The sequence below is a fragment of the Hyaena hyaena genome, unplaced genomic scaffold, assembly GCF_003009895.1.
Source record: "Hyaena hyaena isolate Hyena2069 unplaced genomic scaffold, ASM300989v1 scaffold_153, whole genome shotgun sequence".
NCBI lineage: Eukaryota > Metazoa > Chordata > Mammalia > Carnivora > Hyaenidae > Hyaena > Hyaena hyaena.
Genome location: NW_024080785.1, coordinates 902,480 through 1,037,766, shown reverse-complemented (window position 1 = coordinate 1,037,766; position 135,287 = coordinate 902,480). Strand labels below are relative to the sequence as shown.

At 40.1% G+C, this 135,287-nt stretch overlaps 1 protein-coding gene and 1 long non-coding RNA gene across 7 annotated transcripts; one reads left to right on the top strand and one right to left on the bottom strand.

The window, feature by feature from the left end:
• Positions 1–31,566: 31,566 nt before the first annotated feature.
• LOC120236370 lies at positions 31,567–35,965 on the bottom strand. Of its 4 annotated transcripts, none has more exons than XR_005529647.1 (4): positions 35,762–35,965; positions 35,584–35,677; positions 33,396–33,796; positions 31,567–32,148 (listed from the first exon to the last, which is right to left on the bottom strand). It is a non-coding gene; the product is annotated as an uncharacterized LOC120236370 (long non-coding RNA). The 4 variants fall into 4 exon arrangements; XR_005529648.1 differs by having other exon boundaries at positions 35,775–35,965; XR_005529646.1 differs by having other exon boundaries at positions 35,525–35,965.
• Positions 33,608–116,993, top strand: HERPUD2 (HERPUD family member 2). Of its 3 annotated transcripts, XM_039239130.1 has the most exons (10): positions 33,608–33,696; positions 39,049–39,189; positions 85,039–85,459; positions 94,980–95,057; positions 98,842–98,955; positions 100,966–101,120; positions 112,309–112,431; positions 114,265–114,588; positions 115,300–115,417; positions 116,126–116,993. In XM_039239130.1, exons 3-10 carry the CDS (start codon positions 85,313–85,315, stop codon positions 116,285–116,287), a joined length of 1,221 nt encoding a protein of 406 aa, XP_039095061.1. In that variant the 5' UTR covers positions 33,608–33,696; positions 39,049–39,189; positions 85,039–85,312; the 3' UTR covers positions 116,288–116,993. The 3 variants fall into 3 exon arrangements, with proteins under 3 accessions (XP_039095061.1, XP_039095062.1, XP_039095060.1); XM_039239131.1 differs by lacking the exon at positions 39,049–39,189 and having other exon boundaries at positions 33,616–33,696; XM_039239129.1 differs by lacking the exons at positions 33,608–33,696; positions 39,049–39,189 and adding an exon at positions 84,535–84,862.
• The last annotated feature ends 18,294 nt before the right edge of the window (positions 116,994–135,287 follow it).

Genomic DNA, 135,287 nt, shown 5'->3' with positions numbered 1-135,287 from the left:
CCATCATTGTGTTAATTTTCTGAAACTTCAAAAGGACATTTTACTTGAGGAAATTTTATTAAATTTCTACTTTGAAAGGGAAGTATAGATGGAAGTTTAAACCTGTGGCCACTGCCACAGATTAGAAGACAGACTGCCTGGCTTCTAATCTCAGTGCTACCATTCACTCTGGATATACCCAAGGACAAGTTACTTAACCTTTCTGTAATCTAGTTGCCTCCACTGTAAATAGGAATAGTACTTACCTAATGGGGTTTTGTGAAAATTAAATGTGCCCGGTCCGTAGTAAATACTTAATAAATGTTATTTATTACATACAGCTCATTTTAAAATATAAAATTACCCTGTATAATATTATTGTTTAATATTGTCTAATTGTTTATAATGAAGAACGTCTTTTCTTCCCAGCTCTATTGATATATTTCTTTGGGGGGAGGGTCTCTTAATGGAAATGAAATGTTATTTTGCTCTCTGAAAATGGATACTTTTGTTATTTTGCTCTCTGAAAGTGAATAAATTATTATATAAATAACAAATAGTTTGCCTAAGGCTTGTTCATGCTCTCCTACAAACTGCGCCTCACACAATAATAGCTTCACTAGTGTCCATTGAAAATTATGTGAAAGACTATAGGCAATGAGATGGTGACAACCTGTGGAATTTTCTCCATAAGGAGTTCTAACAGTGTTATATAATTGTGTGTGTGTGCATGCATGCACATACACACATGTGTATTATAAATCTTATGTTGGGGGTGGAGAGAGGGTAAGAGAATTATTGTAGTAGTTTTATAATCTCTACTACACTGTCCACAGTATTATATTTGTTAATAAAATATAGTCTAGACCTTAACCTTCTGATTCAAAAACAGATCTTTTAAAAACTGATCTGAAACTCTGGATAGACTGTTTAGATTGTTTTCACTACGTATATTTACAATGTCCAACCTCAAATAAGCCTTCAACTTTGCCAAACAATGCTTGCTTCCTTAGTTAGCTCTCTTTTTCCCAAGAGCTACTTAGATTTTCTCCATTGTTTTCAAGTCATCTCCATTTAACTAAAGCCCATCAGAAAGGAAATCCAACTTTCTGCTCCCATGTTCAGAAGCCTGCCTGCATCCACACTCATCCTTTATATACATCACATTAGATCAGGTCTCCCCCAGATCTGAGGCACACATTTCTACACATACCCTCTCTCTTTGTGCTTTTTCTCTGGATTCTGTCTCCTGCCTTCCCAGGAACTTCACTCAATGAATGCTTCTGGGTTTTGTTCCCTACTGCTCCACTGAAGTTCTCAACAGGGTCACTAACAACTTCTTTGATCAAATCAGGGGACCCCTTTTTCTGCTTTTTTTCCACACAATTTTTAAAAATGTTAGTTCCAGTTAGTTAACATACAGTGTCATATTAGCTTCATGTGTATATTAGTTTCATATGGTGAGTGAACAGTTCTGTACATTACTCAGTGATCATCATAAGTGTACTCTTAATCCCCTTCACCTATTTCATCCATTCCCCACCCACTACCCCTCTGGGAACTCTCAGTTTGTTAAGAGTCTCTTTTTTGGTTTATCTCTTTTTCCTTTGTTTTGTTTCTTAAATTCCACATATGAGTGAAATCATACACTACTTGTCTTTCTCTAACTTCTTATTTCACTTTGCATTATACTCTCTAGATCCATTCGTGTTGTTGCAAATGGCAATATCTCATTCATTATGGCTGAGTAATATGCCACAACCTTTTTTTAATGTTTATTTATTTTTGAGAGACAGAGAGACAGAGAGACAGCGTGTGAGTGGGGAGAGGCAGAGAGAGAGGGAGACACAGAATTCGAAGCAGGCTCCAGGGTCTGAGCTGTCAGCACAGAGCCCAATATGGGGCTCAAACTCATGAACCATAAGACCATGACCCAAGCTGAAGTCGGACGCTTAACCAACTGAGTCACCTAGGCGCCCATATGCCATATCTTCTTTATCAATTATTCTATTGATGGACATTTGGGCTGCTTCCATGATTTGGCTATTATAAATAATGCTGCAATAAATATAAATTTGAGCGCTTTTTTTCAAATTAGTATTTTCATATTCTTTGGGCAAATACCCAGTAGTGGAATTACTGGATTATGTGGTAGTTCTATTTATTTTTTATTAAAGTTTATTTATTTATTTTTGAGAGAGTGAGAGAGCACATGAGCAGAGGAGGGGCAGAAAGAGAGACGGACAGAGGATCCAAAGCAGGCTCTTTGCTGACATCAGAAAGCCAGGTGCGGGGCTCAAAGTCACAAACTGTGAGATCATGACCTGAGCCGAAGTCAGAAGCTTAACTGACTGAGCTATCAAGGTGTCCCAGTTCTATTTTTAATTTTTTTTTTTAATTTTTCAAGGAATCCCCATACTGTCTACCATAGTGGCTGCACCAGTTTGCATTTCCACCAACAGTGCGTGTAAAGGTTCCTTTTTCTAGTGGAATTTTTTCTTATTTTGCTTGACATGTCTGCAGCATTTGATACTAGTGAACATGGCCTGCCACATTTACATCCTTTGATGTGTGAAACCCACTTTCCTTCTAGATCTGGCTTCTTTATTTTACCATCTAGGACTTCCATCTTCTGCCTGGACACTTCAATGTCCAGGTACCTCAGAGTTGTGCCCTTGTCAGTTTATTCCTAACCCAGTTTATATACTATGATGATCTCATACACTTCCATGTTTTCAGTGACCATATATATGCTAATAACTCCTAACTATAAATTTCTTGTCCAGTTCTCTCTCCTTACTACAAATCCACATACTGACTGCCTTCAAAATGCATATCCTAATATTCCAAGGTATCTCAAAACAGTATATCCCAAATTAAACTCCTCATTGTCATTATACTTACTTTTATGTTCCCAGTCTCTAAATGATATCATCATCAACTAAGTTGCCTAACCCAGAAATATGGGTATTACACTCAGCCCCTTCCTCTCATCTCCTACAGCCATCAGAAATTCCTGTCTGTTTTTCCTTCTCATATACTTCCAATCTCTCCATTTCTCTCCATCTCCACCACTACTGTTCTGGCTAGGCCAATATTATCTCCTGCCTCAACTTTCTGTAATAACCTTTCTGCCTGGTGCCTTGTTCTGCTCCAACTCGTTCTTCTGTTTCAAGTCTTCCAACTTGCCCTCAGGGAACTTACATGATGTAGTTCCTCATCTCTAGCCAGCCTACCATGACTTGCTCTCTAAACTCTAGCAAGCCTTGCTGTGTTCTCTACATGGGACACTTCATTCTCATGTTTACACTTGTGTTCCTTACCTACATCTCAGCATAGCCATCATTTTCTCTAAAAACCTTTCTTAATCTCCCAAGATTGGGCAAGGCACCCTCTTATCCCCCATAGTACCTTGTATTTACTCCTAAGGGGGTACAAATAGCAAAGTATTGTAAATACATGTCTCTTCTGTTGGACTCTAAACTCCTAAAGGGCAGGGATTCTTTCTCGTCTTATTCATTCATGTAACCTGAGCACCTAGCACAGGGTATGGTAATCATTCCTTCATTCAACAAATATTTCTTGAGTTGTAACTGGGTACTAGGTACTAGCACCATGGTTGATTTATGGAATGGAGAACCCTAAGGAAGTCTCTGAGATGTGCTGGTATCAATGAGGTCAAAATTATTTTAATTATAATACTAAGAATTGTTTTAATCTTTTTAATTCTCGTTCTCTCACTCCCTGGAGTTTTCCAGGGATTATGTGAAGTGTGATAATGGCCACAGGTTGAATGCAAAAACACATAAATAATCCAGCCACCTAATAATGAGCCAGACATTAAAGAGATTTGCAAAAACGTTAAACAATGATACTCTTCAAATTAATTTTTTGAAGGATACAGTTATTGAACATAAAAATAATTATGTTAATATGAAATCATTTATTGTCATTTTTAATGATTAAGTTAGTAATGTCTTTTTAAACTTCCTCAGTTTTAATTTCTAGTAGAGGAAGTATTAAAAGGTATGTTCCACATAAACAGAAACCTTTTGTGGTTCTCAATAATTTGTAAGAAAGTAATGGGGTCCTGATCCCTAAAGTTTGAGAATTGCAATACTAGCACATATTATACGTGTTCAATGTAGACGTGTTAAATAATTAATGCATGTCAGCTTGCCAAGTTTTGGTACACGGCTGGTTAATGTATCTTAATCAAAGCTTCCCCAAAATGCTCAGAATTAATATCTAAATAGGTGCACGCACATGCTCAGGTGCACATGTATGCATGCGCGCGCACAGACACAGACACACACACACACACACGGACTTAATATCTGAATATCTATAAATGAAGGTATTTTTAAGTGAATATGCTTTGTAAATTATGGAAATATCATGAATTTCATTGTTTTGGTACTGTCAATGATAAATACGGGCCAATGTTCTAGCTTTGGTCATAGAACCAGGACTACTTATAATAATCTGATAGTTGACTTGAAGATGAGAATTTTTATAGCCTGTCATTTTGCATCAATCTAATTTAATCCACATAACAGTTTGTGAAATAGATACTACCCTCACTTTTTAAACGAGGAATCGGGGTTTAGAGAAGTGATGATGTGATGTATTCAAGGCTTCAGAATTTGTGAGAGCCTGAGGCATGGCTCACAGGCCTCATGCTTTTCCATACACGAGACCTCAGGTGAAGAAATTTGTTCCTCTGTTGTCCTGAATTGTATCCTTGTTTGCTAGACATTTGGTCTGGTGAAAATGGTAAGCTTTTTTAAAAACAATTTTCAGGTATTTCTACCTTTCATGCAAGAAAAAGTGAATGAGATTAGGTCTATAAGAAGGTTTTCCTTGGTGGCCAACTCAGAACGTGACAATATAAGCGAGATGGTACTTCTCATTGTTGCCAAAACTTAGCAGACATAGTCAGGTGGTAGAGGTGGGGTTGAGATTTCAGTGGTGCCTTTTGTGAAGCAGATTAGGCAATCTACAACATTCCCCCATTAACAATAATGTCCAAATATCCAAAAACCCTTGAGTGCTTCTTATTCCTCCTTTGAAGGACAGTAGAAGAGGACTGAGAAATGATTTGGAAAATAAAGAGCCTTTGACTAACTGAAACTTTTTTCTTGTGAAGATTAAAGACACATAACTTATTCACAAAAGCTGAAACAAACTTAGTTTCATATGAATGAATATGAGAACATATTTTGTTCAAATCAAACTTAGACTATGACACCTTATAGTTCAAGATATTCCTCAAGAGAAATATTCTGCCATCCATGAAACCTCGTTCAAGTATCATGAAACACAAACACAAGTATGGTGTAACATTATTGTATTTAATTTTTAAATATTTGAAAACAAATTTTCTAGTGCATTCTAGTGTTAAATTCTTGATCAAATTGCATAGGCATTAGAAAAAAGTTCTGTTAAGATCAAAGAACCTAACTAAAGTAATTGGCAATGTTAATGTTCTGCAAATGAAAAGGAATGGATATTGACAAGCCGTTTTATAGACTTAAGAATCTATACGGTACAGGAAGTCAAGGGACACTTGCAAGATTATACCAGTAATGAAAAAAAGAAAAAAAAAAACCAAAACGGAAAACATCAAGCCTCATACTTCCTCTTCCTTTGTAAAGATCAAACTTCACCCCACAGAGGAAGAGAAGCCAAAAGACATAGTAGTAATAACAAAACAAAAAAGAAAAGAAAATGAGAGAACCACGCAACTTGAAGTCCAGAGATTTAAACACACAACAAAATAGCTGTTTAAATAGCAAATAGCTCCCGTTCTTAAATTCTTTACCTTAGAAGGAGGAGTTTTTCTGTTTCCCACCAGCCAAGGAGGGATGGAGGAGAAAGCAGCACGGAAATAGGATGTCTGAAACCAGACTGCCCCCGGAGGCCTGATTTATCTCAACTTTTCAGTGGAGGCTCAAGGAATTTTCAAATTGCAGGGCTCTCCTGGAAACTTCATTCCAATGCAGATGAGAGCCCCGCTTCCTTCTGGGGAAGTCTGGGGAAGTCCCTTGTAATGGACTGGCAGCACAGCTGCCCCAGTGTCTGTGGGAAGAGAGGAAACCTTGAGGTTTTCTTGCCAATCAGCACCTTGTAGAGCCATCCGATCTGATTACAGGGTAGAAATCCCATTGAGCACAATACTGGAGAAAAGTCCAAAGTACATAAAAGAGAATCTATTATAAGTGGGAAAGGCCATTGTTGCCAGCTCCCTCTGGCCTTTCCCACCACTGAGTCACAAACTGATGAACGTAGGAAGTAGAGAAACATGGTTCTCTGGGAAACCAACTGCCTTCAACAACCAGACTTAATAAACTGACTTTGGCAATGATTGAATGCCTTCTGCTATATAAGAGGTTAGTGAAAGTGAATTGAATTGAATTGAAGTCTATGTAGATGGAATGTGTTAGGTTAGAACAAAGCTATCATTTTAGCATTCTGTAAGAAACTGCCCTCTCCAAATCACTCTTCCTAGCAGACCTCTGAGTGAGTGTCTATTTCCTGAAGGCACACCTCAGAGACCTCATATCCAGGAAAACAGGAAATTTGGAGAGGAAGCAAATGCCTATGCCAGACTGATGTGCTGACTTTACGTGGAACAATTGCACTCGATTACCATGGAGACTGACTGGCGTAGGACAAATGCTTAGTGATAGTTAAAACAGTATGTCGTTACTTCCTTTGTGAGACTCTTAACAGCTCAGACTCTTTCTACTCTATACCTCTAATCATATAACATTGTTTGGATATGATTTTAGGGAAATATTTAAGCATCTGCTAAAAAATAAAAGAGCAAATGATTGTGTTTGTGATTGTTGCCCATGATTTGATTCATTTCATGAAGGGAATCATGACTGAGATTTATTTGTGGTTTTTAGTTAATACTCTTTTTTCCCTGATTTCCTTCCAGAAGTTTGGCAGTAAATGATAACATCTCACCAGTCAACCACTATAAACAGATAAACAGATGTTATGAAACCAAAATTATGGTCATCTTCTGCATCCAAATTGGTAGCAATATAGCATTAAACACTAGTGTTGAACTATAAATATTTCTTTCTGCAATTCTTTTCTTTTTAAAAAAAATTTTTTTTAATGTTTTATTTATTTCTAGGAGAGAGAGAGACAGCGTGAGCAGGGGACGCTCAGAGAGAGAGGGAGACACAGAATCTGAAGCAGGCTGCAGGCTCTGAGCTGGCAGTCAGCACAGAGCCTGACGCGGCGCTCGAAGCCACCAACCGCGAGATCATGACCTAAGCCAAAGTCGGACGCTTAACCAACTAAGCCACCCAGGCGCCCCTCTGCAATTCTTTTCTATTCCAAAAGCTACATTATGTCCTAATAGAATCTAATACCTTAAGAGCTGGAAGAGACATTGTAACTCTAAGCAGCTACCTACCGAATTCCAGGACTTGTTCAAATATTATTTTTCCATGTCATGTATAACACTATAGTACCAGCTATTGAAACTATAAATGTTAGACTTTGAATTAACTGAAGCATATGTATTACAGATGATATAGTATAGCCTCATAGTTCACATATGGCATGGGTGTAACTCTTTCCCTTTTACAATTTACGTATGATACATATGTAAGCCAAGCCTTCTGAAATCCTTGTTTGTGGTAGAAGTGGTCATTTGTTTATTATTTCATTTTTAAATGTTTATTCTTTGAGAGAGAGAGAGAGAGAGAGGGAGTGAGCATGAGCAGGGGAGGGGCAGAGAGAGAGAGGGAGAGAGAGAATCCCAAGCAGGCTCCCTGCTGTCAGGTTTTCATTGCAGAGCCCGACTAGGGGTTCTGTCTCACGAACAGTGAGATAGATCATGACCTAAGCTGAAATCAAGAGTCAGACTCTTAAATCATTGCACCACCTGAGCACCCCTTTTGGTTTATTTCAATGTTCATTTTAATTGCTCATTATTTCAAATTATGTTTTCAGTTTGAGTTAAATGTCAGTGGCATTTAAATGCTATCGATGAACACAAGACAGTTGAAATGGTTTCTCTTGTAAAAGTTAGCTGTTCTTACAAATCTGTAAGCGAACATGATTGTGAATTACTTTTGCTATGAAACTGCAGAGCCTGAGAATAGACTAAATCTGAGCTATCTTTTTACCTTGTGCAAACCTAGCATAGTGGCTTGCACATAGTAGTCACCCAAATATGTTTTGGAAATAATTGCACACACTTTTAGGGTTCATATGTGGCTTAGGAAACTGAATACAATTGAACAGAATAGAAAAAAGCACCGGGGTGTCTGGTGGCTCAGTTAAGCCTCTGACTCTTGATCTCATGGTTCGTGGGCTCTGGCTCCGCATCTGGTTCTGTGCTGACAGCTTGCTCGCAGCCTGGAGCCTGCTTCGGATTCTGTGTCTCCTTCTCTCTCTGCCCCTCCCCATCCATGTTCTGTCTCTGTCTCTCAATAATAAATAAATGTAAAAAAAATTTTTTTAAATAAAGTTTATTTCTTTTTTCTTTTTTTTTTTGAGAGAGAGAGAAAAAAAATGCAAGAGAGGAGGAGCAGAGACAGGGAGAGAAAGAATTGTAAGTAGGCTCTGCTCTATCAGCACAGAGCTTGATGCCTTGCTGAAACTCACAGACCATGAGATCATGACCTGAGCCGAAGTCAGCTGCTCAACTGACTGAGCCACACAGGTGCCTCAGAAATAAACTTTAAAAAGGGGAAAAGAAAAAGCAGCATTAAAAGAGGGCAAAAGTAAAACAGAATATGAGTATTGCAATTAGAAAAAGATTGTTATTTTATCTTCATATCCTTAATTTATCCCCAACTTCCACTGCACACATGTACAAATGCATACACAACTTCCACTGCGTATACATATAAACAAATGGAGAGGGAAGAAAACTTTCTTATACAATCTCCCCCCAGATTTCAAATGGCAGAGATTTCTGTGTGTGTGCATATGTTGTTGTTGTTGTTGTTGTTGTTGTTTTGCTTGTCTGTATTTAAACATCACCGTGAAGGCTTTCATGTTTGTTTGGTTTGGTTTGGTTTTTTTTTGGCATCTTCTCGACAATCAAATGAGAGGCAATGTCAGCTGTGCCTTGAAAAAGTTGGGCAAAGAGGACTGGTCCGTCCCTACTTCTCTCAGCCCAGCTCCTTGTCCTTCTCTTTCCCTCCTGATCGGTTCTAGAAAAGAGGCAGGCTTGACTCTTAGCTTCCCAAGAACATACGAACCTGTTAGGGAAAAGTACGCACAAGCTTCCCAGACCCATGGTGCTTAAGCAGCCAATGTGAACACTGAAAAGAAAACAGAGAAGGAAGGGTGCACAAAATAAAGCCCTCTTTTCAGTCACGGGCAGATACTCTCTCTCTTCCTTTCCCTTTCTCACCTATATGCCGCCGTGTCCAGCAAAGCAATCTTTCCCTTTACAAGTAGAGAGAATGTTGCTGAAGGAAGAAAGAAATATTAGGAGACCTTGAGACCAATTATTCTATCTACTGTGGCTGTGTAATTCAGGGTGAGTCACTCTTTTTCAGGAAATCAAAAGAATGTCAAATATGTGACGATTGCTGAGGATAGTTGCTGAGCGGAATGTAGAGTCTCCAGTAATTTCAAGTTTCCTTCCTGCCCCTTTCTGGCAGAAGCACACACCCCAGATATAATGAAGGTTGAGGAAGGAGGGTTGGTCAGGGACAGGGAATGTGTTTCAAGGGAGGGGTTAACTCTACCTGGCCACTAAGTTGACATAGAATGATTTCATGATCTTAATCTAAAGATTTGTCTAAGGAATTTGAAATAATCTACAAAGGGTGAGCTATTTACTCTCATCAGAGGAAGAAATGTGAGAGAAATGATGTGGGAAAAATTTTCTTCTCATTGTTTCAGAGTCCATATAATAAAAATAGAGGGTAACTCAGTGGGGAAATACCTTGGTAAGTACTTCCTATTATCTTAATGCCATGCCATAAGGAGGCACATCAAAAGCCAAACTATTCACAAACATCCAAGAATCCTTGACATCCTCCCAAGGTTCATAAGAAGTGCCCCTTATTAAATAAACTGCAATGAGCAAGGGAGTTAAGGACAATGGAGGAAGAGACGGAGAGAGGATGGAATCGAGAAAGTAGGCAACAGTGACTTAGAACAGCTTGCTCACACCACCTGGACTTCAGCTCAGAGCAGAAGGGCCACCAACGCTTCGAGAATAACCCCTCCATATTAGTTTGCTAGGGCTGCGTAGTAAAATCCCACAGCCTGGGTGTCTTAAACAACAGAAATTGGTTGTCTCTCCATTCTGTGGTTAGAAGTCCAAGATCAAGGGGTCAGCAGGTTTGGCTCCTCCTGAGATCTCTCGCCTTGGCTTGTAGATGACTGCCATGTTCTTTCCTCTACGCCTGCACATCCCTGGTGTCTTTTTGTCTGTCCAATTGCCCTCTTCTTATAAAGACACCAGTCAGATTGGATTAAAGCCCACCCTAATGGCCTCATATTCTCAAGCACCTCCCTTTAAAAGCCTTGTCTCCAAAAACAGTCCCATTCGGAGGTACTAGGAGTAAAGTCTTCAACATATGGACTTTGTGGGGACACAATTCAGCCCCTAACACTCTCTCTGCCACATGGCAGAGTCGAGTTAATATGTGTTCCCTTTAAGTTGGCTATGCCTCTTCAAAAGCTTATCCTAAAAAAAGTAGTATATGCACCAAAATGATATTTACAGAAGGGTGTTCATTGCAGCCTAGGTGAAACAGCAAAAAAAGTAAATAACCCAATTTTCCATTCCTAAGATATTTGCATCGTAAATTAAAGTCTGACAATACAAATAGAACACTAGGTCTGAAAAGATGTCCAAGATGTCACATCAAAAACTTAAGTAACAGAACACTGTGTAGAGTACAAATTCCCCTTTAGAAATTATGTCAAGCAGTTGTATAGGCCTAGAAAAATGTCTGAAAGGTTATATATTGAACTGTTAACAGTGGTTACTTCTAAGGTATGGGCTTTGGAGTAGGGCCTTTCATTTTTTTATTTATACATTTATGTAATTTGAATATTTGCAACAGATGTGTTTGCTTTGGTAATTAAAAATGAAACCACTGATTTTTTTTTCATTATTTTCTGAGGAACATAGGGTAGACAGGTTTAAAACCTATAAAGTTTGATGAGCATTGTAATAAATAATAAAAATTATTTTTATTGAGCATCTATTATTTATGTATCCAACAAATATTTCTGACCCCCTGTGTCCTAGGTATTGTTAGGCACTTTGCATATTACACTTAATCCTCACAAAAACTTCTCAGCCCAAATTTTACTATTTTGATTTTATCAATGCAGAGATCAATGCTTAAAGATATCAAGTAATTTGTAAAAGTTGCGCAGTTGATAAGTAAACAAAGCCAAGTCTTTGGTCTTCTTTATCACGCTGCCTTGCGAAATTACTTTCTTCCGTTGTACACACAGGATATAGAAAATTACCATTCAGCTTGATGCTATTTCAGAATCACTTTTACAGGTCATCACTGTGTTCTCTCAGCAAATAAATTACCACCTCTAAATCTAAGTCTAACTCCTAACTCAATAGTTATCTATCTATCTATCATCCATCCATCCACCCATCCATCCATCCATCCATCCATATTTTATAACCACTAATCACAAGTATTTGCCAGAACAATCTTGAACTTACAATTGATTTTGATAAGTAGAGGAAGATTCCATGATTTGAGCCCTCATTGTTCAATGATTTGGGGAGTGTGGGTGGGGTGGAAATGAGGGTGTGCCAGAAGAACAGCTCTTGTTTACTCTAGGATAGGGGAGGACTGGTATTCGGAATGCTAATAAAGCAGTGTCTAGGTCTAGAACTTCAGTTATCAAAAGAAAGACGCTCTGATGGATTACACCCCTTGATTACCGGCTCTGTGAGAAGCACACTCACACACATATTGTTCCCTGTGAAAATGAGGACTTTGTACAGATAGGCTGGTACAATGGGATGAAAAGTACTTCAAATAGCAGGACTCTTAATGATCTCATCTCTTGAAATCCTATCATTTCTTTTCAGATACCAATGGGATCAATTTGAACACGCCACATACAGCCGATCTACAAGGATGATTTCAGAGAATTCAGCATGTCTTCCAAATCCTTCTTATTTCCTGCCTCTGATACTAACTTCATTCCTCTGAACTACTGCTCTTTGTTTAAAAGGAGTAGGTCCCCAGAGCACCATGCTTTCATATATCAGACATAAATTACTCAGTGTAAATGAACGAAGAACATGAGGACAATAGGCTCCTCCTTGGGGACTGGGAAAGAAACAGGTAAGACTGGGGAAGGCTGGGGACACAAAGACAAACCTGTTGATTTCACTTTATTACCTGAGTCATAATGCTGGGAATAACCAGAACCCTGTCAGTCAGGAATCACTGGAAGTTTATTCTACCTACTAGTGAGTAGAGTGTGGAAATAGCTTCCTGATGCCTTGTGTGAGCAAAGCCTCTTATAATCACACAGTCTTCTGAGCTGTCAACCTCAGGGAGTCTGAAGAGCCTTGCCCCAGTCCCTGTAGGCTTTCAGTCAGAATAGTTAGGCTCAACACAACTCATCCACGTACTGGCCATCTGACCTTGGGCAAATCAGCCTATCTCACAGGACTGTCATGGGGATGACATGAAATTATGTAAGTAAACAGCTTACCACAGTGCCAGCTATGCAAACGGGATCCAATATGCAATCGGTCCTTTCTAGTTGCCTGTTGAGAACTCCATCAGGACCAAAGCCCAGGCTTGAACTTAAGTCCAATGAGCCAAGTACTCATTGCTTTCCCAAATCCTGCTGAATTTTTTTCTAGGCTTGAACCCTGATTTCACATCCTTTCTGTCACTGGGATGTAACTTGAAACACATATCTTGCCTTCCTTATGCTCACCAACTACACTCTATGGATGGCAGTGCCAGCTTCCATCAGACTAGAGTCTAGTCTGGTCTCTGCTGATTTAGACCAGTGGTTCTCAATCCTTCCTAAGACCACCCCAGACCTGAACCCCTTTGTGTGCAGAGCCTGGGGATCTGCATTTTTAAAAAGCTCCCCTTCCCTCACCGCAAGGGCCACCTCGTAAGTCTTCATTCATTGTGGCTTGCATGCACAAGTGCACAGAATGGTGTGTAATCAAGACCTTGGCATCTACAATGCAGAGAGTGGGGGCTTAATAAGTGTTTATTGAGCAAATGAAGGCTTTCTGTTGAGTGTTATTTTTTTCCTTACAAAGGTATTTAGAATAACGTTAAATAATGTTACTAGTTGTTCGATAAAGATGGGCTCCTGAAGGATTAAAGACCATTCTCTTTGGGATGGATTATGGGCAGGTAGCTCTTTGGGAGAATGTCTGTGAATACAGACATTCCATGGAAGTAAATGAAATGACAGAACACGAAAGAGTTTTATGAAGTGTGAAGGACTATGTGAAATAATAATGATGGTATATTAGTTATCTTAGTGTCAGTACATTCTACTTTGTTCTGGAGAAAAAGGAATTAGGGCAAACCACTTTTCAAAGGTTACAGTGAGTGTTAGCTGGAAGGAGAAAAGCAAGAAAGGCTTCTCATTACTCCCAGCTATATATGCACAATAAAGAGTCTTACCTCCTCCCCCCTGCCTGCCTTGTTTTCCTTTTACTTTTTTTATTATGAAAAATTTTAAACATATACCAAGGAGAGTGCAGCATATAATAAATCCTCCTCTCTTGTCCCATAGCTTCAGCAATGATCAACCTTTTGTCTATATTGGACTAACCTATGCGATACAAAGTAGTGTTTCTGAGTTTACTTTAAAGATTGTTTGAAAAGAATGTGTAAATAAATGCTTTAGGACTAGGTCAACATTCTCTGGGAAGATCTAGAGATAGCATGTACTCCCGGAGCCCATTTACATATATTTTTCAACATCTGGCTAACAATTCCTCTTTGAGTTAGATGATTACAGCATCCCAAACCCAGCACAATCTCCTGGTGAGTGTATATAATAGAGTCACTGTACTTGTCTCTAAAAAACAACTTATTTATTTTTAGAACTTTAGAAAATCGTGGCTGTGTCCCCATCTGGGGTACAAAGGACCAGTGAGCCCAGTTTGCTGTGGTTCCTGCATTCGATGCCTCCAAATGTGCCACTGCCAAGCTAGTCTATGACAATCCAGAGGGCAATGCAGTGAGACAGGCTGCTGGTCTGAGGTCTTTGACTGTAGAAAGAGCCTCTGAGTGTGAAAATTTACATTCAAAGGCAAAACATTAGGGAATGATTAGTAGTTTCACATTAAGTATGAGCAGTTTGTCGGGAATGACTATGATTTACTTGGTTCAACCATTCATTTAAGAATTTGGGGATGTTACTGGGTTTATCTTTCCTTACATTTTTTTCCTTCCAAATATTATTTGGTATTTTGTACTTTTAGTCCAAGGTCATCAGGCGCTAAGTTGAACTCTTTGACAGTGTGAAGTAAAATTTTAATATTAATGAAGAAACCATTGTTTGAAAGGAATCTACTATATCATACTTATTGAAGATGGTTTCATGTTAAGCACATGACTCAATATGTATTTGCTGAGTGAACAAAGCTGAGTGTCTTCCTTCCAAGTATTTTTCTAGATGCCCACACATTTTAATACCACATTAATATGATTTTTACCATACAAAAAAATCTCAGCTATAACTACTGTATTCTTCTCGGGGACTCAAAATCCATGTTCATAACCTTTCTAATCTTCTAGTTTATTCATTCCTTACCTTAATCTCTGTGACTCCGTCTCAGTCTACCTCAGATCCTCCTTCATGTAGCCACACTTTAGTTTCCATCATCAGTTACAACATCTCTACATCAGAGACTCTCAAACTTGAACTGTCTTCTGACCACTGCCTGTCTGCTTATCTCTCCCATTGCCTCACTCCTTTCCTAAAAAAAATTTTAATGTCTTTATTTATTTTTGAGAGACAGAAAGAGACGGTGTGAGCAGGGGAGGGTCAGAGAGAGAGGGAGATACAGAACCCCAAACAGGCTCCAGGCTCTGAGCTGGCTGTCAGCACAGAGCCCGACGCGGGGCTCGAACCCACAAGCTGTGAGATCAAGACCTGAACCGAAGCCGGACGCCCAATGGACTGAGCCACCCAGGCGCCCCCCCTCCCCCGACTGTAATTGCCTCACTCCTGATCTACTCTGCATACTTTCAGACCCAGCCCTTTGCTCTTTTCCTGTCTGCCAGCCTTCCTAGCCCCTCAGGACATCCCAAAATATCTCACAAATCTCAGCAACAGCTCCTCCTACTGAGCCCAAATCTGCCTGACTCTTGTCCCACTGGCCTTCTGTCGTCCCTGTCCCACCAGTCTCCAGCCCTGGTTAAGACAACCATCTGTTTCTTCTTTTCTCTTTTCAAAGTGGCTGAGCAGTTCTGGAGGAAGTATTATGACCAGGTTGACTGGATGCTCTACACTGTATTCTTTCCAATTTGGGAATTCACCAACACTGGGAATTCCTTTTCTCTCCTCTCATCATTTCTCTCTTAAAATACACAGAGCTGTTGTTCCAATCTTCTAGGTTTCTCTTACATTCTATACCCATCCCTACCCTCTTTTGTTACCTACTTTACAAGAAGCTGGAGGTCATCTGCTATGAATACTATATAAATTTCATTTTGTCCAAATTATTACCCATCCCCTTTATCTTCTTTCTAGTGTCTGAAGAATTTTCCTGATTTCCTTCTAAAGCCAGTGTTCCACCTATCCTTTTCTATCCTCCCTCCCTATGTCCTTCTTTTTTTTTTTTTTTTTAACATTTTATTTATTTTTGAGAGAGAGAGAGAGACAGCATGAGCAGGGCAGGGTCAGAGAGAGAGGGAGACACAGAATCTGAAACAGGCTCCAGGCTCTGTGCTGGCTGTCAGCACAGAGCCTGACGCGGGGCTCAAACCCACGAACCGTGAGATCATGACCTGAGCCGAAGTCGGACACTTAAACAACTGAGCCACCCAGGCGCCCCCTATGTCCTTCTTGACTTTACTCCCCTTCCCTTTTCTCCCCTTCATTTAGTCCTCTTCCATTTCCTGGGTCGCCCTCCCTTGTCATCCCACTCTGTCCTCCTTGAGACATAACACACCTTCTCTCTCTTGGCCTAATTCTCTCCCTTGATTCCAATTTTCTAATTTGTTTACTGTATTTCTTTCTCTCCTTCTTCATCCACAGACTTTATCCAACCTTGCTTTCTTCTCCTTCTTGATCCTCAGCACCATCAGCCTACAGAAAGTCCTCAAAGCTGAAACCTCTTTATAGACCTTCTGCTCAAATTCTGTTTTCTGAGAATTTGACAAATACTAGAACTTTCATTTTCACCCAGGAGACATTCTTCTGGCTTTCCTCCCCTCATGGCCTGCTTCTGTTTAGTTTCCTTCCAGGATTTCTTACCCTCTTCTCTTTCCCTTAAAACAAACTCTTTAAATATAAGCTTTCTGAAGATACAATCTCCAGCCCTCTGTTTTAATTCATGATAGTCCCTTGGTAATCTCATCCTATCTTACAGCTCCATCTATCTAGTCTCTTCCTGTTATGAGAATGACTCCCAGCCCAGCACATTTACCCTCATCTGTCTTCCCCTAATCAGACCCTGTTCTTCACTATACTCTGAGCAACCCACACCAATATGCAGCAGACACCTTACACTCTGGTCTAAATTAAACTCATGACCTTTCACTCCTGTGCCTTTGATCTTAGCTAATTAATCCAATGGTCTCCTTCCACCATTATCTTTCAAATCAATCTCCCCCTGTTTCTTGCCCTTCTTCAGAACTCATTACTCTTGCCTGGATCACTGTGTAGCTTCCTAAATGAACTACCTGCTTTCAGCTTGTTTTCCTCTGTTTAGTGGAAAAATAACAAATCAAATTTGTTACTTCACGTGTTAAGTGTTTTGCATTTGAAAAGACTCTGTCCTATTCTTTGGCTCATTTAATTGTCTTTCCCCACTAATGCCTTAGATGTTGGCTTCTCTGGACACTACTGCTAGAATCATCTTCCAAAGGTCTGGATCTGGGCATGTCACTTTGAGGTCAAAGACTTTCTTTTCCTAATGCTGCCTTCTGCAGTCAAAGCTGTCCATGATTTGGTACAAATGCATTCTTCTAGCCTTATCTCCCACCCAACTCTTGCAGCCTGGTAGGTGACAAGTCCTTCCAAATAGACCCTGTGCTCAGTCAGTCACTTTTTCTTAAACTATGCATTCCCTGTATCAGTTGTCCCTCCTTCCAGATCAGCTTCTGCAAGTCAACTGTTCTTCAAAGCTCACTTCAAATCATTCTCTTCCAAAATGCTCTCTCCCCATCACCGAAGTCAGAACAAAAGCATCTCCATATTATTAAATACTTGGTTGATATCTGTAACACAGAATTTGCCACCAACTGTTTGTTGCTCTTCTCCATTAGACCATAGGCTTAGAAGAGAGGAAAAGACTAATACATTTTTGTATCCAACCCAGTAACTAAAGAGCACCCCCGTAGTAGATGGTTTCTCATTTATTGACTTACTGAATTCTATAACAACTGTTGCCTTCATTTAATGTGTAGAATTAAGAATACAACTCAGCCGGGGCGCCTGGGTGGCTTAGTCGGTTGAGCGTCCGACTTTCGCTTGGGTCATGATCTCGCGGTTCGTGGGTTCGAGCCCCGCGTCGGGCTCTGTGCTGACTGCCAGCTCAGAGCCTGGAGCCTGTTTCAGTCTGTGACTTCCTCTCTCTCTGACCCTCCCCTGCTCACGCTGTCTCTCTCTCTCTCTCCCTTTCCTAGAAATAAATGAAACATTAAAAAAAAATTTAAAAAAAAATAAACATTAAAAAAATTAAATAAATATTCTTTAAAAAAAAAAAAAAAGAATACAACTCAGCCTATTTGGGAAAGCAAGATTTTTATTTCGTTATCCTCAATGATTTTCTATTATGATATAAACTTTGATTTACATAGAACGTCTATAGTAGGAATTATTCAATGGACAAAAAATTCATGATAGTCATTATATAAAAGCAAGTCACTGACTAATATAACAAATAATAAAATGTTTTTTAAAAAGCACAGTGCAGGTGGAAGAATATATGCAAATATCAGGGGGGTTCTGATTACAATGAAAATAATGTATGCGAAGTGCTTACCTATTATCTGGTACACAGTAGGCACTTGGTAAATGTTACCTAATATTATTGTACAACAAATAAAGTAACTGGAAAAATAATGTCCTTTGTCTTACGTACTCCACACAGTTTTGTGTGACTGCTGATATTAACTTTGAACTGCATTCAGTTTTAAGTCAAGCAGATATGTCCTTTTATGATAATTTCAAAAGCAAGTAGCAAAGAATAAGGCATGTGAGGAGATAGCATGATGTAATTAACCACGTGCACTATTGATGAAGACTTGGCTTCCCTCTGTACCACTTGATATTCAGTGAAATAAATAATGGTGATAATTGTCACATTCCTAACAAAGACATCTGCTAAACCAGGCAACTCAAGCAAAGCTGTTTGCTACTGACAGCTTGCTTCAAATGTGAATGTTGCCATTAAGAAAAAATAGAATTTCTGTATTTATCACATTACCTAATATGTTGTGTTGGCAATGCTTCATCTGGGGACCGAAACACTTATGCCTGATAGTTAAATTCAAACCCTCAGACGTCTATATTTGCTTAAGAGACCATTAGAAGATCTTTATTTTTATGTTGTTCAAATGTAAATGCAATATAGTTACATGATAAAAATAAAAAATCCAACAGTTAAGAATGGTATCAACTGAAGAGTAAAAGTCTACTCCATTCTCCCTATCCCCCATTTCATCTCTAGAGATAATCTTTTGAATCACATAGTATGTAAAAACTGCACTAAATGATACAGATCAACCAACTCCACTTTATGTTATATATGGCCTTGGACTTCAGAAAATCCCAATGTTGCGGCTCCTGGGTGGCTTCGTCGGTTGAATGTCTGACTTTGGTTCGGGTCATGATCTCGTGGTTCATGGGCTTGAGATCCGTGATGATATCTAGGCTGACAGTTCAGAGGCTGGGACCTGCTTCTGATTCTGTGTCTCCGTCTCTCTCTGCCCCTCCCCTGCTCACAGTCTGTCTCTCTGTCTCTCAAAAATAAATGAACATAAAAAAAAAGAAAGAAAGAAAATCCCAACGTTGCATGATACCCAAAGACAAAACATTACATCTTTTTATTATTCTTTATTCATCAATATCATCATAACAAAAACCCTCCACTTCAAAGTGATATTTTTAAGGACCCAGATGAATAAAAACTTTACTCCTTATTCCCTTATCTGATGATTAATCACTAAGAAATATCTGAAATGCTTTCACCCTTAGACCAGGATAAGAAAAGCCCCTGACTCTGGGCCCTAAACTTTTGAGGTCCCTATTCTCCATGTGGTGAGGGGTCTGTGTTGCCAAGAGAGCATGACTACTCACTGCCTAGGTGCCCTGAATCAGACCGTATTTGGGGTAGCCTGGATGGGGGACATCCAAAGAACATCCGTGGCTCTTCTCCACCTCTATCCTCACAGGGTTGGATAGGTAACAGTTTGGGGCTACACACCGGCTCTCCTCCTCTCTCCTGCTATTTTCTGGTATGGAACTCTCAGCAGTCTGAGAAACCTAAATTCAAACCTAATCTTTTAGGTTGTTATGAAGATGTCAAGGCCAGAGGATTTAAATGTTTAAACAATTTGTTAGCTCGATCTATAACCTTAAAATATTTAGGTATACGGATGTTAACTTCAATATGTATTTTTGCCCTGGACACCCTCATATGTCAGAAGGCAGACCTGATTTGGGAAAAATGTCATTGTGAAGCTCATATAACTAAATGCTTTCCCATTTGGGTTGTGTTTCTAACAGCCCTTGGAAATAAATGCAAAATGAGTCTTACTTTTCAACTCACTATTTTTTAAATGAATTAACTTCCAATTTCAAATTATTCTGCCCCTCATATATCTGTTATTAGAATATTCAGTGGAGTAATATTTTACTAAAGGTGGACCAGAACTTTACTTTGCTAATCTTTTTGGAAAATAACAAACTTTTGGAGCACCTCGGTGGATCAGTCAGTAAAGCATCTGACTTCGGCTCAGGTCATGATCTCCGTGTTTGTGAGTTTGAGCCCTGTGTCGGGCTCTGTGCTGATGGCTCAGAGCCTGGAGCCTGCTTCAAATACTGTGTCTCCCTCTCTCTCTGAACATCTCCCACTCACGCTCTGTCTCTCTCTCTCTCCCTCTCCCTCAAAAATAAACATTTAAAAAAACTTTTTAAAACATAGCAAATTCATATCTTGCTCTCCACTTCAAGCAGTATTTTATGGATCTGTCATTGTGCATTCACCCCTATTTTTTCCTATCCATAAATTAACTCTCTTTCAATCAATAATCAATCAAAACAGAAACTTTTATTTAGGCCTACCCTCACTTCACAGAAAAAGAAACTGAAGATACTACAGAAGGGTAACAGGATCTCTAAGGAAAAGTCATCATTCAGAAGTTTTGGTTCATACAAGTTTGGCAATCTCAAATCAGTTGGGTTTTCATTTTATACTAATTTTTTTAAGTTTATTTATTTATTTATTTTGAGAGAGAGAGAGAAAGCACAAGCGGAAGAGGAATAGAGACAGGGAGAGAGAGAGAATCCCAAGCAGGCTCTGCACTGTCAGCACAGAGCTCAGTGAGGGTCTTGAACTCACAAACTGTGAGCTCATTACCTGAGCCAAAATCAAGAGTTGATTGCTCAACTGACTGAGCCACCCAGGTGCCCCAGGCTGATTTTCAAAAAAATGAATCTACAGAAATGCAGAATGTAGAAAGATCCCTCATTCAGCAAGGGAGACAGTTTCTGAACAATAATTATAGGTTACCTAGGAGTCCATCTCATTGTTTATTCATAGAGGGTCCTATGGGCAGCAGCTGACAAAATTAGTTAAATAGGTATTTCGACTCACATAATTAATGTGTGTGTGTGTGTGTGTTTTTCTTTCCACCTTATTCTCCACCCACTCTACTTTCCCCACTCTGCTGGTGACAGATTACCACTGTTATTGGGGACTTGCACGTGTATGCTGGGTTTCTTTAGTCAAATACAAGTTCTTATACAACTGAGTTTTTTTCACTTAACGACCTTGGAGATTGTTCCTCATCAGCTCAGAGAGAGTTTCTTTATTCTTTATTGAATGTTGCATAGAATCACTCCATTGTATGGCTCTCTTATAATTTATTTTTATCAATAACTTTCATTTCTTAACAACATTCTTATATATTTTTTTAAATTGTGAAGATAGTACAGAGAATTCTCACATGTCCGTGTATTATTAACATTCTACTTTAGTGTGGTACACTTGTTACAATTATTGAACCAATACTGATACATTATTAATTAAAGTCTATCTTGGTCATATTTCTTTAGTTTTACTGCTTCTGTTTCAAGAGATCATATTACATTTGGTCATCATGTCTCCTTAGGCCCTCTTGGCTATGACAGTTTCTTAGACTTTCCTTGGTTTTGTTGACCTTGACAGTTTTGAGGAGCGTTGGTTAGGTATTTTGCAAAATGTCTTCTAGCTGAGATTTATGTAATGTATTTTTGTACAAATATGTTTTGTACCAAACAGTCTATTTAAAATTTTTATTTATATTTGAGAGAGAGAAAGAGACAGAGTGTGAGTGGGGGGGGGGGTCACAGAGAAGAGGGAGACACAGGATCCAAAGCAGGCGCCAGGCTCTGAGCTGTCAGCACAGAGCCTGATGTGGGGCGTGAACTTCACAAGCCGTGAGATCATGACCTGAACCAAAGTCTGACACTTAACTGTCTGAGCCACTCAGGCACCCCCTGTACAAAAAAGTCTTTTGATGAATGCTTGATTCCTCTCCCTCCCCAAACATTTGCCATTACAAACAATACTGCAGTGGTAATGGTGTACATCAGTCATTTTACATGGTGCTGGTATAAAAGATAAATCCCTAGAAGTGGCATTGGCAGGTTAAAGAGGAAATGTATTTGTAATTTTGACACTATCAGCAAATTGCCTTCCACAAGGATTGTGTCATATATATATATATATATATATATATATATATATACTGTATATGTGAGTGTCTGTTTCCTGACAGCTTTACCGACACAGTGTGTTGTAAAACTTTGGGATTTTTGTTTGTCTAATAGAAGAATTGGTACCAGCATCGTTTAAAAGTTTTAATAACATTTATTATGAATGAGGATGAAGAACTGTATTTATTATAAATAGATTCTTTGTTTTCATTTTATTTGCTAAGCATTTTTCTCAGGTACACAAAAGCTATAGATTTCTGTAGAATACTTTCATGAGGAAAAGATAAGTTCAGCTCAAGATCTCAAGGATGCCTGCCATTTACTTTCATGTTAGCTCTATGCATATATTGAATCCCGTTCTCAAATAGTTGTCAACAGGTTGGTTTCTTTTTAGACACAGTTACATACATAAGAAACTGCTGCTAACCATCTCAAGAGTGGTCTGAGGAAGGTTACATTTCTGATTTTTGTGAGAATGTTGTTCTGTAGTGTGTCTCCTTTGTCATCCTGTACCTACTTTGCTTATTGTCAGCGAGGAGCTGCATTGGTCCATCATCATTTCTGTGGAGAGCAGGGATCATCACCTAGGTATAGAAAACTGACCTCAGCACTACCCTACTTTATCTGCAAGCCACAAAAATGCAGCTGTCATGTCTACATTGGAGGCATCTTCTACATTTTCACAATGATTCTGCAAATGAAGAATGATACATTATAATTTCTGCAGGAAGTAAATTAATTCTGAAAGATTTTGATGGCAAGGATTGTTATCTACTTTTCATCTCCACAGAGAACCCTCATGTGCGTTTGGGAAGATCTTATAAATGATCTCAAGAACAGGCTTTTCAACCACAGCTTTTCCGCCATTCAAGCCAAGGACAAAATCATACCTTTCAGAATGGGAGAAAATCACACAGCTCCTTCTTTTCTTCGAACTTCTGTAATTTCTTTAATTTAATCATTCAACTATTTATTATGGGTCTCCCATCTTGTTAGATCCTAGTAGGAGCTCTGGGAATATAAACATGCTATGACCCAGTCCCCGATGTCCTCTATACTTATAATTTCAATGAGGGAAGATAGATTTGCAAAGAAATAATTATGAATTTATGTTTTAAGTGCTAAAAGAGGTGTGCACAAAGGAGCATTATAGAGATTACAAATGATTCTATAGGGAACAGGATATAGGAATGAGAGGTAATCCTACACTGTTGGTGGGAATGTAAACTGGTACAGCCCCTCTGGAAAACAGTGTGGAGGTTCCTCAGGAAACTAACAATAGAACTCCCCTAGGACCCAGCAATAGCACTGCTAGGAATTTACCCAAGGGATACAGAAATGCTGAGGCATAGGAGCACATGTACCCCAATGTTCATAGCAGCACTCTCCACAATAGCTAAAACATGGAAAGAGCCTAAGTGTCCATCAACAGATGAATGGATCAAGAAGATGTGGTTTATCTATACCATGGAATACTACATGGCAATGAGAAACAATGAAATCTGGCCATGTGTAGCAACATGGATGGACCTTGAGGGTGTTATGCTGAGCGAAATAAGTCAGGCAGAGAAGGACAAATATCATATGTTTGCACGTATAGGAGGATTAGGAGGAACTTGACAGAGGAATAAAGGGGAGAAGAAGGGCGGAAATGGTGGGGGAAAGGGATAGAGGCAAACCATGAGAGACTCTTGAATGCTGACAAAAACTGAGGACTGATGGATGTGGGCGGGGGGGATGGGCATGGAGGAGGGCACTTGTGGGGATGAGCACTGAGTGTTATGTGGAAACTAATTTGACAATAAACTATTTGTAAAAAAAAAAAAGGAATGAGAGGTAAGTAAGAGGTGATAGAAGATTACAGACAAGAACAGATGACATTTAAGGAGTGAGAAAATTGAGAGAGACTGAGCTATCTAATTCTACATGAGCCCTGACTCGATTGATTGTTTTAGAATAGGGCCATATTCCCCAGAGAAAGCCACCTCGTCTTGGTCATTTGTGTGATAATTTTACATGGCATACGGAGACCACCTTTAAATAAAATTGATTTATTCAGAAAATTATTTTCTTTGAATCCTTTTAATGAAATTAATGGAAAGGTCTGTCTGTGACTGGTGCCCTCTTTCAGGTCTTCTAATACTTGCATTACTTTTAAAATACAGAGATATTGGGGCGCCTGGGTGGCTTAGTCGGTTAAGCGTCTGACTTTCACTTAGGTCATGATCTCGCGGTTAGTGGGTTCGAGCCCCGCGTCGGGCTCTGTGCTGACTGCCAGCTCAGAGCCTGGAGCCTGTTTCAGAGTCTGTATTTCCCTCTCTCTCTGACCCTCCCCTGTTCACGCTGTCTCTCTCTATCCTAGAAATAAATAAAAATATTTAAAAAATAAATAAATAAATAAAATAAAATACAGAGATATTGGGCCTCAGGCCCAGAGCATTCAGGAAGCAACCGTGCGTAATAATACATACTATGTGGGTTGTATTTATTTTGAAGATTACTTTCTATTCCTGGCAAATGATGCTGGCCTTCCACTTACAGTTTTGATGTAAGAGTGTTAATTTATTCATTCAATAAATGCCTACTGAGTGCCTTCCCTGTGCCAGGCACTATTCAATGAACTTGTGGTACATCAGTGGATCAAACAAAAATCCCTGTCCTGAGGACCTTATAGCATGGTTTGTTATTTTTTTTAATTATTGATTTTTTAAGTTTAAAATAAATGGGGTCAATTTTAAAGAAGTAGCAGGTAAATAATGATATAAGTGATAGCAGTATTAGGTACAGGGGGAAGGTAGTATGGAGGAGAAGGTAAGACAGACTGTGTGAGTGGAGGAGGGGCAGAGAGGGATGGGATAGAGAGTCCCAAGCAGACTCTGTGCTGGCAATGCGGAGTCCCACACGGGGCTCAATCTCATGAACCGTGAGATCATGACCGGAACCAAAATCAAAAGTCGGATGCTTAACTGACTGAGCCACTCAGGCGCCCCTGTATTTCCACTCTTGTCCGTCTCTATTCCATTGCCAGCCCAAGGAGATGTGAATAAAAACATTGAAAACAACGGAAATGCCCATTAAACAAAGAATGGATAAACTGTGGTATTTTAATATAAGAAACTACTATACAGTTGTTAAAAAATTAATCAATAAGAACTCTCCATATCAGCATAGATAAGCCTCAAAAAATTATAGAGGGGAAACGAAGCAAATTGCAGAAGAATATGGACAGTATGGTACCATTCATATCAAGTTTAAAAATATGCAATGTCAATTATATCTGAATTAAAAAATGCAAGACAGCGTTAGACGTATTGTTTATGGATGTCTATGAGTGTGTGTGTGTGTGCGTGTGTGTGTGTGTTAAAAACACTAAAACATGTGTGGAGATTATAAAATTCAGAATAAGTCTACTTTAAAAGAGGAAAAGGAATAAGGTAGAGAAGAATAACATGAAAATTTTAAGAGCCCAAGTTCTTCAGATATTCATTTTATTGTTATCTATACATTTTTGGATATCTGAAATATTTTATAATTTAAAAAACGTAAAAATTAGATCAAAGTCACATAAAATTCTCCAATGACTTCTTAGCATTCTTTAAAAGAAATCCAAACCTCTTACCAAGGTATAACAGGTCCTGTATAACCTGGCCCTCACTACCTCCTTAACCTCATCTTTTTCCCTCTCCCCATCAATCATCATGTTCTGACCTCATTGGCTTGTCTGTTCCTTGAAGAAGTCAAGCTTGTTCCAACCTCAGGACCTTTGCACCAGCTCTCACCTCTGCTTTTATTTTTTATTTATTTATTTATTTTTTAAATGTTTTATTTATTTCTAGGAGAGAGAGAGAGAGACAGCGTGAGCAGGGGAGGGTCAGAGAGAGAGGGAGTCACAGACTGAAACAGGCTCCAGGCTCTGAGCTGGCAGTCAGCACAGAGCCCGGTGCGGGGCTCGAACCCACGAACCGCGAGATCATGACCTAAGCGAAAGTCGGACGCTTAACCGACTAAGCCACCCAGGCGCCCCATCACCTCTGCTTTTAGAACATACTCCTGTATATCCACACGTTTGGCTTCTTCTCATTTTTTGGGTCTCAGCTCAAGCAAACTTCTCCTTGACCATCTTATTTAAAGTGGTTCCCACCTATTCTATTTTTCCTCTACAAATCACCCTTTTGTTCCCTTAATAGCATTACTTACACTTGAAATTCTCCTATTTACGTATTTATTGACTGACATTTTCTACTAGAACATTAGCTCCCTGTCTGTCTTTCCCACTGCTGTGCCCCCCGGCAATTACAACAGTGCCTCAAGCATAGGAGGCACTCAATAAATATTTGTTGAAGGAGTGAACTTATTCTGAATAACAAGAAACATCTCCCTTGCTTTCTGTTTGTAAAGGAATAGAGCCTAGAAACTAAACTACTTTTTTTATTTCTTTTCCAGACATTACAAGTTTTCCTCACAATGATCTGTGTCAAGGGATAATAAATCCAATTTGTGTTTTGATGATAGCCACTGATATCAGCTCCTTTGCATTGTCGCTGACATGGACTGTAAAATTAGGAGACGTGATTAGTCCGTCTGGACTTTTATGTGCTGCCATGGGTCCAGTCATGAACCATGCCGCACTCTCTGATCCTTTCTCTAAAACACAAATCTGGAAACACATAAATCAGCAGTTCCATCCTAGAACATAAAAGCAATCTCAGGGGCATTTTGTCACATTTCTATTTGTCCTAAGTAGAATTATGAATAATTATTAATATTGTAGAACGTTCTCAAAACATACAGTCCTTAATGAATTCAACTTTGACCTTTCACAGACAGTGGAGATTGCTTTATCGAGAAGGTTCTTTGATTAGCACTGACTTCTCCGAGGAGAGGAGAGGCTCTACCTTGCAGGGACTCTCCTGAGATCATACAGGTTTGAGACACATAGCTCACTTGATTTTCCTCTGGAAGTTACTTCACATTTTTATTTTTCTAATAAAGGTATATGTCCCATTTAAATCCATGCTGTACATTTCTTGACTTTAGCACTTAATTCAATAGGAATTAAAAAGAAAAACCTTCCAAGGTTGAGAAGTTTGATCTCTGGGTTGAAGGTAAACATATATGGTTTTTCTTCTTTCTGCCTAGGCCTAGCTCTCCAGCTAAGAGACAGAGCATATGTCTTCCATTAGAGAAGTTTATCAGGCTCAGAAGATGTACTCCCATTTCCTGTTCATACCATGCTTATGTGCTCTGGAGCTAAATTATAATCATCGCTGCCGTGCTATTTTTAAAATGCAGTTACAGTTTGAGTTTCTGGCTCCCTTTTAGAACCATGACCATACTGCTATTTTCTTCTCACAGGCGCTATTTTCCAGTATTTATGTGGCTGAAATAAGAAACATCTTTATGCTATCCTCCTTCTGGAAGCCAAGAAACCTTGCTACCTTGCTGAGAAGTTTATTTGGTAAACGAGATGTTCAAGAAGTTTCTTTGAAAGCTGAATAAAGTGATTTGATGTCCAAGTTGTGTTCATTAAGATGGGAGGGGGGGAGAAGTGGGGGAGGGGAGTTAATCTTTCAAGCTAGTGAAAAAAGAACCTTGTTTTCAAATTGAACACCGTTGATAGATCCTTTAAACCAAGTAAAGAAGGATTTGGCATTTATCTGTTACCTATTTAATCTGGGGGGAAAAAAGTAGCTTGTAAAGTGCAGTTTGCTTATTTACTGTCACTGGGAGTTAGTGTTGGTTGGGTTTTTGTTTGCTTGCTTGAAATAGCTGACTTGGCTCCTTACAAAGACGACATCAGCTAGATAATTCTGTGCTGTGTAGGTTCAACCATAAAGTGTTACTGGTTCTCATATGCGAAAGTTTAAGGATAAGTAATGTTCAGAAGGGTCCGCCTCCGGGTTTCATAATTCAATTTAGAGACAGAGTGCTCAAAGGAGAGAGGAGATCCAAGTCAGACCTAGAAGAGAGGCTAATATTTCAGTTATTAATATTTCCATTTGACAGAAATTATTATCGCTGAGAATATAAATGGGCACAGATAAAAGGGTAGGGTCAGGGAGCCACAGAATAAATCTCTTTCAACTGTGGCCTGGAGAAGAGTTACTGACGTTGCTTTTCATATGTTACAATTCTAAGTTGCTCTTCAGAGCCCTAATTTTGGCATCAAGTAGTTGGATCATTTGGGTTCAAACATCTGTTGTTTCTGGATGGCTTTAAAATTCCATTGCAAGCTCAAAAATGCTCAAATCGCAAAGTATGTCCTTATGAGAAGCATCTACTTACTGGGTGTATGTTTGCCCTTCTCCCTCACGAATCTTCTACAAACACTTCCTTTGGGCCTACAATTTCTGCTCTGTTTCTCCACAGGTAGTAGTAACATGAAGTGTTTCCTTGAGAAAGATTCAATTTGGGGCACGGAATGCCTTTCCCTGTTAAGTTTATTCTTTATGTGCTTGGAATGTGCTGGAATGTATGTAAATACTTTCCAATGTCCGAACTCGCTGTTTTTTTCTTCCCTCTCCTGGACTTGCCATTGCCTGACGGCTTCATTCCAATTTCTGCTAGAATTTTACAAGTTCCAGCAAGATTTTTTTCCTTTTTTTTTTTGGAGAAAGATAATTGCAATCGGATAACCCTTAAAGGGCAAATGTATTATAAAACAGACTTATTTTTTTTCTGAGAAAGAGTTGCATTACAGCTGTTTTACCATTCCATGCAGCACCTCAACGAAGAGATGTGATTGCAGGCAGAAAATGAGTTATAGAAGAAATGTCCTCAGATTGAAAAACAGGGTCCTTAACGAACATACAGTGAGGGTCACATTATTGTGATTTTCCCATCAAGCTTCTGAACTCCGTACCTCTGCAACCTTCCAAAACTTCTAAAATTTTTTTTAATGTTTTATTTATTTCTAGGAGAGAGAGAGAGACAGCGTGAGCAGGGGAGGGTCAGAGAGAGAGGGAGTGACAGACTCTGAAACAGGCTCCAGGCTCTGAGCTGGCAGTCAGCACAGAGCCCGACGCGGGGCTCGAACCCACGAACCGCGGATCATGACCTAAGCGAAAGTCAGGCGCTTAACCGACTACGCCACCCAGGAGCCCCCAAAACTTCTAGATATGGTTCAGAGTTAAAATGGGTAGACATTATGAGAAGTAGAATTTCAGTGGGGGAGACCACTCCATTGCCAATTTGACTGGCGTTTGGAACCACTTTAAAACTTTGGGAGTTTAGAGAAGCCTTCGAAAATGAGTCTTGGCATTGATTTCTCCACATACAATCGTGCATCTAAAGAAAACAATTTGGGGGATTTTTTTTCCTTTTGTATGCAGACTTTGTGTTTTCTCTCAACTTGATAACAGTCACAAATTAATGCAGTGTGTACCATCCCTGGAATTACAGTATATTAAGTAAATGATTTATAGCAAAGTAAAATAAACCAAGAAAAAGTCTTGGCCTTCCAAGGGCTTCCAGTGTTAGCGGGTAATTCCTCAATTCTCAGTGTCTGTGCTATCTGGACAGTAACAGCCACCACACCAGTACTGGGGGGGATTGCCCTGCGGGTCATTAACTCTAATCTTTCCTGACCCTTCTGACTCCTTTATCTCCAGAGGCACATAAGTTTTAAACCCACCCCGGCCGCTGGCTTTCTGGACTTTTACCCCTTCAGTCTTAGCTCTGCTTTTCCACAGAACTAATTGTGATGTTTGGAAGGCAGCCCGTCTCAGAGCATGATCTGTGGTTTCCTCTTTTCTCCAAGCTCTTGAAAAAACCCTTGCACACAAACAAACGAACAGTTTGCTCTTTTTAAGAAATCATTTCTGCTCCTTACCTGTTGGAGCAAGAAGATGATAGGAGGTTGTGTTCTGCTTTTAATTATTATACTTGTGAAGCTTTGAAAATCTTTGCTGCTGGATTCCAAGTTTCTTGCTAGGCTGTTTTCATCTTTGTCTTCTGGAGAGATGGCCCAGCCCTTGTCCCTGGGAACAGAGAGGCTGAGGGCTCAGGCCCTGACATGAGGCCCACTTCTGTTGCAAAGCTGTCTCTGCCACATACTACTAAGTGACAATTGCGCTATTGTTTAACCCCTATAAACGTTGGTGAAATAAGATTATGTATGTAAACCACTTCGCGTGATTTTTTTTGCACAGAGTCTTTACTCAACATGCGAGCTATTAGAAGTATGTCCATATGTGTTGAATGAGAGGAATAAGTATAATCCCTGCTTGGATAATCTTTTGATGTTCACAATTTCTGGATCATGAAGAGTGTTTCTACAGAAGAACCCAAGCAAATCTCTCATGCAAATTATTTATATCGATAGCACATGTTTATACAAATGTGTCAACAAAATTTAAGTGACAGCCACTTCTAAACACTGCTTCTAAAATTAATAATTGCCGTTTTCAAATCCAAGTACAAAATGCATGGACAGCCCCAGACCAGGCAGAGTCTGTGAGTCTAGGATGTGCTAAGCAGCTGGGCAGTGACCTTAGGCAGTGGCCTGGTGGATGGAATATCAGACATCCTGCTTGGCCTTTTTTTTTTTTTTTAATATTTTTATTTATTTCTAGGAGAGAGAGAGAGAGAGCCAGCATGAGCAGGGGAGGGTCAGAGAGAGAGGGAGTGACAGACTCTGAAATAGGCTCCAGGCTCTGAGCTGGCAGTCAGCACAGAGCCCGACGCAGGGCTCAACCCACGAACCGCGAGATCATGACCTAAGTGAAAGTCGGACGCTTAACCGACTAAGCCACCCAGGCGCCCCTGCTTGGCCTTTAAATCTGGGACAGACAAGACATTCTGGCGAGGACATGTCTCTGAATAATGGACTTCTTGGAGAGTGTGAGGAAAGCTATGCATAGATAAACATACCTGGTAGAAAAGAGACACAGACAGAAACAAGGACAGAGACAGAGAGGGAGAGAGAGAGAGAGAAAAGAGAAGAAGGAGGAGAGGAGTCAAGTAGTCAAAGTAGGAGCAAGAACCAGCCAGAGGTAAGAAGATGCCAGGCTATGGATTCAAATAGAATTGGTTTTAAATCCTCTTTTGCAAGCTGTGTGATCCTGGGCAAGTTACCTAACTTCTCTCAATTTTCTTATCTATAAAAAGGAACCAAAAAAAAAAAAAAAAAGACCACCTACCTCAGAAGGTTTCTACAAGGATCAGACAAAATAGTGCATTTTAAAAAACGTTTATTTATTTATTTTAAGAGAGACAGAGACACCGTAGTGGGGGAGGGGCAGAGAGGAGGGAGAGAGAGAATCCCAAGCAGGGCTCACACTCACAAAACTGTGAGATCACAATCTGAGCCAAAACCAAGAGTTGGACACGTAACCAACTGAGCCACCCAGGCACCCCCAAGATAATGCATTTAAGATGATCACTTAATGCATTTAATGCAGGTAGTCTCGGGAGTATACTGTTTTATAGCTTTCTCACTTTATAACATATTAAAGACCCTTCCTCAGATACGGTGCTTGTGTTTATTTATTTACTCAGGTATTTGTTTAATTAGAAAAGGACACCACTAGAACCAAAGGCATAGAGTCTCCTGTCAACCAGGAGAGACCCTTACTGCTGTTTTTACGAGAACAATTGCAGATACGCGACGCAGGGCACTTTTTTCTCTTCTGTACGGGCCGGCCATACCATTTTAAGAAATGTTGAATTAATAGTTCAAACATCAAAATGGGAGTCACAAGTTGTCATCCATTCATTCATTCATTCGACCAGAGCTCACTAGGGTCAAGATGAGCACTGAGTAAGGTAGGCATTGGAGTGTGTGGGATGGTGGGGGCGGGGGCGGGGTGGGGGGAGGGGATACATAGCATGAGAACTAGATAGAGTCCTTGTCCTGACCAACTCCAGGCATCTGTCTCCTCTCTCTGGCCCTCTGATGGATAGAGGAAAGTTTCTCCTGTTGTGCCAGAGTGTAATGCCAGCGCTTCCTAAGCTGTTATATGGAGAAAGAAAGGGAGCCCCAAAGTAGATCCTGGGCTGCATTTCTGACTCTGACTCATTGACTCATGCCTTGTTCTTCAGTTCTCGTATCTGTAAAATGGAAGGACAAAATTCTTATTGCTTTCCCGCAGTGACTGTTATGACTGGTAAAAATTAACAAGTTATACTTGGAAAGTACTTTGATCTCATAATCGAAAAGCAGAGAAGGAGTTTGAAGTAGAGGTCATATATTCATTACATTTGATCATTTTCTTTCAGATCATCTTCTTCCAAATGGACATAGATGTTTTTGTTTAATGATTCAACTCAACTATATTTATTGATCACCTATTACAAAAAAAAGATTAAAAAAACCCAACAATGCAAACTTCATCTTTGCCCCTCAGTTAGTAAGTTGAACTACTTTCAGATTGTATTTCTGTGCTCCGGAAGGGACCCGTTTGTTTGATTGAATATATAAATGAACATTTGGATCACGAATTGGATCCTTACTTATTCTCCTATATACACCCCACAGAGAGGTCAGAAAGAAATTAAAAACTTTTCTTTTAATATTTATTGTGAAAGAGAGAGAGTGTGTGGCAGGGACAGAGAGAAAGGGAGAGAGAGAAGCTCCATGCTGACAGCTTGGAGCCTGACACGGGGCTCGATCCCACGAACCATGAGATCATGACCTGAGCTGAAATCAAGAGTCAGATGCTTAAACCACTGATCCACTAGGCACCCTCAGAAAGAAACTCAATTCTTAGTATCTGACTTTAGTTTGGTAAAGACTTCTGAATACAAGACATATCCAACAGAAAGGGACATCTCCATTGGTCCTATTTACTAGCCAGTAACTGGAGTGAAATGGGAGAGGAAGAAAGGAACGTGTAGAGAGGGTGGTGTGTTGACCCTTGGACAGCTACTGTTATCAGCAACGGCTCAGTAATGTTGCACATTCTTCCTGTCTTTTTGGTTATGGGCCCATTGAAGCTTTTGCTGGGATTTGTAGCCAATCCTATTATTTCAAGATCGAAATCAGGATATGAAGATGAGGCACCATGTTTGCCTTTAGCCTCAGTCTCTATTAAGGTTTAAAGTGTTTTACTAGAGACAGTCTCCAATGTGATACTTTGCCAACATTTCACTAGCGCACTCCAAATCTCCACGCGGGGTGACAGATCTAGTTCAGCTGCCTCCATTTTCCTCTGGGGCAAAGGGGGCTGAGATTGCACAGCAGAAGCAGTTCAACCAATCATTATGTGTAAACCTCAGCCCATTTGTGTAATGCAATCCTTCTGGTAGTAATGACACCAAAGATGCAAGTAGGGAAGACCTCCAGCCTGCCTGATCACCTGAGGCAACAGGGCCACAGCACCTCTCTCTCCTTGGAAGTAAAACAGCTGCTCTAATGGTAACCAAATGCCCTCCTTCAGGACAGTATTTCCAGAGGGTGGATGATACATGTATTGTACAAACATATACAATCGCTTTAGAAGATAATCATCGGTAGCATGCTGGGAAGCTGGAATGCAAAAGAGATTGAGCAGTGTCTGGAAGAGGACGTGACAAATCTCAGGAGAAGCAGTAGCTGTCCAGGCCTGGGATCCTTTATCCTGGCCATGAGATAGCACAGCCCATGTGAAGAAAGGACTGGTGAGTTTTCCAGCATAACATGGTATTTTATTTCACCATAGTAGACTGCTGCGAAATCTCCAGAGTCCCTGGCAGCTGCGTCTTGTCTTTAATATGAAGCCTGGGGGGAAGAGAAAGAGAGAGAGAGGCTCATAACTCACAAGGGGCGCAGCCATAAGAAAGCCATTCTGAGTAACTGAATCAGACACCGAGGGGGAGCTGCTATTCCATTCCCAAGTCAAGAATGCTTTTTGTCTCTCCTTCTCTCCTTATCGGCCGTGTCCTCATGAAAAGATCATTTATGGGTGGCGGAATGAGTGCATGAGAGCCAGCTTCTGTTTCTTCCCCTTTCTTCCCCCATTGCTGCTGTCCGGGAGAAAAAAAGACACTTTGTTAAAGACTGAAACAGCAGATGCAGTTCAGATATTATCTTAAATAATTTTGGGGGGAGGGAGTATTTTATCTCTAATTGGTCCAGCACTGTTTTTGTGTTGGAAATAGTCCTACTGCTGATGCAAATGTTCTGGAGAGTGGAGAGACCCATACCAAAGAAGTTGTTTATGAGTATCTTTAAAATAACGTAGGACAGAAAGAACCGATGATGTCAATTAAAATGATTCAAGGAAGAAATGGACATAAAATGGCATCAGGGGCTGCAGTGAATCGGAAGAGGTAGGATTAATAAAAAGTGCTGAGTAAAGCAGAGAACTCGGGATGAACTTGGCAAGTGCAAAAGTAAGGCTTTTTAATGAAGTATGTAGAGTTAGAAGTAAGTACGTCGTAGTTAGAAGAAAAAGGTGGTGAAGTCCTGCAGACTCTGAAACTCAGGCTTAAGACTGTTTCAACAGCATTTAGTTGCTATTTATGTTCACATTTGTGGAACATGATTAAATATAGATAATAAACAGGAAAATCGTTTATAGTCCCGTCAATTTTTGGATAACGATGGCGAACATTCCAATGCATTTTCTTTTCTTCTTTTTTTTTTTTTTTGCAAATTGATTGTCCCAGTTTAGGTTCCCCAGAGACAGGTCTTGGGACAAGGATTCAAGTGCAAGGAGGTAATTCCAGGAAACACTGACAAGGAAGCAGAACTTGTAAGACAGGGAAGGAAAGGAAGCCAAAAAAAGGGCATGTTCTCAAATGAGTCTGTTGGAATGCAGTCCTGCTGGGCAACTCAGAGCTGTCCCACTGAGGGCTAAGGAAGCTAGAGCATTTGTCCACTAATTCTTGTCAGTTGAGAGTTGATTTGGGGGCATTAACTCTCTGAATGGGTCTTTCTGGGCCTAAGCAGAGAGTTGCAGGTATTTGCCGCAAAAAGCCCTCAGTATGTAGTGGGAATATGGGTGCTACATGAATATACACAAATGGTGTTTTTAAAAATATTTCTAAATGTTTATTTATTTATTTTGAGAGAGAGAGAGAGAGAGAGGGAGTGTGTGTGTGTGTGTGTGTGTGTGTGTGTGTGTGTGTAAGGGAGGGTCAGAGAGAGAGGGAGAGAGAGAGAGAGAGAGAGAGAATCCCAAGCAGGCTTCACACTGTCAACACTGTCAGTACAGAGCTCAACACGGGACTCGAACTCAAAACTGCAAGATTATGACCTGACCTGAAATCAAGAGTCAGATGCTTACCTGACTGAGCCACCCAGGTGTCCCAAAATTGTATTTTTATTTATAAAATAGATGTCTATGCATCAGACTCTGCACTATGTGTTGTGCTTGCATTAGTTTCTGTAATTCTCACAGAAGCCCTGTAAGGTAGATGCTACTTTTATCCCCTGAGGGTGAGAGACTGGAATTAGAGGCTGGTAGAAGTAGATATGAGAGCCACACTCCCAGAGATCAAATACCTGAAGTCCCAAAGAGATGATGCACTCTTCCAAAGAGTCTTGGTGATAGCCTTATTCACCCACTTCCTGTCTTCTGCGCATTTTCTCCTCTTTCCTTCAACAATTTTTTTTCTTTGCAATTATAAAAGTCTTCTCTATTTTCAGAGACGTTTGCTGAAAAACAAAACGAGACCTTGAGACATAAAAGATCTGTAATGGACAACTATCAGCTGTGCCTGTTAGCACCCCCTCCCCCACCTTCTTTCTGTACAATGTCTTATCTCATTTGGGGTAAGATGATCCCCCCTTTCTCCCTGTAGTTTTAATGGGCTGCCAAACCAGTCTTCAGTCTACAGAGATGAACATGAGATCCAGGCGTGGCCAACCATAGTCTTCATCTATGTGACCACAGAGATCAGTTAGAAATGTGTTCATGCATTGGGCTGAGCCAGTTAGTCTTTCCCTGGGGCCTTTATTTCAGGCTTTGCAGGAGGACACTGATGTCCCTAGACTGAGACGATATAATCAAAAACTGTCTGAACCATGCTCCATTTCCTCTCTGCAGCAAGGCAGAGCAAACCCATGTGCAGCAGCAGAGAAAGGAAACAGAGCAGAGAGATGAAAAGAGAAGAGAGACATCTGCCTGCATTTGCTAAGTCCCTGATATCTTCTGAGCTCTGGGCTTCCCTTTGCAAGAAGCAAATAAATAATACACCAATAAACCATAAATCCTACTCCTTCCTTTCACCCTGCCTTCTTCTTTCTTTCATCCTTGTTTACTTGTTTGTTCATTTAGAGCTAGTTTGACCTGGATTTCAGGTTTCTTGCAGCCAGAGTCCTGACTGATTCAGGACCAAGTACACCTTGACCAGGACATGTGTTTGTGATCTGTGGGTCATATATTGATATACGAGAGCAGTGGGTGAAGAGAATTAACTTATGACAGGACAGGGTAACCTTTTTCCACAGCTCACGGTTTTCCTGGCCTCCATGATTCCCAGGCTGATTCCAGCTCTCTGAGGCATGAAGGAGGCATCTGCCTTCAGGAAATATTGAATTGCAACAGCAGCATGGAACACGGTTTCCCATTGACTCCTGCCTTTGCCTGCAGCTATTGATGGCATTCTTCAATAGGATAGTAACTGATAAGGGTGATCTGGTTTTTCCCTCCTACTCTTGCAACTCAAGGACACGAGAACTCTAGTTTTAGGGGAAATAAACTGAGAATTCTGTGAATTCTAACCCTGGCTCGAGGAGATTTGGATTTTTGTGATCTTCCAAAGGTTCAACAGATCTAAACTCTCAATAGGCTACTATTAATCTGGAAGCTCTAAGATGTCCTTGAAATAATAGCTGCCGTTTATTAAACATGGTAGCCGGGCACTGTACACATGGGCTTTGTGTATGCTATTGTAATATAACCCTCACAGAATCCCACAAAGTAGGTTTTAGGCCAGTTTGGTTTTCCAGGAAGAAGATGATGAGAGTTATGAGTGCAAATGTTTTACTGGGGTGTGATTTTAGTGAAAGAAAAAGGGAGAAAGCAAGGTTGGGCAGCTGGAGTTGCTCAACGGTAACGTAGATCCCACAATGTCTCTGTTAGATCAATGAGGGAGCTTCAGAGCCAAGACTGGCTCTTAGAACTTCTTGTATTGGGTGAAAATGGGGGAGCCTTTGTAGATCAGCCTTGCTCATTCATTGGCTGTGGTTTATCTGGAGAAGGGGGTGACCTCCTTTGGAAAGCTGAGGGAGACTCTGAGGAGTCAAGGTTAGCCACATTCCTCCCAGTTGGACAGCAAGTGCTTTCTTGAAGGGGGTATCCAAGCAGCACATTTTCAGGTCTGCCACATCTCACATCCCAAATCTTACAATGGGGCATTGCTTTGAGCTATAAAAACCTCCCTTATGAACCAAACAAGAGAGTAAGAGTACACTGAAATATTGGTTTGGGAGCCTCATCAATCTGTCAGTGCAATGAAATAGGGATTGTTCTAGATCATCACTTCTCAACTTTTTTTCCTATTATTGCTCATCTCCTCTTTCACCCCAAGCTTTTTAGAAATTTATTTTTCCTAATTGTCCCCCCCAACCATGAAAATTTAACATCATAGGTATACTGCGTATATGTTTATGGACTATATGTATACCTGTACTTTGTATATAAAAAGAGTAAGATTTTTTTTCATCTTCAAAGAATCAATTTTCATTCCCTTGGGGAAAATATCACCCTATTCAAATGCACGTTCTATTAAAAGAGACAAGACTGGCTTTGTCGGTTAAGTATCCTATTCTTGATTTCAGCTCAGGTCATGATCTCACAATTCATGAGATGCAGCCCTGCATTGAGCTCTGTTAGCATGGAGCCTGCTTGGGATTCTCTCCCTCTCTCTCTCTGCCTCTACCTCCTCACCTCTCAAAATAAATAAATAGAAACTTGGGAAAAAATAAAAGAGATAAGAGATGTAACAACCAGGTGCAATATATAGTCCAGAATTGAATCTAGGGGTGGATAAATCAGCCATGAAGGGCATTTGGGAGGGCACATGAGAAATTTTAATTGGACTAAACACTCTCATTAGGTAAATGGTGTTACTTTGCCTGTACAGGAAAATGGTCTTATTTTTTGTAGATGCATATAAAAGTAAAACACAAGAAAGATACTGGTTTGGTGAAGACATCTTTATTATTTTTTTAATGTTTATTTATTTATTTTGAGAGAGAGTATGAGTGGGGAGACAGATGGAGAGAGAGAATCCCAGGCAGGCTCTGTGCTATCCGCGTGGAACTTGACACGGGGCTAGATCTCGTGAACTGTGAAATCATGACCTGAGCCAAAATCAAGAGTTGGTCGCTTAATCGACTGAGCCACCCAGGCGCCTCAAGATGTCTTTATTATTAGTCAAGTTTTCTATATACACAGGGCTTCTCCCCTTTGCCTATATAATACATATTTCTGTTAAGAGTGAACTTTGACATTAGAAGTGGATTAAGTGGCCTTTGTGGGGAAGCTCTGAATTTGGAACAGCTGAACAGTGTACACTAATGACACCGATTCTCCTAAAGTTGACTAAAATGTACTTATAAGACAAGCACATTTTTTTGAGAAATGTTGGATGAAACTGGTTTATAAGATTTTTACATGATTTCTTTAAGATTTGGGGTATTTCATTCATCAGGGAGTAAAACCTATTTTATCAAATAGTGCCATGAAATCTTTCTCCCAACTACAATCTATCATCATCTTATGAAAAGAATTTTGGATGACAACTGAAAATATGCAGGAAGCTACACAGTTTTAAACAATTCTTCTGGGGGTTATGTAAGCAACATATTTACAGATTCCTGGGCTAAGATAGGACATTTCAAGAAAAGAAGCCCTTCTCTTTGCATCTCTTTGGTCTCTAGTCTTCCTGGAAGCCAATGGCTAATTACAGGCACACAGTGCACCTGAGCAGGATTCCAGGCAAGATGGCAGCCTTTTGCTTTTCTCAGGGAGAACCAAGTTTATTTTGATAATGTTTTCTTTTCTCTTTTCTCCGTGGTAGATTTCCATTGTCACACAGCCATGAACACATCAGTGGGACTCAAGGATCTTATATAAAGCTGCAACTGCTTCTCGCAACTGTTCTCCCCACGGTTTACAAACCTCACTCTTTGGGGTCCACAGCCCCCCTTCCTGCTCACTGGTAGGTGTATCATTCCAAATGGCAAAGAGGTCAGTCACTTCTGTTATTTCCAATCAGTGCTGTGTTGAAAAGTCCCATGCGAGGGTCTGTATGTTTTTTTCAGACAGGATGAATCATAGGCATGTTGCTTTTTTGAAGGGTGTCTAAATCATTTCACACAGCACGCCTTTAAACAAAAGCCCTCCCATAAGGCCGAAGCATCTGGCATGATATATATTCTTCCAGAATTCTCGAGAGTCTGAGCTCTCCAACACACATTGTTCCCCACCTTTCAGGGTTTTTTTTTTCCTACTTAATTTGCTGGCATGTCTCCCCATCAGGTCCTGCATATCATTCTCATTACCACTGACTCTGATTGTCTAGTCTCAGCCAAACTTGGAAAATTCCAAAGAGGAATGTTCTACTCATTTTCAGGCCAGGAGTAAAATTCTAGCAAGACCTGTTTGTTGCTTGCAGATGGAGTCAGGACTCTTGGGAGATGATGACAATCAGCTGTCAGGGTTTAGATGGCTGCATGTCCCAAATCTCAAGCCATCACCTCACTCTTAACTCTGGGCCTGCATTTCCAACTGTTCACTGAGCATATTCTGTTTAAAAACCCTGTAAAGTCACACTCAAGGTTTCAGAGATGGAACTGCTATCTCTACCCTTTTATGCTTCCTGCATGGCTTAGTCCACCTGATTAAGCTTCCTGTAGTGCTATTTGGATCCTTTCACACTTACTTGCTCAGAAGCCTTTGGTTGGGGTGCCGCAGTGGCTCAATTGGTTGACTCCAACTTCAGCTCAGGTCATGATCTCATAGTTCATGGGTTCGAGCTCCGCGTCAGCCTCTGTGCTGATAGCTCAGAGCCTGGATCGTGCTTCAGATTCTATGTTTCCCTCTCTCTCTGCCTTTTCCCCGCACGTGCTCTCTCTCTTTCTCAAAAATAAATTAACATAAAAAAACAGAAGCCTTCAGTGGTTCACCATTGTCGGTAACATAAAATACAAATTCTTTTCCTGACAGTCTAGGTCTTGATACTCCAGGTAGACTGGTCAATTTAATATTGCTCAAGGAAGCCTTCTACTTGATTCTATTAAGTTTTTGGGTAAATATGCCCACATTCTAGGATATTTTTCTTCCTATTTTTTTCCTCTAGATATTTATATTGCTCTTCAGATTTAAGCCAGAAATCTGTGTGATTTCCCCCTGGTTTTCCTGAAGTCTCTATTCTAGCATCACAAGTAAGGTTTTTAACACTCAAGTTATTATTATGAGTCAATTCCCGTCCCCTGACGTCCAAATCCTATCCCTGTTTTATTTTTCTCTATAGCACTTACTACCGTACATTATTTATTCATGTATTGTCCGTCTGCCCCCACAGTGGTGGGGATATTTTTTATTTTTGTTCATTATTGTAGCATCAGCAACTAGAGCAAGGACTGGCACATAACAGGCACACAAAAAGTATTTATAGACTAAATAAGTGAATGAAGGAACTTTGAAACTATTTGAGGGTATTTAGCATATGTCTGTTACCCTCCAGGGCTCTGAAGAGGCGGGTATAAACCAAATGGGGTTCTTTTAGTAACCTACAATCTTGTGGGGGGAAAACGTGAAGTGCAAAAATGCAAGTGCTTAGAGAATCAATATTATTGAGCCTCTATTACATGCAAGGTACATTCTCATATCTGGGTTCATTGCAGCCTCACCTTGAGGCAGTCTGGAAAGTTCTATTATTCAGTTTTGCAGATAAGAACATTGAAGCTCAAGAAAGTTAAGTAATTTCTCCCCAAATTTAATGCTAAAGGGTGGTTAAAAATCAGAAATGATTTAAAACCAGATCTTCTCATGCAAAACTCAGTACACTCTGCCCAAAACTGGGCTGCTTCTCAGGTTATTAGGGAACAAATATACTTAGCTCAACCTGAGGAAGGCATCATGAAGAGGGTGCTGTTTGAGTGATGGATGAGAAGTACATCAAAGTGGAGAAAAGATGGCAGCGTAGTGATCCTCCATGTAAACTTCCCAGCCCACTACATACAGCCCACAGGCTCTTTCCCTTCTGACCATTCATTCCCTTCTGTAATATTAACTTATTCAACAAACACTTATTAAATACTATGTGCCAAGTAATGTTTTGTACTCTGATGCTATAGTAGTGAATAAAATACTTTCCCTGTTTCCATGGAGTTTTTATTCTCTAAATATTTTGTGTGATTTTGGGAGAAAACAGAATATTTCAAACTTAGAGACCTCAGATTGGATTTATGGCTTCATCATAGTCTAGTCGAGGACCTTGGAAAGGACATTTAAACTTTCTGAATCTCAATTTCCATATTTGGAATAGAAATGACTACCGATCTCACCAAAGTACGATGTTGTGAGACTCAAATAGGATGAAAATATTTTGAACCATGAAGCACTAGATGTTGTGGTTTGTTAAATCTAACATACACCACTGATCGAAGAAACACTATTATTTTGTGTCCCATTAAGAAAAAAAGTCCTACCAATTACAACATGGCATTGATTACAACCCATCCTGATTTCAGAGATGCCAAAATGTGGGGGGAAATTATGCATCTTAGAATTGTTGAAATATGGCACAGGAAAGTTATTATTATCATTCCCTATGGTATGTAGCATATGGTACATGTTCAGAGAAAAATGAATTTAACAGGATTCACTGAAGTAGATCAATGAGACAAGTGTTAGAATATTTCTTAGAGATTTTTCAAGTGTTTTTATATCTTTGGATATTTTTTTTTCCTGGATAAAATCACTGCAGCCATTTTCTATGTTACAGAATTTTGGAGTGCCAGTCACCTGATTTCCCTTGAGCAGTGTCCCAGAACACTACCTATAGACTATTATATGGGGAAGAAATGAACTTTTTGTTTGTTTAAGAAGTCTCTGAGTCACGTCCTTGTACTACCTAATTGCCGTAATAACCACATTATATGTGAAAACTTGCTTCAGGGAAAGTGGCGCTCTACAAAAGTAAAAAAGAAAATCATATGGGCATTGCTAATCATGTAACTGAGTGGTTTTTCTTTTGCTTTGGCTCTTAGGAAGATCAAAGACAAATCTGTAGTTCTTTATGAGGTTCTAACCTGAGTTTCATCCTTTTTGTCTGGCCCTCATTTTTCCTTTCTCCCAAATCCTTATCTATTTTTCCCCAAAACTTTATTATAAATTTTTTCCAGTATCTAAGAAAGATGAAAGAATTTTATCATTAAAATCCATATACCCACCATCTGGATTCCACAATGAAGTTTTTATTGTCCTTGCTTTATCATATATTATCCATGTAACCATCTCTTTTATTTTTTCAAAGTAAATTGCAAACATCTATGCACTTTACCCCTAAATATTTTAGTATGCATATCATTTACTAAAGCTCAATATTTGGTTATGGTTCTTTTTGTTCTTTATTAAATTAAAATTTACATAAAACAAAGTGCACCCACCTCAAGTACACCATCCATACTCATATAACACAAATTCTTATCAAGATACAGAATATCCTCATCAGGCCATCACATTCACTTATGTCTCTTCTATCCCTACAACCTCAGAGGCAACTACTGTTCTGAGATTTTTCCCACCCTAGATTGGTGTTACCTGGTTTACAACTTCATATAAATGGGATCACACAGTAGGTACTCTTATATGAGTCTTCTTTCACTCAGCACAACATTTCAAAGATTCATTCACACTATTATGTATATCAGAATTTGTTTCTTTACCTTGCTGATTGTTATTCCATTGTGTGAATGTACCTCCATTTGGTTGGCAATTAAACCTCCTGTGAATGTTTTTGTATAAGTCTTTTGATGGAAATGCTTTCATAACTCTTGGCCACACACCTAGGAATGGAATTGCTGGGTCATGGGGTAGATGCATGTTTAGTTTCATAAGAAAACAGTCACATATTCTCCCAAAGTGGTTGGGTCACCAATAGCGTTTGAGAATTTGGGTTGTTCTATGTTCTCCCAACATTCAGTGTTGTCAGTCATTTTTATTTTAGCCATTGATGTGAGTAGTGGTATTTCACTGTGTCTTTAATTTGTATTTCCGTGACGAGTAATGATATTGAGAATCTTTTAAACTGCTTTTGAGCCTTTAATGTATCTTCCCTTGTGAAGTGTCTATTCACGTCGATCCAAATTGAATTGCTTGTTTATACGTTTATTTACTTTTTTTATTTTTGAGATATAGTTCTTTACATAATCCAGTACTAATTCTTTGTCAGGAAGATATATGTTTTTTTTTAAGCTTATTTATTTATTTTGAAAAAGAAGAACACAAGTGAGGAAGAGGGATAGAATCCCAAGCAGGCTTCTCACTGCCAGCACAGAGCCCAACTTGGGGCTCTAACTCACAAACCTCAAGATCATGACCTGAGCTGAAGTTGGGTGCTCAACTAACTGAGCCATCCAGGCCCCCCTGTCAGATACATGTTTTTACAAATATTTTATATCAATCTGTGGATACTTTAACACTTTAATTAACACTATTTAAGAGCAAAAATTTTAAATTTTAGTATAATCTGACTTACTATTGTTTAAATAGTTGTTGCTTTTTGTGTCTTGTCTAAGACACCTATGCTTATCACAACTTGTGAAGATATTCTCCTCTTTTTTCCTCTAAAAGTTTTAGTTTTCACTTTTACATTTATCTCTGTGATCCCTCTTGAATTAATTGTGAATCGTGTAAGAAGTCAAGGTTCATTGCCTTTCCATTTGGGTACCCAGTTCTGTGTCTAAACTATTTTTTCCTTGTTTTATTATTTTATTTTATTTTAATAATTTAATTTAGTTCAATTTAATGTTAATTCCAGTATAGTTAACGTTATTTTTTTTTTTTTTGTATTTTTTGTAAGTCCCATTAAACATTTTTGGGGAGCACCTGAGTGGCTCAGTTGGTTAAGCATCTGACGCATGATTTTGACTGAGGTCATGATCATGGTTCGTGAGATGGAGTCTTGCATTGGGCTCTGTACTGACAGCATGGAGCCTGCTTGGCATTTTCTCTTGCCCTCTCCCTCTGCCTCTACTCTGCTATCTCTCTCTCTCTTTCTCTTAAATAAATATTAAAAAAATCAAATATTTTTTGGGACAGGAAATAAATAGATTTTGCTTAAAGATCATCAGAGAATGCCTTCATGAGTCTCTTGTGGCACTGTGATGGATAAATATTCCCCCAACATTCTCATTTTTGAATACGGTCCCTTATTCCTCCAATAAAAGGTGCCCTGTGCTCCCTTTAGCCTGGATTTAATATTGTTTCCTATCTCTCTAAATGTGAAAGGGCTGCTGTTTACATTCACTTTAGCTTGTTCTTACCTGGTCTTTGGAGATGAGGCAGGAAGATGTCTTTTTTGAGTGTCATCTTCCAACTGGGAAATAGGCATAATAAACTTCCTTCCCAAACAAGCTATAAAAATGATGTCTGCTGGGTCTGGAGTTGTCTCAGTGGATTTTTATCGGCTTCCAGGGCTCATCTTCAGCACTTTGGTAGGGCATTTGTGCTGGAGAACTTTTTGACGATGGAGATGTTAGATTGTGATGAGATCTAGAGACAGAGCAAAGCTGTGCTTAGGTATTTTTGGTCTAGTCAATTCTGAACCGGTGCCTGGGGCCCAGAGGAGCCTTTCCTTTATTCTCTCCTGAACTATTTTCCCTACCTTCCCCCCTTTGCTTGGCTAAGAGAATAGGCTTTAGAATCAGGTATTTTATATAGTATATATTTATTTATAAAAGTATTTTTTTCTGGTTTTAAAAGTAGCATAAGCTCATTGTCAACAACTTTGATAATACAAATAACATATAAGAAAGAATGAATCATCTATAATCTAACACTCAGAGATAAACGACGCTGACAGTTTAGGTCAACTCTGAGTTTGAATCTTTGCTCTCTTACCAGCTAAACAGTTTTTTTTTTTTTTTTTTTTGAGTGTCATCTTCCAACTGGGAAATAGGCATAACGAACTTCCTTCCCAAACAAGCTATAAAAATGATGCTACTGAAGGGTGTAGGAAGTGAGTGTGTGGCAGGGGAAAAAAAAACCTGTTCCTTTTCTCTCCTGTTTTAAGTCCTGTTATTAAATTCCATTAAAGCAGGGGGCACTTGGGTGGCTCAGTTGGTTAAGCATCCAACTTCGTCTCAGGTCATGATCTCCAGGTTCTCAGGTTCAAGCCCTACATCTGGCTTTCTGCTGTTAGCATGGAGCCCACTTCAGATGCTCTGTCTCCCTCTTTCTCTGCCCGTCCCCCTCTCAAAAATAAATAAACATTAAAAAATAAAAATAGATTAAATTCCTTTAAAGCAGACAAATGTAACAGTGGTTGCCAGGAGCTAAGGGTGAGGCAGGGGTTGATGACAAAGTGGCAAATGGGAATATGGGGATGATGAACTCCTCTATACCTTGACAGTGGTGGTAACTACATACTGTGTGTCATGTTTAAAACTCATAGAACTCTACGTTGAGAGGGGTGAATTTTATAGTACATAAATTATATTTCAATAAACCTGACTTGCAAAAATATTCCTTTAAACACAAAGTCTTAACATTTCTCCATTGATTTTGAATTTGTCCCTCTAGCTCTTCTCAGGCTTGCCCCTCCAGTTTCTCTTCTTTCTAGACTCTCAAGGCTTTTTACCTTCCTGATGGTACTCTGAATGCTTGTTTAGCTCTCCTTTCAATTGTCATACTGGGTTCTTTGTTCCCTGTCCCCAACTTTGCTGCATATTTTATCTCCCTCTTTTGAATCGACACTCTGTTGAGCTCGGCTCAGCTGTGCTTAACAAACAAAATGTATAGCTGTCTCACTCGCTCTTTTTGTGCCAGTAAAGGTCTTGTCGGGGCAGCTAATTAATTACAGTGAGTGAGATAAGAGAAAAGCTGATCCTGAGTCCTTGTGTCAACAGTTAAACAGAAATCCTTTAAGTCTTCTAGATGGTTCCTTCTACTATGAACAAAGGACTTGGAACAATTTTTTTTTAATGCTTATTTTTGAGACAGAGAGAGAGAGAGAGAGAGCGAGCGAGCGGGAGAGGAGTAGGGAGAGAGGGAGATACAGAATCTAAAGCAGGCTCCATCCAGGCTGAGAACTGTCAGCAGAGAGTCTGATGTGGGGTTTGAACTCACTAACTGTGAGATCATGACCTGAGCTGAAGTCGGATGCTTAACCGACTGAGCCATCCAGGTGCCCCTGGAACAATTTTTGTACTCAATAATTAGTGCAATACAGTTCACAGGGGAACTTGTTATAGCTTTTTAAAAAAAAGATTCAGCTATTTGAGGTATGTGCCCATCACATATCCTGAATGTTCCAGGATGATGTGGCGTTCAAAAATCCCATGCCACGAATTCTAAGACATTCATATTCTGTGGAAGAGACAATGTGCCTTGATTTTGGTTCATAAAATCTAATTGCCAGATTCATAAAGGCATCCATTTTTTTCTTTTTTTTTTTTACCTATTTTCCCCCTGTGCAAGGAGTCACTGAGCACCTACTACTGAGGGCCAGGACCTTCAGCAGGCTCTGGAGACACAGAAATAAATAACATCATTCTTGAGAAGCTAATGTTGTTCAGTCTGGGGGATGCACAGTCTAACAAAGGAGTTCAGTTTCTCTACAGGAGAACTGCAAACAGGAAAAGTCTGGAGAGAAGGCAAGTCAGGCACAATACAATGTAGTGAGAAAACTTTTAAACTTTATCATACAAGTGTATATTTTCACCGCATAAATAACATAGACTTGCCTCCCAACACTGCTGTTAGGAAGATTTCATTAGACAGTTGTCTGTGAAAGGTACTAGTCACATGAATATATAATATTGCATGCATTTATATATTTTTAATAGGAGAGATTGCATTGTATTCCGGTGCCTTTGTGAGCAAACATTCCTTTTGGTTAGAACTCTTCCTCTGACAAACGTGCCTACATTGCAATCACTTCCAATAGCAGCTGGTGTGTCCAGACTTCTGCCAAACGCCAGGTAAATTGCACACACTCTTTCTGATGCTCGTTAACGCCGTGGGGTGGGCACTGCTATCCCCAGGTTGCAGAGGGGACGGAAAGTGGGTTTTAGGGAGGGCGAGGGACTAGCCGGAGCCACCAGTCTCCTGGAGATGGAGGGAAGATCTAATCCTCGTCTGCCTGACTGAAGGCAGTGTGCTCTTCCCCAAGCCACACAGCCCTTCATTGTCGGGTGCTTCTAGCTGAGTATCTGGCATGCATTTATTTAAATCTCTGTGGCTACCGGAAAGGAAAGTGAGAAAGGGGGAAGTAATTAGGATGCAGCTACTGCCAAGGCAGCCTTGGTAATCCAATATTCTCACTGCAGCCAGAGCCATCCATTTACGGTCAACCGGGCCGTGTCTCTCCACGACTCAGAAACTTCTGGGGCTCCCACTGGTCTTAGGCATACCAGCCCGGGCCCATTTTTCCAGCCGCACGTATCCATACTCTCTCCCGTCCTCCCCTGGAGCTCCCTCAGCCACGCTGGCCTCTTTGTGTCTTTTTCTCCCTCCTACACTTCGGTTTCCCCTGGGCCTTTGTTCTTGCAGCTCCTTTCATTAGGAGACTCCCACAAGCTCTGCCGCCTTCCCGCTCATCCGTTAGCTCTGCCTCTGGTTCTCGGTGCTCGCTGGCCCCTCCTGACAGTCTGTCCTGTGGCACCAAGCCTCCTCAACACTGCTCATTTGTGCTACCTGCATTGCCCCTTCATGGAGGCCATTATTTGGTCATCAGGACGGATAAACGCAATCTGCTTCTGTGATAATGTGTCTTCCAGGAGACAGTTCTGGAAAGGCAGGGATGCTACAGCTTTTGCTTGCCCTTATCCTGGCCCTGAGCACTGTGCAGGTAAAGAGTAGACAACCCCCAAATTGCTGAAAGAATGAATCAATCATTCAGTCTTTCCTATTAGTGCACTAGGTAGATTAGGATCACTTGTCCACAGTCTCAGTGGGACCCCCTTGAGTCCCTGACTTGACTAATTATTTGTGTCTTCCCCTGAAGGCCCCTTAAAGTCAGAGTTCATGGTTACTTTCCTCTCCATTGTAAGCTTAGCACAGTGCCCACACAGAGTATACCCTAAATACACTTTTGTTGAATAGACAACTTGGGGGCCTATTGACTTAAAGGGGAGTGATTCAGAAGTCTGAAAGTAAAGGCTACATACAGTGGCTCATTTGCTACTAATTCAAATTTGTATGAATTTCACAAATCGTCTGGCAGTGTTATTAGCAACTTCTGAGCTGAGTAAAACATGACAGCTGCAAACAATTCCCAAGGGAAGTCTTCACACTGACCCTAAGCCCCTCCCTGTGACAGAGTCAGCCCTCTGGCCCGTGAAGGTAAATTGCTTCTGTTCCAGGCAGAGGCAGATTTTCCATGAGAAGCTAAAGCTTCAGGAGCCTTCACTCACAGCATGCACTCGAGGGCCCTGGGAGGGACCTAGCAAAGTATGTATGCAAAGAGCCAGATGGTTTTGTAAAATTAGCAAAAGCAAGATATTTTAAATCATGGTTAGTTAAGGTCCTGTGTCTCTCCACTCTGACTTCCCTTCTGTTACCTTGTCAGGGGGATTAGAGTGGCCGTGGGTATCCTGGGGCTCCAGATAAGGGAAAGCTGGGCTGGCGACATGTTGAGTTTGGCTTAGTGGAATATATTCAAGTGATCATCAGACATTTCTGTGTTACATCGTGTCTAGTTATTTCATGAACCTCAACTATGTCGTGGCTAGTGTTCTTACTGTTAGAATGACTTCCGGGAAAACCCCTGTTGCCTATGGTGACAATTTACCTGGTGTTGTGACACCAAGGTGGTAGCTAGTATCAGTGAGGTTCCCTCTAAGAATCAGTTGCTTTGGTGCTGAAGGCTGTGGGGTTATTGGTGGTGGTTTCCCTACAAGCCCTATACTTGTTGATTTCCTGGAAATGGCCTTTTGATCTTTGCCCCTCCTAGTCCAGCTGTGGTGGTGTCAGCTTCTAACTCCCTGCATTAGTGGCCTTTTAGGAATTGCCTGAAGCACAGAGAGGGGCTTCTCTTTTCCTGGCTGAACTCTGACCAAGCTACAAAGCCCTCCCCGTGGCCTCAGGACAACCTGCATGACAGAGATGTCACTCTGGACATCCCAACACTGCACCCTGGAGAACAGACCGTTCACAGGAGAAAGTAAAGGCAGACAGCGGGGTGAGCAGGAAGCAGAGAGAGAAGGAAGGGGAAGAAGATTACAAGCAGGGTGATTAAGGTAGCCAATGACACATGCAGTAGATGGATGGTTGAGAAAGAGGCAGAAAAGAGAACAAAGCTGAGGTCTTCCCTTGTCAGGTGTGCATGCGTGGATTCGGTCAGTGGGCACTCTTCGCCAGAGTTAGATCATGCCAGGCGCCGAGGGAAGAGCACAGTGTGCTTTGCCTCTCCCTCATCACTACACCCGGTTTCCAACCCGCTTCCCAGGAGTGATCCTGTTCAAATGCAAGCCTGAGCCTGCCACTGCTCTGCTCTCGCCACTCTGACCTCATTTCCCTCCCTCTGTCCCCACCCTCAGTGGGTTTCAGCCAGACTTGCTGCTCTTCAAACCTACTAGACAGAAAGCAGCTGTCTGAGGGCCTCTGCTCAGGCTGTTCCCGCTGCCTGGAAGCCTGGCCCCTAGAGGCCCTCCTGCCCCTATCTTGCATCTACCAAGTCACCTCTGCACTCAGGCCCCCCTGGTCATTCCGCCTAAAACGGCATCTGTCCTGATGCTCCCTAGTCCTTTTCCTTTCTAACATAATATGTATTCTATTTAATTCTGTCATCTATCGCCTTCCACTAGAATGTAGGCTCAAGGACAGGGATTTCTGTTTGTCCATTGCTGAGTCTCTTTCTTCAAGAATAGTGCCTGGCACACAGTAGGCACATTTCAGTATGTGTTGAAAGAATGACCTCACAAGGTAGGTGCTATTATTAAGCACATTTTATAGAAGATAAAACATGGGCTCACCAGTGTAGGGTAACTTGCCCAAGATCACATGGCGAAGTGAAAGAACAAGTGTTAAACTCAGACAGACATGTCTGTTTCAAAAGCCTGTGCTCATGAACACTTCATTGTAATACAGTCTTCTTACTATGAGCTTTTGAGCGCAGTGTAAGGAACTAGTTTCTCACATCAGCCTTTCTTTCTTTATCACATCAGACTGCAAGGCCTTCAGGTGGCCTTCCTGAGTAGCAAGATTTGACAGAAAGGGATAAAGAACAAAGTCATAAAGACTGGGCTACGTGGGGAAGTGAAAGAACAGCTTTACGTCCATTTGGTTAAGAATAGGAATATGAGGGGGCCTGGCTAACTCAGTTGGTTAAACATCTGACTGGCTCAGGTCATGAGCTCATGGCTCGTGAGTTCCGCATTGAGAGGGCAAAGCCTGTTGGGGATTCTCTTTCTCTCTCTGTCTCTCTGTCTCTCTCTCTCTCTACCCTTCCCCCACTCACTCTCTCAACAATGGAGTATTACTCAGCAATCAAAAAGAATGAAATCTTGCCATTTGCAACAACGTGGAAGGAACTAGAATGCATTATGCTAAGCAAAATTAGTCAGAGAAAGAAAAATTTTATATGAGTTCACTCATATAAGTGGAAATTAAGATACAAAACAGATGAGCATAAGGGAAGGGAAGCAAAAATAATATAAAGACAGGGAGGGGGATAAAACATAAGAGACTCTTAAATATAGAGGACAAACTGAGGGCTGCTGGAGGCGGTGTGGGTGGGGGGATGGGCTAAATGGGCAAGGGGCATTGGGGAGGACACTGGTTGGGATGAGCACTGGGTGTTATATGCAAGGAATGAATCGCTGGATTCTACCCTTGAAATCATTATTGCACTATACGCTAACTAACTTGGATATAAATTTAAAAAAATACAAAATAAAACATTAAAAAAAGAATAGGAATATGAACTTGTTGATGCCAACCTCATCTGGGGTGTCTTGGAGTGGAAAGACACTACCACCTCCGAGCAAGATCACGTGCAGGCAGGCCAAACAGGTGATTGGGGCACTAGCGAAGGAAGGAAATGAAAATAATGACAACAGCATCGTAAGGGTAATAGTTGGCTATTTGACATTTTCAAAAACTATGAAAAGTGTTATTGTGGGAAATGATAGAACTTTGCAGGACTTCCTTAGAGCACATGACTGATGGCATTGCTTCAATGGTAAGTTACATGTGAAGAGCATCATTAACTTTTTGGTGCCCAGTATCTGAAGGTCAGTCTGGCTCTGCTGATCCTGACTGATGGGGCCAGTAGACTCATTTTTTCTATCATTTACTTTCGAAAAGGTAATGTGTGTGTGGTTTCCATTACATAATGAGAAGTAAATGGGGGCAAGAAAAGTTGGTTTGCAAATCCTTAAGGAATAATAGTGGTATTTCAGGGAAGTTTGGTTCCATGCTGTTATTTTAAAATCATAGAGGCGCCTGAGGGGCTCAGTCGGTTAAGTGTCAGACTTCAGCTCCGGTCATGATCTCATGGTTTGTGTGTTTGACAGCTCAGAGCCTGGAGTCTGCTTCAGATTCTGTCTCTCTCTCTCTCTCTCTCTCTCTCTGCCCCTCTCCCACTCATGCTCTGTCTCAAAAATAAATATTAAAAAAATATTTTTTTTAATTAGAGGGGAGCCTGAGTGGCTCAGTTGGTTAAGGAACTGACTCGATTTCAGCTCAGGTCATGATGTCACAATGTGGTTTAAGCCCCACATTAGGCTCTGTGCTGACAGCGTGGAGACTGCTTTGGATTCTTTTTCTTCCTCTCTCTCTGTCCCTCCCCTGCTCGTTCCCTATAGTGAATGAATGAATGAATAAACTTAAAAATATAAAGTAAAATAAAATCAGACTTGGAGATCTGAGGAGCTCCTTATTTTTCCCTCTTCACCTTTGTCATGGCACCTTTGTGATGCCTCCCCAGTCTCTTTCCCGAGTTCCCCTCTTCCAGCACTCTCTTACTCCCTCTCCTGTGCTGCAGATATTATGATGTTACCACGTGGCATCATAATCCTTTGATTCACTTCGGATCCCCTGTGAGAGTCAGGGTTCCTGGAAGTACATGGCTTATTCCTTATTGTACCTCGTGCATCTTTGTATCCAGCACAGCTCCTGGACACGCTGAGAGTTGTGACATTTTGCCAATGACAATTAAAACCAGACTGTGGAGGCTAATGGAGTTTCTAAGGAAAAGGCCTTCTTGGGTGAATTCCTTCATAAGACATGCCAGGTGCCTCGCGTTGTTTATGAAACAGGTCGTATTAGAGCGAGGGCTTCTAGGGCTCCCCACTTCTCGTTAGACTTCTGCTTGGGTGCTCTGTGACCTACAGAAGGAGGAGGAGGCGCTGGTGCTACACTGTACCCAACACCTCCCCCTGTCTCCCCCCCAAACAAAAAATGACAAAAAATAGTCTTGAGGCCCCTCCTTGGCTGTGGAGCCCATGCCATCACTGTGTTTCAGTTCCTTATTCTATAAAAACTGTGAGTTGAAATGAGAGACTTTTGTACCCTTCAGATTCCAAAAACCCTGAGCTGTTGAGCCCACTCATCGGTGAGAATCAGCCCATAACCCTGCTCTGCTCCCCACTCTCTCTAGAGAGGCCAGGCCTGGTTACCACGCAACAGACCTGCACCCATACCAGTCCTTTGACCCTGCACTTTGTGACGTGACTTCCCTTTCGCTAGGAGTGCATTTGTCCCATAACACCTCTGCCTTCTGCCGCCCACCTCTGTGTTCTACTGCTGTAACCTTGATTCTGTGGATCGAGCCTGCTCTCAATGGCCATTTTAAGCAGGTTTCATCCCTGCAAAGATGTTAGGATAAATTTAGAACACTGCATATCCCATGATGCTATTTATGTACTTTATTTTAAACCACATATGCTGGGCTTTTGTCTGTCTGCTCTCAGATCTATTCTCTACCATCCTCTATCCTGGGCTTAACATCCCTGGGAACTGCTTTCCCCAGGCTCCCATACAGACCTAGCCAAAGAGGACCAGTGAAGGAACCCCGGAGAAGGAGAGGAAGGGAGAAGGCAGGCTATGTCTCCCCTTCTCTGTGCTTCAGATGGTGTCTGGCAGCATCACATCGGTTCTCCAGCCTCTGCTGTACAACCCCTTTCTCCATGGTTCCAGCCTTAGCCTGGAAGTGCTGCAGTGGTTCTGGATTCTTCCAGATGGCTTCAGCACCCGGGGTCACTCTGCTTTTTCTCTTGTTGCTCTGGCCTCAGGAGTTGAGGGTGGCTCCCTCCTATTATCCGGCCTTTTAACTCTCTCTCACCTGTGTTAAACTCCCTGTGCAGTTTCTAGCACAGTTCCTCCCTTCTGACTGGACTCTGACTAAAACACTCTGAATGTACGTGTACACCACATATATGTATGAACACGTGAATATTCATGTGACCAGACGTGCATGAAGATACGTTCGTGTCTGAAAACATACCAAAGAAGATCTGGAAGTTTACACATGAGACCGTTAACAGAGGTTTTATGACTGGGAAAAGGAATGCATAAGGCTGGTGTGGAATTGTGAAGCAGAATGGTAGCTTTTTAAAAATAGCTTTATTGTGGTGTAATTTACATATAGAAGACCATGACTTTCATACGTACATATATGTGTTCTTTGAATTATCTTACAATGAGTGTGTATTTGCATTTTACTTATACAATATTTAAAAATAATTTAAAAGTATTAATAGAGGGTAAGCTGGCCTGCCGCTGAGGGCTTCCTTAGTTCTGTTCTTAGGGAAACTGCTCGAACAATAGAGTTTGCTAGGAGGTGTTTCTCATTGGAATCCACAGTGGGATGCCAGTCAACTGGAAGTGGACAGAGTTTGTGTGGAAGTGGTCTCCTAGAGCTGTGGCCATGCCTCCCCCAGTGTTGGGCCCATTTCCTGCACCCCAGGTGGTTCTGATTGGGAGGAAAGGAAGCCAATGCCGTGTGTCCTATGGTAGTTGACAAGGCTGGTTTGGGAGTGGCTCAAAAGCTAAGGATACCTTGGGGTCAGCAGTGGTCCCCAAGGTACCCATGTTCATCAACATCCCATCCTTTGATAAAAAAACAAGTGCCATGGGGGCGCCTGGGTGGCTCAGTTGGTTGAGTGTCTGACTCTTGATTTTGGCTCAAGTCATGATCTCATTGTTCCTGGAATTGAGTCCTGTGTCCTGCTCTGTGCTGACAGTGCAGAGCCTGCTTGGGATTCTCTCTCTCTGCTCCTCCTCTGCATGCGTGCGCTCTCTTTCTCTCAAAACACATAGATGAACATTTTTAAAAACCTGACATTTTCTCAGTCTTGAGTGGTATGTCAATGCCAAGACAAGTCCTCTCTTCCATCCATATTTCCACTCCTAAGCTCTTCTTGAAAAGAAATGCTGGAACCTGTGGTAATAGCTATCCATGGAGCGAGTTGCATTCTTTCCAAGCTCTGTAGTTTCCTCTTTTTGTTACTTCAAATATTTTGCTTGTGTGTTCATCTTTCCAATTCATAGACATTTTTGGCAATGGCTATAATCTCCTTATTTATTATAAGTCACCAATTGCATTTTATTGTAAGCCACCAATTATTCTGTGAAATTAGGTCACTTATAAAGCAGCCCATTAAATGCAATTATAGTTTAATTACAGCATGTCCAGTTCTCCCAGACTATGTAAAGTCAGGCTATGCTTCCTTTTGATGTCCAAATTACAAAGGTAACAACAGGATCTGAGCTTGACCTCAGTGTCCTCCAGCTATTTCGGGGCGTCCCCAACAGGATGTGTCATTCGTGCTTACACACCAGCTGCTGCAACCATGCAGATCCACCTGGTCCTTTCCCTCCTGCTCTGGCTCCTCCTGGTCTGCCTCCTTCAGGGCCCCTTGGAAAGAGTCAGTACTGTCACTGCCCATCATGAAAGTAGTGCTCTGGTGCCAGGCCCACAGTCTCTCCTGGCGCCGCCAAGCCCTTGGCTTGTCAGAGCAGAGTGAGGGTCCACAAAGGAGCAGAGAACATGGCCTCCTGGCCTCCCAGTTCTGTGCTTTTCTTCATCACCCAGGGTCTGAAGCAGTGATATTCGAGACTGAGAATCATATAACTTTCTTATGAATAGCTTCCCCACTTCTTGACCTTCACCTATCTAACAAGGATGCTTAAAACCAAGTCCAAAAAGCTATATAGGAAGAGAATCCACACCATCTTTCATACCTTTTTGGTCCTTAGCCATCCCAGCAACTACACTGGGGCCTACTCTCCAAAGTCGCACAGCAAAATTCCTCATGTCATTAGAGGCAAGCAGGTGCTTTCGTGTCTGTGGGGGTGGCCATTGTGCTGATGAGTGTCTGTGTTCACAGTCTAAACTTACGCTCAGCTGACCAAAATATATTTTATGTAGTACTTAATAACTTTAATTCACTCCAACAACTGAAATACTTAGTTTTAAATAGATTCTGAAAAGAAGGGGGCTTGGGTGGCCCAGTTGCTTGAACACCTGACTTGGGCTCAGGTCATGATCTTGCAGTTCATGGGTCTGAGCCCTGCATTGGGCTCTGTGCTGACAGCTCAGAGCCTAAAGCCTTCTTTGGATTCTGCCTGTCTGTCTGTCCATCTGTCTCTCTCTCTCTCTCTCTCTGTGCCTCCCACACTCACACACACTCTCTCAAAAATAAATGAATAAACATTAAAAAAGTTAAATAGATTCTTTAGGGAAATACCCCGTATCACAATGTCATCACCAAAAAAGACTGAATAGAGTACACATTTACATAAAAGAATTCATAAGAACCACAAAGGTGAGAACCTGTTTGTCATAGGAATAAAGCAAGAGCTCTGCCCCTATCTCATGATTGGCTGGGGAGTGGAGCTGTGGTTTAAGAGCAAGGCCTGTGGTCTAGCAATGCTCTTGCATGTGTGAGGCCCTGCTTTACCTCGAGACAGCTTCTCCTGTTTCCTGGTGAAACTAATAATATTGAGAATGGATCAGGGTGGGGCACTGGCTTCTCCAGACTTCATTGTTCTTTCTTTTAACACTTACTGCATCCCTTCCTGTTAGGGATTTTAGAAAAAAATTTTTTTGAAGAGAGAGAGCACACATACGTTTGCAAATGGGGAAGGCACAGAGAGTGAGAGAGAGAGGATCCCAAGCAGGCTCCACATTCAGCGCAGAGCGCAATGCAGAGCTCAATCCCATGACCCTTGGATCATGGCCTGAACAGAAATCAAGAGTCAGACGTTCGACAGACTGAGCCACCCATGTGCCCTGGAGAATTTTTAAAAAGTATAAAACGTACTCTTTAGAAGTTTGCAATTTTAAAGAATTGAGTTTTTGAGGACATTGTGCTAAGTGAAATAAGTCAGACAAAGACAAATACAATGCAAGTTCACTTATATGTGGAATCTAAAAAACAAACTCTTAGAAACTGAGAACAGATCGGTGGTTGCCACAAATGGGAGTGAGAGGGCTGGGGGAAGTGGAGGAAAGTGGTCAAGAGGTACAAATTTCCAGTTTTAAGATAAATAAGTTCTGGGAATGTATTGTATAGCATGATGACTACAGTTAATCACACTGTATTGGATATGTAATAATTGCTAAGAGAGTAGATTTTAAAAGTTCTCACAATATGCGTACAAAATTGTAGCTGTGTCAGGTGATGTGCTAACTAATCTTGTGGTCATTATTTTACATATATGTGTATATAAATATATGTGTATATATTAGTATATGCATATACGTATATATGTTTTATATATGTATTATATACGTATATGTGTATGTAAATAAGTATATAAAATCATTATGTTATAATCATTATGTTTATAATCATTATGTTTAAAATACTTTAAACTCACACAGTGCTAGATGTCAATTATACATCCACAAAGCAGGAAAAAATTTAACTTTTTAGTGAGTCAGGTACTATTTAATTTACACTTACGGATTCTCTCACTTAATCCTTACATAAGGTAAAAGCTACTACTGGCTTCATTTTACTAATGAGGAAACTGAAACTTGAAGATGTTGAGTGACTTGCTCCAGGACACAGCAGAGTTAGGATTCAGACCGGGATAGCCAGATTGCAGCATCTTTGCTCTTATCCAATGCATCATTCCTTTCTACCATCCCCACCCCCGAACACTTTTCATTACAAAGCCTAGAAATGTTGCCAATCAGGTCAGATTCCCCTTAGTACATACTTGATTTGAACATAGTAAGGTCTGTAAGTAGGTATAAATATTTTCTTCATTGACTGGTAAGAGTTCTAAGAATAGCCTCACCAAATTACAATGCTCCAGTTTTCTGAGCAGAAATTTGGATTAAAAAGCTTAAATCCTGGGGTGCCTGGGTGGCTCAGTCAGTTAAGCTTCCAGCTTCGGCTCAGGTCATGATCTCACAGTTTGTGAGTTGGAGCCCCACATCGGGCTCTGTGCTAACAACTCAGAGCCTGGAGCCTGCCTCAGATTCTGTATCATCCTTAAAAAGTAATAGAGCCTTTAAAATAGTACCATCGGTTATACTTACAGCCATTAGAATATAAATACAGAAACTTAGAGGAAGTTTTTGCTAGGTGATAAACCAAGATGTACAAGCATTTTAAGAGTGAGATGGTAGTAACTACACATTATTTCTCTAAATTTGATAATGTAAAAATCTATTTTTAATAAAATAATAATCATAGTGAGAGATTGTGTTTCTGTGAGAAAAACTATTTTTAAAAAGGCATGGCAATACTCAGATTCTGATAGGACAGGTGTAAGTTGTCTGCCGGGGATGGGAGCTATTAGCTGTGATATTAGGACTCATGCCAGGCGAAACGACACAGCACAGCCTAGAGCTGAAGAGCATGATGCTAAAGGTCAGATCTCAGTGTTGCCATTCACTAGCTCCACGATCCTGGGCAAATTACCCAACCTGGCTGGATCTCAGTTTCCTAATCTGAAAAGTGAGGGAGATAACATTACCTACCTTTAAGGATTGGATGTGTTCTCCTCAAATTCACGTTGAAGTCCTAATTCCCTCCCCTCCCCCCAGCATGGCTGTATTTAGGCATGAGGCCTCTAGGGAAGTAATTAAGGTTAAATTAAGTCCTAAGAGTGGGGCCCTGATCCAAAAAGATTGGTGTCCTTTTCAGAAGAGGCAGGAGAACGCTTGCTCACTTTCTCCCTCTGCAGGAGCACAGGGGAAAGGCCATGTGAGCACAGAGTAAGAAGTCATGTCTGCCGCCCAATGAGACAGCTCTCCACAGACACCAGTCCTGCTGTTGACACCTTGACCTTTGGGCTGCTAGTCTCTACATCTGTGAGAAAATAACTGTCTATCGCGGTGGCCAGCAGTTTATGGTATTTCGTGGCGGCAGGCCCAGAAGACTAAGACACCTACACGGTTAGGTTGTTGAAGGATTTAATGAGCTGATACATATGAAGAACTCGACACAGTGGCCTGGCACCTGGAAACTCTGGATGAGGCTTAGCTGGCCTTGCTGACCCAGAGCTGCGGACTCAGGTTTTGAGAACTGGTGATGTTGCGCACACATGTGGTGTACACAAGTGTACAGGGCAGACTGAATTCTGCACAACAGATTGAAAACTAATTTTAAATTAATTAAGGGGGAAGACATTTTTATTCTGAAGTGAGCTCAGTCAGGCAAAAGTAAACGTGCCAGCCTAGGCGAGGGCTGACATCTCGTGCTTTCCTCCACCTCTCCTCTAACATTTCATGATAGTCTAAAATGGCTTCCTCCGCTTCTCCACTTAGCCTCCCAAATACAACCTCTGGTACCCTCCCAAATGCAACCTCTCATCATGCTATGGAAAATGGAAAAGGAAATGTATGTATAGATAAAAGAAGCCTGTAGACCATGGATGATGGTTGTAGTTTTAGGAATTCCAATATGAATGGCATCAAGTCAAACTCTAATTTTAAATTTTAAACTTTTTTATGTTTATTTATTTTTGAGAGAGAGAAGGAGAGAGAGAGTGTGTATGTGTGAGCAGAGAAGGGGCAGAGAGAAAAGGAGACACAGAATCCGAAGTAGGCTCTGAGCTGTTAGCACAAAGCCCAACCCATTCGAATCCATGAACCTCGAGATCGTGACCTGAGCTGAAGTTAGACACTCAACTGACTGAGCCACCCAGGTGCTCCCAAATTCTAATTTTAAAATAATAGAGGCCAGAGTGCTTAAATGCTAATATTTAAATTATTTTTCCCTTTTAATGTACTGAATTTACATATATTATAATTCTTTAGTCTTCAGGAATTATTTTGAAGGTAAACTTGGGATAGAAGAATCGTTTCTATGAAGGGTCAGAGAATGCTATGCAAAAGAGACAACTGCTTTCAATAAATATAGAAATATTCTTTCGGTTCCAAAGTATCACCTTTACTGGGGTGGAGGAAGAATAGTTGGGGATACAGGAGAGAAAGAGGGAATCACAAGCATAAGTAGAGGAAGGGAAAGGGAGGAAAGACATGTAGAAGGAAAAAAAAGGAGGGAAAAGAGAAATTAGAAGAATAAAGAGGATTGTGAATAATTTGGTTCCCTATGTAGGTTTTGAGGGGCTCTGTCAAGCTCATTTGTAAAGTTTCTCCAGGGGGAAAGGAGCAACGACATTCTTCCCCATCCTTTTAAAGTTTAGAGGAGCTTACTATCCAGTTCAAGCAGCTTCAACTGCCCACAACTTGGGAAGAGTGGCCTGTGGCCAGGACAGCAAGCCCTCCAGGTCTGGAGATATAGCACTGAGGTCTAGTTCCAGCAGTAAGATTCAGACCTGTACAAAGAATAGTCTGCCACCCCCACTCTTTACTCAAGTGCCAGGTAGGTGAAGGTCTTCCCTGAGCTGGGGTGACTCCACCCTGCCCACCATTTCCTGTTCCAGGACTGGGGTTCTGCAAGTGTGGGTCCTAATAGAGAACCACAAATGCGGAGAGTATAATGGAGGGTGACAGAGACAGCTAGCTTCCGCTCCCTTCCTTTCTTCTTGAGGCTATGGCCCAGAAAGGATATACCCTTCTAGCCTGTTATAATTTGAAAGTAGAGAAGGAAAGTTTTGATTAATGAATAATGAATATATTAATGAATAATATGTATGGTATGTGATAGGTATTGGGCATACAGATAGGCACTGGGGAAGATGCCTGCAATTCTGCCTCCTTAAGGTCAACATTGGAGTGGGGGAGGCAGGAAAATCCATCATTTACACCATACTTTGTACCCCTCCAACCCCATCAAATATGGGCATATCTTTGAATATACACTCTGACTCCCGTTCCCTCCCAGACTCTCCTTCTGGCACCAACTCCAGAAAGCAAGAGGCGTTCTTCGTCCCTGATTGGTCTTCAAATCCCTCGAACCTTGCCTCTAGTTTCAATGAGTTTTATCTCACACAATTAAGCAAGGAAAAAAATGACAAACACTACACTGGGCGCTATACTTGTAGGTCAGAAATTTGGAGTAAAGAAAAAATGAAATCTCTGATGACCAGGAAATAATCTGAAAGGTGGCTGTTGCATTTCCTCACTTTTAAAGTTACTCTTTAAAAAAAAAAAAAAAAACCTTCCACATTATTTTACTTTAATTGAGCCCTCACTCAAGCAAAACAAAGCAAAGCAAAAAAAAAAAAAAAAAAAAAAAAAAAAAAAAAAAAAAAAAAAAAAAAAAAAAAAAAAAAAAAAAAAAAAAAAAAAGAAAGAAAAATTGCTCACCTTTAAACCCAGGACAGGATATTTAACAAGTTCAGGTCTGCCAGCTCCTGGAAGGAGTTTCATTCTCTGGGTTTCTGCTATGGCAGCCTCTTTCCCTTGCTCACCTCCTGGTTCTGAGCTCCTCAGGCTTCCGCGGGAAGCTGGACTCCTCATTCTCATTAGTGTGGAATCAGGAATTGGCAGTAAAATTATCTTCCTCCCAGTTGTTCTGGGTGCTCTGGTACCTGCTCCATCTTCTTCATCTTCTGAGCTTGCCTCAAAATTTTCTAGGAGAGTCAATGGCTGTTGAAAGAAATGCCTGAAAATCTAGGGTAACTCTCACCCCACATCACTGTGGCTCCTTGGTAATGGGTTGCCTGTCCATCTTCTGTCCACCCCTGTCTCTTACTCACTGGAGGAAGTTGGATGCGTGGGTTTTTTTTTTTTTTTCTTGATATAACCATCTCCCACCCCTAGGGAGTCTGTCTAAGGATAATGGTAAAACTATTCCCCTGGCCAGTGATTCATGTAGGGAAGTGCTTGTGACTTGATCCTGGCCAATACAAATAAAAACAAGTGGGCAAAGCAAGTGGCAGAAAGATCCATAAATGTTTCCTTGCTCTTAGATTGAAACTTATGAAAATATATGGCACGGTACGCTTGCGGCCATTTGCTAGCGAAGCTTGCCTAAGGACAAAATTAACATGTTACAGAGGGTAGGGTCGAAAGATGGAAAGAATGTAGGTCTTGACTGATGATGGTGAGCTACTGAACCCAAGTGACCATGGGACAACCCTACTCAAGACATATTACATAGTGTACCACATAGTCCTTATTGCATAAGTCAGCTGGATTAGCATTTTCTGTTACTTATACCTGAACGCTCCCTGATATGCCTGCCTACGCCATCAGTATAAACACCAAAGAGGCTCAGCTGTGGGTCAGACGTAAGTTTTTGTTTGGCCATTCTGTGATTTCAGAAGGAGAAAGTGACAGGATAAGAAATTCATGCCATGGACTCATTTATTTATTTATGATAAAATTTTTTATTTTCAGATAATTGTAGAGCCACATGCAGTTGGAAGAACTAACACAGGGAGAGCTGGTGGGTACCCTTCAGCCAGTTTTCTCCAGTTGCAGCATCTTACAAAGCTACAGTACACTATCACAACCAGAAAACTGGCATTGATACAATCCATGGATCTTATTCAGATTTCACCCGTTTTACATGTACTCCTTTGTGTGTGAGCATATTTTGTTCTACGCAGTTTTATCACACGTGTAGATTTGTGTATTTGCCATCAAGTGAATATCATCAATTGTATTTGCCTGTCAAGTTACAGGACAGCTGAGATTTATTTTTTAAAGACACTTCTAAACTCTTTTACCCTTTTGGCAGAAATCGCAGTGATTTTCTTTGTTTGTCTATTTATTTATTTATTTACTTACTTATTTATTTATTTATTTATTTATTTGGCAGAGAGGGAGAGGGAGCAAGCTGGGGAGGGGCAGAGAGAGAGAGAGGAAGAGAGAAATCCCAAGCAGGCTCTACACTGTCAGTGCAGAGCCCAATGTGTTTTCCCTCTTGCGGTATTTTTCAAATAGTGTTCCTCAGAATCCTTGGAGTATCACCCCTCCAACTCAGTTCAGGTGGAACAGGTTAACATACATGTATTTTATATTCTGAGCTTTATAACAAGCCTTCATCAGGAGAATAAGTTCTTAGCTACAAAACAAACAACAACAAAAATGGAACTGATAACTTATGGTAAATATACCTTTGATATTCAAATAATGTCACTTGGTTAGAGCTTTATGCTCTTTCAAGTCACTTTCCAGTCCATCATCTTTCTTGAGACTTAAAACAGCTCTGATTAAGTGTGTAAAGTAATGAACACATGAAAAAAAAAAAACATGTATGTGATCAATGGTTGTGGGAGGCTTGCTACAGGCATGGTCCATAGGAGCTGAGCTGTTAGAGAAGGAACCCTGGAGATCCATGGCACAAAATCCTCTGCTGGGAAGAAGTGTTCACCCCCTGAGGGTTTCCCAACTTCCTCCTTTGGCTAGATCCCACAAGAACTGAAAATTAAATCTTTTGTGTCAAAGGATAGGATTTGTTCTGGAACAGGTGATTTCAGCATTGTGCTGAGTAGTATTACAGAAGCTGGGAAGCATTGTTCTATAAGATGCTTTCATGCTCATCACCTGTCATGCAACAAGATTTGTGATGAATTCCATGAAATCTCATAGGCTTTCGTGGGGAAATTTACAAAGCAAGAATGAACAAGAAAACAGAAGAGATGGGCCAAGATTCCTGCTGGACACACCATGGGTGGACGTTGCAGGGAAGGGAATTTGTCCCCTTGCTGCTTATAGGGCAAGAGTGGAAATGACCTAGATGGTGGGAGAATAATCAAACTTTTTGGATGTCATCCAGTTTGGGATTAAATACTAGGTCTTTACAGGCGTTGCCTGGGAAAATCAGTTACCCAGCACCTGAAGACCTTGGTTGTATGGAAGGGAGAAACTGGTCCTGTGAGAGGTGTGGGTACAATCCCTTCTGTGGGAAGTGGGAAGCCCAGGTCCCAGCTGGCTTGTCCAAGCAACCCAGAAGGAGGTCAGTTTTTGACAATCCTGCTCGTGGCACCGTGAGTCTTATCCATCTTTATATCCCCAGCACTTAGCACAGAGCCCGGCACATGATAGGTACATGAGTACTGCCCGATGACAATGAATAAATACACTTCCGTGCCAATTGAAAACAACTGAATTTGCTCTTGCTGATGAAACGAGAGGAGGGCAAATAAGAAACATCGTTGTCTGTGTTTCTCAAATCTGTGGAAGTCTGTATGCATGCTGTGTCTCTGCTTCGGTAAAACCTCTTTGAAGAATCCCTAACTTTATGAGAAGGCTCCCTGGCTGAGGCAAGGTCTACTTCTACTGAATTTCTATCATTTCTTTGCAGCTCTGGCAAGTAAGGCCGTGGGATCTGGATCTGAGTGTCTGGGATCTGAGACACTCAGTAAAGGAAGTCTCCACAGGCGGGCGGCAGCTCTGGAATTTCCCACAGCCACTCCTCCAACAAGCTTTGTAAATCTTCAGTACTTTGATTGAATTAGATGCACAGCATAATGGGAAGTAAGCCACTGTTTGTGAAATGTTTATGAAACAACTTGAGAAGTTACATCCCTAAAAGAGTTTTCTGCCGGACAGGGTTTTCTAAACTCTTCCCCACTGAAAACCTCTTTTAATATGATTTCCTCTACAGAAATTTGAAAAGTTGGAAAGATTTTGCAAACACATTTGTTAAAGAACAATGAATCTATCTTCCCAAAAGGCAATCAAGGAATCCAGATTTTTTTTTTCCTAACTAAAAGTCATCCTTGAGGCTTTATTTTGAGTAAACAATTAACTTTCAAGCTTCCTGAAAAACTGAAAGTAGCTGGAGGATTTCTGCCCTGCCCCCTCGAACTGTGCTTATTACTTTCTGAAACTGCTAGGCTTCTAAGTTTGAAAGCAGCGTTTCGGATGGCGGGCAGATTACACCAAATTAACACAAGCCTGTGACTTTTTGCTATCAATTTATCCTCGTGACTGGTAATGAGTACTCGACTGTGGCAGCTTTTCTTGCCCCAAATTCTCCCCGTCTAGGTGTCCTACTGAGTGGTGAGATTTTTGTCTGCCAAGCAGGCAGAGGCCAGACTTTCACCCCAGCTTTTTGTTAATGTGATATGTCTGGAGAATGTTCAACAAGCAAACTGGCATATCCAATGCCTTTTACCTAGGGAGCTGTCCCTTGGAGATGTAGAATAAGACACTTGTCTCCCTAGGAGAAGCTCTTTTTTGGTACAAAGTGGTTACTTTGGGATGGGGGAAAATTCTCAAGTAAGAGCATAATAAAGCGGTAAGCGACACTATTTTCTAAAAGGAAAAAAAAAGATAACTTTTACTACCTTCATATTGTCATAGCCCTTTTTGGGGGGATAGATTAGAATAGATAGGAGCTTGTTAATCTGACCTTGGCTGTTATGAAAGTAGAGAGAATCTGGTACTTCTTAATTTTCCATTTAGGTTCTCAATGTTCCAGGAAGCGGTTTGCTCAAGTTTCTTTTCTCCATTTAGTTCTCCTGAATGGCCAGCTTCAGTGCCTGGGCATTGCCGCCAGGGACCTTGCTGGGTGCATTCAGCTGCCATTCAAGGAGACAGCCCTCCACACCGCCTCGCGCTTGGAAGTCTGTCTTACAACATAAAACAGGTGGAAGGGACATTCTGCCTTTGGAGTTCTACTGGCATGTCTTGCTACTTCTACGACCCGATGCCAAGAATGACAAAAATCTTTTGTGTATGTTTGGGGGTGGGAAAGACCAGATAGTACTGTGAATAGCAGTCAACATGCTGTTTGGGCAAGATTCCCCGGGCAGCTGTTGTAATTCAGGCGGCAATAACTCTAACACTTGGCTCTTGTTCCTAGGATGGATTGATGGAAACTTTGGACAAATCATTTAAAAAATTATGCTCCTGTGATATGTTGAACGTGTCACTGATCAACTCAAAAGCTGACTGTTTGTTAGTATCCTAATAATGAAATACAATGAGCATGCTAATCAACTAGGCTGTGATTACACTTCCATTTCCATTCTAAATATCTTTTGCTTTCAGTAAAGTCATTGGCATCTGTTGGCAAAAACTTGAACTGATGCAAGATTTGCAATCTGTGGCTACAATTGAGACAAGATTACCTTTTTCATATGCTGGTAATCTTTTTTTTTTTTTTTTAAGTTTATCTATTTATTTTTGAGGGAGAGAGAGATTAGCAGGGTGGATAGAGAGAGAATCCCACTGACAGTGGAGAGCCCCGTGTGGGGCTCTCATGAACTCATGAACCATGAGATCATGATCTGAGCTGAAATCAAGAGTCAGATACTTACCGACTGAGCCACCCACGCAACTCTATATGCTGGCAATCTTACTTACACTAACAGGTTAGTCAACTTCACAGTGGAATTGTAAGTTCTAACTTGTGAACTTGCCAATCATTTGTTCTTAGCCACAGATTTCAACCTACATTTAATTTTTAGTCTTGACACATATACATACATAAACATTCTTTTATTTTTTTCGTCTAAAGAAAAAGATTATGTTAGTACTAAAGTGGTAGATATTCTTGCTAGATTAAATTTACACTCCAGTAGAAGATAAAAATGTGACTAATTGAGATAAATTATTCCTGGAAGATGAATTCTCGACATAAAGTTATATGAACCTCAACATTGTCAAGTTAAATCTCCTCAAGATTCCCTAGACCTTATTAATGAGCACCAGTTTTAAAAATAGTTACATGGCTTTGCCTTCATCATTTTCTTTTTGTTGAACACACCCAGGCCAATAATAAGGGATACAACTGTCCCCATTTCAGAATGGGTTTAGCATGGGCATTATTGAACAATTAATGATTCTGTATTGCCAGCGAAGCATAGAAGTCAAATTGACCTTGGCCTGAATTGACTTACATTTTAATGTGGTTATTGGATCACAGCTAGAAAATGGACACATAGTAACAGCCATCTGGCCTGCCCTGTGTCTGTTCATCCTGACCACTGTCTACCTTGGCTTACCTGGTAGGTGTCTTCTACTTTCTCACATGAGCCTTAGCCTCCCTGATCAAAGCCCGACATGGCCTCAGTTGTGGTACTGGCCAAGCTCGCCTGTCCTGCCTAGCAGCTACCATTAACCTGTGCCAGCCTCTCTGGCCTTCCTGGTGCCAGATCAGCCCAGCAGCCCCTGCCGGTTTTGCTGTCTGCTTCCTAACCCGGGCCTCAGCTACTCCCGTGGTGGCCTCTTCTGCCACCGCGTTTTCTCTGACACTCTTGATTTCTGCCTGTGTTGGCAGCGATCAGCTCAGATGCTGTTCCTTGCGTGCGCCCGCGTTCTGCTAAAGCCAAAGCACGAGGTAAATTCTTGGCTCTACCGCACTGACTTTGGTCCTTCTCCCAACCCATTGGACATGACACTGGCACTTGATCTGGGGACTATAATCATGGCTTTCTACTTTTCTTTGAGAATTCTTTCCCCCTTGCTGCCTCCTCCTTCCTGCTCCCACACCCTACAGAAACAGGGATGCCTCCTGCTTCATGTTGCCTTTCCGTTAATGCCTGTGAGTGGGCCAGGCCAGCAGGTCCCCAGGCCTGGCCCACATTCACTTGGATGCTCTTGTTACCACCTGCTCACGTACCCTCCGCCATTGCACTGCTTTTTGGACAGGTTGATAGCGTTGCCTCTGTTCACCTGCCTAGGGTTTAAGGCAAAATAAGCCTACAGATCAGAACAGATGCAGCTAAATGGAAGTGGGAAAAGTGAAACTTAGTGGGGGGAAGGGGCTACGGGAAAGGAGGTGGGATGAGAGCATCTAAGTGGAGTTATTAGCAGGAGTAAAAGTGAATAACAGTGGTGCAAGATGGTGCAAGTGAGGAGGACATGAGAAAGAGATTGTGAACATAAAGAGAGCTGTACTTGACCATGAAATCCTATGCACTCAGAGCCCTGGCATTTGACTAGTAGCATGACCTACAAACTTAATGGACATAGTTTAAGTGAACCAATCTTCTTTAATGAACAAATGTCCCAGAAGATTTAATGAGAATAAAATCAAGAGAGGAAGTTCTCTGATTCCTTAAATATAATCTGTGAATTTATGGAAGTAAGGCTGCTATGTAGGGCAGTAAAGGAAATCCACAGCTTTAACATGATGTTTAACATAATTTTATCATATCCCCAAGAGATAATATAATTGGAGTCTTAGTGCAAAAGTCTTGGGAAACTATGGACTAAAATGTTACAGGAGCAGAATGGTTTTCCACAAAATTAGATGGTTTTTTGGTGAAACAAGGCAAAATAAAGTAATTGCCCATAGCGATAAATTAGGGATAATGCTAAAATTATGCTAAAAAGGAGGGGGAAATAGGCTGTACAAAGGCAAATCATAATAATCCATTATTCACACAGATTTATATTTTTAAAAAATTTTAATGTTTATTTTTTGAGAGAGAGAGAGAGGGACAGAGGATCCAAAGTGAGCCCTGCGCTGTAGCAGAGAGCCCGATGTTGGGTTTGAATCTGAACTGCGAGATCATGACCTGAGCCGAAGTAGGACGCTCAACAGACTGGGCCACCCAGGTGCCCTGAAAGTTTATATTTTTAAAACAGAGTACTGGTGAACAAGTTATTAGATACTTGGGCAATCATCAAGATTTGTTTTCACACTTGTAGCACCTATGTTGTTTCTGTCCTTGATCACACTTTTAAATTTACGTCAAGGTAAATGATGGTGTAAATCTTTTTTTTCATTTCATTTATTTTAGAGAGAAAGAGAGAGTGCATGCAAGCTGGGGAGAGGGGCAGAGGGAGAGAGAGAGAGAATCTTAAATAGGCTCTACTCAGCGTGGAGTCTGCTACAGGGATCGATCCCACGCCCTTGGGATTGTGACCTAAGCAGAAATCAAGAGTCAGACACTCAACCGAGTCACCCAGGCACCCAAGTAAATGGTAGGGTTTTTTTTTTTTTAATGTTTTATTTATTTCTAGGAGAGATAGAGAGACAGCGTGAGCACGGGAGGGTCAGAGAGAGAGGGAGTCACAGACTGAAACAGGCTCCAGGCTCTGAGCTGGCAGTCAGCACAGAGCCCGACGCGGGGCTCGAACCCACGAACCGCGAGATCATGACCTAAGCGAAAGTCGGACGCTTAACCGACTAAGCCACCCAGGCGCCCCCCAAGTAAATGGTGGTTTAAAAGGATTTTCTAATGTGTCTTTTGAGATTGTGGACAGGAGTTGGTAAAAGTGGGAGGATGAGGGAGATAGAGTGGCATTTTGTGTTATTATAAAGCTTCCAGTGTTATAAGAGAGATTATATTTTGATTATGTTCAGCTATTCTCCAGACTGATAGCTATTTATATATGCAATTAGAAATTCAAAAACCCTCTAAAATGACTTATTCTATGTTTCTAATAAAGGATTGAAAGAGAACTCCGCAGGTTGTAGCTCTACTTTTGTATTTGAAGGGTCCAGGAATAGTAACTGACTGCCAAATAATCCGCAGGTGATTCTAACATCATACATTCCCAAGTGCAGTTCTTACAATTTGCCGACAGAGTCCCTACAATGTGCTCCCGGATCCATATCAGGAAATGGATCATGGAAGTGGGTCCTATTTCCCCACAAGAGCAGTGTCATAATTGGGGTCCATTCACCAAGGACTCAGAAGAACTAAATAGATTATAGATGCGAACAAGGTGTGGAATGAAGGCAAAGCTGTAACTATACACCTACATACTAATTTAAATAGCTAAATATACTCTATGTCCTAAAAAATGGGTGTTCATGCATTATGCCGTTTCCTTCTCAAAGTGCTATAATAAAATTTTATTTCAGACAGAAAATAAAATTCTATGAAAGCCTATGATTTAAAATAAATTTTAAGTCTTCATAATTTTTATTTATCTATTTCAGAGATCATTGAAATTAGCAAGAGGAACTGATCCAACTGATTCATTTTATAGATGAGAAGAATGAGACCCCAGAGGAATTATATCTAATTGCTAAAGTTAGTAGAGTTAGAACAAGAGTGTGAGACCACTAACTCCTAGGGCAAGACCTCTCTATCTTGCAGCCCAGCAGATCAGTGATGGTTTATTGGTGTTCATAACATATAGAAAAACTTTGGGGGTGTTAATTACTTGAATAGCTTAGGTCATATTTAGAAACTATGTGAGAAAGTCTGAAAACAGACCATTTTTCTTAATCCACTTTTCCATGGTAAGCAGATAGGATCGAAATCATTGCTGTTTCAAAAATTGTTTTGATTCCCCATTCTCTCCACTATATGGTAAACTTCTGTATGACCCAATAGCCCACTGAAAGCAAAATCAGAGAAAACTGTGCTCCAGGTCTAAATTAAAACAAATGTAGATTGATGGTGATGTAGCAAAATGGATAAATCATCTATCTATCTATCTATCTATCTATCTATCTATCTGTGAATCATCTATTTTTAATTCTAGCATAATTAACATACAGTGTTACATTAGTTTCAGGTGTGCAATATAGTGATTCAGCAATTCTGTACATTACTTAGTGCTCATCATGATAAGTGTACTCTTAATCCCCTTCACCTATTTCACCCATTCCCCCTCCCATATCCCCCATTACCACCAATTTGGTCTCTGTAGTTAAGAGTTTGTTTTTAGGTTTGTCTCCTTTTTTCTCTGCTCGCTTGTTTTATTTCTTAAATTCCATGTACGAATGAAATCATATGGTATTTCTTTTTCTTTTACCTATTTCACTTAGCATTATACCCTTTAGATCCATCCATGTTGTTTCAAATGGCAAGATTCATTCTTTTTTATGGCTGAGTAACATTCTCAGAATGGATAAATCTTAAAAATACAGTGTTAACGGGGCGCCTGGGTGGCTTAGTCGGTTAAGCGTCCGACTTTCGCTTAGGTCATGATCTCGCGGTTCGTGGGTTCGAGCCCCGCGTCGGGCTCTGTGCTGACTGCCAGCTCAGAGCCTGGAGCCTGTTTCAGTCTGTGACTCCCTCTCTCTCTGACCCTCCCCTGCTCACGCTGTCTCTCTCTCTCTCTCTCTCTCTCTCCTAGAAAAAAAAAATACAGTGTTAAGTAAAAAGAGCAAATTGAAGAAGGCTATATGAAATATGGTGCTACTTTTTAGAAAAGGTTAAAATGTTGATTTATGTATATTTTGTTTAGGAATACATACATATATTCTCAAGCTATAAAAACACGCATGGATCATAAACACCAAATTCATGGTGGTGGTTACATGATGGGAAGGATAATGGGCAGTGGGATTGGGAGAGATGATACCAGGGATTTCATCTACATCTAAAATATTTTAATTGTTTAAGAAATTCTAAGGAAAGTGGTCAGGCAAATAAGGAAGATGTTAAAATTTGACTTGGCTGTATAATGGGCACCTAGAAGTTCATTCTATGATTCTTCATAATTTTTTATATTCAGGATGCATCTCACTATTCACATAAAAAGAAAGAAATAACAATTCAAGTTTCAGCAAAAGGAAACTTAGTATCTGCACAAACACATTAGACATTAGGAATATTTAAATACATTTTTGATCTAAAACTGTTGACACAAGCCTATCTATGGATGAAGAGTGTTATAGATTTAGCCGCATTCAAGAATTATAATTTATATGTAAACTGGTGTTCCAGAAGATCCAGCCTCTGCAGTCTCATGAAAAAAACCAGAAGTTTAATCTCAGAAGACTTGGGAAATAATGAAGCCTATGGCGTGGGTGTGGTTGCTGCCTTTTGGCTCCCACACTATGGAAATATGCTTGCTTGTGACTGGGGAGATAGTACTATTGACATATGTGACAGGCAGCATAAGGATTTGACCCACCCTTAAGATATATGGTATGACTGGGCTTCTAGAATTTTGTGTGGATTTATTTTCTCTGGGTAGGATGGTAATTGTGATTCACCCTTTCTTCCTGATCAGCAATCAGATTCCTTGCTCTTCTCACTTTTTTCAGAGAACTCTGTGAATTACACGATATTAAATCATTCTCAAACCGGGGATCCAAGATCCTACATTACCTCTTCTTCCTTATCTATTTGAATATGTTTAAAGTGATGTATTTTCAAAGTTATGACTATTTTGTTCCTGATAAAGTGAACTTGTTATTTAATTTCTACTTTCTCCCTTGGAGTCCTGTCATCTACATTAAATTAAGTTTTTAGTTACTCTGTTGACAGTGTGCAGGACCAAAAATATGTTCTCTTTTGTGGTGCCTGGGTAGCTCAAAGTATCCGACTTTGGCTCAGGTCATGATCTCAGGGTTCGTGGGTTCGAGTCCCACATCAGGCTTTGTGCTGACAGCTCAGAACCTGGAGCCTGCTTTGGATTCTGTGTGTGTGTGTCTCTCTCTGCCTCTCCCCCACTTATCTCTGTCTTTCTGTCTCTCAAAAATAAAAAAATAAATATGCTAAAAAATTTTTTAAATGTGTTCTTTTTCTAATTTCACTGCTGTTTGAACTCAAACTTTTTAAAAAATCTGATTCCACCATTCATTAGTTTCCCCAAGCAGATTAGTATATCAGTTATACAGCCGACTTATTAAATAATGTGATTACTAGCTCAAGTATTCATTTAATTGTATTCACATTTAGGGGCATCTGAAACTCTGAACCATTTATGTTAGATTTCTAGAATTCCTTTGAAGGAATGATTCAGAGCTAAGGAAGAATTTTTAAAACAATGACTTTTCATTCAAAAAGTATATACTCAACCTAGCAAATGAAAAGGGACAGCAAATAAAAAACAAAACAAAACAAAACAAAACAAGATAAAGATGGGGACAGGAGATTGAAAAGGAACCAAGAACAAGAAAGTGATAAGTTTGGGGTTGAAATATTAGACTAAAAGTAGTCAGGATGGAGGAAGAGCTTATCATAAATGTATGAAATGCAAATGTAATGGCATCTAGAAACATAAATTGAGGTCAAGTTTCTAAATTATGATTAGATCCAAGGTGTGGATTTGTGATTCCAAGGAGATTTAGCCTTATGGATCCCTTCATCAGAGTCTAATTCTACATCTTTGTGGCTTATTTCTGTCTTCTTCTATTCACGAGCCCTTAACAGAACACAGTGACATCTCCTAGAGGTAGAAGCTAACACCAATGTACCTTTCTACCTTTCTAAGAGTAGATACTAATCTCAGGGGGAAAGCTCTCAGTTTTTCCCCATTGAGGATGATGTTAGCTGAGGGCTTCTCATAGATGGCTTTTATGAAGTTCAAGTAAGTTCCTTCTATCCGACTTTCTTGAGGGTCTTTACTATGAAGGGATGCTGTATTTTTCAAATGCTTTTTCTGCATCTATGGACAGGATCATATGAATTTTATCTTTTCTTTTGTTGATGTGATGTATAACATTTATTGATTTGCGAATATTGAACCTGCCCTGTAACCCAGGAATGAATCCCACTTGATCTTGGTGGATAATTCTTTTTGTGTGCTGTTGAACTCAATTTGCAAGTATCTTGCTGAGGATTTTTGCATTTGTATTCATCAAGGATATTGGCCTGTAGTTCTCCTTTTTTGCTGGGTCTCTATCTGGCTTGGGAATCAAAGTGATGCTGGCTTCATAAAATGAGTCTGGAAGTTTTCCTTCAATTTCTATCTTTTGGAATAGTTTGAGAAGAATGGGTATTAATTCTGTTTTAAATGTCTGGTAGAATTCTCCAGGGAAGCCATCTGGCCCAGGGCTCTTATTTGTTGGGAGATTTTTGATAACTGATTCGATTTCCTCACTTGTTATGGGTCTGTTCAGGTTTTCTATCTCTTCTCGTGTGAATTTTGGTAGTGAGTGTGTGTTTAGGAATTTATCCATTTCTTCTAAGTTGTTCAGTTTGTTGGCATATAGTTTTTCTTAGTATTCCCTGATAATTGCTTGTATTTCTGAGGGGTTGGTTGTAATCAGTCCATTTTCATTCATGATTTTGTCTATTTGAATACTCTCTCTTTTCTTTTTGAGAAGGCTGGCTAGAGGTTTGTCAATTTTGTTTATTTTTTCAAAAAACCAACTCTTGGTTTCATTGATCTGTTCAACTGAGATACCACCTCATGCTGGTCAGAGTGGCTAAAATGAACAAATCCGAGGACTCTAGATGCTGGTGAGGATGTGGAGAAATGGGCACCCTCCTACACTGTTGGTGGGAATGTAAACCGGTGCAGCCCCTCTGGAAAACAGTGTGGAGGTTCCTCAAAAAATTAACAATAGAACTCCTCTAGGACCCAGCAATAGCACTGCTAGGAATTTACCCAAGGGATACAGGAGTGCTGATACATAGGGGCACATGTACCCCAATGTTCATAGCAGCACTCTCAACAATAGCCAAAACATGGAAAGAGCCTAAGTGTCCATCAACTGACGAATGGATGAAGAAGATGTGGTTTATCTATACAATGGAATGCTACATGGCAATGAGAAAGAATGAAATCTGGCCATATCTAGCAACATGGAAGGAATTTGAGGGTGTTATGCTGCGCGAAATAAGTCAGGCAGGGAGGGACAGCTACCATATGTTTGCAGGCATAGGAGGATTAGGAGGAACTTAACTGAGGACCGTGGGGGAGAAGAAGGAGGGAAATAGGGAGGCGAGGGAGGGAGGCAAATTATGAGAGACTCTTGAATGCTGAGAACAAACTGAGGACTGATGGGTATGGGGGGGAGGGAAAGGGGGCGATGGGCATGGAGGAGGGCACTTGTGGGGATGAGCACTGGCTGTTATATGGAAACCAACTTGACAATAAACCATTTAAAAAATAAATAAATAAAAGTAGATACTAAATTTCTATCTAATGGTAACATTTCTTGTTTTTACTTGAATTATTTTATTACAGCACTCTGAAAACAATAGTTATGAAAGTAGCTAAGATGTCACAAATGAAGGTTTTTGAGTTCTGATTTAAAAATTGGAATAGGAAATGATGAAATGTAAACGAAAAAATTAGGCTTTCTCCCTCCTTTCCTTGGCAAATCAAATGCCCAGTTATCAAAGAACACAAGAAAATACTGCATACATGAGCAGAACTGTTTCTAAATAAAATGTCAAGAATGTAAATGCTGCGTCAGTTCCTAATTAAGCATTCTGTAAATAAAGCCTTACTCTTCATCTTTGGTTTTATAGGAAACTTCCATGGTCAGAGATAACGAATGGAGTGGAATTGTGGAGCCACCCAGTGGCTAACGTGGTTAACCACAGCAATAGTGCATTTCATGGTTCATTTTGTCTGTTTCCTGTTTCACAAATGAGTATATTTCCTCTTGAAGATATGACACTAAGTATGTTTAAGAAGTAAGTTAATAATGTGATAGTAAATATGAAATCCATAACTTGACTATCATGTCAAGTTAGGTCTTCATTGAAGATTGAAGAATTTGTGAGCAAGCAACTTTTTAAAATAAAATTATCATTTGGGGCGACTGGGTGGCTCAGTCTGTTGAGCCACTGACTCTTGGTTTCAGCTCAGGTCATGATCTCAAGCTCCATGTCTGGCTCTGTGCTGACAGTATAGGGCCTGCTTGAGATTCTGTCTCCCTCTATCTCTGTCCCTCCCCTATTCGTACTCACTCTCTCTCAAAATAAATAAACTAAAAAAAAAAAATCATTCAATCCTACCTGAATTAGTTTCTTAAAAAAGTATAGGTTTTTAGGCCACCAAAGTAGGTTCCTTTCTTAGTACCAATTTTGATTTTAGAAAATATTGCTTTTCAAACATAAAATATGAAATTAAAGCCTGACAATGTCTGACTCCCCACCCAAATTGTCAATAAACAAAATGCATTAATATTTTAAAATATAAGGGCTATGAAAAGAACTGGTTGTCAAAATGATGTTGTGCCTGTGTGGCTCAGGTGGTTGAGTAGCTGAGTATACGACTTTGGCTCAGGTCATGATCTTAAGGTTTGTGGATTCAAGATCCATGCAGACTTTGAGCTGACAGTGTTGAGCTTGTTCAAATTCTGTTTCTCCCTCTCTCTCTGCCCCTTCTGCACTCTCTCTCTCTCAAAAATAAACATTAAATTTAAAAATAAAAAGTCAAAAGGAAGCAGTGTATCTAAGAGGTTTCTAAAGGAATACTGAAAAAAAAAAAAAATGGAGAACCATTACATAACTGGTGGGGAGCAAAGATTGAGCCTTACATGAATCTGAGGAAAAGTAAGAAATTATGCAGAGTGCTCTTTTCCTTCTTTAAGCTTATTTATTTTCATTGGTTCCTTGGCATCCTCATGAATGTGGGTGGTTTATAAGGAATGCCTCAAACCTTTCACTTCCTGAAGTGTTACTCTATAAGCTGCACTTTGGGGTAAGAGTAGATAAAAGATGGTTGTGCTAAACAAAGAATGACTTTCATAGACACAAAATGAAAAGGAAGCATATAATGATTATGGAAGATTCCAGTTACATGTATAACAACTAACAGATTAAAATATTGAGTTTGGCAGGGGAGTTAGCAGAAAAATGCCTGTGGTCTGGCCAATCATTAAATGACAGAAGAAAGTGTATAGGAGAGAAGAATTAGGTGTAATGCTGGAATTCCTGGGGTTGTTTTCTCTGTTTCTCTGGGTAGATAACAAGAAAATTTATGATTAACCAGGGATGTTGCATTTAGCTACCTGAGATTCTTAGCAGATGCATGAAGAGTGACATTACCTCATCACTTTTGAACCTTGTCTCTGTGACAATTCTGTAGTCTTTTTGCTAATTTCATGGTACATCTCCTCAATATGGCCCAGTTATCTATCCTATAGTTCTACCAGACACTCTACTTTCTATTATTGCACACATGTAAGAGCACATGGATAGTTAACAAAAATCCTATAGAATCAGAAACTAGAAGTAGTATTAAATAGGAATAAATAGGAAATGTCATAAAATTAATGGGCTTATGTATCAACAGCTCTATCAACTATTGATTGGGTGATTTGGGGCAAATCACTTAGCTTCTCTATAGCTCTTCTCCCTTCTCTGTAAAATGAGTATTATCATGTAGTTGATAATATTTATTGTTATTATGCAATAGGGATTGTGCTGGGCAATAAAAACAAATGGTTATAGCATAATATCTAGCCTCAGGAAGTTCACAGTCTAGGGAAAGAGACACACCTATCAAGAGATAATTATCACAGGGTAAATGCAATAGTAGATTTCACATAAAAGCATAGAGCATTTAAGAATGGGGCAAGGGAAGTTTGAAAATAGGGGCTCAGGATTTATCTTCAGGGGATTCAAAGAGATCTCCAAATGAAAGCACCTGGCCCACTCCACATTTGTGATAGGCACTATACTAATGTTAACATTCTTTATCTTCATTCTTAAGTGATTTTAGTTACAAACTCTTGAAAAGAACTGAGCATTTTGCACTGGGCAACATCAAAGTTGTGAAACATAAATCCTGTCAGGGAGATAAAAATCCTGCATTCTTTAAGAATGAGTGTTACAAAGACTACAGTCAAGAAGCTGTCCTATTAGTCTCTAAAGCCTGGAATTTACCAAAGTTTCTTAGTTAAAGCTAGTTTGCTGTTTCAAAGACTCCACCTAGCTGACAAACCATAGGGAGTCGTGAAGAGAAATACACAAAGAAACTAAGAAGGGGAAAAAATATGAACTAAGCCAAGATTTTTCTCAAGAACTATGGCCTTTCTCCTCATCACTTTTATAACTATTTAAAAAACTGTCAAACATGTTTTTGGAAATACTTTTCAAGGTAAGATAAAAAGTACAAAATCTTTGGGGTGTGAAAATGTATAGGATGAATGAGTGAATGAGTGAATGAAATGGGTTTCTAGTGTACAGTATTTGAAATACTTGACTTAGCTGCATTCCCTCTTTTTGTTACTCTTGTCAGTCAAACCAATTAATTATTCGGCCTTAGAATCTTAACACAATTAACTAGGAAGCCACTACGAACATGATCATGATCGCTGTACTTACTGGCAGTGAAATGGGAGGGATGGTGGAGAGGTTGATGAAAAGGGTTGAAGGTATTCTTAAGAAAGGCACGGTGAAAAATAGGCATTAATAAGGGGGAAGCCAGCATGCATGCCTGGTAGTGTGGGGTCCATCTTCTGAGCTCCCTAGTAGGTGATCCAAAAGATTCTCAGATGGACCTGAGGAAGGGCGGTGGATGGAGTTTTAATGAATGTATAATCTAGGGGAAATGTGAGGAAATTTGGAAAAGGCCAAGGGAAGGAAAAATCATGTCAAATTAGTTTGCCTTTTGCAAATTGCCCGCAGCCCACTTTGATACAGCAGATCACATACTTTGCCTCACTTTCCTCTTCTGCCTTTGGCTGAGGTATAAACTGGCTTGTGTGCAGATGGGCCTGCGGCACTCCCCTTACTCCAATTTGTCTTATGGTCCCTTGTGTTCTTCTGATTTTTTCCTATTAAATTGTAAACTCCTTGAATGCAAGTGCATCTTACCATTCTCTGTGTCCTCCACAATAGTGACTAGCACTATTATTATTATGTAAATGAAGGACATTGAGTAATTTTGCAGTTGAGCTAAGAATCCACATGTCTCTGCATATAATGGTCTCTGATTCAAAACAGATACTGCATCCACACGCCCATCCTTTCCGGGTGCCATCTCACATCTGGCACTATAACCACGGAGTTCTCTTTAGCGGTAGCATCGTTTTCAGGTATACTTCGTCTACAAATGAGAGCAACCACAGAGCTTACCAAGGATGTGGGTGCTCCTTCTCTCACTAATGTATTTCTCAATGCTTTAGTGAAGTGAGTGTTTTCTGGGCCTTCTTATGGAACGTTGGAGAGGGTGGGTGGTGTGTAGGTAACACATGAAACAGTTTAACATTCCTATCTCCCTAGGCCCTTGGATTCTTTTATTTCTATCATGCCAGGAAAGCTCTGATATCTCAGCTGTATTAAATGTAGGTCATGGTTGAGTCCAGGTTTCAGTCAATCATTCAATAAACTGTGAGAGCCACCTTGAGTTTTACGAACTAGCACATTTACTCTAGAATCTCTAGTAAGTACACTCATATTGAATAATTTGTTTCAATCTACTGGTATATTTCACCTTCTTTGGTCTAACACTCTTAGAATATACTGCCATGCATGTTCCCAGTTTCTGCTGATATAGGTTAGCAAAGGCTTGCTTTCATTTCAGTGGGTAACCTATTTCTTCCTGGGTCATAATGTGTACCTGTCTCCATGAAAAATGGTGAGATTTGACCCACATTTTAGGTCTAGTGGTGATAGGGGATGATTACGGTGCATCTTGAGGAGAATAAACACCCCTCTTAAAGGAATCTGCCCTAGATGAGGTGGTCACAGATTTTTTAAGCCAAGAAGGCCAGTCTCTAGAGGGCAGCTACTTTCACGAATCGAGGAGCCTTAGAGTGACTTGTAGTTTCAAGAATCTCAGTTTCACCTGGGTCCAAGCAGATGTCCCCATTCCAATTTTCAGGATCCTATTCTTTCTCATTTAATACCCTAACTTTCAGGTGAAAAATTTGATTGGACTGTGAATTCAATTATCGCTATAAATTAGCAACTCTTTTGTGCTTAATTTATATCAATATCATACCCGTGTCTGCAAGATCTAAAAGATTCTTCTATAGTTGTCATGGTAGCATTCTGGTCTTAGACTGACTTGAACTGAGTTGAAAGACATGACCCTGTCATGTTCTTTCTATAAGTGCTATAGTGGACTCAGAAGAATCTGTCCTATATCATTGTCTGATAGGTATCTTAACTGCCATAATGGTCAAGTGTAGCAAGAGTTGGGCAATCCCTTGCTTCAGTTGGTATGTCATCACAATCAACCACACATGAAAGCTTAATTGTAATGGCCTCATCTCATTTCCCATTGGGACGAGCTCAGCCAAAGGGCATGACCAAAGCAATTCTTAAATTCTTTGTATGTTTATCTCCTGGGACCACTACTGGTGCCATTTCTGTATATCAGGGTCCAATCAAGAGGTCAAAAAATATTTTGAACATGGAAGGTTAAATGTAAAGAATTATTCCTTATAACTGTTGGGAATTGGAATGATAAAAAAGATGGTTAGTAGGAGCAAAGAGAATTCTAAGGAATATAGGAGAATCAGATACAGGGATCATCTAACTGCTCTTAGGCCTAAGATTGACCCTCATTGAAGAAATCCAGTGACTATGGCTCATTTGAGGTCGGAAGAGTTCGCTGAGTGCAAGGCTGCCTAAGGAGTGTGAGGGGCAACTGTTCCCAGAGGGTGCTGTACTGGTGGTGCTCCACTCCAAAACCACTTGTGGAGCTGCTCATGGGAGTTGCCTGCAAAGTTGCCTGAGGGCTCCCGGAGAAGCTGCTCACGGGGGTCCTATGCGGCAACCTCCCCCCCCACACACACACACTGCCTGAACAGGGAGCTGCAGAAGCCATGTGTACCATAAGAGCCCACCTTAAGGAGCACAGGACACTACAAAGGCACAGATACCTCTTTTTCCTCTAGCGTCCCTCCAGGGCCCTCTACTGACAAAGATTAATTTCATGACAGCTAGAGAAGGAAAAATCGTTACAGGGTCTATTACCACAAAGCAGGCAGTGAAGAGTATTTTTGGACTTTTGAGGCAAAACTTGACAATTGGCTCAATAATCCATTTCCTTTAAATGGAAAAACCTTATAAAGAGGACTGGATTTTATGGGGGCTTCTACAAATGGCCCCTTTGAGGAGATGATAAAAACCATGGACTCTCTCTGGATAAATGCACATGGGTACATATGTGCACAGCTCTGTAGAAGATTTAGGGTTTATCTCTGAACTCAGAGATTAGGCCACGAGTACAGCCTAATGGCTATTCTTCATGTTCAATTTAGTTATTATTCTTAATTTTATTTGAATGTAGAATAGCAACTGTAATATTTCCAAACTCAACTATATTTGATTTTAGTAACAAAGATAAACATTTATTTATTTATTTAGAGAGACAAATCATGAGCCGGGGAGGGGCAGAGAGAGATGGAGACACAGAGCTCTGAGCTGTTAGCACAGAGCCTGACACGGGGCTTGAGCCCACGAACCAGGAGATCATGACCTGAGCCGAAGATGGATGCTTAGCCAATTGAGCCACCCAGGTGCCCCACAAAGATAAACATTTATAAACATTTGAGAAATATAGTCAATAGTGTTAAGGATACTTCTAATTTTGGGGGGTAGGAAATTGGTGAAAGATCTCTGGGGAGAGAGAGAAAGAATGTCAGAGGAAAGGCAGGCAGTTGTAAAACAATCACAAGACTGTTATTGGGATTTGGACTTGGATAGTTGTACACAAAAGAAATGGGGTGTCTATCATGACCTGCTATGCTTTGGTAAAGTACATTATGGTAGCTGGCTTCCAATACGAGATGGCTGGTCCTTCCCTCCTGGTATTCATGCTTATATGTACTCTCCTCCCACACTGACTCAGGTGGAGGAGGAAAAGTTGCCTAATGACAAATTATAGGAAGGCAGATTTTCTTTCACTTATAATAACCATGGCTGTTTAACAATAGGTCATGCTGTAGTGAAATCTACCGTGCTCCTTCTCCTTAGAAGGATTTAAGCCAAAGTTGGCTGATTGCCTTTCAGAGCTGTGGTGATTCTGGCAGCACTTGGAAAACTTATGTAGATAATCTCTAAGACGTTGTTCCTCAAAGCCTTCTCCCCTTGAGGGTGTCTTGGTATGTGTGAATCTCTTTAAATAAGAAAGGACAGCATAGTGGGAAGAGTCTGCGTTACAGAAGGGTTAGAACTCTGGAGGTTACGAGCTGTGTAGCTTTGGGTAAGACACTTAGCATTTCCGAGCTTCACTGTCCTTACTACCTCTCAGGGCTGTTCTGAGAACTCATTAGATGACACATCCCTCAAGTCACCCATTTGGCATTTAATGTATTGTGGTTTTCTTCCTTCCATTTTCTACGATATGATTTATAATCAAACATCTGGGACCAATTAAGATTTTTAAAGTGCAGTGTTGAAACGAGCTAATTTCCCCAGGCTTCAAGTATAGGATTTCATTGTTTTTAAACAATGAACTTGATTAAGATTTGATTTGATGCTTTGTAGCACAGCATCTTAAAAAAATTAAAAAGACAAGTTTGGTATAAGTAGAAATAGAAGGAATCAGAAACCAGATGGCCAACATCATCTTTGAAATTTGCAACTGCAAGATCATCACTTGGCTAATGTCTTTCCTCTCAAGATTATATAAAAAAAAAATACCCCAAAAGTCAAAACACCACAAACTATATTATTCAACATCATAAAATATTTTACCTTCCTGTAAGGTATTCCAAGTTTCAGTAAGAAAAGCTCAGTAATAAGTACTTTATTTTCTTTAAATTTTTAGAAGAAACTGGAATTCACGAGTCAATATATGCTTTTCTATATGCTTTTCAAGATGAAAAGGATTGAAAGTAAATAAATATCCTCAAAATACTGGAAATCAACTTTCATTATTTACAAATGATTTTCTTTAGATTTGTTTTATTTTGTTCACAAAGCTATCTCATGGGCAGAAATCACCCTGAACTACTGAATTAGGTACTAGGATTATGTGTACTGGATAGTTAATATTGTTAAAGTAGATTAGCCTTAACAGCCACAAATCCATTGCTACCTATTAGCATCATCCCTTAAGCATTCTCATTAGAGGCAGTCTATAAGTAATACATGGTAACTGAGATGTGCAATTGTTCTTTTGTACTTCCATTTATTTGCAAAACATACACTGATCTAAATAGGCAGCTTAATGCTCATAGCAGCCTTTAAGCAACTGCAATCAATTTTGCAACTGCTAACAATTTTTCCTACCCCAAAGTCCAAGGTCAACACTATCAATATTTTGTTGATATTTCATACATTTCATACACCTTTTCATACATTGTTCTATACACATATAACTTAATAAAAATGGGATCACATTCCTGTACCATTTATTATGGCCAAATTCAACATCATCAAAACCATTTCTAGGCACTTAATTCAGGTGGCTGTGAAATTTTTGTCATTTGTGTCTTTATACCCATATATTTCAGTCTCTGGAATGTTCATTACATTTTTAATTGTTTTCGTCCATACTGGTGAACCTTGGAGGGACTCTGCTTTAATAGTGAAATGCACATTCTGCCTTAGTATTAACAACTATTAATGCATATCTCATTAAAAATGTACATTTCACAACACCAAGTGAGATGAGCACATTACTCTAAAGGATTCCTGGAAGTCTGAGTCACAAGCCTACGTGACAAGAGCTCCAGGGTTAGGTGGTGGTAGTTGTGGACACTTTGTGGCTTCAACAGGAATTGGACAAAAAATAAGTCTTAGGGCAGACAACTTAGGACTCATATGACCACACTTATATGATGCCATAAAGGATCTAGCCCCTTTTAATTGCTCTGCTCTGCCATCCTTGGAATGCAGGCCTCTGTTCTGTTCATTGCTTCACTACTGAACTATGGCTGCTGCACCTGCGGCATCACATTCCTCAAGCAAGAAAAACAGGTGTAGAACAGGGTGAACTCTGGCCTGTAGAACACGTCTTTCTAAAAGCTTTTCCTGAAAGGGCCAGTAGCAACTTCAGCTTCTTTTTTTTTTTTCTTAATGTTTATTTATTTTTGAGAGAGACAGAGACAGAGCAGGGGAGGGGCAGAGAGAGGGGGAGACGCAGAATCTGAAGCAGGCTCCAGGCTCTGAGCTGTCAGCACGGAGCCCGACGCGGGGCTCAAACCCACCAACCATGAGATCATAACCTGAGCTGAAGTCAGAAGCTCAACTGACCAAGCCACCCAGGTGCTCCTCTGCTTTTGTCTATTCACTAGAACTGTGTCAAACAGCTGCCCTTAGATGTAAAGGGGCCTGAAAAAGTATTTTTAGCCAGAATTAAGTGAAGGTTCTATTAGGATGACTAGATACTAGATAGAAAAAGACCAGGGTCTGCTGCAGAAAACCCGAGTTATAGCAAGCTGTCCTCAGTACATGGCAAAAAATAAAGGGAACCTCACTCTTACTTCCAAAGAGCCTTCAGCGGTCATGGCTAAGATACGGTCGATGTCCTACCACAAAGAATGAGGTGAAGAAAGAGACGGTGTAAGTGATCCTGCTGCATTAGCTATAGAGGGAAAGATTTTCCCCACGGTCAATAACTCAACGGTAGCTAACCTTCACTAACCCTTCAGAAGCCAAGAGGTAAAAAGATTTGCTCTTTATATTACGTGTTTGCATTCTCCTGTAAGTGGAAGCCCGTGAAACTGCACATCTTCAAATGCGCTTTAACTTGCTGTACTGACTCCTAAACCCGTGCAAAAAACGGAGAGGAAGTCAGCTTTGGTTGGTGGACATAACCTTTACATTCTATGTCTAAGCGGTAAAACATCTCCCACGGTACTAAACGAGAGTAGGGGCCCAGTAAACACCTGTCAACTTCTGTTAAGACTAAAAGGAAAAACATGGAAATCAAGATTTGAGAGACTGTCATATCCCTGAACAGTACCAGACGGCTTGCATACATAGCTCATTTGCTCATCAACACGCAGACAGCCTTTACTGTGTAGATAACGAAACTGAGGCTCAGAAAGGATAGCCAGGGGCACACGGAAGGCAGAGGTAGGCTTCAGGTTTAACTGAAAGCCTTTGCTCCCAATGCAGTGCTTCTCATCAGTGCTCCTAATGGTCTCTCCTCCGCCACAGCTCCCGGTACCGGCCTTCTCAGTCAGTAGACAAAAAAATCTGGGCAGAGGTTCGATTCAGCATCTGGAAGGGCACTAACTTCCGCAGACAACTCTCAGGATGGAAGAGCGCTTCTCAAATCCTCAGGGTGTGGTCAAAACAGGATGTGCTGGCGCCAGCTCAGTTAGTAGTGAGGCTGAGTGCGCTGGGCGACGGGACCCGGCGAGCGGTCAGGCCCGGGGGGCTCCAGCGCCGCCCGGCGGCTTCGGGGCAACCGGGAACCCGGCCCGCCGTACCCGGGGCGGGTGGGGGCGCGGCGGGCGGCGGCCGCTGGACCCGGAGGGCCGCGGGCCGGGGCGGGCCGCGCGTGACGCACTTCCGTCCTGCGTCTTCCGGCTTTAAGGGGACCTAGACCTTCCTCATAACAAAACCAGCGCGCTGGCGCCGGGCGCCGCGGCTCCCAGTCTCCGCCCTCCTGCCACCTGCAGCCGCCTCGGCCGCGCCCGGCCCTGCGCCGCCGCGCTGCTGTGTACAGCCGGAGGGGTCAGGCGGAGAGCGGGCCGCGCCCTTTGGCCAACTTCTCCAGCGGCCACCGCGCCGCCTCGCGAGACCCGGGGCCGTGCCGTGGCCGTGCCGTGGCCGCCGCCGAGCAGCAAGCAGGGAGCGGCCGCTGCGGAGGACGCCCGGCAGGACTGTGCCCTGCCCGGGCGCGGAGGGCGACGGTGGCGGGCCCCGCGGCCTTCTTTCAGGTACCCCTGCCCCGGACAGTCGCCCTGAGCGGCTCGGCCCCTTCTCCGGCCCGCGTGGCAGGGCCGTCGCCTAGGGGCCTTATTGCGTTTCAGCGTGGGGGTCGCGGCGGGGGCGGGGCGGTGACTCTCTCTGTTATCACCAATTTCTTTCTCTTTCTCCCGACCTCCCTCCACAGTCTGGAGCCCGGCGGAGCCCGGACCTGGCGGGGAAAGCCGCACCCACGGCCGGGCCCCCAGACCCTGCCGCCGCCGCCGCCGCCACTGTCCATCATCCTTGGTACCGGCAATGGCCTTTGTATCACCCGATGCACTTGTGACTGACTTGGACACGGAATATTGAGAAGGTCCTTCCTTGCCGCCCTCCCCGTACCAGTCGTGCCGGCAGTTACCACCTCGGCTACTTGGGCTTAAGTACTGCTCCTCTTGCCCGTGTGCAACTTCGGGGGCACCATGGACCAAAGCGGGATGGAGATTCCTGTGACCCTCATCATTAAAGCACCGAATCAGAAATACAGTGATCAGACTATTAGCTGCTTCTTGAACTGGACCGTGGGGAAACTAAAAACGCATCTGTCCAACGTGTACCCTAGCAAACCAGTAAGTGTCTAAAAGCTGGGCTCAGCTGCTTTGGCCAGCAACTTTTCGTGCCACGCACTCCCATCTCTCTGTTCCTTCCCTCCCCTCTTGAATCAAGAAGGTCTCTTGCTAGACTGAAAGTATTTTGAGTTCTGAAGTGTTGGCGTGTTCCTTGAGTGTTTCCCAACCATCATTAATATCTTCCTCCTGAGGTTTAGTTAATTAGTAAGAGTACTGTGTACAAAAATATCAAAGAACATGAGAATTGACAGGCATAAAAAAAGGACCATTTTCATTGGACAGAAGTCATCGGCCTAATATGGGAGTGACAGATGGACCCTAAAAAAAAAAAAAAAAAGATAAACACTGCAACCCATATAAAAGCTTTTATTGCTTTGCTTTCGTTAGGCGTTTAGACTTCTAGAACTACAGAAATAGGGCAGTTACTGCAAAAACAGGAGACTTAGAAAAACAACTCAGTTGGCATTATCTGTGTTTGTCAGTGCTTTTGATACAAATATTTTTAGTAGGGGAACTAAATACCCTGAGGTATGTAAGTACTTGGAACAAGCTGGTTGGAACTCTCATTTATTCAGATCTTTTGTTTGAAAGTTAAGATTTACGCAGGGGGTGGCAATTTGTTTTAAAATTTTCGTGTTACAGAAGATTTCCTATTGCATATGATTCATTTTCAAAGTGGAAAATAGCTTTTCAGAATAGTCAGAATTGAAAGTCATAGACTTCCAGAGTGTTGTTCATAACAGTGTGAATACCATTCCTAAGTATATATGCTGAAGCTTATGATTATGTGAGATCTTTATATTGTATGATTCAACCAAAAGGGGCTTGGTTTGCACTGAGATAGACCAAGAGTTATCACTTTTCAAAACTTTTTCTTTTTCAAAAAGTATCTGAGGGTGTGAAACCCATTCGCCTTACCTGCACCCAGGAGAAGCCAGCCTTTGGCAGGAGTGGTGGCCTCCTAGCACTAATCTCCAGGGCCCACATGGATCATTTGGCTGCTGGAGGACAGATGAGTTGCAAACTGGCCTACACCCCACCCCCCAACCCACCTGCTGCTTGTGCACACACTACTAGAGGCTGTACAAAATGACATGCAGCCCATTAGTTACCTGTGGCAAACCTGATTTTTTTCCTCTTCCAGAAAGTCTTCTCTTAGCAGAATTGTAAAAACTGAAGTTTATTTCTACTTCAGAGTGGATGGACCTGGGGGGGATGACCATGTGTTTTTTGTCCTAGAACATCACTGAAAACTTCCTGTGGTTATTAGGTTTGACAGGCTTATGTTCTAACTTACTGATCACATGAGAACTGATTTGAAGCATCGTAGGTGTTAAACAGACCAACTGTTTAATGATACCCCCTAGGTAGTCCTCAACATAGGATGGAAGACTAAAAGTTAACCTTGTAAGATGGTTGTTTAGAACAGAGAACATTTTGTAATGGAGACAATATCATTATTAATATATTATGAGGGAAGTTTGGGTTCTTATGACCACCCACAATGACTCCTTAACACTGATTTCTGTGTTTAGGTGTCTCAGGTGCTATTTCTCTTTAACAGAGTATTTCTTATACTTGATTTCTTTGTACATCTGCCTGGTGGTGTGTCTTGAGAAGCAGGTGTTCCCAGGTAAGAAGTAGAAAAGTTGATGGCTCTGATGGATCCGATGAGCCAAGGGTAGTTGGAGGGCCTTGGTCCCTGTGGGCACTGACTTCTAGGAAAATAAGTAGGAGCTGCTAAAGTGAGAAGAATGCAGATTTGAATTTGTCCTTTTAGGATCTCTAAAAAGATCGGACACATGTCTATTGCTGTTAACAGAATTCTGGCCAAACTGCAACAGTGTGCTAAGTCTTAAGATTCTAGCTTTATGGTCAGATATTGATTTGACTTAATCACAGATAATCTCCACATGGATATTTTAAAATCAGTTCTCTGTCCTTCAGTAAGTTCAGAGGAAATACACTCCTTCCCACCAAAGCGTACTTTCTTATTTATTTTCTAATTTATTTAATTAGGATTTTATTGACCTGGCATTTGAATGTCTGCATGCTAAGTGTGAAGGTGGTGATGGTTCCTTTGCTGTGAACCTCAAGTCTAGTTGGAGATACAGATATGGAAGTAAAAAACTATAATATTATGTGCCTAATGTTACAGAAGAGGATGTACTGAATGCTGTCGGAGCATAGGGAAGGAATGGTCAGCTCTGAAGTATAGGTAAGGGAAAGTGTAGCTGTTTTAAGAAAAGGTTCACAGGGACATTTTTTGTAAAGAGTTGATAACAGGCTATAAAAAATATTTTTTAACATTTTATTCATTTTTTGAGGGACAGAGAAGCAGAGTGTGAGTGGGGGAGGGGCAGAGAGAGAGGGAGACACAGAATCTGAAGCAGGCTCCATGCTGTCAGCACAGAGACCAATGCAGGGCTCAAACCCACAAACCATAAGATCTTGACCTGAGTTGAAGGCTGCTTAGCTGACTGAGCCACCCAAGTGCCCCAAGAGTTAATAACAGTTTTAAGTAAACAAGATGATACCTGCTCTCCTTTTTTTTTTTTAAACCCTGTTATTTCAGAGGTAATGTTATACTGATAATTCTAAATGTAATATAGTACTATGTATGAAGATTGCAGATTCATAATGGGCTAAAAAGGGGAACGTGTTTTCCAGTTAGGAAGTAAGGCAGTTGCCATGTTTATGCAAAACTTTATAGTGTCATCACTATAAAGCTCAAATGTGGCATTGAAGGCTTTTGGAGTTTTGTTTAACTTTGAATGGTATTGATCATTGGTTTAGGACCTGGTTTTGGAACTGGAGAGTACCATCAGTTCATGTTGATAGTGTATAGAGATAACGGTGAGTCATGTTTTAATATGACATTTCTCTTTACTTTATGATGATCAGATCCTGAAATTGGCCTGTAGTTTGAAATAATGATTCCGTAATTTGGGTAATTGCCATTGGGGTGTGAAGCTGCCTGTCAAGAGGGCCACTTTTACTTGAGTAGTTTCAGACTTTGATCTAGTTTAGACTTATTTTCTAGAGATGTAAATATCAACATAGTTGAACTTGTTATTCAGAGAATGGACTATCCTAGAGAAAACTTAAAAAGTAAGAATCTCTAAGTCTAATTAGGCATCTTTCTCATTATCTCTTTCTTACTCTCTTCTCACATATAAACAGTAACAAAGATAGACCTGACTCACCTTGAATTCAGTTTTGAAGGCAAACTTTTCTGGGGCTTTTGTGCCATGGCTCTTCATTTTCCAGTCTTGAGGTCAAATGCCTGTTGAACATGTAGATTTCCTTTATCTTGGTGCTTTATACTGTTGAACTAAAGCAGTCAGTTTCATTACACAGATCTTCTAGCTCTCCTGCTCAGATGGGGAGGTTTGTTGTGCTTTTTCAAATTGTTCCTCTGCTCTTCAGTTCTGTTAGAATTAAAGAAATAGGAACAGAACCAGTTGTCTAAGTTCTGTTATGAGAAGATGACAATCCGTAACCAAACAGCTTACAGTTCAGATGGAAGTCTTACTTTCATTAGCAGTGGAAATAGCTTATATAATATAATCTGAGGTTTCTATCTGTCTCAGTTTTGTAATTCCCTATTACCTTACTCAGGAAGGTCATTTTTAAAACTTACTTAACCATCTCAGAATCTTGACTTAAAGGGGCTTTAATCCATACACATAAATACTTCTTGTTTTATAAGACTTTTCTTTAAAATCTTAGTGCATGTGTTTTAAGAGGGTTTCATGGCATTCATAGAGATAGAGAGCATGAGCAGGGGAGGGGGAGAGAGTAGGGGAGAGAGAGAATCTGAAGCAGGCTCCAAGTTGTCAGTACAGAGCGTGATGTTGGGCTTGAACCCATAAACCATGAGATCATGACCTGAGCCAAAATGAAGAGCCAGACACTCAACTGACACCCAGGTGTCCCCCCCCCTTTTTTTTTTAGTGTTTATTTATTTTGAGGGCAGAGACAGAGGGAGAGAGTCCCATATCTTCCCTAAAATTTATCAAAAATCTGTGCTGTCAGTGCAGAGCCCAGTGGGGGGCTCGATCTCATGAACCGTGAGATCATGACCTGAGCTGAAACCAAGAGTCAGATGCTTAACCAACTGGGCCATCCAAGTGTCCCTCATACATCAGTCTTTTTAAAATAGAATTTTTTTTAGAACTTTTAGTGTAAGTTTTCCTCCTTTATATAACAGATAGTGATTTGATGGTCTCAAATGCTTTTATTTAACTGTCATATTTGGTGCTGAAGTTTGAAACTTCCGTTTACTAAGTGGTTGCCATATGTACTAGGCATTCTACTAAGTACTTTATATGTTGTATCACATTTATTCTTCATTGACACCTTATGATGTATGTTATTATTAGCTCTATTTTATAGATAAGGAAATGAGGCTTGGTGATTTTTTTCCCCCAAGGTCATAGTATTCCTTAGGTAGTAGAACTAGAATTTGAACCCAGGTTGGTCTGACTTTCAAGCCTCAGTGCTTAACTGTTATAATTTACATTGTATGTGATGGTTATATGTAATTAGATGAAGAAAGGCATTTAGGGAATTAGGCCATGTTAGTTACATACTTGCAGATTGAAAAGAAGGGAACTATAAAAGGTTTATGCGTTTAGATGGTTTGTCATTTAAAGGCTATCCATGAATGGTTAATAATATAGCCTTAATGCTGTTCTAATGCATGTCATCTAGTATGTGATTCTCTGTTCATTTTGATACATTTTAGGGAAGATAGGAGAACTTAATATCTTAAAAGATTTCAAAGCACATTACTTTGCTTTATCTTTTTGCATCCTTGCTCGTCTGTTTGAACCATAGCAGTCATGTATTGTGGCTTTCTCTGTTGTATGTGTACCCGATTTATAAGTGGCCTGCTAGTGGAAACAGCTTAGCAGGGAATGACCCTTTGGAGTTCTAGAGAAAATTACTTTTTAAGCTCCTGAATGCTGGTTTTGTATACTGTTGTTGCAAGGAGATAAGGGGTGGAGGCAGTTTGGGTGAACCATGCTTCCATTTTGTAGTGTTTCTGAATTCTCTGGAGCTTTAAATTGGGTGAATTCAGTGGCAGTGGGAGGAAGATATGTTGCAGTACAAATTCAAAGAATTCATTTCCCACAAATATGAAGGTCCCACCTCTGGGAACCACCTCTTTAAAGCTATTTGACACTTGTGACTGAACTATATGTAAGTATTGAAATACTAATAATTACCACTTTCAAAGGACATGGGTTATAGTTCTTTGAACTAACATACACGTTGAGGAGTTTTTACTAAGCTATTTGATTATGTTGATGTCAGATATACTAAGAACATGATTTTTTTAAGCCATACATATTGAGAGACCTATTTCTTCATATAAAAAATTTAGTCTTTTGATACCAACTAGGTGATTTTTTAGAAATATGAAACTTATTGCTCTTGTAAACTCATCTACAGACTCTTATGAATATTTTAGGCATTAGGGATATATTGAATTAAAAAAATTTTTTTTTAATGTTTAGTTTTGAGAGAGAGACAGAGCATGAGTGGGGAAGGAGCAGAGTGAGAGGGGGACACAGAATCCAAAGCAGGCTCCAGGCTCTGCGATATCAGCATAGAGCCCGACGTGGGGCTCGAACCCACGAATCGCAAGATCATGACCTGAGCCAAAGTTGGATGCTTAACCGACTGAGCCACCCAGTTGCCCTACAGATAGATCTCTTTTTGATATCTGATCAAACATTAAAAAGTCAGCTACTTTAGATAGTATATATAAACCTTTTAGAAAGAAAAAATTCCCCAGTTTATCATTTATTTTTACCTATTGTACTAGTAAGTGTGCTTTCCTCACCATATTTCTTATGATGTCTCCTTAGTGGGTGGCAGAATTTTTTGGGCTAGCTAGTTAAGCAGGTATTTTTTGGAGTGGCATAGTTCTGTCTTTGGGCTCCTCAGAGTACCATCAGGATGTTTCCAACTTGGTAATTTAGCTGCCTCTGCTCTACCATATAACATCAGGTACCATGCATATATCCCTTGGCTTTGTCTGGTTTTGAACAGTGGAGGCAGTGAAAATAGCATATCTGATAGGATTTGCTGACTATTGGATGTAGGGTGTGAGCCATGGGAAGGATGGTGGTAGTGTTAATATAAATGGTCAAGTATATTTATATGTGTCTGTGTTGCCTGTATCTTAACGGTAGACTTTTAATTGACAATTTAATTAGTACACTGTGTTAGATTTACCAATCCTGAGTCTTATGGATTTTTATATTGAAAGGGTACCATATATTGTTTTTTCTTAATTGAGAGAAAAATGAACTTTTATTGTGTTAAGCTACTGAGATTATGGGGTTTGTTATAGCAGCTAGCATCACTTATCTTAAATAATACAGAAATGGATTTTTAATCAAGGTAAAAGGTACTGTTATTAGCAGGTCTGGAGAAATAAAATTGTATCACTTTTATAAGTGAAATTGAATTTGAATTGAGGTCTCAAAATCTCTTTTTCCTGATGCTGTAGTCTATAATCCAAAATGGCTAGTTGAAAGTTCATTCAATTGATTATTGTGTTGTTATTATGTCTAACCACTTGTTTTCCAGATATTTAAATTAATTCATTAATATTTAAAGTGAAGAGGCAATACTTTAGTGACATCAAAAAATTTTCAGATCTTCTTACCTAAGTTAGGCACATGAAAATTCCTTTTTTTCTGTTTTCAATCCCAGTAAAATTAAAGAATTCCTTTCTCTTTTTAAAATTTCTGATTATTTGAAGGCATTTGAATTTCAAGCAGCAGTTTTTTTGTTGAGATATAATTCACATAGTATAAAAATTGCTCTTTATTTTAACATGTACAACTCTGGTTTTTAGTAATTCACAAAGTTGTACAGTTGTTACCACTGTCTAATTCCAGAACATTTTTGTTACCTTGAAAGAGGAAACTTATACCCACTAGTAGCCACTCTCCATTCTCTGTTCCCCCATTCCTGTAACTGCTGATCTACTCTGTTTGCCTATTCTGGATATTTCATATAAATGGAATCATAGTATATGTGATCTTTTTTGTCTGGCTCCTTTCACTTAGCATAATGTTTGTAAGGTTCACCCACATTATATAGCATGTATCAGTTCTTCATTACTTTTAGTGGCTAACTAATATTTATTATATGTATATATCATGCTTTGTTCATTCAATTGATGGGCGTTTGGGTTTCTGCTTTTTGGCTCTTATGACTAATGTTATGGACATTCTTATGCAAGATTCTGTGTGGACATATGCTTTCAATTCTCTTTGGTATATACCTAGAAATGGAATGGGTATATACTGAATCATTGGGTAACTCTTTGTTTAACTCTCTGAGGAACTGCCAAACTTTTTCACAGAGGCTGTTCCATTTTACATTCCTACCAGCAGTGTGTGAGAGTTCCAATTTCTCCACATCCTCATCCATACTTATTTTTGCTTCAGTGTACTTTATGGGAGGCATATTGTATAATTTTGTTATCTTCTGTATTGTGCCTTTTTGAAAATTGATATTCCCTTGCTGTGAAAAGATAAAAGCTTATTTGAAGTTGAGCAAATTATTATTTATTTTGTTGGTTGTAGTAGCATTGTGGTTATTTGAAAAAAAAACACCAAAAAACCTGTTCCAGATACATAGTGTTTTTATGGGTGGAAAGAAATGATGTGTGATATTTGCTTTGAAACTCTTTTCCCTCAAAAAGGCAGTGGGTATAGATGAAACAACAAAATATTGATAATTATTGGAGTTGAATATTTGGGAGGTTTTGACAGTGGTAACTGGGGGTTCATTTTGTTTTCTCTACCTTGTGTGTGTTTGAAAGTTTTCATAGTGAAGTAAAAAAGTTGTAAGACAGATGTCTTTTATACAGAATGATGATATGACATAGAAGCATCTCTTAAATGTTTGGACTGGTGGAAAAATGATAGCTTATGATGGCTTCTTTAGCTTCCAGCTGAATTAATAAGTGTATTATGGAAACTTATGAAGCATTATAGAATTCATTTAATTCAACATTTAATTCAAGGGTTAAATCGATTATTATTAACTTATGTTATATAATTTACTATTTATTCCTCACTTAGTATTTATATGTATTGATTGAAGTTTTAGGATTTGTGATGTGTGTGTGTATATATATTTAATATATTTCATATATTAAATTTAATATTTAATAAATATTATTTAATATTTTTATTTAATAAAATATTAAATAAATGTTCAATAAAATATTTAATATTTTAAATATATATTTATATTTATATTATATATATTTTAAATATATATTTATATTATATATATTTTAAATATATATTTATATTATATATATATTTTTAAAAAGCCTCTAGTATTCTATTCGGTTGTTTATATACAGGAATTTGAACTTGTCCCTTTTAGGAATGGCCCACCCAAAAATACTTCCAGGAGAAGCTAAATTGTGCCTAACAGCTAAGAATCTTGGAAAGACAGTTATACCTTTCCCTTCATCTTTGGTACCTAAGAACCCCTGAACCACAGATCTTATTCAATATGACAGGTTCTATTATGGTTACTTCTATCATACAACCCTTTTTAGTGGCCATGTTGAATACATATGTTTTGTTTGAAAATTGTTATAGTTGTTGCTGAGATTTGGCATATTTAACAACTGTTGATATGGCTAATATTTAATTGTTTTAATAGAATTCATGGAACCTATGCCTGTTTTCCAGGAGGTCTTATGGGACTGCACCTAAATGCTTTGATTTTAAATACTTTAATGCTAGCATTGTGAGTACTTAGCAGATTTATCATACGTATAAAATAGGGCAGAGATGACCAAAACTTATTTCCTGTCCTTGGTTGCATATAGAGATGGCAGCTGAAACTCCATGCACTTGAGTTAATTTTTCTTTAGTCTTGTATTTTGAAAAACATATAGAGGTATTTATGAGAGTGGCAGGAATCATAAAAACTAGAATAGTTATTATGTAAAACTGTAGATCCAAATGGCTCTTGAATTAAAACCAGTAATTCTGTATTCTGTATACAATGTTAGTAAAGAAGAAGATAAATGTTATTATCCTTTTAGATTAAAAATACAAAACAATACAGAATAATTGTGGTGGCCTTGAAAGTTTATCCCATTGTTGACTGTTACTACTATAAGGCCAACCGCCTTCTCATTTATAGTCTTGAAGGTCTTTAATGATCGTCACATGTGTGTTGCATTATGGCTGAAAGTCAAATTTTCAATTTACCTTTTTTTCTTATCTTTAAAAAAATTGGTAATTACCTGTATTTTATTGTATCTACAATAGGTAGACTACCATTTGCTGAGTTCTTAATGTCTTTAGGAGAATTTGGAAAAAATAATTTTAAATTATGCCAGTTTTCTGCTTATCTGTGCCTAAAGGGAGTTTTACTTTACTCATATTTAGGCATGTTATTCCCAATTTCCAATTTGTATAATTAGAAAAAGTTGAAATCTTTTCTTTGTCCCATTTCTTAGTTGACGAAGGATCAAAGATTGGTGTATTCGGGCAGACTGCTTCCCGATCATCTGCAGCTGAAAGACATTCTCAGAAAAGTAAGCTTTCTACAACTATTTGATACCAGATGCATTTAGAGGAGATATGTTCTGAAGTTTTATTGATATTCAGGAGGTTCAGTTTCTAGATACTTAAAATCAACCCTTTTGGGGAGCTTAACAGGTAAACTTGAACTAGAAAGTAAAGAGCATAATGATAGATTCTAATTAGGTAAACCATTTTGTGTATCTATCTGATAGCTAAATCTGAAATAGGAGTGTATGTTTGTGTTCAGGCATTAGTCATATAAGAAAGCAGTATTGACTTATCAGTAGTGCAAGAGTAGAGTATTCAAGTAGTGGTAAAGGATTTTCATTGATAATCTCTCTCTCTTAAATCCCCTTTTGACCGAACAGCATGATATTTTAATACAAGTTGCTTGAGGTACGGGATTAATTTCAGGACAGGAAATGAAAGGAAGTCCAGTTGGCCCATCAGTTAGCAAACTTTGGATGCTCAGAGCTAAAATATATTTCAGAGTAATTTTTTGACAATCAGCTTAAATGCTAATAATTTTTTTAACTTAAAAAAATTTATTTTATTTCTTGAGAGACAGAGTGCAGGCAGGGGAGGGGCAGAGAGAGAGGGAGACACAGAATCCAAAGCAGGCTCCAGGCTCTGAGCTGTCAGCACACAGCCCAGTGAGGGGCTTGCACCCACAAACACAAGATCATGACCTGAGCCGAAGTCAGACGCTCAACCTACTGAGCCACCTGGGCGCCCCTGAATGCTAGTAATTTTAATGGCAGCTCTTCTTAGCTCGTGGTCATTTGTGGAATTTATACTTTCAGAACTTTTCTGCATTTGACATGCTGCTTTTTGTTTGTGATTTGAGCAGAATCAGATATATAGCTTTTATGTTTCACAAACTTACCTTTTTGATGTAACTCTTAATGCTCTTTTGAATAACCCTAATCTGATATAGAAGAAGGTCTGTGTCCTCTCCTGTATGTTTATGATCATCCATGGGAAACTTCAAAAAGTCTTATGCTGGTATATTCCTTTTATTTACATAGTTGAAATTTTAGCTTTGCCACTGTGACTTCTTACTGTCATTTTCATTTTAATGTAGTTTCAGGTTGCCAACGTGGTTTAACGATCTCTCCTTCCTGGCTGCCCTCAAAAATAGTGGAATTTGTGGCAGATTTTTCCTCCCTCCCTCTTTTTGATAGATTTGATCTTTTTTTTTTTTTTTTTTTTTTAAACGTAAGCAATGTAAGCTCTATGCCCAACCTGGAGCTTGAATCTGTCATTCTGAGATCAAGAGTCACATGCTGTACCTACTGAACCAGCCAGGTGCCCTGATAGACTTCAATTTTTGGAGAAGTTTTAGGTTCACAGCACAATTAAGCAGAAGCCATAGAGACTTCCCCTATACCTCCTGTCTTTCCACATCCATAGGCTGCCCCACTAACAAAATTCTGCATCAGAGTGATATACTTGTTACAGTTGACACTGTACACGGTATCTTACACTGATGCAGCATTATCATCAAAAGTCCATAGTTTACGTTAGGGTTTACTCTTGGTGTTGTGCATACAATCTATGGGGTTTTTGCAAATGTATAATGACATGTATCCACCATTATAGTATCCTAAAGAATAGTTTCACTACCCTAGAAATCCTCTGTGCTCCATCTGTTTGTTTTCCTTCTTGTGTTTATGCTTAAAAACATTTCTGCCATATGCTCTTTGAAATATACATTTATTGGGGTACCTGGGTGGCTCAGTTGGTTAAGTGTCTGACTCGATTTCGGCTCAGGTCTTGATCTCATGGTTTGTGAGACTGAACCCCACATTGGGCTCTGCGCTGGTGGAATGGAGCCTGCTTGGGATTCTCTCTCTTCCTCTTTCTCTACTCCTCCCCTGTTAGCGTGCCCATGTGCATGTACATGCTCCCTCTCTCAAAATAAATAAATAAACTAAAAAAAACCCCCCAAATTTCTTTATTATTTTAACCTGAGGATGGCTAGAGTTTGCATATGAATACTTCTTAGAAGGCTTTTGCTTCTGGAAATGATTTCTGACCAGTAGAGTTCAGTTATAAAATGCTTCAGTTAAAGGACTCTTGTGCCCCCATAGAAAACATTTTGAACAATATGTTTATATTTTGAATAGATCTTTAAAGCATTTTTGTTAAAGTTAGCATATTTACTTTTTTTCAGGTAGATGTTGCCATTAGTTTTACCTGTTTAGTTATAAAATGTTTTGCAGAAATATTTCTCCCAAAGGTGAATGAAAACTGTTAGTTACTTGTGATTATATGACCTTTGAAACTAGGTTTCTAAGGATAAACATCTTATACTTGGATGCTTTTTAGTATTTAGTATTCTGTATTCCGAAGCTAAGAAGACATTATAAATCAGGCGTGCTTTCTGCCTACCTTGCTGGGCAGGTCTCATGTCGTGCTGTCTCTGGGGACGCCTTTCCCCTAGCATCCAGTCCCATTAACTCCTTTCTCTAAGGTCCTCAAGCAATTGTAACTTGTGCCTCTCAGTTTTGTACAAAAGATTTTGTACAAAAGACTGTTTTATATATTCTCTAATTGTGCTCTGATATGCTAGTCTGATCTTTTAACAATATTGTGAGCCTCTTTAGGGGAGGGGCTGACTCTTACCCTTTTTTGGATTTACCTCAGAATTAAGCCTAATTCTGGATTTATGGGAGATAGTTGATAAATTCTTCGTTTCTGCTAGCTTTGTTTCTCTTTCTCATAATTGGGCATCTTTCTTTTCTTCCTGCCCCTTTTTCTTTATTTATCATTCTCTGGTTTTCTTTCTTTAAATTGCTGAGCCATCCTTTGCTCTGCCCTCCTTTATTTTCTTTCCTTTCTCTATCTCATATACTAGCTTTATGTCTGACTATGAGTATACTCATGAAATCACTAAGCTTAAATGCCAATCCTAATCAATATTAGAACATTTTCCTTAAGTCATAGTTGTAGGTTTATGGAAACATATGGAACATGTAAAGAATATAGTTCAACTATATATCTTAAATCTGTGTATAATTGTTTTAGGTAAAACTAGTTTTTGAATTAAAAACAACGACAACGACTATATATTACCTTGCTAGGATTACAGCAAATGAGAGTGTGGTGAAATTGAGTTTCTTTATTATGGATGCAAAGGCTCAAGTACTGGAAATATTTTCATTACTCAAAAGTTGGTAGGCCTAAGCTTCAATGTGACTATTACATAGTTTTGGTATTAAGGTGCTAAATGTTTTTATGCTGAATAGATTGCATTGATGCATTTCTTCCTTCAAGACTCCTTGATATACAGAGTAATCATTTTTTTCATATAGTAGGTACTGAGTATTTAGACCATTTTCTTTTTTTTTTTTTTAATTTTTTTTAAAATTTATTTCTAGGAGAGAGAGAGAGAGACAGCATGAGCAGGGGAGGGTCAGAGAGAGAGGGAGTCACAGACTGAAACAGGCTCCAGGCTCTGAGCTGGCAGTCAGCACAGAGCCCGACGCGGGGCTCGAACCCACGAACCGTGAGATCATGACCTAAGTGAAAGTCGGACGCTTAACCGACTAAGCCACCCAGGCGCCCCTAGGCCATTTTCTAAGCATGGAGAATATATCGAATTCAGAAGGGTGTTAGTACCAAATACTAAAATGGTACATGTACTGTCAAGTGGCAACAATTTATTACCAATAAATGTCTGTGCTAGAAAGGAACTTGAACTTTGAATTAAATATTTTAGCTTAACTACTGACTTTTTGAACTAAACATTTTCCAGTACTACCCTTTAAATGTAATCTTCTTTCATTTTAGCAAGATGAGTATCATATGGTTCATCTAGTATGTACTTCTCGGACTCCTCCCAGTTCTCCCGAATCCAGCACCGCTAGAGAAAGTCATGAAGCATTGGCATCGAGCAGCAGTTCTGTGAGTTGTTTGGGGAGGAGTAAATGTTGAAATGTTCTGATTGTCCTTTTAAGTGAAAAACAGAACGATTGGAGCTTGTGAGTTGTGAGATTGTGTTTTGAACAGCTTGAGTTAGGCATTTTAACTTTGCTTTTAAAGATCCAGTATATAGCGTTACCCCTTGAAACTTGTTCTCCATGAGTTATAATTTGGTGTATAGACTGAAAACCCGATTTTCAGGGGTTTAATTACTAAAATACTCAAAAAACAGAGTGATGATATAGGTATATAATTTAAAATCTAGGACTAGTAGAATTTCAAAAATACTAATGGTAGTTGATATACTGTATTTTATTCAAGGTGGATTAAATTATTTAAACTTTAAGTATGTTAAATCATCTTGAAGTAGATTGCTCAAGAATTTTATTTTTTTTAAAATGACTGGATTTAGGCATACATTTCAATGTCAGGAAGACAAATGACTTACTCAGTTCTTTAAGACCTGGGTATTGATTTTTCCTTTCTTATTTTTCATCTGACTAAAATTGTTTTGGAATTTTTTTTAATAGTTGAACTTTTCAACCTAGATGTACTCTACCAGTTTTAAAGACAAATCCTTTATGTTAAATTATTTTTGGTTTCCCACTGAAGTTTTATATGACACCTTTGGAGATGAGAGAAAAGGATTGGATGAGTGGAAGTTTGCTTTAAACTTCTTGGGCACGGAACACGTACTGCTAAGTATACTTTCCTTCTTGCTAAGAGTTTAGCCAAAGCTTTTAGGAGGTGATGGATGGCAGAGGTGATAACTAGTTGGAGGATCTTCCAGGAATTACTAGTTAATGGTTTCTTTAAGAAAATAGATCCTTTTTCGTATGGCCTTAGTGGTAAGTATTTTCTAGTACTAGCTATGGGAATTTAGCTTACATTAAACTGAGATATGATTTGTCAGTAAAGGCCCAAGGGTCTTTATATGTTTCCTCCTTTTCATGAGAAGGAACAAAAACACTGGCATTGGCACAGAGTCTTTGGACACAGTTATGTTGCTTCAGTTTTTGTTCAGAAAAACCCCTCTCAACTTATCTCGTGGATATTCAGTTTTTTCAAGGTGTGTTGTTAAAATCTGAAAAGTATTGAGGGAAAATTAAGTTGAATTCCACTTTGTTTTTTATGGCTGAGAAATTTCAGTGGGATTTGAGAATGTCTTAAAAATCTAGTCGTGAAAGAGTTGTCTATTAAGGTCAGAAATCCTTAGTTCCAGCGAAATTGGGCTGTGTTGCCAAGTGGCTATGCCTCTATTCTATTATTTTTTAAAAAATTAATCTCCTATGATGCTGGTCCATTTAGTGAGCAATCTTGACAAAATGGAAACCTTTACCACTTTATGTCCCTAAGACTCAGAATCTCTAGTAAGATATTTGGTGTCTGTTTTACGTGGAATAACCTCTTAAGGAAAGCTTTGTTCGTTTTCTAAGAAGACCAATGTCCTTGGGACCTTCTACATGGGAGGACTTAGAAAGGTAGACATACAAAAAGACATTCAGTAGGAAAGTAGTACAGGTAAAACACAATTTTAATAAACTTGGAAGGATGTTAATATTATATTGTCTCCAGCTATTTTAAAGTGGGAGAACTATAATTTATATCAAATATAATTGTGTTTTAAATTTACATAAAACTTGTGACACCCTTTTCAAATAACAATAAATTGGGGTCGTCTTCAAGGGGTCATATTTTTAAAAGTTCTTGAATCTGTGAGTTAATAACATTATCAGAACATGAGAATTTAAAAATCTTCATTGGTATCTTGTTCAATCTTCAAAAAAACGTTTATTTGTTGATTTTCTGAACTTTTCATCACATCAGAATTAAAATATCGACCTATTATGGGCACATGATTCAAGTCAGTATATTTCTAAAATTCACTTTTTACAGAGGGATTTCATAAATACATTTTTAGCAGTGTGTCTCAAATCTCATGATTGCAATGAATTAAATCTCCTTGGAAAAATAATTACATTTTTGTTGTAGAATTCAGATCAGTCAGGATCAACAACTCCATCATCCAGTCAAGAAACCTTGTCTTTATCTGCCAGTTCTTCCTCAGAAGGATTGAGGCAACGTACTCTTCCACAAGCACAAACCGACCCAGCACAGACTCATCAGTTCCCATATGTAATGCAAGGGTGAGTGAAATCGTAGCCGTGGGCCTCTTAAAAATCTGTGACTCCTGACTTTCATGGTAGCCCCTCTGCAATAATCAAAGTACAATGGAAATTTATTCATAGTCTTTCTTATACATTTTGAAAATTAAGGAGTTAAATAGAGCAGTGCTTTTGAAAGCTGGCAACATACCAGAATCATCTGGGGCAGTGCTTTTCAGACTTTAATATTTGTGCTGATCACCTTGGGATCCTGTAAGCTGCAAGTCGGATTCAGTAGGTCTGATGGGCCTGAGAGTCTATAGTTCCAGCAAGCTCCCAGGTGATAATGATGCTTCTGATGCTTTGAATAGCAAGGATCTAGGTAACTCAAATAGTTTCTTTTTTAGCCCGGTGTCACTATAGATCTACTCATATCTGGGAAGCAGATGGGTGAGTGTCACTATAGATCTACTCATATCTGGGAAGCAGATGGGTGAGTGAGGGTGTTCTTGGAAGAGTAGAAGCCATAGTAATCTGTTTTTAAAAAGTTCTGCAGGTGTTCCTGATCAGCTAGGCTTGGGAACCACTGAGGTAGGCTAAAACTGATGTGTTAATGAAGATACGCTAACCATTGTAGGTTCTGTAGAGTCTTTGTTGGAGTTTACTCAGGAAGCTTGCTGTGGCTACCTTATATTTAACAATTATAGTGGGGCGCTTGGGTTAGGCAGTCCTAGGGGGAAATGCAGCCAATGGCCACAGCACATCCTTCAGACAGCTCTGAGAGTAGGATCATGGAATGTGGTTTGGACCTGGCTTATATAGGAAACCAGGGCACTTTACCGGGGTGCTGTTGCAGTACAGGAAACGTGTGTAATAGGTATTGGGATGGTTCCGTGTTGCACTGTGGGACTGCAGTGTGTGGCAGTGCTCCAGATACATGATCGTGAGACCAGAAATAAGGAAGTGGCTAGGACATCAGAGTGGTAGCATAAACGACCTAACCAAGGAGTGCCTTTTACTTAGAACTTTAGACTTACTTCAATTCTTTTTCTTCTATATTGAATTATATTTGATGTAAAACATTATATAAACTTAATGTGTATAGCAAAACTTAATTCTTAATGTTGAAAATCAAAGTTGAGTATATAACAAAAGATAACTCATTGTCTCACATTTCTTTTGAATGTGAAGCTTTTTCACTAAAATTAAGTGTTTAGGTAGGCTAATTGTAGACTTTCATGAAGCACCTATGAAACTATTTTTGTTTTCAGAAAATGGTTACTGCAAAACAAAACTTAGTTATTTGTAAAAAGCAATGTTCTCAGGGTTTACGTTACAGAATGGTAGCTTAGAATATTTTCTATCTGATGACAGTAATTCATTTTGTATCTTTTTTTGCAGAGTAGGACAGTTTCAGTTCCTCTTAATTTATACAGTGACTTTATTTGGTGGTATTGGTGGAAAGTGAGAGTATTATGCATATAATAAATCTGGAAGAATACATGATGACATGTTAGTAATAGTTATCTCTGGGTAATAAGATTAAAAACATTTTTTAATGTTTATTTTTGAGAGAGAGAGACAGAGAGAGAGAGATAGGGCACAAGCTAGGGAGGGGCTGAGAGAGGGAGACACAGAATATGAAGCAGGCTTCAGGTTCTGAGCTGTCAGCACAGAGCCCAACATGGGGCTTGAACTCATGAACTGTGAGATTGATTGACTGAACCAAAGTCGGATGCTCAACCGACTGAGCCACCCAGGTGCCTCTGGATAAGAAGATTTTTAACTCTTTCTCATACTTACAGTGAATGTATTTTGTAATAACCAAAGCTTATAAGGTTGCAAGTCTTCAAAATAAAACCATAGATATCGTGGGAAAAGATTAATTTCTCTAAACTGGGTTGTTGAGGAAATCAACATGAGACTAAAGCATTCAGCTCTTAGCAATGTATTAAGTAGATTAGAAAAATCTGAAATGTTGTGGGACTTTTTGCCAAATATAAGTATTAAAATAATGTACAATAAAACTTCAAAGATATTACAGCTTTATTTAGGGAATCTACTACTAGATGAATAATGTTGGGTTTTAAATCAGGAAGGCAGTAGAGCTTAGTGCTCGAGTCTGGAGCCAGCCCGCCATGGTTTGAACCTATCTACTAACTTAGCCAAGTCTTTTCCCTGCTTTGCTTCAGTTTGCTTATCATCTGGAGATAAGAGTACTTGTCATACAGGATTTCATGCAGGATTAAAAGAGTTCTTGTATGTGAAGTTTTTAGTGATGTGTTAGCACTTACTTATACATTCGTTCATATTTACAAGTGAATGTTGTACACACATTCAGCAAACAGATTTGAATGAATGAATGCCTCTGCTGGTTGCTGGAAAATAAATATATTTGGGAAGAGCACTTTGTGATACACAAAGCAATTTATTGAAAGTTTAATAAATAGGTTATTCAGTTTAATAACGAATATACTTTAACTTAATCTCATAGTTGTAATTTTTTACTAATGAAGACTTTAAATCTGTCTTTAAGTAGATTTTGTCTAACATAGGCCTTAGCTGTAAATGTGCAAGAGCAGTCAGTGATTTAGTGACCTTGATGAGTTCACCAACAAAGTGTAAGCTCTGCATTCCTTTTTCAAAATTCACTACAGCTTACATATAATTACTCTCATGTTTTTCACCATGTAGGTTAGTATTCTCAGTCTTTAGTGAGCTTGTTAAAACTGCTAACTCCTGGTGTCTACTCCCTGAGATTTTGAATCACTAGGTTTGGGGTGGTGCTCAGGAATTTGCCAGCTTAACAAAACTTTGGGAACCTCACTTTGAAAAATCCCGATACAGGTGATTATTTACCCGTATCTAGCTCTTGAGGAAACATGAGAAGACCAGAGCAGTACATATACATCACCATGTTGGCTTTCCATTTATGTCACATTTATCAATCCTGACTGTTTTGGACTCAGTCTGTTCTGCTATCACACTTACTTTAACTCCAAAATTTGCTGGTTGGGTTATAGAATACCCACTGTTTGTACGTCAGTTTTTCCCCCTGAAACACTAACAGCGTTGTTTTATAATTAATAAAACTGAAAACTCACTCATTGTACCTTTCTATATTGCTTGATTTTTCTAAAAGTAAAAATTGCTTTAGTTCACCAACCAGAAATAACTATTACTAACATGTTTGTAATAGTTCACTTTTCTAAGTAAACTTTTAAATAAAAAATCATGCTATTTTGTAAGCTTTTTTTAAAAAACATAATTTAGGGGTGCCTGGGTGGTTCAGTCAGTTAAGTGTCTGACTTCAGCTCAGGTCATGATCTCATGGTCAGTGAGTTTGAGCCCTACATCGGGCTCTGTGCTGACACCTCAGAGCCTGGAGCCTGTTTCAGATTCTGTGTCTCCCTCTCTCTCTGCCCCTCCCCAGCTCGTGCTCTCTCTGTCTCTGTCTCAAAAATAAATAAATGTTCAAAAAAAAATTAAAAAAAACAAACAAACATAATTTAGCCTGGACGTATTTCCGGGTCAATATAAATCTACCACATTTAAAGTCTTGAGACACGTGGCACTCTGGATGAGTTCTTATGTACACACTAATATTTTTTAGGTTTTTATTCATCCATTTAGGGTGATTTAGCTCTGGAGTAGAGTTGGGGGTGGGGAAAAAGAAGGAGGAGAAGGGCCACTAGAGGCAGTGCCCAAATGCAAAATAAAAGCCCTGTAGCTAACCAGGATGTTCAAAGACTCAGTATTGTTACTTGAACATGAACATGCTTACTGGGCCCTTAATCCCCTTCCCACCATCCCAAGCAGTTTATCAAAATATTCCTTCCACATATGTGTAGTTCTCCTGAGAGGAGATCCAAAAAGTGCAAGTTTCTCCAGTTGCTTATATTCTAGTAATGCCTTAGCTTAACATCTTGGTGGCCTACCCTTTGATCTTCCTCTGTACCCACTTCTTGCCTGAAACAGCCTTTGTTCATCACTTTGCCAAATCATATTCTTATTACACACCACCCAGTTCAAAGCTCATTCTTTCCAGGGAGACTACTTTGATGCACCCAGAACATTTTATCTTCCCAGCTTTATCTCTGCACATCTCAGTACCTGGTGTCCATGTACTAAAAAATAAAGTCTGTGATTTTTCATTATGTGCATGTGCCAGTTTGCTCAATCCTCTGTTGATGGAGAATGTCTTTGGTTTTACTGCATAATGACCTCAATCTCAGAAGCTTACAACAACATACTTACTTCATTTTTCTTGTTCACGAGTCTTGTTAGTCACTCGGGACAGCTCTGCCCCAGGCTGTATGTTGAGTTCCGGTCTGTTTCATGTTTCTCATTCTCTGGACTAGAAACTCCCCAAAACATGTTCTTCTTATGACAAACGACAGGAATACAAGAGGGGAAGCTAACCACTGAGCACATTTAAAACCTCAGCATGTGTCATGTTCACTAACATTCCATTAGCCAAAACAAATCACATGGCCTTGCTCAGTAGCATTGGGATGGAGAGTTATTGCCAAGTGTCCAATGCCGTGCTGGTAAATGCTTAGCAACTGGCTTTTCCAGGGGGGAAAATAAAGCTGATTTGTAGCATTTGCTGATTTCTCTGGTCTTGAATACTTTCACTATGGCAGATTCAAGATACCAATGGTTGGCTCACAAAATTTTTGAACTTGAGCAATTAGCTTTGTGAGTCAATGTTAGCCGACATAGGCCAGGTTTGCCACTGTGGGCCAGACAGTGTCCATGTATAATCTTGTTATGGAAGAGTGAAGAATTGGGGCAATATTCTATCAGAAATGTTTGGGTTAATTTCTTCCCACGAAACCTCACTGTAATCAGTATTCTTAAATACTCACATATTATCAGTTTTTCTTTTAGGGTAAGTTGTGAGAAGGAGAATTCCTGGGTCAAAGTGTTCTTAATACTTTTTGAGACTCTTAAAGACTATTGCAAAAGCACAGTGAAGCTGTACCAGTTTATTCTCCTGATGACAGCTGTCAAAGAGTCTGATTCCCCATACCTTTACAGATATGTACTCACCAGTGTGACAAATTGGAATGTTCCTGTTTTAACTTAAGACATGATAAAGAGACATTTTTTTTGTTTTGGTTTGTGAAATACTTACTTGTTGGTGTGTTATTTTTAAAAATTGACTTGTGACAGTTCTTTAAAAGAATATTAATAATACTATGGAACACTTAGCACAAGCTAGGAATTGTATTAGGCACTTATACCTGCTATACTTCAGTGCTTGTACATTGAATTTTACATCAACTCTGTGGTCTAGGTACTATTTTCTCCCATTTTATAGGTGAGGAGGATGAAGCTAAAAAGATAGCTTTGTAGCTTGCCTAAGTTCACAGAAGGAGTCAGCAGCGAGTGGAACTAAAACTCAAATCCATACCTGATTTGAAAGTCTGTGTTCTTAACAGTCTTTTGGGAGTGACTCTGTTTTGTCTGTCATTTGTTTTAGTGTTTTTTCCTAGGTTGCCATTTGTATTTTGACTTCATTTTTAATACCGTTTCTCTCTCCTCTGCCCTCCCACGTAAAACTTTTTTTTCTAGTCAGATCTGTTGGTCAGATTTTAAGTATTGGTGACTGAGTAAGCAAATCTGTTTGTATGAGGGCCTTGTAACTTTCTTCAGTATAAGTTTACTTTAGAATTTGTGGTGTTCTAGGCATTGAAGACAGGAAAATGAATTATGTACTTGCTCTCAATGGAAGTAGGTCCGATAGGCACATAAATTACCATCTGCTGATGTGGTCTCATGGTCTTGAAGAAAGTTCTGCAGAAGTCTGGAGGAGGAAGTGACTGTCTCTGGTTGGAGGAGTGGGGAGGGCTTCATAGATGGTAAATTGGAACTGCGTTTAAGGGAAGTTCAGCAGGTAGAACAAAGCAAGTGCGGAGAGTCTTGAAAAGGCATACTCTGGCAGCAAGGTGGGTATTCCATGCACTCCATCTTTGTGTGGAGTGGTAAGGGAAATGGGACTGACTTAACAGGTTTTTTTGGAAAGAATTTGTTTCTGATTATTGAAGTTTCCATTTCGTTTTATCTTTTCTCCTTTGTAATTCTTAACTTTTAAAAATGGTACGAGGGCTCTTGGGTGGCTCAGTCAGTTAAGTAGCCCACTTCGGGTCAGGTCATGATCTTGCAGTTTGTGAGTTTGAGTCCCGCGTCAGGCTCTGTGCTAACAGCTTGGAGCCCGGAGCCTGCTTCAGATTCTGATTCTGTGTCTCCCTCTCTCTCTGCTCCTCCCCTGCTCTTGCTCTCTCTCTGTCTCTCTCTCAAAAATAAATAAACATTAAAAAATTTTTAAAAATGTACTAATGAGTGTCTTTTGATATAGGTTTTCAAGTATGTATTTGTGAATGACAGTCTTTCAAGTCCTTTGTTTTTATCATGTTTTCTGTTGTACTCTATTTCCGTTTGTTCCTGTGAATTTCCTTCACCCCTTTTTTCTGTTTTTATCAAATAGTACTAGCTGGTATAGTCTGTCTGAAAAGGAAACAGTAAAAAGCTGTTAGAATTTGTGCCATCAAATGATTTCCTCCCACATGTATATATCAGCAGTTTCCTCACTGACTTTCACAAGGCCAGAGGGAGAGACCAGGTTATCCTCTTACTTTTTCTTGAATAACAAATAGGACATTTTTTATGGAGACAGACATATTTCACTTCCAAATAGTTACATTTTCCCTGTGTTTCTGCGATTTTATTTGGCTCTTTGCAAAAAAAAAGCTGTACTTAATTATTTTGACTTATAAAAGCAATGTATGTGTATTAAAGAATTTGGGGAAAAAAACAAGGAAGGGGAAAAAGTATCTCTGTCTAATTATCTAAAGACAACTGTTTGTTAACATCTAATGTTTCCTTCTAGTATTCGTTTCTTTGCAAATGATTTTCTTTAATATAGTAATTTTTACCTTGTTAACATTACATTTTCATTTAATGTTGAAAATTAAGTGAAATTTACATGTTTCTAGGTTAGTTACTTATGATCAGTACTTTATTTCAGAGTTTTCTTACTCTTTAATTGTCGTTGTTCAACACGTATTTATTGTGCTTAATCTGGACATATTATGAAGGTTAGCGCCTATTCCCTTGTCTTAGGAGCACAGTGTCTGGTCAGAGAGACAGGAAGATAAACAGATAATTCCGTTTTTAAGGTATTTTCTAAGAGGTGGTACATGTGAATGGTACCATTTTTATTTTTTTTTATTTTTTTATTTTTATTATTTTTTTATTTTTATTTCTAGGAGAGAGAGAGAGAGAGAGACAGCGTGAGCAGGGGAGGGTCAGAGAGAGAGGGAGACACAGACTCTGAAATAGGCTCCAGGCTCTGAGCCGGCAGTCAGCACAGAGCCCGATGCGGGGCTCGAACCCACGAACCGCGAGATCATGACCTAAGCGAAAGTCGGATGCTTAACCGACTAAGCCACCCAGGCGCCCCGAATGGTACCATTTTTAAACTGAACAGAGTACGCAAGAGTTTCCTTCTTGTGTCTCCTGGCAGTCAATGACCCAGTGTGTGTGTGTGCCTGGTATATGTGGGTATGTGTGTGTGCACACGAGTATGTGTATTTAACATAAATAATAGCATACATCCTATACACACTGGCCTACATTTTGTTTTCTTCACTAAGTGTATTAACATTATTCCCTATTAATACACAAGACCTGTCCCATTCTTTATGAAGTACATACTATTCCATTATATAGATCACTATAATTTATGTTTTTTAAGCCTTCCAGTTTTATTTTTTTAATGTTTGTTTATTTATTTATTTAGAGAGTGCACGTGTGTGTGTGAGCTGGGAGGGACAGAGAGAGAGGAGACAGAGAATCCCAAGCAGGCTCCATGCTGTCAGCATGAAGCCTGATGTGGGGCTCAATTTCATGAACTGTGAGATTGTGACTGGAGCCAAAATCAAGAGTTGGACACTTAACTGGCCACCCAAGGGCCCCTAAACAGTCAAATTTTAATTCATTGCTTTTTAAATTTTTAAAAATTTGATTATACTTTTTAAACATTCATAAGTAGAAAAAATATAATGCACCCCTATTTACCTAACACCAGCTTCAACAACTGTTAACAACATACTGTTCTTCATCTATTTCCCCTTCTTCTTTATTCTTGGGCTGGATTATTTCTAAAGCAAAACCTAGACATTTTATCGTTTCATCTGTAAATACTGGGTATCTGTAACAGGTAAGACAGATATGGACTATAAGAAAACCTTAATCAGAATACCATTAGAATACTCAGAAATTCTTTAATATCATCAATTATCCAGTTCATGTTCAGTGTCCCTTGATTGTCTCAAATGTCTTTTTATAGTTGTATTGATTGAATCAATGTTCAGAAAATTTGACATCTTACATTTGGTTAATATTTCTTAAAACTCTTCCAATCCCTTAATCCCCCGTCCCCCCACTTTATTTTTTTATGGATTTTTATAATGTTTATTTTTTATTTTATAGCTAATGGCTGCTATGCTTTTCATAATATTACTAATATAACGTATCATTTGGTTAGGGTAGAGATGTGAAGATTTTTTCCACAGTTTCGTATTTCTTCAAGTTAATTTTCAGAAGCAGAATTACTTGGTCATCTGGGTAAAAGTGAATATTTTTAAGGGTGTTTAATTTTGTAAAATTGTTTTGTAAAGCCTATTCCAGTTCATCCTGTTAGGGAAAGAGTTGGGTTTCACTTGTACCCTTGAGGGCCAATACCAAATATTGTCAGACAAAAACAAAAGTCTTTATTTTAATTTACATTTATTTGGTGTCCTAATGATTATTTTCATTTCTGTAAATTGTTTATATAGAAAATATTAACTTATTTATTGAAAATATGTTTTTCTAGACTCTCTTTAAATTTTATGTTATCAAATATGTGGATTTCTTTTTTATGCTTTCTAATATTGCTTATAAGTTAGGAAAATCTTCCCTCCAAAGGCTTGATAAATAATCAATTCCATATTCTTCTAGATTTTTTGTGGTTTAACTTTTAATACCTTTATTTTAGCTCATTTGAAACTTACTTGAACGTTAGGAATGAGAGGAAGCTTTAAAGTCCCTTCTTTTTACCACTAACTTGGTAATCAGTTTTCCCAGCACAAAATAATTCTCTATCATGTTGTCTAATGGTGCATTCTCTGGAATATATTAAATTTTTACATAATATGTTTAATTGATCTGTGTATATATTTTAATAATAACGTAGTAATTTAGTATCATACAAATCCTTTATTTCTTATTTTCTGGAGAGTACCAAATAAATACATAACGTCTTGTCTGAAGGATAATCAGCACAATGGAAAGTTGTAGTAAGCCAGGTGGGGTTTGGGATGTATCTTAGCAATTATATATAGTCCAGTAGTTTTTAACTTATTGGAGAGTAAGTGAGGAAGCATTTTGGAATCATCTAAGGGAGTTTAGTACTTTTTTAACAACATATTTTCGATAATCACCATCCGTTCTCAACCACAGTCGGGTGACGTAGAAAGGTATAATAATTTTTTTCCCAAATGATTGTTAGTGGCTCTTTCTTACCTGGATCTTTAAAAACTGACAGAACCCAGACTTCTGTTTTACAATTGAAGTAATGGACTTGTGTGAGGTTCTATTTCTTCTTAGCAGTAGGGATTGGTAGAGAGAGCTGTACTTCCAGGGGGATGGGTTTTTTTCTATTTTCTTAATTGGGAATACTAAGAACATTTAAAGTGTTAACACCTAGACATAGACTCCCCTTGTTGCTACGACTTGATTTAGGTGCCTTTCAGACTTGCTTAGACGTATCAGCTCACTGATGGAGATGCCAAGATCTTTATACAAGTATTTTATAATGCTTCTCTGTTCCAGTGGTATGGCTTTCTCTCCAGGTTTAATCTCTGATTGGTATCTTTGTAAAGGAATAGCAGAGTTAAATTTCTTTTCCTTTTCTTATATGGGACTTGTTTATCAAGAGCTGGGAGGAACTTTCATGGAGGCTTCTCTGCTTTTCCCTCTTAATTCAGTTGGAAACCTTGGGAAGTAGGGGGAGCAGGGCTGTATTCAGGAGGCAGAGGGATTTTCTGAGGATGAGAGCACTGTATGGCTCCCATTACTCCTCCAAGGATGCGAAAAGTTCAGTTAATATATAGTGGAGTTGGTGGCTTACCTAGTACCAGATTGCCTTAAGAAGAGATAAGTTTTAGCTTCCCAAGCTTTTTTGTATTAGGTTTCTATAATCAGTTATTGCCATTTGTATGTTCACAGTCATTTGAATATAGTATTAAAAATTTATGAATTTGTTAATGATTTTTGTCTCAGGTTAGCGCCTACTTTATCAGCTAAAGATAAGGTCAAGTAATATGAAGAAAAGGAGAGTTAGAAAATTCACAAATTATGCATTTACTCCATATGCTTGTCCCTGTAGTTGTCTTGATATATGTGAATTTCTACAAATCTTTACACATTTTGGAGTTGTATTCAGATTTAGGGGTAGGGGAGAGTAAAAATAAATATAACTAACATTTATTAAGTACAGGCTAACAACACTGTGAAGGAGATTCTATGAGTAGCCCCATTTTAGAGATAAGGAAACACATAGAGAACTTAAATATGACTGTCCACAAATTTTACTGAGTTAATGGGCATTTAACATATTTTAAGAATGCATGTATAAGTATGTTCTGCTAATCTTGGTTCTTTAACTTAGAAAAAATTTTAGAGATTATATAATGTTTATTTTTTATCTTATAGCTTACAGCTGTTATAATTTTTAAAATATTACTAATATAAAATATCATTTGGGAAAAAATATCATTTGGGTAGAGCCCCCATTCCTCAAATCATTTTGTCATGAAGTTTATTTTAGGGCTTATGGTTCTTAAGGAGAGTGTACTTAAAATATAATGAAAGTAGTTTTGTCCTTTTCTGTTGAGAAGATGGCAAATGCTTAGTCTTGTCAGACATTTTGTGGATAATTTGCTTTATTTTCTTCTTAAAGTTGGGCTGAAGTGTTAGTCATTCTATATACTTGGGGTCAGGGTCATCTTATATAAGCCATAATGTCTTATTTGAAGAATGTTGAAAATAAGTACTTTTATTTTCAGTAAGATTTAATATACTTTGTCAATGGATGGCTTATACTTAAGAAGTGAAAATTCAGAGAAATGCCTTCAACTTTCAGAGCCTAAAAAGACACTTCTTTATCTCCTTATTGCAGAAATGTGGACAACCAGCTTCCTGGGCAAGCTGTTCCAGCTGGATTCCCAGTATACCCCGCTTTCAGCCCTCTGCAGATGCTGTGGTGGCAACAGATGTATGCTCATCAGTATTACATGCAGTAGTAAGTTCATTTGAGTTCATTGTTTTACTCCGTGTGCCACTTGCTTTATTTTCTTTTTCATCCTAAGTAAGTTGATTTGGGATTTCATTTACTGATACATTTCATTAGTTTTTAAAAATTATTATGAGAATGAGTTATGGTGACTTTCAGACACCACCATCCTCTTAAATGTGTTCTCCTTCCTGACTTCTTTGTCAGTGAGAGTCTCTTCATATTCATCTCCAGGCTCTTAACCTTAATCAGCTTTGACTCTGCTTTCAGTTGTCCCTGAACCCAGTAACTTACCATGATGAGTTAATAATATGTTATTTCTAACTTTTGTTCTTTCCCTATATCTTACTTTTAGTACTTTGCCTAGATCTTTTCTCATTGTGGACCTAGTTTACTGCAACTGTTCTTTCTCTTTTTAGACTCTCTACCATATTTCATCCTATTACTATCAGGTTAATGTACTTCACACAAAATTGAGCCAGTCATTCCCCATCTTCCCAAATATCTGATGGCTCCCTTGCCTACAATGTGAAGTCCTTATCCTTACCCCAGACCTTACCCCATAAAGCTGATATGCTTCATGGACCTCATATCCTAATGGTCTTTTTCATAATCCCTTGGCTACAGATAGGCTATTGTACCTTACCTATTGCTGTGGTAATAGTTATCATTTAAGTGCCTTCTTTGTGCTTAGTACTGTGCTAGATTCTAGATGCTTTCCACTCCTTGTCTCATTTATAACCTCTTGAGAACTCTGTAGGGTAAGTAGGGCTTATTGTAGCTTATTAAATCATATCATCTTATGTACATTATTTAACTTCTGAGCCTCAAGTTCTCTCCTTTAGTGAAGTAACTTATCTATGAATCAGAATATCTATGAAGTAGGGAGTTTTTTGGAAACTAAAAAGCCCTGTATAAGATACAAGGTATTAGCACGTTAAATAGACTTTTGTAGCCTGGGAAACTTCTGTTTTATTTTATTTTGCTATCTTGATTTTTAAACATTTTATTGTAGAAAAATTTCAGCATGTGAAAGGATAGAATAATAAAATGAATCCCTGTGCACTCACCACATAGCTTCAGTATTTATCAGCTCATGGCAGTCTTGTTCTATAACTTTTCCCTTCTATGCTGGATACTTTAAAGCAAATCCCAGATATATTATCATTGTACTGGGAGCCTCTTATAGGAATATTTATTCTTTCAAGCAATCCAATTTTAAGGAAGCTTCAGTACCATAGTTCTTCATTGGTTTACAAGTACCTATTCCCGTGGTTCCCAGATGGATTTCCCAAAAGTCAGGATTGGGGTTGAGGTGTGGTTATCTGGGATCTAGTTAATATCTTAAAATACAAATCATTTATCACTGACAGTGGGCACACAGGGTAAATGATTAATGCATGTTTTTAGACATATTTTTCAAAACATGGCTCTAAGGGAGAGGTGGTTGGGTGCAGTGGTAGTCATCCCATTTGGGAAAAAAGCGGCCATTAGTGAACAGGTTTGGAAAAAGATTTTGGTCATTACCTTATAAAGTAATTTCATGAAAGAGATAAATGATAGTGATTTCCATGGCCGCCTTACCTCTTGCACCTCTCCTCTACCATCTTTGACTGTGAGGCTAAAAGAATATCTTTTCCTGAGCTACTCACTCCTACTATCAGTCTTGGCTCTACTTTTCTACTGGGGTTTGTGCTTAAATGTGGCCCAGGAGTTGTGATACTTTGTATTATGTTTATGAAAAATAATGTATGGCTCCCCAAGGAAGTTTTGCAAAATATAATATAGCATGTTACAGGTTTTTTTTTTTCTTTTTAATACTTATTTTGTTGAATATTTCAGTCAAGCTGCAGTTTCAGCTCAGGCCACATCAAATGCCAACCCAGCCCAGCCGCCTGCTTCACAGCCTCTAAATTTGGCACATGTTCCTGGAGAGGAACCTCCACCAGCTCCAAACCTAGTGGCCCAAGAAAATCGACCCATGAATGAGAATGTTCAAATGAATGCACAGGGAGGTCCAGTGCTAAATGAAGAAGACTTCAATCGAGACTGGCTGGACTGGATGTACACGTTCTCCCGAGCTGCAATTCTCCTTAGCATTGTATACTTCTATTCTTCTTTTAGTCGTTTTATCATGGTAATGGGAGCCATGCTGCTGGTTTATTTGTGAGTGATGTTCATTACCTTTTTTTTTTGGTTTCTTTCAATTACTTTTCTAAAACAGCACAGCGTTTGGCATATGGTAGTCTGTCATGAATGTTGAGTGAGGGAATATGAGTTTCAGACTCCACACATCTAGCGCCAAAATCAAAGCAGGTTATGTTGAGTAAGAATGTTTATCAGAACTGCACAAGCAGATTTTTCCTTTACCATCTTTCATAAAAATTATTAATTCAGTTAGACATGCTCTGTTAATTATTTAGAATTTGAAGGGTCTGATGCACTATTATATAAGGATATTCTTTGTAATCATAGTTATCAATAGTAAGTCCTATAGGTATAGGCCAGACTTCTTTTCCTAAGTACTTTGTCTTGCTCCCCTTTCCCCCAAGAGGCAAAGAAATATGTAGTTAAATTTTATTTTGAAAAATACCAGAAAAGATGTTATGATTCCCAGTACATTGAGACATTAATATAAATAGGTTAGATATTAAGATATCTAGCACAGAACCAGTTAAGCCCATGATAGATTTTTAGACTTAAGTTGATTCCTGTTTTGCTGTCATTGCTTTGAGAGGGGTAGTCCTAGGCCCAAAGTAGGACTTTTCGTTTATTGTGGTTGAAATCACTGTTCTGTCGTAGGACACTAATGTTTTATAGTGTTACAAATAAAAACAGCTGCGACTTATTTTCTTTTCTCTTTATTTTACTGAACAGACACCAAGCTGGCTGGTTTCCTTTTAGGCAAGAAGGAGGTCAGCAGCAGGCTGCCAACAATAATGCCGAAGTTAACAATGATGGGCAAAATGCAGACAACCTAGAACTTGAAGAAATGGTATGCTGACGAGGTTTTTGTATACTTCATATGTAGATATTTCCTCAGCAGGAGAAGAGACCAACATCATTAAAGAATCTCTGGGAGGTGCTTGGGTAGCTCAGTCGGTTAAGCATTTGACTTCAGCTCAGCTCACGATCTTGCAGTTTGTGAGTTCGAGGCCTGCGTCAGGCTCTGTGCTGACAGCTCAGAGCCTGGAGCCTGCTTCAGATTCTGTGTCTCCCCCTCTCTCTGCCCCTCCCCTGTTCATGCTCTGTCTCTCGCAGTAATTAATAAATGTTAAAAAAAAAATTAAAAAAAAAAGATCTTGAGGTGTTCCACAAGATTTTGTGGAATGGCACATGAAGAAAGTTTACAAGACATTGTGTGATTTTATCTGGGACAACTTAGACTATGATACTGAGTTTGGGAAGAACTAACATTATTCTTCCTGAAAGTAGCCTAGAATGAAAATTATGCACACAGTGAGAATTTATTGTTTTAAATTGGCAATTAAATTTCATCTCAGAGTTCCCTTTGAACTTGAGCACTGAAGAATGTACCAATTTTGGATTTAACAGAAGTTTCCAATGGCCAGATCTATCCTGCTTCCTTATTACGTTGCTCCTGTTCCTTCTTTCTCTAGGGACGAATTCTCTCTTTTTCTGTCACGAGTTAATGCCGGCTGTTCATACCCCTCAGGAGTGTGTTTCTTGTTTTGTTTGAAAGGAGCGTCTTATGGATGATGGGCTTGAAGACGAGAGTGGAGAAGATGCAGGTGGAGATGCCAGTACGGCTCAGAGGCCTGGATTAATGGCGTCAGCGTGGTCTTTTATCACCACCTTCTTTACTTCACTGATACCAGAGGGGCCTCCCCAGGTTGCCAATTAGACCTGAAAAACTGTGCCAGCTCCGAAGGAAGGTCTGACGTTAGGAAAGTGTTTTAAATAACAGTGCAATTTCAAAAAAATTTATTACTTTCTTTTCATCATCATGTACAGAGGTGTTTTTCCTTTAAGCTTCTCATGCATATGAATATTTTAAGCACAAATGGACTACTAAGTGTGTGATTTATTTTTTAAGATCCTAACAGAACATAGTATAACAATATTGGTCTTCCAGGTTTTATTAATTTCAATTATGTATATTCTGTCCAGGCAGACCTATTTGTGTGTCTTATTTCTTTAAAGAGCTGCTTCACATATAAATGTCTATAGCTGATAGCCCAGCCCTTCAGTGTGTAATTTGAATAAATATATCTATTTTCTGTGAATTATTCTGAAAGTTTTAAACAGAATGACCTCATAGTTTTTAATAAAGAATATTATTTACCTAAAATGTGCTAGCAGCATCTTGCCCAGCCATAAAGCAATAAACTTCTCAATAATCTTAATTTTGACATTTGGATAAATAATGGAAACTTTCTATTTTAAGGGCATGTATCCCATCAATTGGAATTAAGTACCTTAAAAAAAAAAAGGCAGCTCTTCAATGGAATTAATAGTGATATAAATGTTTGATACAGGCAGTACTTTTATAAAAGATGCTGGAAATTGCTCCCTGTAATTTTTTTAAATAAAAGGTCAATTATGGTAAACTGTCTTATGGGATATTTGTTCAGATTCTTTAATAGTGTACCCATTACATGCCAAAATCTATATACATTTCAGTAGTTGTTGGGAAAAGTTGCTGAAGTCTTCAAGGTCATTTTCATCTCTTTATGTTCCAGATGGGTATCTCTTCATTCTCAGTCTGAAACCTTGATAGTCTATTTAAAAATCCCCGTGAAAGCCAATTCGGTATTTTATAAGGAGAGTGTAAGTTTCTCATAGGGTAGCTAATTAAAATTGAACAAATGAGGATAAGAGAACTTACCGTGCAAGAACTTTATTTCACATGAAATGTGTTATAAAGTTGTATGAGATAGTGGTCCAGTAACATATGATTAGATAATATGACAAAATAGAAGAGTAAGAAAACATTCATGAATGATTCTATAAGTTGTTTACTTAGAGCGATAAAAGTGACATTTCACGGGATAACTGGTTAACCCTTTGAAAAGTGAAATTAGGCTTCTGTTTATAGATGGCAGTCAACACATCCTGATTGAATATGAGCAGTTGAACATGGAAATACTAAAAGAAATATAGATGAATATATATATATATATATATATATAAAATATCGGGGTGTCAAAATGCCTTTGTAGTAGAATCCATAAAAGAAAAGGTTGTTATGTATATAATATTTTGACAAACATAATTAATAAGGCAAATAGTTAGGGAAAAAGATGAGAAAAGATAGTCTTAAATTAGAAAGAAAAAGAATATCCCAGTAGGTAATGGGCAAAGCTACTCTCTTGTCAGCTGTGGCTGCTGTAACTAATTACCGTAGACTGGGTGGCTTACACAACATCTATTTCTCACAGTTTTTGAGGCTGGGAAGTCCAACGTCAAGGTGCTGGTAGGTTCGGTTTCTGGTGAAGGCCCTCTTCCTGGCTTGGAGGTGGCTGTCTTGCTGCGTTCTCACATGGCAGAGAGCAGAGCAGAGCAGCAAGCTCTCTCTCATCTCTTCTTACAACAACACTGATTGTTTGTGAGAGCTCCGCCCTCATGCCCCAGTTACCTTCCAAAGACTGCACCTCCTTACACTGTCACATTGGGGGTTGAGATTTCAACATGAACTTTGCAGTTAAAGGGGACACAAACAGTGTATCTGTAACAGATACAAACGTGGGCAATGAATATGAAAAATGGAACGAGTCCTAAGCTAAAACTATCAAATTTTGAGATAATATTCAATGTTGGTGAAGCTAGAGGGGAATGCAAAATAACAAGGGCGTGTATCAAAATTTCAAAATGTGTACAGCATCATTTGGTGTCAGCTTACTGTTCCTGTAATAAAGATCAGACTCCTTAACATGTTTACAAAGTTCTGAAAGGTTGGGTCCTTGCACCCTCTCAATCTATGCTCCCTATTTATGCCTCTGTTTGAGCTGGGTTGGTCTTCTAATTCTAGCCCTCTCTCCGTCCAGTCTAGGGACTTCGAAAATTGGTGTTCTTTTTGCTTGGAACACAGTCTCTTCCTTTTTTTTTTTTTCCCCCTCATTAACATTTATTAATCATTCATGAGAGCTCAGCTACTTGTCTCTCCTACAAGATGTGAGGGCTATGAAGTTGGGGATATATTTATGCTCATTATTACATCCCTAGCCCTAGGAGAGTGCCCACTAGTCAGTACAATACTGAATGAGTGATTAAAAAATGTGCATACCCTGTGAATCAGCAAAAGTTTAAACGGTATGTGCACGTGTGAGCTTTAGCTAGTAAGACATTCACTGTGTTGTTTTAACAGGAAAGAATTAGAAGTGACAGATGTTCAACAGAGTGAGCTATGGTACATTTGTTTGTATACTGTTTGGATCATGACTAGGGACGGCTTGTTTTAGGGCGGATGGAGTCAGTGCATCCAGAAGGAGGGTCTGGATTTTAACCTGGGAGCTAAATAAATACACTGTCAAAGCTGGAAGAAATGCTTCATGGGTCAGATCCTAAAACAGAGTGGGTTGGTAGGGTAAGAATGCAGAGATAATTATGAGACAGATTAGGCTTTTTTCTTCTGTTGGGAGCCTGCGATGGGGGAAGGGAAGCCATAGAATTCATAGAGGGGAACAGCTTTGAGAGGGACACCCATGTGGAGGAATTGAGCAGGTCTCTGTATCCCAGCCACAGATCGGGCCCTAGGGAGAAAAATGCTGGCCAGAGGCTCCCCCTGTGACGGGCCATGCTGAGGTTCTGAGAACACTGGAATGTGTTGCTGGATTTTAATTACTTCCCTTACATTATTGATTCCCTCATGTTTAGTCTCGCTTTTGGTAAGTCTTCATCAAAAACCACAGCCCAGTGACAGCTGTATTTTGGACGATTAAGGGAGGAACTGTGTCCATACCAGGGCCAGATGGTGCCTACGGAGCAGTGGTAGCTTGGAGGTGGTTTCTGGAGGGCAAAAGACCAGCACAGAAGCCCAGACGCCAAGTGCTGACTGGCAACAACCAGGATGGATTTGTGGAATAGAAACACTCCCTTGTTGTCTGTCACAAACAAGACTAGACTTTCTACAGCCCAACAGGATGGATGACAGGGCCGGATTATATTAGGTGGCAAAGGAAAAGGTGATCCTGAAGGCTGGAGGGTGAGACATTTTCTCCACAGTTTGGTGGCATTGTTCAATGCCAGCACCGGTCATTATTCTAACTGGTTTCTCTGCTTCCATCATCACTACTGAAAGTTGGCTTTTCAAATTGGGGGAGAAAAGGCTGTGTTTGGATCCTCATGTGTACAGTCCCAGTGGCAGTTTTTGCTTCACTGTGGAAAGACTGAGATGTGCTAATTTACATATCCGCTCTCTGTAAGTCTGATACAAATCAGACCATCAGGCTGGTTGTACCCGGAATTGCGTTGCTGGGTCTGCACAACCGCATGAGGCTCTGGAATGTCGTCTCAACTACAGAGCCTTTCCTGGGAGCTCCAGTGTGGCCAGCCTCCCCTCGCCACGTGGTGTCATGTGCTCTGACTACCACCTGGGAAAGTGAAATAAATTGGGTGCATGGTGAGTGCAAAGCATGCTTACTACGTTCTGTGTCTTACATAAATATATTTTGGATGTTTTAGCACGTCTGCAATGAAAAAAGTTTCATAAATTTTTTGAAAAATTTTTATACTGTAGGAACAAGCTCCACTGTCTTAACAGATTTTTAGGTGCACAATACAGTAGCATTTAAAACATTTAAGGTGTTTGAAGACAATGATGCTTCTTTAAGTGTTGTGAAGCAATGTAATCCTTTTATTAAAATACTATGGAATCTTTGAAATAGAGGATTTTCTTACAAAGAGAGCCCAGAATAGTTAGGGTTCTTGTTCTGAAGCACCTGGAGCCTGTCTATTGTCCAGGAGTCATAGTAGAGAGCGTTTCCCACCACATCCAGGGCTCATCCCTAATATGGGGAGGGCAGCGAAAGATCTGTCTCCCTTTTCCAGAGCAAACCTCGGTTACTGTCTCAAATTTACTTGGATTCACCCTTGAGGCCACAGTCTAGGGGGCTAGTTTCATGAGTCTTCTTGCTAAAGCTTACATTCTTGATCCTGCTGCAAAATTCTGACTCTCTTAACTCCAATGGATCTACTTTCCAAAATGAACAGACCAATGCCTGCGTCAACTATTTCATGTGGTGCAATAAACTATTGTATCCATTGGTCCCAAAGCCATAGGAAAGCTGGAGAAGTTGAGATCTGTGTAGGATCTTTACCAGTTACCGCTCCTCAATGAGGATGCACAGGAGAGAGGCTGCTGTTTTGATTTATATAATTAATAATAAAAATTATTATGGTGCTTTAGAAATGGGTATTACTAACATCTGAATATTTGCTGTTTTCCTGACTGTGCTAAGTGCTCTACCTGCATCTGAAAAACAATCCTTAAAACAACTCAAGGCAGGTGCTACTGTTACTTCTGTTTTCCAGATGAGGACACTACGAGTCAAAGAGGTTGAATAACTCACCTAACGTCACATAGAGCTAGAAGGTAGCAGAATCAAGATTTGAACCTGTCTATTTTACTTTAGAACATGGACTCTTATTCAATTAAGGCACGTGGGGAGTTCAGCTTTCAGCAATGGGTGATTAGCCTGTTTTGCACCAACCCTTCTGCTGAGAGAACGAGAAAAGTCAGAACATGTGTATCTAGTAAGACACCAGAGAGCTACCAAGAAAGCAGACACATGTGATTTAAATTTGGTGCCATTTTTCCCACCTCAAATCACGTTTATTCAAGCATAGCGGCTGGGAAGCTGCGCAGAACTTTTGGAAGACCCACAGGTAACAAAAATTAGAGTCCAGCACGGACCCTGTGGAAGTGCTTTTTAAATACCCCAGCTTTCTGTCAGGCCCCAAACGGGCTACCTCTGCCTTGAGTACACAAACTGGAAATAGGCCTGTTCTCACGGGACCTTATGCCCTGTCTCAGATCACCTCAGCCCCTAAATGAATGAGGCAATTTGCACCAAACCTAGTAACAGCCAGAAGTAAAAATAAATTCTCACCCAAGAAGGATACCATTATGCAGTTTCTCAAATTTCTCTGTGGTTTTTTTGAAGTCTGTTCATTAAGAAAAAGTAACTAGGAATACAATAAAAAGTAGGAATTAATAAAAAGTAACTAGGAATACAAAAACAAAGGATTTGACTAAAATGAGAATGTGAATAGAAACAGACCGTCAGGAAATTCAGATATTTAGCATTCTCTGACCTTACAATAGCTATGATTAAAATGTCCAAGGCACCTGGGTGGCTCAGTGGGTTCAGCGCCCCACTTTTGATTTTGGCTCAAGGTCAGGACGTCTTTTTTGGTAAGATCGAGCCCGGTGTCAAGCTCTGTGCTAACAGCGGCCGCGCCTGCTTGGGATTCGCTCGCTCTCTGCACGCGCCCAAATAAAAGTGCTCAGGGAATCCCAGGTTCCTGTCCAAGATGGCGACGTACAAAGACCCCGAACTCACCGAGCACTCCAGGGAACGTGCCAAATTACACCTGTTTATTGAGCGGTTTCTCCGGGGGAAGAACCGAGGGCCGACTGAACAGCTCCTGCACACCAAGGCAATAGAGAACAGCAGGAGAGACTGAGACAAGGTAACGCGGGAGACCCCAAGCCCAGGCCTGGGACCACGGTGGGGAGGGCTAGTGCTGACCGACTGGGGGCAGAGCGGACTGTCCTTCCTTCCCAGAGAAAAGCAGGGTTTTGAAAGAGCAACCAGCTAATAGGGTGAGGGGCACGACTTGTTGGGATGAGCACTGGGTACAGTATGTAAGCGATGAATCATGGGAATCTACTTCCGAAACCAGGAGCACACTGTATACACTGTATGTTGCCTAACTTGACGATAAATTATATTAAAAAACAAACAAACAAACAAAAAAAAACAACCTAAGTCAGCCGTAGAATCCCGTCAACCGGTAGGGGGAGCTGCTGGAGTGCTCGCGTGGGAGGGGCTGTCCTCCCGGTCCACCTTCCCTCTGCACCTTAAAAGTGCAGCCGGGTGCACAGGCTGGGCGCTCTGCCGCGCCTGCCGCCTCCGTGAGCCCCGGCCCGGCCCACACCAGCCTGAGCCGTCCTCCAGGGTGGCGGCAGGGCGGTGCGCACCGGGTGGCCCCTGAGAAGCGCTAACTACTCAGCTCCGTGCCAAGGTAACAGAGGTGCCGGCCACCCCGGAGCACTCCAGCCCCACGCCGCTTCGACTTCAGATGGCTTGCTCGAGCACCCCGTGTGCACGGCGCTCGGGAACCTTCGCATCCAGCCTCCCTGCAGGGCGCCCCTAGCGCCGAGAACCTCGCTCCCGGCTCATGCCTACGTCGATTCCAGCCACCTCCCCGGCGCGCCCTCCGTGCAGAGAGAGCACCCCAGAACACCTCCACCTGCGCTGGCCTTGGCTCCAGTCATCAGGTCTGAGCTGAGCACCCAGGGACACCCTGCTTGCACCTCATTCGGCGTTAGCTGTCTCATCAGCTCACCGTCGGTGTGGAGAGCTTGTGGGACAACCGCTTTGTAACCGCTTCAGCTTCACCTGTCTTGCTAGGGCACATTTTGCGCACAGAGCCTGTGCAAACACGGGCACATTGGCCTGTGCCCACCGTAGCCTCAGCTGTCCTGTCAGGGCTTCCCCTGAGCGGAGTGGCCCGGGACCCCCCGGCCTGTGCCCTGCCTTCGCTCCAGTCGCTCCTCCAGGGCACCCGTACGTGAAAGTCCTGGAATACCCCGGTGGATGCTCGTTTCGGTTTCAACCATCCTGCCAAAGTGCCCATTGTGCATAGAGCCCTGGGTCCCCCTGGCTTGCACCCGCTTTAGCTTCAGCCGTCTTCCTGGGGCGCCCCCTGCGCAGAAGGCCCAGGAATCTCCCAGTCTGCACGCTGCCTCAGCTCCAGCCGGCCCCACCAGGGTACTCCCAGTACAGAGTGCCCGGAGCACCAGGCTTGCACCTGCTTCAGCTTCAGCTCTCCTGCCAGGGTGCCCGCCCCCTGCCTGCACCCACTTCAGCTTTAGCTGTTTTGTCAGGCGGGGTTCCCATTGTGCAGAAAGGCCTGGGACCTCCCGACCATCCTGGCTCAGTTTCAGCCACCCTGCTAGGGCACCCCAGATAACACCTACTTCAGCTTCAGCTGTCCTACCAAGGTGCTCTCTGTGTGTAGAGCTTGCACACCCTGGCTTGCACCCACTGTAGCCTTAGCTTCCCTTCCAGGGCACCCACTGTGTGGAAAGCCCTGGGACCCCTAGTCGGTGACAGCCATAGCTCCAGCCAGCCAACAAAAGTCCCCAGGCACACAGTCTACCTAGAGGGTGACCACACACAACACCATTCCTTCAAGTTGAAGAGAAGTAGCTGTTCTGCCTAATCCACAGAAACAAGCACAAAAAGTCCAGCAAAATGGGGAGACAGAAGAATATGTTCCAAAAGAAAGAACAAGGCAAAACCTCAGAAAAAAATAAATGAAACGGAGATAAGCAAAATGCCTGATAAAGAATCTAAAGTAATGACTGTAAAGGTGCTCACTGGGCTGGAGAGAAGAGTGGAAGAACTCAGTGAGACTTTCACTAAAGAGATACAAAATGTGAAAAAGAACCAAAGTTGAAGAATACCAAACTGAAATAAAAATACACTAGAGGAAATCAGCAGATTAGCAGATGTGGAAGAACATACCAGCGATCTGGAAGACAGAGTAATGAAAATCACTCAGGTTAGACATAAAAAAGAAAAAAAGAATAAGAACATGAGCATAGGTTAAGAGATCTCTTAGACAACATCAAGTGAACAAGCATTCACATTCTAGAGGTCCTAGAAGTAGAAGAAAGAGAAAAAAGGGCAGAAAACTTACTTGAAGGAATAATAGCTGAAAATTTCCCTAACTTAGGAAGGAAACCATCAGTAAAACAAAAGACAATCTACTAAAGGGGAGAAGATATTTGCAAATGATATATCTGATAAGGGGTTAGTATCTTAAATATGTAAAGAGCTTATACAGCTCAACATGAAAAAACCCAAACAATCCAGTTAAAAAATGGGCAGAGGACTTGAATAGACATATTTCCAAAGAAGACATCCAGATGGCCGCTAGACACATGAAAAGATGCTCAACATCACTCATCATCAGAGATATACAAATCAAAACTGCATTGAAATGTCACTTCACACCTGTCAGGATGGCTAAAATAAAAAAACACAAGAAACAATAACTGTTAGTGTGGGTGTGGAGAAAAAGGAACTCTGGTGCACTGTTGGTGGGGAATGCAAATTGGTGCAGCCACTGTGGAACACTCCGGAGCCTTCCTTAAAAAATTAAAAATAAAAATACCAAATGATCCAATAATTTCACTACTGACTATTTATCCAAATAAAATGGAAACACTAATTCGAAAAAATATATGGACCCCTGTATACAGCATTATTTATAATGGCCGAGATATGGAAGCCACCTAAGTGTCCTGTGATGGACAAAAGAATATGGAAGATACACACACATGAATATTATGCAGCCATAAAAAGGATGAGATCTTGTCATTTGTGACAACATGGATGGACCTAGAGGGTATTATGCTAAGTGAAATAAGACATATGATTTCTCTCATATGTGGAATCTTAAAAAACATGAATAAACAAACAAAAAGCAGAATCAGACCTACAAATACAGAGGACAAACTGATGGTTGCGTGAGGGATGAGAGGGAGCAGGCATGGGCAAAATGGATGAAAGGGAATGGGAAGTACAGGCTTCCACTTACGGAATGAATAAACCACAAGGATGACAGGTACGGCATAGGGAAGATAGCCTCTGATATTGCAATAGTGGTGTGTGGTGATGGATGGGAGCTACACTTGAGGTGAGCAGAGCATACAGTATAGAGCAGTTGAATTACTATTTTGTACACCTGAAACTGATGTAACATTGTGTGTCAACTAAACTCAAAAACACTTATAAATAAAAAGATGTTCAAGGGATTAAATGACAAGATGGAGAAGTTTCAGCAGAGACCTGGAAATCCTATAAAAAGGAAATTCTAGGGGCGCCTGGATGGCTCAGTCAGTCAAGTGTCTGACTTTGGCTCAGGTCATGATCTCATAGTTCATGAGTTCGAGCTCCGCGTGAGCTCTGTGCCGACAGCCCAGAGCTTGGAGCCTGCTTTGAGTTCTGTCTCCCACTCTCTGCCCCTCCCCCACTCACTCTCTGTTCCTGTCTCCCTCTCTGTCTGAAAAATAAACATGAAAAAATGAAAATAAAAAGGAAATTCTAGAATTGAAACACAGCTGAAATTTAAAAACCAGGAGATGGCCTTGATGGTCATTGTTTAAGAGAGAATTTGTGCACTGAAAGGTCAGCAAATATCCTGACCGATGGATGGAGAGAGAACAGGGGAAGAGTAGAGCAGACACAATATTTGAAGGGACAATGGCTTAAGAATTTTACAAAATTGGTGAAAGATATTGAGCCGTAGATGTAAGAAATGCTATTGACCTCCAAGCAAGATAAATACAAAAAAAATCACACCAATTACTTCCTAGTAAAATGGCTGGAAAACAGACCAATTTTAAAAGTAGCCAGAGGAGGGGTGCCTGGGTGGCTCAGTAGGTTAAGCATCCAACTTCGGCCCAGGTCATGATCTCACCATTGTGGGTTCAAGCCCCATGTCAGGCTTTGTGCTGACAGCTCAGAGCCTGGCACCTGCTTCAGATTCTGTGTCTCCCTCTGTCTCTGTTCCTTCTCTGCTCCTACCCTCTCTCTCAAAAATAAATAAACATTAAAAAAGAAAGTTCATATAAATCAAATAAATGATGGCTCTGCGTCTCCCCACCTCCACCCCTGCATTTTTGAGTCAACAACATTAAGAACTGTGATTAATAATTGACCACATTCATTGAATGTTTACTCTCCTAAATGCCTTGCAGGTTTTGATTTATTTAATTCTCATAACAAGCTGAAGACGTAGGTGTGTTTATTACCATTTCTATTTTATAGCTGGAAAAACGAGCTGTGGGCCGAGCTGCTATTCAAGAGAAGGCTCCACAGTCTGCTCTAAGCACCTTGCAGTGTGGCTGCTGGATTTGACAGAGTGTCTGACTTGTTGGATACATGTTATCATACCTCTCATGAACTACCTCTTCTATTTCAATGACAATCTTGGTTGTCATGGAAATTATGCACAAGGAGATAGAGGAACGTGAGAGGGAATACATGTTTATTGGGGCCTACTATGAACCCAGTGCTCACCCAGGCATGTTATAACAATCTTTCTTAAAAAATTTTATTTAATTTTGAGAGACAGAGAGGCAGAGCACAAGTGGGGGAGGGGCAGAGAGAGAGGGAGACAGAATCTGAAGCAGGCTCCAGGCTCTGAGCTGTCAGCATGGAGCCCGACGTGGGGCTTGAACCCACCAACTGTGAGTACATGACCTGAGCTGAAGTTGGACGCTTAACTGACTGAGCCACCCAGGTGCCCGTTGTAACAATCTTAAATGTAACTATCCTTAGCCTCATTTTAAATATGAGGAAAAGGAAGCTCAGGGATGTTCAGAGACTGAACAAGTCACTTTGAATAAGAACAGAGAAGGGATTCTCTCCTGGTCCATCTGACGCCAGAATGTCTCTTCCTAACAAACCACTGGCTTGTCATAGTATGAAGTTAGTAAGCTCATTAAATCTTGGCATGTTGCTTCTTCAAGGTTGTCAGCCTCCACTAAATACCTAGGTTTTTTTAAATTTTTTAATAGAGTTTTATTGAGATATAATTGATATACAGCCCCACTAAATACCTAGTTTTAAGCCCCCAGTAGCAGTGACTAGAGAGGCACGGACAGCATCGTTGCACTTTCTCACATCAGCACTAGATGGTGGTGTGACACCACATATCTCTATGGCAGTGAGTCCTGGGGTTAGATTACTGTTTTGAGGCCCCGGGGTTGGGGGGCAGGGTGCTACTTCATAGTAACTTGAGGAAGCTTGCAAGAGAGGAGCCCCTCTCTTGGCCCAGACAGTCTTTGACGCTAAACTCTGGGGAGGCTGGAGACTGTGGTCCCTGTCAGCTCCAGGGTGCCCAGTACTGACAGCCTGGGCCTCTCTCAGACAGTTTGGTGTTGAACTCCTCCACCAAGCTCTGCTGGATAGACTTGAGCACACACTTACCCACACTGGGGCCCCTTACCTCAGAAGTGCCTGCAAATGAGGTGAGGGTTCCTGTTTTCTAGGGGCTTGGTACTATGGTAGATGCTCAGGAGACCTTCGATTGAAAAACTTGGTTTGCCTGGGGCGCCTGGGTGGCTCAGTCAGCTAAGTGCCTGACTTTGGCTCAGGTCCTGATCTCACAGTCCTTGAGTTTGAGCCTTGCGTGGGACTCTGTGCTGACAGCTCAGAGCCTGGAGCCTGCTTTTCATTCTGTGTCTCCCCCTGTCTCTCTGCCCCTCCCCTGCTCCTGCTGTCTGTCTCTCCATCAAAAATAAACAAACATTAGGAACGCCTGGGTGACTCATTTGGTTGGGTGTCCAACTTTGGCTCTGGTCATGGTCCCACCATCCATGGGTTCAAGCCCCGTGTCAGACTCTGTGCTGACGGCTCGGAGCCTGGAGCCTGCTTCACATTCTGTGTCTCCCTCTCTCTCTGCTCCTCTTCCACTCACACTCTGTCTCTCTCTCTCTCTGTCAAAAATAAATTTTAAAAAATTTAAATGAATACATAAACAATTAAAAAATAAACAAATAAATACTTGGTTTGTCTGCAATCCTGGTGTGGTAGAGTCCTGTCCCTGCTCAACTACTGCCTAATCCTCCTATTGCTTCTGGGGTCTTGCTGGAGAGGACAGAGTCATCTCAGATAAGAACCCATATCATGACTCTTCCCTGATGTGCTGGCAATTATCTGAAGGGCTGCCTTCAATAAAACTGTTCTGGGGACATTGCCATAAACTCCATAGTTTAACTGTTTTACTTTGACAGTTCAAAAGTGTTAGGGATGTGAAAGACAGACTGAGCAATTGCCCCGTATTGAAGACATGGCAACAAATGCAATGTGGGATCCTGGGCCAGAAGAAGGACATTAGTTGGACAGTTGGTGACATTTGAAGATAGTCTGTAAATTAGTTAATAGCATTCCTTCAAAGTTAGTCTCTTGGTTTTGATCATTTTATTATAGCTATGTAAAATGTTAATGCTTAGAGAAGCTGGGTGAAGGGTGTACTGTTTTTGCAACTTGTTGTCTGCGATTATATCAAAATTGAAAGTTCAATGGAAAAAAAATGTAGCAAAACGTGACCTAATGTTATTATGAAATATTTCAAATGGACAGAAAATTTCCGAGAGTAATAACCACTTGTGCAGGTGACTCAGAGGTGCAGTAGGTGGTGCCAGTGAGAACAGTGGTTCCCAAAAGAATTCAGTATGCGCTGGTGTCCCACTTATATTCAGAGTTGGCTCTTGGTGGTTGAATCTGACAGCCTCTGCTTTGGACAAATTCACAGAAAATCCACCAATAAGACCACCGTTTTTGATGATGAGATAACAATCTATGCCGCATGCCTCACTTAGCAGCTCTCGGGAGAAATTTTTCTTTAGTTCTTGTTTTTTATTACATGGGTTTAATGATTACTGTCTAAAGCTCCAACATATAGATAAAAGTGGCCTCAGTTGCTCCTTGTTTCTGTTGATCTTTTTGTTGAACTTCTTTAACTTGAAAAAATAAACTTCTAATTATAGAAATTTTAGATTTTCAGATAAAAAAATTGCAAAGATAGTTCAGGGAGTTCCCATACACCCTGTGTCCGGTTTTCCCTGTTATTAACAGCTGACCCTAGTGTGCTACATTTACTGCAGTTAATAAACCAATACTGATACATTGTTCTCAACTAAGTCCATACTTGATTCACTTTTGCTTAGTATTTACTTAATGTACCTTTTCTATTCATGTCTGCTTATGACTCTAGGCTGTGACAGTTTCTCAGACTTCACTTCTTTTTGATGACCTTGACAATTGAGGAGTACTGGTCAGGTATTTTGTAGGATGTCCCTCACTCAGGATTTGTCTGATGCTTTTCTCATTATACTAGGGTTATGTGTGGTTTTGGGGATGAGCACAGAGGTAAATTTCCCTTTTCCCCCCGTCATATCAAGAGTACATACTATCAGCATGACATCACTCTAGATGTTAACCATGAAAGTTCTTCTCCATGAAAGATTTGTCTTTTCTTTCCCATTTATTTTTCCAATCATTTATTTACATCAGTTGGACTCATGGATCTTTACCTGTCTTATATATTGAGTTTTAATCCAATACTACTTTATTTTGTTGCTTATAATGGTTCGAGCTTTGGCCATTGAGAATGCTTTTGGTGGCTCCTGTGTCCCTTTGACATATTCTCCATCACTGGGATTTTCCTTTTGAACATTTCCTTATGCCTTTCTGGCAAATCAAGGTGCTCCAGGCTCATCTTGTATATGTGCTGCCCAGCCCTAGAACCAGCTACTTCTCACAGGAGTTCTTGGGAGATACTTGCTTCCTTGTTTACAGTTAGAATTTCTCATGAGGGGAGTTTGCTAATGGACTGATGGAGTCAAATACTATGTGGCATCATGAAAATTAATTGCATCTTTACTTATAGATTTTGTATATAGAAGGCAGTAATTTAAAAAAATGATGACAGAAGGAATGCGTCTGAGAATTCCATCAACAATAGCTGTTTGTCTAGAATGAATATGATTTTATGTGTTTCCCTCACACAATTAGGTTTGTGCTTCCTTTGCAAAATTTTTTTTTAACTATAAAGAAAAGCAAGAGAGTGATTAACGAAAGTCAGGGAGGAGTTCTGTCATGGGGAAGAGTGCTATTGCAGAGGCTATTGGCAGTGGGCAGCACTGTTTGGATATAAAGGAAGACCATGGCTGGCAACTTCCTTTATTTATGGTGAACTTCATGGTGAAGTTGAGGGCATGTGGCAGATCTCACAAAGAAAGCAGAGATGTGTCACTTCTTGAGAAAGGCAGTTAAAAGCAGAGTTCTCTGTGAGTGAGTTCTCTGTGCCCGCTCTCTCTTATTTGTCACACTTGACTGGAGACAGAAAAAAAGAGTCCAAGATGCTAAAATTGTAAGATGGAAATGCCCCAAAATTATATCAAAGAGAGTTTCCTGGGCTGCGTGAGCTGTGATGTGAATGGAATATAAATGTATGTGTCTGTATATGTATTTTAAGCTAATGAGGGTATGAGATATATCTGTAGGTGCTACAGTATATGAAGGGGGCTTCTAAGGTTTTCATAATATTCTATTATACTGGGTGATGGGTACATGAGTGTTAACTTTATTATTATTCCTTAAACTGTGTATGTTATATTTTTTTCTGTGTGTAAGATACCTTTCCCAGTAAACATTTAAAGTCCTTCTTTTCTATACATTGTTGACCACCTTAAATTGAAAGTTAATTTGAGTAGGTTATGTAGGAGGATACATTGGAGTAGAGTTGGGAAAGTTTGTCACAATATATCTCAACAGCCTAAATATTATCTTCTAATTCAGTAGTTGTACTTCTAAGAGTTGGACCTTTCAAAATATAAATATTGGAAAAGTTTTATGCAGAAAGGTGTTGCTCATTGCAGCAGAATTGATAGTAAGGCAAAATGAAAAGAGAAGAGTATGGTTTGTTAAAGTAGAGTGTGTCTACCCAGCAGAGTATCACACAGCTTTTCTAAATGGTGGTTGTAACTTAAAATATGCAGAGATAGATGCATTAGTATCTGCCAAGTCTGTTTTATGCCTAAGTGTTCTTTAGAACACTGTGACCTTCTAATCCGCTCGCGCTGTGACTGTGAGCAGCGATGATAATTTAGGCATCATCCAATGTGTATACCTTACTTTTAGGAGGAAAATAGAAAGTGTGTTTGAAGTTAGAGATGAGATCCTTTTCTTCTTCTAGAGTAGTTTTATTTTTATTTATTTAAATATTTATTTATTTAGAGATCATGTGTGTGTACATGCATGTGTGAGTGGGGGAGGGGCAGAGAGGAAGGGAGAGAAAAAATCCCAACCAGGCTTTATGCTGACAGCAGGGCTCAGTCTCATGAATCATGAGATTATGAGTTGAGTCGAAATCAAGAGTTGGATGCTTAACTCACTGAGCCACCCAGGTGCCCCTAGAGTAGTTTTAAAAATTTAAACATGGGGGGCGCCTGGGTGGCTTAGTCGGTTAAGCGTCCGACTTTCGCTTAGGTCGTGATCTCACGGTTCGTGGGTTCGAGCCTCGCGTCGGGCTCTGTGCTGACTGCCAGCTCGGAGCCTGGAGCCTGTTTCAGTCTGTGACTCCCTCTCTCTCTCTGACCCTCCCCTGCTCACGCTGTCTCTCTCTCTCTCTCCTAGAAATAAATAAAAAACATTAAAAAAAATTTAAAAAAATTTAAACATGGATTTAATAAATCTGATTTAATTCGGCAACACAGTTGGAAGAATTCAACATATTTATGTGTGAGGCTGGGGGAGGGAAGAATGGAAAGGCAGGGTCGTGAAGGGAATAGAGACAAGGTTCATTATTGTCCAGTGGCTAGAACTGTAACAGATGATAGCATTTAGCATTTTGTCAAATGAGTGGAAGATGACCTTTAAAGTTTCTCCCGTTGTGTTTATGACATTGCATTCTATCATCTGAAAAGAAATTATAAGATTTTATTATGTTTCTTTCTTCCCAAGGCTTTCCAGTCACTAAGATTTTCTCAGGAAGACAGAAGACTCATGGACGAAAAAGTCAGTTTCTAAGATGATGGCTAGTCATGCCTTCCCTACTCCCCGTTTTCCCACCAAACTACCCTTCGGTACTCTGGTAAGTTTAGTCCTTCATTATCTGTTGTTACTCTCTCAGTTAAGCCACTATGTTCTGAAACAGTAAGACATTTGAGCAGTTCTCAAAGGTCCTTAAATGCCTTCCAATTCTTCCTCTTTGGAAGGCTGCCAGACACAGAGAAGATGGACAAAGAAAGAAAGATACAAGAAGGAGGTAAAAATGTCCATAATGAACCCACGCATCTTGAGGGAACCTCTAATCTAATGAGAATGGATTTTATTGAGAAGATTGTATATGAACAATTAATTATTCATGGCAGAGACGTCATTAGGATTTCATTTTGTTTAAAGGCCTCTAAGTGACTTATGCAATTGGGTTAAGCCAGAGAAGAATTTCAAGAATGAGACAAGGGAAAGCTTTTCATTATATTGACTTTTCCTAGGATTTTTGAGATAGTTACTATGACTTGGCATATAAATTACACTCCAACTAAAAACCTCCAATGGTTTGCCTGGGCAAGAGTCTCTGTGTGGGTGGGTCGTGGACCAGTATGAGCAGATGGAAGCAGATTGAGAGAGATTTCTTAAAGGATTAGGAGACTTATTCCAGAATTCCATAGTAATTCACTTTGGCTTTTTGGTTACTTTGGGAGTGTGAGGGGTCTCCCGGAAGTAACAATGAGGTTTGTGCAGTCTGTGATATTCACACTCAGTGATTCTCTCCCCAGGGCTTTATGGGAGGTGAGCACCTGTTTGTTTACACTAAGTGTGAAGTAAGATACTTTATCAAAAACCCTAGAGATATGGAGTATTATAGTTCCTGTTGTCTACTTATGTTAAAGGCAAACATGAGAACTTGATGTCAGGTTGAGACTTTGATGTGGGATTGATTGCAAGCATGGAGTTAGACGTATAGGGTAAATTTATAGAGAGGTATGGCATACGGGATCAATTTCAATGGGTACTTAAGAAATATGAGTTGAATGAATTCAGGAGTTTTTGTCTGTTTTGTCTGTTGGCATCCCAAGCACCCAGGACAGTACCTTACACATAGTAGGTGCTCAATAAGTATTAGTTGTTGAAAAATTCTGAGGTTGAAATAGTAGATCAAGGCATGTCCGTGTGGGGAACATTGTGCCAATGAAGGATCATGGTTGTGGAGAGGGGTTGGTAAAAGGGATAACCTTCTCCTTGTTTGGGGACTAAATATCCTTGTAACACCTTCAGGATAACCAAGTGTTAGGGTTAGCACCCCAGGCTTGCAGGATGGAGTAGTAAAGAAAGAGACACAGATGAGGAGTAGGAAGCCCTGGGGTCGAGGTGTTAGCTGGGTCCTGGGTCAACAACTACAGCAGTGGCTGTAGCCACCAGATGCAAAGATCTACATGTTGCAATGGGAGGGAAAGAATCAATAAATAATAAATGCAACAGATAAGTGAATTAAATACCAGAAGGTCATAAGTGCTACAGAAAAAATTGTTAAGTAGGGCTATGCCTAGTATAAGATCACATACAAAAACCTACATTTTCAGAAACCTCTCAAATGGAAAAACAAGATATTCTCTTATCTTTATACACTTCCAGCTACAAATTATAACTGCTGCTTAACTGACGATGATATCAAGCCAAAATGTCCATGGCTTTTATACATGGTGTTTTTAACTTTTCAGCAGCAGGGAAATTCTCTGAGTGGCTCCCTTATTTTAATATCACAACGAACAACTTTGTGTATGTGTTTATCTATCTCAGCTTCTCTGTACCTCTGTGTCACATAGTCGCAAGAGGGCACTTTGCCCTCTTAGCTTGACACATACCACGGCCAGAATTCCATGGCACCGTTTACACATTTTACAGTTAAATGTTTGGGCCTTGAGAACAGGCCTTCCTCTCTTGAAATCAAATAACTTTGCTTTCAACACTGCTTCCTTCATGCTTGTTAAGAGACGTCTTACCCCTGAGCTTGGCTCCAGAGCCCTGAGCCTGAGCACTGGGACAAAGCAGAGGCTAGGGTAGAAGGAAGTTTTTCTTTTGTTAGCTTAGTTTGCAGACAAATGGAGAGAATTTGTTTTCCTAGAGGGTCACATCGGAGGGTATGGGAAGGGAGACCAGTGTTTGTGATGGAGTTTCAAGACTGTTCCACCATGACCTGGTTTCTTTTAGCTTATTAGTAACTTGCTTCAAAAGTCCTAAGAATTTTAGGATTCTGCTACCCAGTAGTTTACAGCAAAGATTTGGGCTTTTGTTTTCTTTTTTTAAAAAAAATTTTTTTTTTAATGTTTTACTTATTTCTAGGAGAGAGAGAGACAGCATGAGCAGGGGAGGGTCAGAGAGAGAGGGAGTCACAGACTCTGAAGCAGGCTCCAGGCTCTGAGCCGGCAGTCAGCACAGAGCCCGACGCGGGGCTCGAACCCACGAACCGCGAGATCATGACCTAAGCAAAAGTCGGACGCTTAACCGACTAAGCCACCCAGGCGCCCCTGGGCTTTTGTTTTCTTGATCCTTTGTTTGGGAAAAATAGAATTAGCTGAGCTGCCTTTTCTTCCTTCATCTCTACCCCATACAATCCTTCCCACTTTCTGATGAGATCGGGCGCGTTCAGGGTGGTATGGCCGTAGACACCAATCCTTCCCACTTTCCATGTTTTAGTCTGAAGTTAGCTGTAGGTTTTTTTTCCTTCTTTACTCATTCAAATTAAGGAAACACATTAGTCAGAACACAAAATCTCTTTTTCTCTGAACCACAACAGAATAAGCTAGAGGTTTCATGTTTTGTTTCCTTCACCAATGTCATTCTATTATTGCTGGAAGGAAAATGCATGATGGTACCTGGTTGGACAGGGGATCAGTGCAATATGAATTCTTTGGAAATGTGCAAATGGTGTTCATTAGATCCTGGTTTCCACCTCATGACCCTTCTGTTTGTGTGCACTGTGAGTCCCCTGCAGAAGTGCTGGCAGAGGAGAACTCCACCCGGGGCTCTAAATGCTACTTCCACATTAGGATTACTATGAGGCATGGGGCCAAAGTTCCATCTTCTAACTACTGA

Coding starts and splice junctions, on each gene's coding strand:
- HERPUD2 (XM_039239130.1), top strand. CDS start 85,313: ATGGACCAAAGCGGGATGGAGATTCCTGTGACCCTCATCATTAAAGCA. Junction 95,058..98,841: donor TGAAAGACATTCTCAGAAAA/GTAAGCTTTCTA, acceptor CTTTCATTTTAG/CAAGATGAGTATCATATGGT. Junction 115,418..116,125: donor ACCTAGAACTTGAAGAAATG/GTATGCTGACGA, acceptor TTTGTTTGAAAG/GAGCGTCTTATGGATGATGG.